At 43.3% G+C, this 144,179-nt stretch overlaps 3 protein-coding genes across 4 annotated transcripts in view; 1 reads left to right on the plus strand and 2 right to left on the minus strand.

Moving 5' to 3' along the window:
* Window positions 1-15,330: 15,330 nt before the first annotated feature.
* LOC120994467 (interferon-induced GTP-binding protein Mx1-like) lies at window positions 15,331-63,243 on the minus strand. Of its 2 annotated transcripts, none has more exons than XM_040423067.1 (13): window positions 63,139-63,243; window positions 46,065-46,255; window positions 44,911-45,048; window positions 44,386-44,540; window positions 35,008-35,146; window positions 34,296-34,494; window positions 33,359-33,437; window positions 32,782-32,904; window positions 29,454-29,598; window positions 26,322-26,480; window positions 25,003-25,079; window positions 18,938-19,183; window positions 15,331-15,701 (listed from the first exon to the last, which is right to left on the minus strand). In XM_040423067.1, exons 1-13 carry the CDS (start codon window positions 63,207-63,209, stop codon window positions 15,471-15,473), a joined length of 1,953 nt encoding a protein of 650 aa, XP_040279001.1. In that variant the 5' UTR covers window positions 63,210-63,243; the 3' UTR covers window positions 15,331-15,470. The 2 variants fall into 2 exon arrangements, with proteins under 2 accessions (XP_040279001.1, XP_040279002.1); XM_040423068.1 differs by having other exon boundaries at window positions 46,065-46,258; window positions 63,143-63,228.
* A 2,747-nt stretch (window positions 63,244-65,990) lies between these two features.
* LOC120993608 lies at window positions 65,991-67,958 on the plus strand. Its single transcript, XM_040422083.1, has 2 exons — window positions 65,991-66,616; window positions 67,888-67,958. Exons 1-2 carry the CDS (start codon window positions 65,991-65,993, stop codon window positions 67,934-67,936), a joined length of 675 nt encoding a protein of 224 aa, XP_040278017.1. The 3' UTR covers window positions 67,937-67,958.
* Window positions 67,959-97,698: 29,740 nt separating this feature from the next.
* Window positions 97,699-144,179, minus strand: part of FAM3B (FAM3 metabolism regulating signaling molecule B) — an 88,036-nt gene continuing 41,555 nt past the window's right edge. Inside the window, exons 2-8 of the mRNA XM_040423075.1 lie at window positions 135,963-136,106; window positions 130,225-130,348; window positions 129,552-129,610; window positions 127,115-127,165; window positions 123,221-123,308; window positions 120,233-120,365; window positions 97,699-98,221 (exon numbers count right to left, since the gene is read on the minus strand). Of these exons, the coding sequence (XP_040279009.1) occupies window positions 98,144-98,221; window positions 120,233-120,365; window positions 123,221-123,308; window positions 127,115-127,165; window positions 129,552-129,610; window positions 130,225-130,348; window positions 135,963-136,106 (677 nt within the window). The 3' untranslated portion in view covers window positions 97,699-98,143. The remainder of the gene's footprint in view (window positions 98,222-120,232; window positions 120,366-123,220; window positions 123,309-127,114; window positions 127,166-129,551; window positions 129,611-130,224; window positions 130,349-135,962; window positions 136,107-144,179) is intronic.

A 144,179-nucleotide genomic window follows, 5' to 3' on the forward strand; every position in this document is an offset into this window, starting at 1 on the left:
CTGCAAATGAAATAGATTATACATTACCCCTGGCTTTGGGATAAAGAGCTTTTAGAATGGACACAGCTTTCCAAGATTTAGATATGTCCCGTCCTGTGGTACGCTCCTGACGTGTGAAGTGATGCTGATGAATGAATCTTTGTGAAGTGACCTTTTTGTGAAGTGTCCTGATCTCCCAAAACTGGATCAGATATTCCAATCCTTATCTATGCCCATCCCCTCTTGGATTAGGGATTTCCAATTAGATAAGGTGGGTATGACGTATGTTAAACATGGGGATGATGTCATTTAATTGACATTCCTTAGAAACTTCTGCCCATCTACCACTTGATGGCACTGTTGTATCATATAACAATTTTAAATATTTTAAGAATTAACACATATATATTGCTTTATTACACCACTTAAACTTTGACCTCTTCCACCTTAAATCAATTAGGAGGGACTCTTTCTGACATTTTGCTCAGACTGACTGGCGGTATTAGAAGTTTCCCTAATCCCTGAATTTATGGGGCAGATAAGAGTATAATGGTCCTTAGAAAGTTTTCTCCTGGTTTGTGTATCTTAACTGTCTCAGCTATTGAGTAATGATGTTTGAAATAACATCAGCTCCTCTAAAATAGACCCTATTTAAGAAAATTAAACTTAAACACTCTATATTCCCTAGAATATATCCTCTCAGTGAGATACAGACACATAAAGATACATTAATAATATTTGGTTATAATACATCAATATTGCATATTATATATGAATCATTAACAAGTTCAAACGCTAAATAAATGCACACAGGAATATATATATGTATGTGAATATATGAATAGATATCTGTATATCCTTGCATGGATTTGCCCATCTTGAATTCATGTGATGTGTAGTTGGTTAGGGGGGGGCAGAATGTATTTAGCATTCTATATTGATGTCTAGGATTAGACATGCCCATCCTGATATCATGAGGTTTTCTCTGAACAGAAGTAATATATATAACTTATGTTCATATTTTGATATCCTAACCCAGTGGTGGGCAAACTTTTTTGTCAACTGAGCCAAATATCGCCAAAACCACGATTGGAATTTCTTTCGAGAGCCACATTTTTAAAACCTAAAATATTGCGTCAACAGTACCAGTGAGGACTATTAGGCTCATGCACACGACCGTGTGCCCGCAAAAAAGTAGCGCATGCTGAAGTGAATGGGTCCATGCAGCCCGCATCAAGGACCCATTCACTTCAATGGGTCCAGGATCCGGGATATGAGTGCTACAGAGTGCTTCTATGGTGCTTCTGGCTGTGCCTCCGCACCGCAAAAAAGTAGCGCATGCACTACTTTTTTGCTGTGCGGAGGCACAGCCAGAAGCACCACGGAAGCACACTGTAGCACTCATATCCCGGATCCTGGACCCATTGAAGTGAATGGGTCCGTGTGCAGCCCGCATCATGGACCCATTCACTTCAGCATGCGCTACTTTTTTGCGGTGCGGGCAGTCGGATGCGAATCGCAAACCCCATTCAAGTGAATGGTTCCGCGATCCTCATGCAGCTGCCCCATGGTCTGTGTCCGTGCATTGCGGACGGACCGCTATTTGCGGTCCGCAGCACAGGCACGGCGCCCTTACATTCGTGGGCATGAGCCCAGAATGTGTTTTTACATACTTTTTATATGTATTTTCTTTTATTTGGATGTTGATTATTATTTCATTTTATCTTTATCATTTTTTACTTTTATTAAACTTGTCTGCAGCTGTGGATGTAATGTGGATGACGCAGTTATTGGGGATATCTGTGGATGACACATATATAGCATAAGATGCTATATATGTGTCATCCACAGATATCCCCCATAAGTGCCCTCCACAGATATCCCCCATAAGTGCGTCATCCACAGATATCCCCCATAAGTGTGCCCTCCACAGATATCCCCCATAAGTGTGCCCTCCACAGATATCCCCCATAAGTGCCTTCCAGTAAGTAATGTATTAGTGGGGGGAAGGAAGGAGGCAGGGACACTTGCGGCGGGGCCGGTGCAGTGCACACACCGGGGGCAGCTCCTACCTTTCTGCTGCAGGACATTTCGCTCCTCCTTAGCGGCGGCCTCTTCACCACTCGTCACATGGCCGGCAGTGGGCAGCCGAACTAGAGCGCCGCTGCCCGCCCTTCTGCTGCTGTGCGCAGCGTGACATCTCTCCCTCCGTCATGCGCCTCCTGCCCCGCCTGCCTGCTTCATTCATAAAGTGGAAGGAGCAGACAGACGAGGCAGCAGGCGCATGACGGACATTTTACAAGCAGCTTGAGCGGCGCAATATGGCTGCGCGGCCGCCCACCCGCCAGCCCGAACCAAAGAGCCGCATTGAAGGATCAAAAGAGCCGCTTGTGGCTCGCGAGCCGCACTTTGCCGACCACTGTCCTAACCTAATAATAGCTTGATTATAATGTGACAAGTTATTTCCACTCACATGTATTGTTAAGCTTGTAATGCTTTATATTAACGCTATATATATTCATTAGCATGTATCATTGTGTTTATTTACTTATATATGTTTATAATCTTGTAACCAATAAATCTGCATATTTTTATAATACCTGTGTGTTATTGTATAATGCAAAACTACATTTTATCATTAACATCATCTCGAGTCAAAAATAACTTATTTATCTGAGGAAATAGTCGGACTCAGATGTGAATTGTATCAATTAGGTTGTCCACAATTCACCAGGTCATGATTTTAAGAATTTATGACAAATTTTATAAATTTAATTTTTTTATGGTTAATTATTTTTATGACCATAATTAATAATTCTTAAACCACCATTTTGTTTGTATCAGTGCGGCAATGGATCCAATCCCTGCACTGGTCGACAACTTCAGGAGTTGTCTTTGGAGGTAGCTAACCTCTGCAATACCATCGCACAGATCTAGAGACCTCTGGCAGCTGGTTCCGACTGTGGGAATCAGGCCTGCCCTGAACCTAAGGTTGCTCTCCCAGACAGGTTTTCCGGGGGCAGTGATAATTTCACCCTGTTTAGGGAGTCATGTAAATGATATTTTAAGCTGCGTCCTCGCTCTTCTGGCGATGAGAGTCAAAGAGTGGGTATCATCATGTCGCTTCTTAAAGGAGACGCCCAGCCTTGGGCCTTTTCTTTGCCGACTGGATCACAGTCCCTCCGGATTTGATTTACGGCGACCCGGATCGGATTTACCTGGCCGAGACTAAGTTGCGTGGCTTGCAGCAGGAAAAGCGGTCTGCAGAGATCTACTGCTCTGAATTTAGGAGATGGGCTACGGATACGGAGGGGAATGATCCAGCTCTGCGTAGTCGATTTTGTCAGGGATTATCTGAGAGGCTGAAAGACGTGTTGGCCTTTTACGAGAATCCTAAATCTTTGGAGGCAGCCATGGCACTTGCTGTATAGATAGACGTCTGAGAGAGAGATCTAAAGTCCCTCATTCTCAGGAGGTACTATCATATGAGATGGCGGCTCCCTCTGATACTTTGGGTGGAGAGACTTGCAAGTTTACGCCTCGTGATGAGCCTATGCAGCTAGGGAGAGCTACTCCTGGGACTGCTGGTAAGAGCTTTGGTCATATGAAGGGGGTCTGTTTTTATTGTGGAAAGAAGGGACATTTTGTGAATAGTTGTCCGTTCTTGCAGCGTCAAGGTAAAAACATGAAAAAGACGTTTAATCCCCAAGGTACTATTGGTGGTGTGGGTGGGGAGCAAGAAAACTTACTTTTGTCTTTTACTGGTAGTACCAGATTTCTCCTGTTTGCCGAGGTGGCGCTAGAGTCCAAAACTGTGGAAAGCAATGTTAACCTGATTGATGGACAGTTCGTTCGTATGCATGGTTTGCCTACTAGTGCACTAGAGAAAAGTATTTCTGTCTTTGCAATTGATTCTGCACCTCTTATCCAAAAATGCCTGTCGCAGGTGGTGATTGACATTCATTTAAGAGTGGGTGATTTGCATCAGGAATCTATCTCCTGTCATGTGTTGGAGGGTCTGCCTGCTCTGTTGGTGTTAGGTCTACCGTGGTTAAGCAAACCTAACCCTACCGTCGATTGGCAAGCGAGACAGATTCTCGATTGGAGTGAATTTTGCATGGTCAACTGTCTTAATACATCGTTCTCTGTGGTCACCACTAAAGCTGTACCCTCGTTCATTTCCGAATTTTCTAATGTGTTTTCTGAGAGTGGTAACCAGGTGTTACCTCCACATCGGGAATGTGATTGTCCTGTCAATCTTATTCCCGGAGCTAAACTGCCCAAATCTCGATTGTATAATCTTTTGGAACCCGAAAGAAAGGCTATGCGAGAATATATCCGAGAGTTTGGCGAAGGGACATATCAGACCATCCAAATCCCCTGTAGCTGCTGGCTTTTTCTTTGTAAAAAAGAAGGATGGTACCCTGAGGCCATGTCTGGATTTCCGTGGTCTCAACCGTATTACCGTCGGTGATCCTTACCCCCTTCCTTTAATCCTGGATTTGTTTAGTCAGATTGTTGGTGCCAAGGTGTTCTCTAAATTGGATCTGAGGGGGGTTTATAATCTGGTAAGAATCAAGGAGGGGGATGAGTGGAAGACAGCATTTAATACCCGAGGGCCATTTTGAGAATCTGGTCATGCCTTTTAGGTTAACCAATGCTCCAGCGATTTTTCAATACTTTATCAATGACATCTTTTATCATCTGGTGGGGAGGTTTGTTGTATAGCCGGATGACATATTTAATTTATTCCCCTTATATGGAGACTCATCAGGATCATGTGAGACAGGTGTTACAGATCCTAAGAGAGAATAAGTTATATGCTAAGATGGAAAAGTGTGTATTTGCAGTTTTGGAAGTTCCTGGGTTACCTGCTCTCACCCTCAGGTTTTCATATGGATCCGAAGAAAGTCTGTGTGGTGTTGGACTGGGATAGACCCGAAAATCTGAAGGCGCTTATGCGGTTTTTTGGGTTTTCTAACTACTACCGTAAATTCATCCTGAACTATTCAACGGTTGTTAAACCTTTAACAGACATGACTAGGAAGGGTGCTGATTTCTGAGTTTGGTCTGAGGTGGCATTACAAGCCTTTTCTGCTGTGAAGGAGTGTTTCGCTTCTGCCCCTATTCTGCTGCAACCAGATGTGTCACAGCCGTTCATTGTGGAAGTTGACGCATCCGAGGTTGGAGTAGAAGCAATCTTGTTGCAGGGTCCTTCACCTAGTAAATGCCGCCCATGTGCATTTTTCTCTAAGGAACTCTCGACAGGCTGAAAGAAATTATGACGTGGGTAATAGGGAATTGCTGGCCATTAAGTTGGATTTTGAAGAATGGCGTCATTGGTTGTAGGGAGCCTTCCCTCCTATTACTGTGCTTACTGATCACAAAAATCTGGCTTACCTGGAGTCGGCTCAACGACTGAACCCAAGGCAGGCCAGATGGTCGTTGTTTTTTACCCATCGCCCTGGGGTTAAGAACGTCAAGGCTGGTGCTTTGTCGCGTAGCTTTCCTGGGGGAGATGATTCGTAGTGTTGATCACGAATATTCGAATTGCGAATTTTAATCGCGAATATCGGAATTTCGAGAATTCGCAAATATTTAGAATATCGCAAAATACATTCATAATCGCGAATATTCGCTTTTTTTTTTATAAATAACAGTTTATGCAAATTTTTATGCAATTTTTTTTTTTGCAATCAAGAAAATAATGCCTGGAGATGGCGAATTCTCGAATATATGGCGAATATTCACCCAAATATTCGCGAAATATTGCGAATTCGAATATTGCCCCTGCAGCTCATCACTAGTGGAAGATCCTGGTCTGATATTGTCCGAAGGGGTAGTTATAACTGCCCTATATCCCGACCTGGAGGCAGAGGTGTTGGAGGCTCAGGGAGATGCACCGGATTCTTGTCCTGCGGGGAAGTTGTTTGTTCCATCTGAATTACGTCACAAGGTGTTCGAGGAACATCACTGTACTGTTCTCGCAGGACACCCTGGAGCAGATCCACTGTTTGATCTCATATCTCGTAGATTCTGGTGGCCGGGGTTGCGTAAGTGTGTTGAGGATTATGTGTCTGTTTGTAGTACTTGTGCACGTGCTAAGGTGACACATACTCGGTCTTTGCTTCCGCTGCCCATCCCGTCCAGACCAGTCTTTTACTGTTAATTTTGATTATTTTTGTGTCCGGTACATTTGTTTAATAAAGCGTTTGTTTTGGCTTTTTCTGTATCGAGCTGTCGTGTCTGTGAAACGCTTGGGATATGTTCAAGGGTTTTCCTAACCCCTGAACATGACAACCAGACTTTCCAACCACCGAAAGTGACCAATCTTCTAGTAGTGAGTCAACAGATACTGCTCCATGCACTCCAGAGCCACCGCCAAGTGATGACCTCCTTACCAGAAATCTTTGAGCTACCTCCTACTGTTGTCTAGAGAATCTGTCACCTATGAGAAAACACCAAAGGCCTACAGAGGACCTTTCAGAAAATCTTTATCCTGAAGTTCAAGATTCTGCCACAGGAGGTCAGGAGAGGTCCATCTGTGGAGTTCCTGCATCAAGAATCCAGAAGTTGGGTTCCAACCAGGCCTGACATTTCTTATGACAAGCCAGAAGATCCAGGATCCCTAGGAGACATAAGCGGGTGAGATATGTCAGACTAGCCTCCATTTGACTTTGGTTAATGGGCCCTATTTTTCCACCCTCATACATCATGCCGTACAGGGTTCTCCTTTCATCACCAAATTGCACCTGTTTTGCCATACCCTAGCCTTTCTCAGGTCTATGGTCCATCTTGCCTGAGAAGGGGGGGGGAGGGGGGTTAGAAGCGTAATGTTTAGGCACTTTGACCAACGAATAGATTCTAATGCACCAGAGCTCCTTGAACCCATCATTTGTGTTTCTAGGACTCTTTGGCAAGAGCTGGAAGTATGGGATCCATAGTTATCTCCAACCTTTAAGCACCTTACCTAACTCCAGAACTCGGTGTCTTACTGGAGACACAGTTTCCTTATAATAGCATAGGTCAGCTAGTACCACTCCTTAGCAACATAATGAACTTGGCCCCGGGCCCTAGTTATGTATTCCCCTGGTAGTCAGAACTATTAGCACAGGTAATTTATGTCTTGCATGTATTGTGAGGGAGGAGGTCAGCATGACACCTTTGCAGGGAATTAGCAAGCTAGACAACCTATTGCTCAGGAATGCTCCCATAGAGGAAGGTGCCTTAACCTGTTAGGGACATAGGGCGTACAGGTACGCCCTGATGTCCTGGTACTTAAGGACACAGGGCGTACCTGTAGTTCTGATCACCGCCGCCCGGTGGGCGGTGATTGGAACAAGGTGCCTGCTCAAATCATTGAGCAGGCACCTTGGGTCAATGCGCGGGGGGGACCCCCCCCCCCACCAGCCCCCCGTGTCAGACCTGCGGTTTGCGGCTTTTACAGGAGGTTGCGGCGGCGGTGACATCTGGTCCCCGTGCGGCTGTAGGGGGGACCCGATGGCATGGAAGGCAGCGTGATGCCTTCCGGTGATGAGCCTGTGAGATCCAGCCCCCTGGATCTCACAGGCCGGAAGCTGTATGAGTAATACACACTGTATTACTCATACAGCCAATGCATTCCAATACAGAAGTATTGGAATGCATTGTAAAGGGGATCAGACCCCAAAAGTTGAAGTCCCAAAGTGGGACAAAAAATAAAGTGGAAAAAAAAGTGGAAAAAAGAACGTTTTCCCCCCAAAAAATTAAGTTTCAAGTAAAAAACAAAACAAAAACATAATTTCCCCCAAATAAAGTAAAAAAAATAGGTAAAAAAAAGTAGACATATTAGGTATCGCCGTGTCCGTATCGACCGGCTCTATAAACATAAACATCACGTGACCTAACCCCTCAGATGAACACCGTAAAAAATAAAAACTGTGCTAAATAAACAATTTTTTGGTCACCTTACATCACAAAAAGTACAACAGTAAGCGATCAAAAAGGCGTATGCCCACCAAAAGAGTGCCAATCTCCCAAAAAAAAAAAAAACTATGGCTCAGAATATGGAGACACTAAAACATCATTAAATTAAAAAAAGTACACATATACATATTAGGTATCGCTGCGTCCATAATAACCTGCTCTATAAACATATTACATGACCTAACCCCTCAGATGAACACCGTAAAAAAAAAAAGGTGTAAAAAAGCCATTTTTTGTCACCTTACATCACAAAAAGTGTAATAGCAAGCGATCAAAAAGTCATACGCACCCCAAAATAGTGCCAATCAAACTGTCATCTCATCCCGCAAAAAAATGAGACCCTACCTAAGATGATCGCCCAAAAACTGAAAAAACTATGGCTATCAGACTATGGAGACACTAAAACATGATTTTTTTTTTTTTCAAAAATGAAATCATTGTGTAAAACTTACATAAATAAAAAAAAAGTATACATATTAGGCATCGCCGCATCCGTGACAACCTGGTCTATAAAAATATCACATGATCTAACCTGTCAGATGAATGTTGTAAATAACAAAAAATTAAAACTGTGCCAAAACAGCTATTTCTTGTTACCTTGCCTCACAAAAAGTGTAATATAGAGCAACCAAAAATCATATGTACCCTAAACTAGTACCAACAAAACTGCCACCCTATCATGTAGTTTCTAAAATGGGGTCACTTTTTTGGAGTTTCTACTCTAGGGGTGCATCAGGGGGGCTTCAAATGGGACATGGTGTCAAAAAACCAGTCCAGCAAAATCTGCCTTCCAAAAACCGTATGGCATTCCTGTCCTTCTGCGCCCTGCCGTGTGCCCGTACAGCGGTTTACGACCACATATGGGGTGTTTCTGTAAACTACAGAATCAGAGCCATAAATATTGAGTTTTGTTTGGCTGTTAACCCTTGCTTTGTAACTGGGAAAATCTGCCAAAAAAGTGAGATTTTTAAATTGTATCTCTATTTTCCATTAATTCTTATGGAACACCTAAAGGGTTAACAAAGTTTCTAAAATCAGTTTTGAATACCTTGAGGGGCTTAGTTTCTAAAATGGGGTCATTTTTGGGTGATTTCTATTATGTAAGCCTCACAGAGTGACTTCAGACCTGAACTGGTCCTTAAAAAGTGGGTTTTTGAAAATTTCAGAAAAATTTCAAGATTTGCTTCTAAACTTCTAAGCCTTGTAACGTCCCCAGAAAATCAAATGGCATTCCCAAAATGATCCAAACATTAAGTAGACTTATGGGGAATGTAAATTAATAACTATTTTTGGAGGTATTACTATGTACACTGCTCAAAAAAATAAAGGGAACACAAAAATAACACATCCTAGATCTGAATTAATTAAATATTCTTTTGAAATACTTTGTTCTTTACATAGTTGAATGTGCTGACAACAAAATCACATAAAAATTTAAAAATGGAAATCAAAATTTTCAACCCATGGAGGTCTGGATTTGGAGTCACCCTAAAAATGAAAGTGGAAAAACACACTACAGGCTGATCCAACTTTGATGTAATGTCCTTAAAACAAGTCAAAATGAGGCTCAATAGTGTGTGTGGCCTCCACGTGCCTGTATGACCTCCTTACAACGCCTGTGCTTCCTCATGATGAGGTGGCGGACGGTCTCCTGAGGGATCTCCTCCCAGACCTGGACTAAAGCATCTGCCAACTTTCGAGAGCGAGACATGATGTCCCAGATGTGCTCAATTGGATTCAGGTCTGGGGAACGGGCGGGCCAGTCCATAGCATCATTGTCTTCGTCTTGCAAGAACTGCTGACACACTCCAGCCACATGAGGTCTAGCATTGTCTTGCATTAGGAGGAACCCAGGGCCAACCGCACCAGCATATGGTCTCACAAGGGGTCTGAGGATCTCATCTCGGTACCTAATGGCAATCAGGCTACCTCTGGCGAGCACATGGAGGGCTGTGCGGCCCTCTAAAGAAATGCCACCCCACACCATTACTGACCCAATGCCAAACCGGTCATGCTGGTGTCACGACCACTACCCCAGCAGCAGTCGTGTCGCACCAGACGGAGGGGAAGGGGGACCCTTATCTACGGATGGGAAATAGAATGGCCACCCCTGACTAACCCTAAGCTGGCACCTGTCTGCCCTGATACCCTAGACGGGGTGTGAACCCGTGCGGCGAGCAGGATGCCTAAACCCTCAGTCACCCTAAAGCCTAGAGTGGGGAAAGGCCGATGGGAGCACTAGTCACCATCACTCATGTCTAGGAGAACAGCAGGGGAAGACAGCAACAAATAAACTATAACAGAGATAGACTTATCCAGTCACGAGCAGAGAAGGCGATCCCAATCACGACAGTCCACGCCGGACAAGAGCTCCACAGCAACACCATAAAACGATCTCCTTCAAAGGTCAGAATAGAACTGGAAGTGAAGACTATATCTGGCAATGACTGCAAGTGAAAGTGAAACTAATATAGTAGCTGGGAGTGGCAGACAGGACTCACCTGAGAAGGATGCCTACAAACTCCCAGTCAGGACAAAAAGGTTCACAAGGCAAAACCCAGATGACATACCCTGAACCACGGAGCAAACTCACAAGCTATCGCGAGTAGCAAGTCGCTGCGACCTTCTCCTCCCAGACCTGTCTGGATCAGTCACAGTCGTGACAGCTGGAGGATGTTGCAGGCAGCAGAACGTTCTCCACGGCGTCTCAAGACTCTGTCATGTCTGTCACATGTGCTCAGTGTGAACCTGCTTTCATCTGTGAAGAGCACAGGGCGCCAGTGGCGAATTTGCCAATCTTGGTGTTCTCTGGCAAATGCCAAACGTCCTGCACAGTGTTGGGCTGTAAGGACAACCCCCACTTGTGGACGTCGGGCCCTCATATCACCCTCATAGAGTCTGTTTCTGACCGTTTGAGCAGACACATGCACATTTGTGGCCTGCTGGAGGTCATTTTGCAGGGCTCTGGCAGTGCTCCTCCTGTTCCTCCTTGCACAAAGGCGGAGGTAGCGGTCCTGCTGCTGGGTTGTTGCCCTCCTACGGCCTCCTCCACGTCTCCTGATGTACTGGCCTGTCTCCTGGTAGCGCCTCCATGCTCTGGACACTACGCTGACAGACACAGCAAAGCTTCTTGCCACAGCTCGCATTGATGTGCCATCCTGGATAAGCTGCACTACCTGAGCCACTTGTGTGGGTTGTAGACTCCGTCTCATGCTACCACTAGAGTGAAAGCACCGACAGCATTCAAAAGTGACCAAAACATCAGCCAGGAAGCATAGGAACTGAGAAGTTGTCTGTGGTCACCACCTGCAGAACCACTCCTTTATTGGGGGGTGTCTTGCTAATTGCCTATAATTTCCACCTGTTGTCTATCCCATTTGCACAACAGCATGTGAAATTGATTGTCACTCAGTGTTGCTTCCTAAGTGGACAGTTTGATTTCATAGAAGTGTGATTGACTTGGAGTTACATTGTGTTGTTTAAGTGTTCCCTTTATTTTTTTGAGCAGTGTAACTTGGAAATTTGCTAATTTTTCAGAAATTTTGGTAAATTTGGTATATTTTTTTATAAATAACAATGAATTTTTTGGACTCCATTTTACCAGTGTCATGAAGTACAATATGTGACGAAAAAACAATCTCAGAATGGCCTGGATAAGTCAAAGCGTTTTAAAGTTATCACCACATAAAGTGACACTGGTCAGATTTCCCAAAAATGGCCTGGTCCTTAAGGTGAAAATGAGCCCGGTCCCTAAGGGGTTAAGTACCTAAGGGTGGCCAGCTACAGGCTGGTGTGAATTAGGGTGAACGTGTGCTGGCCCTTTTAGGAGCAGGGGGAGAGCATATGCGCCCTACAGGCAAAGGGAACAGGCCTTTCTTGCAAAAAGGAGCTTGCAGCCTGCCAGAGGAGAAGAGGCAGATGACTCCGGCATCTGGGCCTGCTGCGAAGAAGCAGAGGAAGACTGGTGAGTCCAGACCTCCAGAGCAGGGGGGTGAGTGGAATGGCGACGGCCAGGGGCCGCCAATGTAACAGAGCGTAATACAATACCAGCAAAGTAAATAAGATTTGCCAAATTTCAGGAACACTTTGCATATTTTGTACACGCAGAAATTGATCTACTGATTTTAAAACCAGCAGCATGTGAAATGTTTTTGCGATTCAGCAGCTTATGTACAGCGGTTTTCCCCATAGTCTTCAGGAGGGTGGTCAACAAAAACGACACAAAATACACGCTAAAATCGTGATGAATAGTGCGGATTTATACGTGTTTTTTAATGCGATTTTGGTGTAGATTTCATGTGTAATTTTTGCATACAAATCCACAACGTGTGCAGGTAGCCTTACCCCTCTCATCAGCGTCCCACTCCAAGCTGCATCATAATTCAAAACCGGAAGATGTTTGCAGATGATGGAACGTATTGTAAAAAAAAATTCTGCACTGAAGTTAGTTGCAAACACAACAGTTTTAAGATAACTGTGATTACCTTGTCTCCGCTTTATAACATCCGTCTCATTGGCAAACACTGTCACTGGAACATTTTTATCTGGCCGGAATCATCTCCCCTGTCAGAATATTAGGTATTGTGTGCCTGGCATGATGCTGCAAATAAGGTCGTATTTCCTGCCTTCGATCTAGTGGCCATAGCAGTCCAAATGGGAGGCAAAAGGGTGAACAAGGAGTTTCTCTCCCACCATGCCATCATGTAAGTTTTAGCTATGGAGGGAGAGAACTTCATGCCCATAGACGTCCCGGGGACTAGGAAACAGAACATAAATCATCGGACATGAAAAATTGCGCTTGTGTTGTAGTTGTGTAGTATAGTCACTGTGACGAAAACCACTGTAAGGCAAATATCGCAAGGTGGTGAGGGGTTACTGTATATAATGAGAGAACATCTGCCGTGACCCAACAGAAGCCCAAATACCACCTCTTCTTCTGCACAGCCACAAGAACAGACTTAGGCCCCTTTAACATGTCTGTGATGACATCCTTAACATGATAGTCAGTGGTTTATTCGTGAAGAGTCAGACATAGACGTGCCATTTGACCTTATGCTGTGCAGCCATCAGGTCACAGTGGAGAGCGGAAAGCGGAGTGGAGCTGCAGAGTGCCGGAGCTGGCCAGAGGGGGAGAGGTAATGCAGTATGCCGGTCCTTCAGGGTGAGCGAATGTGAGGTCACGGGTTAATAGGCAGAACGAGGGTTGCTCTTAGTACTCACAGTTTGTAGAAGACCCTGGGCAGGCGTACAGCAGAGATAGAGAGGCTGGCACATAGATCCTCTGGGGCACTCTCTGAATATAGGGACCAGGCCGGGTGGTAGGTGAGGTGCCCTGGGTGTTGGAAGTTTAGTGTGCCGGTGGCAAGATCCCTTACAGTTCGTGACGCCAGTGCCGGTAACGGTGGCACACCGATTTGTTGGAGGAATAATTGAGGTACACACGTTTATGGTGAACTAGAACTCCTCTTTACTGAACAGTTCAACTATATACAGGCTTCAGACAGTTCCATATGAAATAGCTTTGGTAATAGGCAGGCTTTACATAAATGGCAGGTAGAATCCTAGCAAGATTACTCAGAGGGAATCAACTTACAGATCAGGCTGTACGTTCTGCAGAATCCTGTCTGACTTTCTCCAAGGCCCGAATGCCTAATAGCTGGCTTTATCCTTGTGTAGGGAAACCTTCCTCTGGTATAAATCCACTTGCTGTACAATAAACTTCTGCCCTTCAGCTTTCTACTTGGCTGGATACAATTAGCACTGCTCTGTACTTTGCTTGATGCAGAATAACTTCTTCTCCTAAAAGCAGGTTAGGAGCCTGGGCTATCTAGCTGCATGTTAGAAGCTGGACCTCAGCTCCTGCCTGGCTGAAGTCAATCTTGGCTTCTAAAACACACCCCCTCCCTGGACTGGACCTGACTATATATACTAGGGGGTTCCCTAGCTCCCTCTACAGCTTGGGAGGAGAAACTACACCCCTAACAGGCCTGGTACACAGGAATTTACATTAAAGTATACATTGCAACGCAATATAAAATACCATAACCATGTTCCACAGGAGGTGGAGAACAACGTGACCCAATTGACCCTTGAGTAGTGCCCACCCTTACATAGTGGGACACTACAGTAAGTTGTTTTATTTTATTTTTCAGATCTGGAGGGAGGGGGCGGGCTCCTGAATTTTGTAGTCTGATCTGAGGTCTGCAGGGGTCTGAGGGAGGGGACTCCTGAAATTGGGGTCTGACATAGGGTCTGAGGTTGGTGGGGGCTGAATTTTGTGGTCTGGTAAGTGGTCTAAGGGAGGGGGTGGGGGATCTAAGGGGGGTGGCACATGTATTCTGGGGTCTGATCTGACGTTTACAGGCATATGATGCTTTAGGGGCCCGCATGAATTGGGGGGTGGAGGTTATAGGGAGCCACATTAATTTGGGGTTTGATCTGAGGTTTGCATTTAAAGTAACAAGTTTATAGGGGACCACATGAATTTGTGGTCTGTATAAATGTAGGGTCTTATCTGGGGTTTGTATGAATGTGGGGTTAATCTGGGGTCTGTATTTTTGAGGACTGGTCTGGGGTTTGATGTCTAAAGTTTGCTTTGGGCCCCATCATTTTCTAGTTCTGTAGCTGTGTCGTTTGGCTCTTTTATTTTGTCAGTGCAGTAATTGGGGGGCATTGGGCAGCACAGTCGGTACAGCAATGTGGACACACAGGGCAGCAGCAGCAGGTACAGTATTGATGGAAACTACAGGGTGGGCATGTTGAAGGGGTAGCTAGATAGGGGTTTGCTTCAGCAGTTGGGGATAGATGGCAGAAGCAATGAATCAAGTCAGAGATGTAATCTAATCTACCTTTTAAACATGTGTATGTAGCAAAGCTAGTAAAAATAGCTAAGCCGCCCTCATATCTACAAATAGGGTGAGCACTATTTTTATTATGGAGGCCAGTTAATATATACGTGACGACAGCTGTAGGCTAGACAACGCTCCTCTTGATTTCTGGGGAAAATATATGCAAATTATCATGTCTAACATCTGCTGGCATCATCTGGCCTACAATTTTTGTTTTTCTCTCTCTTTCTCCAACAAATTAGGTTTTGTGTGAATCTGAACTTTTTGAGAAATTTGGGCTGAATCACGAACTGGTAGAACAAGTTCGCTCATCCTTAGTTTGGATCATAAAGCAGTGGTTTTATGGAAGTATTTTTTTTTTTTACATCCTATTGTTTTCATGTTGTCCAGTTCTAAAAGTGGTCATGACACAGCCCCCTAAACCAAAGTTCGGGTGTGTATACATTTCCCTCATCAAACCATGGGCTGCAGTGTTAAGGAATTTCTGTTACATTGGTCTCTTCAACAATTAGCAATGAAGACCAAGCTCATAGAAATGATTGTCCAAAAACATTGTAATTTTTTGACTTTGTATTGGAATTTTCCTTTGTACCATACATTATGACCTATCCATTCAATCTATAATACAGTCATATATATTGTCATGGCCTCTTGGATGTAACACTTTAAGTAGATTGTCTATCCCTGAAAGATGAGTAGACGTTTATGAGCGTCAGACAACCGTTGGATCCGGTGCTTCAGGAAACTTCTGCCGCTTGTGCGATCATTACTTTCTTTCAGAAGAGACTCGTGTTCTTCCCTTTCTTGTAGAAGCTGCAGCATCCCCTTCTGGAGTTGCTTCCCATATTCTTGCAAAACATAAAACTGGATGATTAGAGGAATTTGATTGGCGAGCCGGTCAGCAGCACCCTGTGTGATAAGAACAGCAAAGGTGACCAAGACTTGAAAAATTTGAGAGTGCTGCAATGTTGGATGATGTGCACCTATATAATGATTTCAACCATGGTGACCATATTATGAATACCATGGAAATTTTTTACAGCATTGTACCAGGCATACCCTCATTCCCTACATAATATCAGCCACAAGTCTCACTCAGGCTGGCAGCTTCAGGCTAGACTATGTATGGAAGATGCTAAATAGGATCCAGCATAACTATAATAGTGCAAGACCTCATCCTGATTACTTTCACTCGATCTTGTTCATCTAATTCTTTGAAGAAGTTGCCTGCCTGGAAGATGTCCTCTAAAATATTTTGTATATATAGAGAATAAAAAGGATGATACTTGTATACTTACAATGCATTCAGAAAAAGTCTTCAGACTAGAGATCAGTGAACCTTTTGTGATTCGGTTCAGTACAGGTTCTCAGAATCTTTTAAAAAGTTTGGTTTGGACCCGAATCGATTCTACTTAAACCAAAATGGCTCCAATTGCCCTAGAAATTGGTATATAACACCCTCTAGTCTCTAAGGATTCAGATTTTTTTTTAAAGATGGAAAATTAAATTTTAATGATTTTTTGCAATTCACACACAAAGCTCTTGAATTTAATGAACGCAATAGCAAATTATGTCAGAGTGACACTGACATACATAGCTATGGGTAAATGCATGTTTGAGGGTGTTAAAAACACACTGCGCCATCTCATGTGTTATACTTTCCATATTCCAAAGCTTCCAAAAATCATCCTTTATTAGCACATCGGGGTTATGGGATAAAAAAAAATAAAAAAAACTGGCTTGTTGGGGGGCCAAGCATCCTAAAACGGGGTCAGAATGCCTGCCTAAACGACACACACAAGTGCTACTTGGCAGAAGATAGGGTGGCCTATTGGGACCAGGCCTCTAAAAATGATGCCTTAACGGGGGCAGACTGCATAAGTGTAAATTGTGAGAAGTTTTTTTTAGACACCTGATAAAAAAAAGTCCAACCAATGATATATGGCAAAAACTGTGGCTGATGGCATAGAGAAGAATAACATTTTAGAAAATATTGAAATGTTTGGGGAGGGTTGCACCACAATTACCACAACTAACTAGTACAGCACCTACTGCAACACCAGCAACTTGGCCAGGTGGGAGTTCTGTTTGCACACAAGATAATTGCTGGTTGTGACTAGGTTTCTCATGGCCACACATTCCATTATGGATATCTCATGATGGAGCAGGGGACATCGAGGAAGAGGAGTCAGCAGGAGAAGAAGCAGCTGATACAATGTGCTAATGGTTAAGTGTTATATAAATGCTGTTGTTATATAGATGAATGTTTTTTAGAAAAAAAAAAGCAGCAATTTCTCAGAGTTTGCAGCTGAATATATTACTATTGATGCTGGGGGTGCTGGCAATAAGCCTATAAAACATGTATGTACTGTAGAAACTTGAGGGTTTTTTAAGACTGACTGGCTGTCCATTTACAGAAAAATTAGTTTGTTGCTTTATTTTGCTGATGTTCAGTGCAAAATGAATTATTCACTATCCATGTGAGTAACCAGTCCCTCCCTAATTGCTTTCCTTGGTAAAACTTTAAATTTACCTAATTATGTCCCTTTACATATCCCTATAACCTCCCTATCACACCTAGATTAGTGGCTGGAGTCTGTAATAGCTTTTTGTCAGACACAGCCAAGACACATCTGAGGTCGCATGCCGCACAAGGAATGGTGTTCTCAGCTAAAGGACCTACTACAATACCTCTTATTGGCTGACAGTCTGCCTCTGAGCCAATCAGGGCAAGCCCTCTCCCTCCCAGGGTCATATGATCCTCCATTTTCTACCTTCCTGTCGTTTTTTCCTGCCAATTTTCACCGTAAAATGGCGCTAGAGATATTTTTGTGAGATTTGTCCAAAACTAATCACCAATACTTCAAACAAATTTTTGTGAAATTCATAATGAATCCAATTTGTGTAGAATCAATTCACTCATTTCTAGTTTGAAAACACTCCGAATGCATTGTATCTACTTCATACCCCTACACTGCTCCTTTTGGAACCTCCAGCCTCTACCAACTGTTAGGAAATGAGTAATAAATGTTTCAGAGATTGGTTTGGAGAAAGATGACACTAATGACTTCTGATGGACAGTTGTGTACTAGGTCGAAGCTGATTATGCTCCTTTTAGTTGCTGTTACAGTACAGTCTCAACATAAAGGCAATTAGTGGTTGTTATTTCCATGACATATATTTTCTGATGCCAGCCAAGATGTGACACACTTCACCCTCTAATGTTTTGTCTATACAGTACCCCAAAACTGGGGTCCTGCAAAGTGTTAATTTGGTACATTACTAAAATAATTATGGCTTTGTATTATGCTTTGTATGTATTCCAAAAAGCTGTCTGTAGGTGGCACTGTTTAGTTAATTATACCCTGACTCAGCAGCGGGAACTAGCTTTCCCCTCTGAAGGAGGAGCTTTCTAGTATTGCATCAGCCACTTCAGTTTAGCTCTGCCTGCTGTTCAGGGCAGCTGCTAGTTCCTTTTGGGCTTTAGTGAGACAAGGAGATGCCTATGAGCCCGTGTAAAGCTTGAGACAAGGAAAGAGACTATTTTTCCAAGAGAAACATCAATCCTGTGAACGAGCAAATCCCTGAGGAAAGGAAAAACTGCTAACAAGGTATTTGCTCATTATGGCTATAGACTTTGCTGCGTGTGGAAGGATTAACAGTTAAAGGCACCTTTTACACTTAACAGGTTTGCAGACCCTTTGTAGGATTTGCACCCCACCATGGGAACTGCAATATTAATTTTTGAGACTTTGCAACCTTGCAAATTGGTCACAGGCTGCAAAAGGGACTACTACTCCTATTATCATCATTGTTGCCATTTGCCTATATACAGCTATTGGGAAGAGATCTCATTGTGACTTGCCTTGGAACTGTGCCTCGATATTGTTGGAAGAACAAGAACTCCCATTCTGCACTTTAGTAAAGAGAGACTTGTTTATTCTCTACAACTGGCCTGGTTACTGACCCCTGCACCATACGCCAGCAACACCACCTACACCGCCTGCCATGCATATGTACCCATGTGAAGGTGTCGACTTACCATAAATGTGATGGCTGGAGGATTAGGATTAATAGCAGATAATCGGTGGAAGCATTGCCTAACAGCTATTACATCACCATGAAAGATTTACTAAAAATCTTACCTTGAAATACGCTTCAACGTGATAGGTCATCTCCTTGACAGAGCACTGGAGAAGGTCTACCACCTGCCTCTGCTGAGCCACAGGCTGGTGAGGGTTGGCCGGAGGCTGGTTATTTTTAAAGATGGTTTCCAACTCATATCGGTAACATTTGTCTTGGGAGTAGACCATTCGCTCCATCATAAACTGGATTTTGATGAGATTTTCTGCAGCTTCTTCTTGTGATTGTCGCAGGTTTTCAATTTTAGTCTAGAGGATGGAAACAGACGAGACTTAATCTTGACTACTTTAAGGGGTTGTTCACCTTGGCTATTAAATGTAATTAATGTAATTATTTTTTAATTATTTAGTTTTTTTTATGTAGCAAATTATTATTTTTTTTTTTTACTAACAATAAATTTACTAACTAATATATATATATATATATATATATATATATATATATATATTTCACATACACACAAACTATATATATATATATATAGTGGTGATTGGGGGTTTATTCATAGTTTATTATTGGTATTTTTATAATGCCATTTTATTATCAGTTTAACTTTTTTATGCTTATTTACCGTACATAGTTTTTGTGCACTACAATGTCTCCAGTTACAGGAGAATATAGTCCTGATCACAGTCGGACAAATTATACCCAGAAGAATTGTTTCAGTGATCACCGCAACATGCTGTATTCCATTAAAGGAGGTCCTATAGAAGGCAAAGTTTGAGAAGCCACATAAACATGTATATCCCTTCATCAACTATTGGAAGTGTCGTTAGACACACATGTTTACCAGATAGAAAGAAAGATGCCTTTTGTGCGGAGTTCCCAATGGGAAACCTCATTAGATCTATATAATTGGTCACTCTTGCTAATCCAGTGATCTATTAAGGGAGTCTTGTCTAAAAGCCAATAGAGAGGGACTTAGAGGCGTGCTACAGTAATCAAATATGAGAAGTCAAAGAGTGCAATGTCAGGGGTACATGGGAAGGATGTTTGACATATTGATTAAAAAAAATAGAATTAGATCGCACATCCACAAGCTTTGCTTTGATCTATAACTGCTTCTCAGCAAAATTAACATCGCTTTTCAGCGCAATATTTAGTGTACGGCCCCCTATACTGCACGCTATATTAGTCATTAGTGTGCATTTTGATCAGAAGGCATAAGCCCACTCACCACGTCAAGGTTGCCTCTTGGAGTGGGACCTACTTTAAATTTGGGGCGGCACTGCCTGGCGACCGTTCGCGCCACAGCTCCGCACCAGCAGGCGGCAGGATCCAGCCGCCAAACAGCACCCCTGATGTTTGGCAATGCCACCCTGGCACCGGGTCCCACCAACCCACCAGCGCAGCGCCACAGCAACAACGGCCGCCACCCAGCACTGCACCGTGTGAACTCCAAAAGGCAACCTTGACGCGGTGAGTGGGCTTATGCCTTTTGATCAAAATGTACACTAATGCCTCTTATATAGCATGCAGTATAGGGGGCCGTAAACTAAATATTGCGCTGAGAAGCGATGTGAATTTTGCTGAGAAGCAGTTATAGATCAAAGCAAAGCTTGTGGATGTGCGATCTAATTCTCTTTTTTTCTAACCATGTATGACATATTGCATTACTTCTTTGAAAGATATCTATTTCATGACCACCATATGTGGAAAAAGGTGCCTCTGTCCTGTCTCCAACAAGAATCCAATGTACAGGGAGTGCAGAATTATTAGGCAAGTTGTATTTTTGAGGATTAATTTTATTATTGAACAACAACCATGTTCTCAATGAACCCAAAAAACTCATTAATATCAAAGCTGAATATTTTTGGAAGTAGTTTTTAGTTTGTTTTTAGTTTTAGCTATTTTAGGGGGATATCTGTGTGTGCAGGTGACTATTACTGTGCATAATTATTAGGCAACTTAACAAAAAACAAATATATACCCATTTCAATTATTTATTTTTACCAGTGAAACCAATATAACATCTCAACATTCACAAATATACATTTCTGACATTCAAAAACAAAACAAAAACAAATCAGTGACCAATATAGCCACCTTTCTTTGCAAGGACACTCAAAAGCCTGCCATCCATGGATTCTGTCAGTGTTTTGATCTGTTCACCATCAACATTGCGTGCAGCAGCAACCACAGCCTCCCAGACACTGTTCAGAGAAGTGTACTGTTTTCCCTCCTTGTAAATCTCACATTTGATGATGGACCACAGGTTCTCAATGGGGTTCAGATCAGGTGAACAAGGAGGCCATGTCATTAGATTTTCTTCTTTTATACCCTTTCTTGCCAGCCACGCTGTGGAGTACTTGGACGCGTGTGATGGAGCATTGTTCTGCATGAAAATCATGTTTTTCTTGAGGGATGCAGACTTCTTCCTGTACCACTGCTTGAAGAAGGTGTCTTCCAGAAACTGGCAGTAGGACTGGGAGTTGAGCTTGACTCCATCCTCAACCCGAAAAGGCCCCACAAGCTCATCTTTGATGATACCAGCCCAAACCAGTACTCCACCTCCACCTTGCTGGCGTCTGAGTCGGACTGGAGCTCTCTGCCCTTTACCAATCCAGCCACGGGCCCATCCATCTGGCCCATCAAGACTCACTCTCATTTCATCAGTCCATAAAACCTTAGAAAAATCAGTCTTAAGATATTTCTTGGCCCAGTCTTGACGTTTCAGCTTGTGTGTCTTGTTCAGTGGTGGTCGTCTTTCAGCCTTTCTTACCTTGGCCATGTCTCTGAGTATTGCACACCTTGTGCTTTTGGGCACTCCAGTGATGTTGCAGCTCTGAAATATGGCCAAACTGGTGGCAAGTGGCATCTTGGCAGCTGCACGCTTGACTTTTCTCAGTTCATGGGCAGTTATTTTGCGCCTTGGTTTTTCCACACGCTTCTTGCGACCCTGTTGACTATTTTGAATGAAACGCTTGATTGTTCGATGATCACGCTTCAGAAGCTTTGCAATTTTAAGAGTGCTGCATCCCTCTGCAAGATATCTCACTATTTTTGACTTTTCTGAGCCTGTCAAGTCCTTCTTTTGACCCATTTTGCCAAAGGAAAGGAAGTTGCCTAATAATTATGCACACCTAATATAGGGTGTTGATGTCATTAGACCACACCCCTTCTCATTACAGAGATGCACATCACCTAATATGCTTAATTGGTAGTAGGCTTTCGAGCCTATACAGCTTGGAGTAAGACAACATGCATAAAGAGGATGATGTGGTCAAAATACTCATTTGCCTAATAATTCTGCACTCAGTGTATTAGGATAAAAAGGCACTATTGTATGCGTAGACACCGACAGAGTTTATGGAGGGTTTTCAAAAGTCTAGTGATCTCAATGGGTAAGAATTGTCTACCTAGATCCCTCTCCAAAAGTCCAACAGCAGGTTTGACATCAAGAGAGGGAGTTTTTAGTCTTATAGATAGTTGAAATGACCTTTTTTGGGTAAAATCTTCAGGCAACCAAATTCTCTACCAAGTGAGTGGCTTACCAAATTAAATCTGCTTAGCTAAGGACATCAGTCGATTTTTGAGGGAAGTAAAAGACAGTATGTGGGTTAATGGGACATTACATTTATTAGATGGAGCTTAGCCCTCCATAAGGCACCCCTGGTTGTCAAACAAATCATGGACTGATAAAGTGAAACTCTCCCTGAGTTCCTTAGGGGCAAGGTTGATGACATCCCTCCGTTAAAGTAGCGAGGATGGAGAAGTGAGAGCTTTGCGCGTGGCTCCAAACCATTTGCCCTCACTATAGGGATAGAGGTTAATGTTTGGTAAGGTTTCTCAGCTAGTAGTAAAGCTCTAAGCAGATGAGGCAATAGAGTGTCCTCAATCGATAACCAGGTCTTCTGGCTCAGAGCTCTAAGCCAATCAACCGCCCTACATAGATGAATAGTGTGGCGAAACTAACCTCACCACTGGGTTTTGGAGGGGCCTGGCTACTAGCCTCTTGCCCCAGGATTATGGCCCATACTAACTTTGAAGGAGAAGACAGACCGGCCGCACAGCTTAAATCTGTGGAACTGTTTTGGGCAGGAAAGCCATGCTTGCGGCCGGCCAAATGTGACTTCCATGGATAGCTCTGATCTGGGTGAACAACATATCCAAAAATCACCCAGATCCGAGCAGGGGTTCCTGAATTCCATGGAAGTCACATTTGATGTCTTCTCCTTCAAAGTTAGTATGGGCCATAATCCTGGGGCAAGAGGCTAGTAGCCAGGCCCCTCCAAAACCCAGTGGCGAGGTTGGTTTCGCCACAAATAGCTTTCATATACATTTCCGGATCAGGAAGTCCTATCCCACCAGATGTTTTAAGTTTGGAAAGGGTATCAAAATCAACACTTTCATTCCTTGCCATAGAAATATACAAATAAAATCATTTAGTTTAGGCCTCTTGCACACAAACATTTTTATTTTTTCTGTTTACGTTCCATTTTTTGCGTTCCGTATACGGAACCATTCATTTCATATTTCCGTATTTCCGTTCCCTTCAAAGATAGAACATGTCATATTATTGTCCGCATAACGGACAAGGATAGGACTGTTCTATTAGGGGCCAGATGTTCTGTTCCGCAAAAAACAGAATGCACACGGGTGTCATCCGTATTTTTTGCGGATCAGTTTTTTGCGGACCACAAATACTGAAAAAGACATACGGTGTGTGCAAGAGGCCTTATGGAAATAAGACTTGGGTATCTTAATATGGAGTACTTGCATAAGATATGTCAGTCTAGGTAAAACCAAAGACATGTTGTTTCTACCAAACAAGGAAATGTATGGAAAGTTGTAATTGCAGGCATAGCCTTTATAGCATCAGTCATGAGAATCAAAAGGTCATCGGAGATGGACGCAAGTTTGTGTTCCTGTTCACCAAGGCTTGTAGACTGCAAAGACTTTGGCTAGGAGCTTAAAGAGGACCTTTCACCTATTATGACATTGTGAATTAACTATACAGACATGTAGAGCGGCGCCCGGGGATCTCACTCCACTTACTATTATCCACGGGCGCCGCTTCGTTCTCCCGCTATGCCCTCCGGTATCTCCGCTCACTAAGTTATAGTAGGCAGAGATTTCAGTCACTAAGTTATGGTAGGCGGAGTCTGCCCTTGTTCTGCTCTAGTGCTGGCCAATCGCAGCGCAGAGCTCACAGCCTGGGAGGTTATTTTCTCCCAGGCTGTGAGCTCTGCAATGCGATTGGCCAGCACTACAGAAGAACAAGGGCAAACTCCACCTACCATAACTTAGTGAACGGAGATACCGGAGGACATAGCAGGAGAACGGAGTGGCGCCCGGGGATAATAGTAAGTGCAGTGAGATCCCCGGGCGCCGCTCTACATGTCTGTATAGTTAGTTCATAGTGTAATAATCGGTGAAAGGTCCTCTTTAAGGTCAATATATTCAGTAAAGAGATGGGACGGTAATTAGCACATGAGGATAGATCCTTTCCTTCTTTAGGGAGGAGAATATCCTGGAAAGTGGAGTAATAAGTAATGGGGAGCCTATCGGGCGCAAGGACATTTCCCTTTGGGTATGTTTTTGATGGCACCAAAAATTGTTTCGATAAAGTATCTTTTTGTATTGGGGATAAGGATGGCAAGTGCAACTGGTTGAGGAAGCTATCAGTTACATTGACCCTGTGGAAAGGTGCAAGATTGGGTGTATCGAGCTTTCGATTATAGCAAGACTCGTAGGAGAGCCTAAATTGTTCAGCTATTGCATCTGTTGAATACAATTACTTACCATGTGGAGTTTTAATACGGTGTACAAAGTTAGAGTGTCTTCTCCAAGTTATTCTGTTAATCATAAACTTGGATGCCTTAATACCATGTGCAAAAAACTTATGTTGGGAGTTGATTGGTAATACTTTGCCGATGAGGAACACAAGTACTAAATTCTAGTAAAAACTCTAACTTCATAATCAGCTCTTTATGTCACGTATTTCCAGTGCTGAGTAACTCACCCACGTACTGCCCAAATGGGGTATGAACAGAGCCTAAAACCGCTATACTTTTAAAAGCTCAACACTTTAGAGTTACTGGCCTTTAAAAATATCATCACTTACCTTAGTAACTTTGAAAAAACAGTTGAAGTTGTGAAAATGTGTCCTGGCAATTTCACTGAATGTTTTTAGTACAGTTTCTAAAAGAAATAATATTATCGCCATCAGAGACAAATCTGAGGTCCTTAAAGGGCTTGTCCATCCCTCTTCCCCCCCCCCCCCCCCCCCCACAAAAAAAAGTCACTCATTCTCCGGCACACCATTCCAGCTCTGAGGATCTTGTTCCCGCTTCTTCCAGTACCATGTGGTACAAGTGTGATGTCCCATCCATCTAGTGTGCCTCTGAAGCCATTTACTGGCCTCAGCAGTCATGGGACGCTAGAGGAGACATCACCACTGAGGCCAATGAATGGCTGCAGCAGTGCATGTGACAATGGACGGGAAGTCACACTTCCGGTCAAGAGAGGACCAGAGGCAGTAGATTTGAGACCCTCAGTGCTGGAACGGAGTGCCACAATAATAGCATGTTCTGCATGTTACTGGGCTGTAGAGCAGAAGCCGCCAAAATAACACCCTCTTCTCTGACATAACTTCCTTCTCTGTGGCTATTTGCTGTAGCTGCATCTCATAGATTTCCTGTTCTGCCTCTAGGTATTAAATATGGAACTACTGCACAAACTCAAACCATAACAATCCTAACCCTTAGGACCAGGTGCCCTTTCTTACAGGGCCTCCCATAGGCATAGCACTCTGGTGCCAAACCCTGATTGATGGCAATCATCCATGTGATCCTCTCAGAATCTGGGCACCTGAACTGTATGCTCTGGTGGCCACTGCTATAGCCCATTATTATTATTTTTTATTCTTTAGAAGTTCTGTCTCCAATGTTTTCCGACTGGGAGATATGTTTAGTATATTGACCCCAGTCAAGCAATCCTTTCATGAGTCTGTCTGGTTTGGACAATCCCCGTTGTTAGAAGAGTCCAATATATTGGGGAATCTGGTAGTCTTCGATTCCCGTACAGGAGACATGGAGAATTACACAGATGCCATTAACCAGAGGTCTGCACATATTGTAAATACTAGATCACATGTTGGGTCTTCAAGTGACAGAGACTCTATTCATAGCTGTTCTCCTGAATTCATAAGTTTCCTCTATCAATTAGACAATCCCTTATGAATATTACGATGATAATGATAGAAACATAAGTAGTAACTATACATCTGAGTCTAACTAGACGATATCGTGGCCTTCCAAAAAGTTCATGGGGAGCCTTTCACTCCTTCAGCAGCCAAGACTCATGGCAATCTAGTCATTATTTTGAGTCTTCCTTCCACCAGACACAAAACTGCATCAACCGTACAGACAATGACTGCCTCACCCGTCACGGTTTTCAGCACTTCTCTGGCGGGATCCTCCATGTTCCCAATCTTTTCTTTAACGATTGCTTCAAACGACTTATAATTAATAAATCCTGGAAGTTCCCTTCCTCGGTGAAACTTCTCAAATTCATCTATTTCATCCTTGAGAACGGAGTTAACTAAAAAAAAAAATTTTTTAATTACCGTATATTGATTAAGTGAATTTTATGGCAGTTGTAGTGGCGAGGTACTTGCATATTCTCATCATGGTTGATGCAGTAAAGTTTCTACACATCACGGTTGTAGCTTGAGCCCATAGCATCATTTTAATACCTTCCACATACACTACATGGTTTCATATCATATAGGGTTTTAAGGGAATGTGTCATGAGAAAAATATATTTTCTTTAAAGGCGTTTTCCAGGGGTACAATATTCATGTCCTATCCTTAGAGTTGGATAATCAATATCCTATTGGTTGGAGTACGACTCCTATCACCCTGAAGATATAGCTTTTTGAATAAGCCGTTACACTCCACTGAGATCTTTGGCCTCAACACAGCATATCAAGCACAGTGCCGTACATTGTATAGTGGCCGCACTTGGTATTGCAGCTCAGCCCCTTCCACTTAAATGATACTATGCAGCACATAGGCCATGTGACAGATGAACTCAATGCTCACCGGAATACCACACTGTCTTCAAACAGCCAATCGGTGGGGTGCTAGGAGTAGGATCCCACTGACCTGATAGGATAGGTCTTTAATTTTTTTACTCCAGAAAACCCCTTTAAATCAAGCATATTTTTTAAGAATTTGGCAATTTTTTTCATGTGACTATATTTAAAATAATCCTGAAATCCTGCAGTTTTCATGCTGATCCTCATATTACGGTGACACTTCCTGTTCTGTAGAGGTCACAGAATTCACCGTTAACAATAGGTGATGGGTGAAGGTCCTCTCCTCTACTTCCCTGCACAGGTCACAGGGTGTGCCCACAACGCTCTCCCATAGAAGTCAAACACTTCTCTCCAGGTTACAGTTTCCTATGGCCTATGTGGCTGCTATAAATCAAATTTAAATGCTGTTAACAGCAGCTCAGACACGATGGCCGTCCCCATAATCCTGAACAGAAAATAGAATGAAAAAAATCTACCAGAAAATTCTATCAGAAAATAAGACATTAGAAAAAAAACTATTTTATTTTGTATTATTTTTATTTTATTTAGTAAAAAAAATATAGATATAGATCCATTCAAATTTGTCCTCATTAGACACCCAGTTTAAATTTAACCCTTTAATAATCAGTACATCAGTCATGTACCTGGTCGTACATTACTCCTGTGGTGGCCACTGCTGGCCATGCAAATAAATCACAGGCCTATAAAGGAATAGACTAGTTCAATGAGATCTGGAGATGTTTATCTATCAGCTTTGTGTTCTGACCCATCATTAGTGAGGAGTGGCTTTAAAGAGTGAATAAAGAAAGGAGAAATCTAAATCTAATCTATATTTGCTGTGAACATCCTTTGCCTTCAGAATCAGTTCTTCTAGGTAGACTTGCACGCAGTTTTTGAAGGAACTCGACAGGGAGGTTGTTCCAAACATCTTGGAGAAGTAACCAGGGGTCTTCTGTGGATGTAGGCTTAGGGTACTTTCACACTTGCGTTGCTGGATTCCGGCAGGCAGTTCCGTCAATCTGTATGCGGATCCGTCCCACAAATGCATTGCAATACCGGATCCGTCTCTCGGGTTGTCATCCGGAAAAACGGATCCAGTATTTATCTTCTTCACATTTTTAAAGGTCTGCACATGCTCAGACCGCAAAACCAGATCCGTTTTGCCGGAACACTTGGGGCCAGATCTGGCATTAATGCATTTCAATGTAAAATAATGCCGGATCCGGCATTCCGGCAAGTGTTTCGGAATTTTGGACGGAGAAAATTCTGCAGCATGCTGCGGTATTGTCTCCGTCCAAAAACTGTACAGTGACTGAACTGAAGACATCCTGATGCATACTGAACAGATTGCTCTCCATTCAGAATGCATTAGGATAAAACTCCAGTATTGATCCCCTAGGACGGAACTCAATACCGGAAAAGTTTAACGCAAGTTTTACTCCAATCCTTCCATCTCTTCATGTAATCCCATAAAGACTCAATGACGTTGAGATTAGAGCTCTGTCTGAGCCATATCCTCAGGATTGCTGTGTCCTCAATGCCAAGAAATATAGGCAGATACTTATCCATCATGCAATACTGTCAGGGAGGAGTATGATTGGCTCCCAATTTATTCTGTAGCAGGACAATGACCCCAAACATACAGCGGATGTCATTAAGAACTGTCTTCGGTGTGAAGAAGAACTTGGCCTCTACAAAGTCCTGATCTCACTTGAGTCTTTCTGGGATTAAATGAAGAAACGGAAGGATTTGAACAAGCCTACATCCACAGAAGATCTATAATTAATTCTCTAAGTCTACTTTCACACTGGCGTTTTGGCTTTCCGTTTGTGAGATCCATTCAGGGCTCTCACAAGCGGTCCAAAACGGATCAGTTTGCATTCTAATGCATTCTGAATAGAAAAGGATCCGCTCAGAATGCATCAGTTTGCCTCCGTTGCGTCTCCATTCCGCTTTGGAGACGGACACCAAAACACTACTTGCAGCGTTTTGGTGTCCGTCTGATGAAACTGAGCCAAACGTTTTCTATGACACAATCTGGCACAATAGAAAACTGATCCGTCCTCCATTGACTTTCAATGGTGTTCAAGATGGATCCTTCTTGGCTATTTTAAAGATAATACAAACGGATCCGTTCTGAACGGATGCAGACGGTTGTATTATCTGAACGGACCCTTCCATGATGGATCCGCACAAAACGCGAGTGTCAAAGTAGCCTAAGATGTTTGAAACAACATCCCTTCCGAGTTCCTTTAAAAACTGTGTGCACGTGTACCTAGAAGAACTGATGCTGAAGCCAAATATTGATTGGATTTAGATTTCTCATTTGTTCATTCACTTTCCATTTTGTTGCTTTTTTGAAGGCATTCTTACTTTGTGGAGGATCTTAGATGAACCCAATTGGATACGTCTATAAGGATGTTTTAAAAATGCCACCAACATTTCAGTAGAATTAACCAAGTGTCATAACTTACACCTCATGATGCACTTATCCAACTCGTTCTGCCAAGTATTGAAGCACATCCGAACTCTGGAAACAAGTTTGGGGGTCTTTGTAAGTGACACAAATTCCTCTCCTTGTATAACGTAGGCAATGTCCAGGTTGAATTGCTGAATTTTCTGTCATGGTATAAGATAATATGTATAAATAAAGCTGAAGAAAGACAGGTATTGGGGACCTTGTCTACTTGGGATGGATTCATACAAAGCAGCTAAGGCATAGTCCTGTACATTTGCTGCCCCACAGACCAAGCATGGTAAACATAAGCAGAGCTTGGCATCTCCAGCCATGGTACAAAATGCAGTGAGGTGCTGATGTCTGCCGCTACCTTTAAATCCCTAGGCCCACCTTGTGGCACAAGTAAGCTCACATTTCAAGGGGTTCTCCAGAACTGTAAAATGGCTCAATCAGGGAGAGAAGACACTTTGTGTATCACTTGCACTCCCGTTTCTTCGCCGTCTTGGATAACATGACCACCCGATTGGCTGCAGGCTCTTCCTCTACATTATGCAGTTAAACAGGAAGTAAGATGAGCACATCTTGTTTTGACTTTAGAGGAAGTGCCTGCTGCCAGTCGGGTGGTCACGTTATCCTTGTCTAGATTGTGGAATCGGTGGAACAACAGAAGGATGAGTGCTGCTCAAAGTGTCTACGATCCACAGGTTAGCTGAAAGACCCATATTTGGTACAGGCTGGAATAACCCTTTTAAATTCTAAAAAAATTAAATAAAATGAAAGGTATGTATGACACTGTTCACATCATATTATGGATCTATGCTTGGCATGAACATTAAAGGAAAGATATAAAATCCAAGTGTATCCATTTACCCAACAGAGGCAAAAACAGTACCCTGCCGGTGTACATTGGGATCCCTTTATTATGCCTATGCTATTTTATAGAACGGTATATATGCTTGTAAAATGGAATGGGTGACATATTCCACTGTACGCCTATACAATATATATGTTGTAGTCTTCCATCGGAGGTGTATCTTGGGATCCCTTCCCAGTATATATACAGTTGCAAGAAAAAGTATGTGAACCCTTTGGAATGATATGGATTTCTGCACAAATTGGTCATAAAATGTGATCTGATCTTCATCTAAGTCACAACAATAGACAATCACAGTCTGCTTAAACTAATAACACACAAAGAATTAAATGTTTCCATGTTTTTATTGAACACACCATGTAAACATTCACAGTGCAAGTGGAGAAAATATGTGAACCCTTGGATTTAATAACTGGTTGAACCTCCTTTGGCAGCAATAACTTCAACCAAACGTTTCCTGTAGTTGCAGATCAGACGTGCACAACGGTCAGGAGTAATTCTTGACCATTCCTCTTTACAGAACTGTTTCAGTTCAGCAATATTCTCGGGATGTCTGGTGTGAATCGCTTTCTTGAGGTCATGCCATAGCATCTCCATCAGGTTGAGGTCAGAACTCTGACTGGGCCACTCCAGAAGGCGTATTTTCTTCTGTTTAAGCCATTCTGTTGTTGATTTACTTCTATGCTTTAGGTCGTTGTCCTGTGGCAACACCCATCTTCTGTTGAGCTTCAGCTGGTGGACAGATGGCCTTAAGTTCTCCTGCAAAATGTCTTGATAAACTTGGGAATTCATTTTTCCTTCGATGATAGCAATCTGTCCAGGACCTGACACAGCAAAGCAGCCCCAAACCATGATGCCCCCACCACCATACTTCACAGTTGGGATGAGGTTTTGATGTTGGTTTGCTTTGCCTCTTTTTCTCCACACATATTGTTGTGTGTTTCTTCCAAACAACTCAATTTTGGTCTCATCTGTCCACAGAATATTTTGCCAGTACTGCTGTGGAACATCCAGGTGCTCTTGTGCAAACTGTAAACGTGCAGCAATGTTTTTTTGGGACAGCAGTGGCTTCCTCTGTGGTATCCTCCCATGAAATCCATTCTTGTTTAGTATTTTACGTATCGTAGATTCGCTAACAGGGATGTTAGCATATGCCAGAGACTTCTGTAAGTCTTTAGCTGACACTCTAGGGTTCTTCTTCACCTCATTGAGCAGTCTGCGCTGTGCTCTTGCAGTCATCTTTACAGGACGGCCACTCCTAGGGAGAGTAGCAGCAGTGCTGAACTTTCTCCATTTATAGACAATTTGTCTTACCGTGGACTGATGAACAGCAAGGATTTTGGAGATACTTTTATAACCCTTTCCAGCTTTATGCAAGTCAACAATTCTTAATCGTTGGTCTTCTGAGAGCTCTTTTGTGCGAGGCATCATTCACATTAGGCAATGCTTCTTGTGAAAAGCAAACCCAGAACTGGTGTGTTTTTTTATAGGGCAGGGCAGCTGTAACCAACACCTCCAATCTCATCTCATTGATTGGACTCCAGTTGGCTGACACCTCACTCCAATTAGCTCTTGGATATGTCATTAGTCTAGGGGTTCACATACTTTTTCCACCTGCACTGTGAATATTTCCATGGTGTGTTTAATAAAAACATGGTAACATTTAATTATTTGTGTGTTATTAGTTTAAGCAGACTGTGATTGTCTATTGTTGTGACTTAGATGAAGATCAGATCACATTTTATGACCAATTTGTGCAGAAATCCATATTATTCCAAAGGGTTCACATACTTTTTCTTGCAACTGTGTGTATATATATATATATATATATATATATATATATATATATATCTTTGTTGTAAGGGTATTTTACATATTTAATTAAGTACAGATTGCTTCTGTCCCCTTTAATTATATCATTAAATATTCTTTGTAATGATATTTATTGTAATGTAGTGAGTTAGGGATAGTTAGATAACGTTTACTAAAACCTCCATTATATTGAGAAGGCTGCATTCCTGAGTGATTATCTCAGAGACGTGCATACTGCATACTGAACATCTCTAGAAGGAGGGGATGAAATGCATAAACCTTTGTGCACAAAGAAAAATAACAGAGCTCCGCTGATAACATCATCCAGGTAGGATGTTGTAAGTCTCTCTCTCTCTGTTATCACCATGGAGCGTTGGCCATGTGCTATGGCATGGTGATGGGAATTCCCCCCATTGTATTGGGTAGGTGATTGATTTTTATTTATTCTGTATGCGATTTTGTCTGTTTTACCTTATATTTAATCACACTTAGTAAATATTTTTATCACTTAGCCTTTTTAAGCCTATTTAGTCTCAAATTGTCAAATTCAATTTTAAAAAAAATCATACAGAGGCTGAAATTTTGAAGTGCACATTACCTGAGAACTGTTCATTATACTATATTCATTAAGCAATTATTAACCCCTATAATCATTTACCTCCACCAGAAAGGCCAGTCTCTCGCTCTCATCCTCTGGGACACCTCTTCCACACTTTTCCAGCTCATCTTTTGTGATCTGAAGTTTGTTTTTTATCTGATCCTCCAGTGCAGGAAGTGATTTCTGTCAATGAAAGAAAACTGCATAAAATGAAGGTGCCAGTATGACTGTGAAGCCAACAGCTGTCCCCTTTATGTTTTTCAGCTTCTGCTGATAATTAGCAGATCCTCAAAGGCAGTAAGAAGATTTTAAGGACTGGAATACCAGCTCATACAGGAGTTGGATAAAAAAAATTCCCGTCAGCCTACATACAGCCAACCTCCCCCTGTATTATGGAAAAATTGTGGGGCACAGTGCATGCTGTGGCAATTTTTTGTTGTTTTTTTCATGACCCCTTAAATAGTTTATGAACCACACCATCAGCCTAAGAAGAAAAATAAAAGCAGATCATAGTAAAAAAAATAATCACATGATCAAGGACAGGTGTTACCTCTCCAAGAGCACCATTATGGAGGGGATTTTGCTAGAACATAGTCTATTGCTGAAGACATCCTCATGATATGTTAAGTTGACTTACATTAATGTGATCCACGAGTTCCGATGTGAGTCGTTGAGCTAGATATGGGATGGTCGCTTTCTCCTCAAGCACAAGGTCTCTGCATTGATCGAAATAAGTACATAACCAGGCATATTGAATTTGAAACTTGGGGCCCCAAGAGGAAGCATTTTGCGAAACGATCGTCGGGCGGCTGTTTCAGACCAGGGTCAGTAGGTATTCATTGCACTTGCACTTTAAACTGTGTTTCCCCCCCCTCTTCCCTTGCAGTCCATGCCTGGTGAGGGCGGCACCCAGGCTTACACTCCCTTAAATGTTTTGGAGTGTTTGTTTATGTATGCTCTGGATGCTATTATCGCCATATGCGCCCCACCAAGTTGATACTGTTTTATTGTGTATGGGGGGATACTAGTCCCTTATTGGTTTGGAGCTTACTCTGTTTTTATACATTTATTATAACACCGTTGTGTTCCCAGTATGTGCTGTCTTTGTATATGTTTTAATTGATATACCATCTAATGTGTTGGATATCCAATAAAGAATAATTAATGAGAATTGCTCTCTGTGTGGTTGCTCTTTGAGCTGTGTAGGTGATAATACGGCTGTGCAGTACTCAATCATATAGCGGTCACGTTGTAAGCGCCACATGACCATGCTATGTGGTCAATCACTTAGGCATCCCATTTGTTTTATTTGCATTCTGTTAAATACTGCACTGTTTAGCTGTCCATCTTTGTGTTATGTGGCCCATGCTTAATAAAGGAGAACTGCTTTAGGGTAGGTAAGACTGAAATCAGAAATAAAAAGGAAGGACTTATACTTCTTCCTGCTGGATCCACTTTTGATACAGTTGATAAACTTACAGGAAAATCCACCTCAAACCTCCTCCAAAAACTCTGTGTGAACAAGGGGCTTTCTTGTAATTATTGGTAATTTACCCTCTTTGTTATTGCCTCACCTGAAAAATGCATGGTCTTTAAAAAAGTTCTCCTCCTTCTTAATGGCTTCTTTCAGTGACAGCCTATCCTGGATGTCCTGCTGTCCCCGACATTTCACAATCATGTAGCCTTTCTTCAGGTGGATTACATTATTGTTGACCACATTCAAAATGTCTTCCTCAGTTCCCTTGTCAACTAAGTCAGGCTTAGTTAGGATTCCTTTGGTTACAAAAAAGAAAAAGAAAATAAAATTACCTTCTAGATTGTCTCTGAAGACCACTGATCCTGAAATATCTAAAACTTCTTTGATGATATCAAGTCCCTTGCTCTGACCATAAATGTGGCTGGACCATCATAAAATATGGATATTGTGTAGTTGCCCATGATAATCTGATGTGTAAAACAGAAGAACCTGGGTGGATTCTCAAAATCAAATTGGATTTCTTTACTGGTGCTGGTTTATTTCATTGTATGACTACCATCACAGGCCAGGTTGGCTTAACTCTTTGTCACCCTCCATACCTATCCATTCTATAATCAAATAGTGTTGTGATCCTCATCCCGTGTTTTCCAATGGCTGTGTATAAAGGGAGTTCTGCACTGGTTAATAACACCAGTAGAAAAAAGATGGGGACAACCTGAGCTTGGGCTGTGATCTCCAAAGGAAGCCCACATGGCCTGTCCATCTAGTATACAATCTTGAAACCTCTCAGTGGAAGCAAAGAAACTCACCCAAAGTTCTCTCCCCACTAGGGTCCACCTCTTGTGCCATCTTGAGGGCTTCTGTTGTGGCAATGTCAGCGTTACAGGGCACCACAACCAAACAGATTGTTTCTTGCTTCTCGATATACTTCCTAATCAGCCTTTTGATCTGGAATTAGATCGCTTATGGTTAAATTCCCAGATGTATCTACGAAACATATTCATTTAAAATTTTGATGTATGAGACTCAGCAGCTTCAGATCCCCTTAAAGGGCTTCTGTCACCCCCCCCCCCCCCCCCCAAAACTCATTTTAAATTTTTGGGCATATTAAAATCCTTATTGGACGACTATTCCCTATATAGGGTTCTTACCTTGTTCTGTGGCTTCGTTTCATAAAGAAATCGAGCTTTTAAAAGATGCAAATGACTTCACTACCAGCAAGTAGGGCGTCTACTTGCTGGTAGCCGCTGCATCCTCCTTTTTTTAAAAACGCCCCTCCTCCAGTTGATTGACAGGGCCAGCGAGAACTCTCCTCCTCTGGCTGGCCCTGTCAGCATTTTAAATCCCGCGCCTGCTCCTTACGTGTCTTCATTCGGCGCAGGCTCTCTGAGAGAAGGACGCTCGCTTCCTCAGCACTCCCTCAGTGGGCCTGCGCCGATGATGTCACCTCTAAACCCGAAAGAGAAGACTTCATGGAAGTGCTGAGGAAGCGAGCGTCCTTCTCTCAGAGCGCCTGCGCCGAATGAAGACACGTAAGGTGCAGGCGCGGGATTTGAATTGCAGACAGGGCCAGCCGGAGGAGGAGAGCGCTCGCTGGCTCTGTCAATCAACTGGAGGAGGGGGCGTTTTTTTAAAAGGAGTATGCAGCGGCTACCAGCAAGTAGACGCCCTACTTGCTGGTAGTGAAGTCATTTGCATATTTTAAAAGCTCAATTTTTTTTTTTATGAAACGAAGCCACAGAACAAGGTAAGAGCCCTATATAGGGAATAGTCGTACAATAAGGATTTTAGTATGCCCAAAAATTAAAAATGAGTTTTGGGGGGTGACAGAAGCCCTTTAAGTGGACATGACCACTATAAATTACCTGATATTGCTACAAATTTGACATCAAGGTCTAGTGATACTTTCACCAAGACATGTCACATCAGTCTATTTTTTTTTCCATTTACTATGCGAGTCATAAAAATATAATACGCCATCTGTATACAGTGCAGCAAAAGGTCCAGATATGCGATTCCATGAACCAGAGCTGGTACCGGACAGAAAACAAAAGCTTTCATCATAGAAATAGACTGGATAACCTAGAAACAGTGGTATATTGCACTGAAACCAGTTGACAAGGACTATAGAGATTTGTGGAGACTAAGAGATCACCTTGGTTTTTACCAGGAACCCTCTACAAGGAATTTTGGACTTAACCGTTGGTATCTATAGGCCATGAGTTTAGTAGTTGATCGGAAAATGCATCAGTAATGAGGCACAGAAAGGTAGTCATGAAGCATTCAAGGGATGACAAATCCAGAGGGCAAGGCAGACCTGGGGGTACTACAATATTGTAAATAGTTTCATTATATTGTTTATGCTTGGTCATATCTACCAGTAGGTTTATTGTTGGCAAAGGGTGGTTACGAACTGGGCAATGACCATGCTTCTCCCCTCTTGGTAGGAGTGGGCTAGTCCTGCTTCCTGCCTGAATGGGGGAGAGGGGTTCCTGTGTAACTACAGAAGAGAGAGAAAGCACACCGCAGAGCTCCAGCTCCTAAGACGGATTCTCCATAGAGAGAAGCAAGACAAGTCATTAAGTAAAGCCTTGAGAAGACAGACAGCAAAATAAACAGCTACAACCAGCATTAAAAAACACTGTTGCAAGGTGAGGGACTACGGCTAACACACCCATCACCCAGAATGCTACTAGGCAGTACAGTACTAGTGCTAAACTGCAGCCATCCAACCTATCTCCATATTCTTAACTGGTGCCAGAAAATTGCACTTGAAATCAGATGCTATTGAAGGTACCTGAAGTTCTAAGTTGCATTTAGTAAAAGAGACTTTTATACAGGTAATTTTGTCCTTATTCTTGAATACAAAATTTCCACTTCACTGATCTCCAGGGAGCAACACTGTGACACAACACCTCATCAGGGCCACTACCACTCCTGGCTCCACCAGGACGCGAGGCAGAGGCAGAAGTCCAAGTGCAAAGACCCGCAGGAGGAGGGGAGTGGTATTTTTGGCACTGATAGGAGTGGTGGTAGTTCACTGTGTCTGTCCTCACTCCCTAGGGTCGTGCAGTGAATGGAGGATGCAACCTTTCTTCTCTTGGGGCACACCCTGGGCCATTTGGGAGCCTCTGCCTGGTGGTAGTTGAGGTTCCCTTGATGGTGAACATTTAGCAGGGTGCAAGGCAGGAGAGCAGATTCAGGGACGGCGGACAGATGATGGTGGAGTCAATGACCAGGGCTGTTTGATAACAATAAATAAAGTCTCTCTTTATTGAATAGATGATAGAAGTTTTACTACATATCGCAGCAATAAGCACAGTTCCAAACTGGTATAATACAGAGCAGTCTTTTTCCAATAGCTGTGTATAGGCAGCAATGATGGTAGTTGTCTTTTCATAATGAATTCTCCTTTGCTGGCCAAGTCCTTTGCACTGTCCACACAGAGGTCCTGTCCATAAAATGGCTGCTGATGGCGGGTCATGTGTCCAGGCAAATCATTCAGTCTTCTCCATTCAAATACACTACACTTGCACTAAATTCTCAACATTGCAAGTGCAGATGGCAGATGTGGTATATTTGAATGGAGAAGGCTAAGTGATGTGTCTGGAGTTATTTTTGCCTGGTCACAAGACCCTCCATCAGCGGCCATCTTATGGACAGGTCTTCTGTGTGAACAGCACATCAAGGGAACATGATTTATGAAATAAAGCAAACAGCACAGAATATCAACAAATGTTTTTTTAAATCTTTTTTTATCTCTTTTCTGTGATTTTTGTTTATTTTGTAGTATATGCTTGAGGGAGTGGCACCTTCAAGTGTGAATGTGCTCCTATTTTGTCTTGGGAGTAGCATTCTTGTTCACTTTTGCCCTTCCTATCAAACAGACCGCCTTGTTTAGGTGGCACATATAGCTGTGCTTGCTCCTCCTCTCATCGGTTGCAGGATGCACACAGAGGTGACTAGGAGCAACACACTCTATGTGCAGAGTCTGCTCTCCTGAGCATAGATGCCCAATGGCATAGGTAGGTTTAGCGTAGGACCTGCCTGACCTGAGACCACCTTGGTGGGGGTAGATGGGCACAGATGTGTTTTGATCAAAATATATTGGCTAAGAGTCTCAGATTTTATTATACAGTCCTGATCAAAGGTTTAACCGCCTCACGTCCGCCCATAGGATATAAACGTCCTATGGGTGGACGTCTATTTCTGACAGCACGTTTTAAAACGTCCTGTCAGAAATAGCAGCTGCACGCTAATCGTGCAGCTGCTGATCGGGTTGCCCGCTGTCAGTGACAGCAGGGCAACCCAGAGAGGAGGCAGGGACAGTGCCCAGGTGTCCCTGCCTTCACGATCGCTGCAGACACAGCGCTCACCGAGCGCTGTGTCTGCAGAGCAGGAAGCGCTGTGCGCTTCCTGTTCCGGCCCGGCGGTCATGTGACCGCCGGGACCGGAGAGTGCAGGGGCTGTGTGAGGTCTCTCAGAGACCTCGATCAGCCCTGCTCTGAGGCTGTACAGCGCAGGATTGCTGCTGTACAGCCTCTCTGGGGGTGTATTTGTCCTGTAACTGGGGCTACTATCTCAGCCCCAGTTACAGGAGAAATCAACAGTGTAAAAAAAAATAAAAAGTGAAGTAAATGTCCCCCAGAGGTCTTGTATGACCTTATGGGGGACGAAAAGTGTAAAATAAAATAAAAATAAAATAAAGGGTTGAAAAAATAAAATAAAAAAAAGTTTCACATGTAAAAAAAAAAAAAATCCCAAGTAAGGAATAAAAAAAAAATTAAAAATAGAAAAAATAAAATAAAATAGACATATTTAGTATTGCCGCGTCCGTAAAAACCAGCCTTTATAAAAATATCACATGACCTAACCCCTCGGGTGAACACCGTAAAAAATAAATAAAAAAAACGGTGTCAAAACAAGCAATTTTTGTCACCTTGCATCACAAAAGGTGCAACACCAAGTGATCAAAAACGCGTATGTCCCACAAAATGGTACCAATAAAACCGTCACCTCATCCCGCAAAAAATGAGCCCCTACATAAGAAAATCTCTCAAAAAATAAAAAAACTATAGCTCTTAGAACATGGAGACACTAAAACATCATTTTTTTGGTTTCAAAAATGCTATTATTGTGTTAAAGTGAAACAAATAAAAAAAAGTATACATATTAGGTATTGCCGCGTCCGTAAAAACCAGCTCTATAAAAATATCACATGACCTAACCCCTCGGGTGAACACCGTAAAAAAAAAAAAAAAAAAAAACGGTGTCAAAACAAGCAATTTTTGTCACCTTGCATCACAAAATGTGCAACACCAAGTGATCAAAAACGCGTATGTCCCTCAAAATGGTACCAATAAAACCGTCACCTCATCCCGCAAAAAATGAGCCCCTACATAAGAAAATCTCTCAAAAAATAAAAAAACTATAGCTCTCAGAACATGGACACATTAAAACCTAATTTTTTGGTTTTCAAAAATGCTATTATTGTGTTAAAGTGAAACAAATAAAAAAAAGTATACATATTAGGTATTGCCGCGTCCGTAAAAACCAGCTCTATAAAAATATCACATGACCTAACCCCTCGGGTGAACACCGTAAAAAAAAAAAAAAAAAAACGGTGTCAAAACAAGCAATTTTTGTCACCTTGCATCACAAAATGTGCAACACCAAGTGATCAAAAATGCGTATGTCCCTCAAAATGGTACCAATAAAACCGTCACCTCATCCCGCAAAAAATGAGCCCCTACATAAGAAAATCTCTCAAAAAATAAAAAAACTATAGCTCTCAGAACATGGACACATTAAAACCTAATTTTTTGGTTTTCAAAAATGCTATTATTGTGTTAAAGTGAAACAAATAAAAAAAAGTATACATATTAGGTATTGCCGCGTCCGTAAAAACCAGCTCTATAAAAATATCACATGACCTAACCCCTCGGGTGAACACCGTAAAAAAAAAAAAAAAAAAACGGTGTCAAAACAAGCAATTTTTGTCACCTTGCATCACAAAATGTGCAACACCAAGTGATCAAAAATGCGTATGTCCCTCAAAATGGTACCAATAAAACCGTCACCTCATCCCGCAAAAAATGAGCCCCTACATAAGAAAATCTCTCAAAAAATAAAAAAACTATAGCTCTCAGAACATGGACACATTAAAACCTAATTTTTTGGTTTTCAAAAATGCTATTATTGTGTAAAACTTTAATAAATGAGAAAAAGTATACATATTAGGTATCGCCACGTCCGTAACAATCTGCTCTATAAAAATGTCACTTGACTGAACCCCTCAGGTGAACGCTGTAAAAATAAATAAATAGAAACTGTGCTAAAACAACCAATTTTTTGGTCACCTTGCCCCATAAAGTGTTATAATGAATGATCAAAAAATCATATGTACCCAAAAATAGTACTAATAAAACTGGCACCTTATCCCCTAGTTTCCAAAATGGGGTCACTTCTTGGGAGTTTCTACTGTAAGGGTGCATCAGGGGGCTTCAAATGGGACATGGCATCTAAAAACCATGTGGAGTTCCTTTCCTTCTGCGCCCTGCCGTGTGCCCATACAGCAGTTTATGACCACATGTGGGGTGTTTCTGTAAACCGCAGAATCTGGGTAATAAATATTGAGTTTTGTTTGGCTGTTAACCATCGATGTGTTAAAGAAAAAAATTGATTCAAATGGAAAATCTGCCAAAAAAGTGAAATTTTAAAATTTGATCTCCATTTTCCTTTAATTCTTGTGGAACGCCTAAAGGGTTAACAAAGTTTGTAAAATCGGTTTTGAATACCTTGAGGGGTGTAGTTTCTACAATGGGGTCATTTATGGGGGTATCCACTATGTAGGCCCCACAAAGTGACTTCAGACCTGAACTGGTCCTTATAAAGTGGGTTTTGGCAATTTTCTTAAAAATTTGAAGAATTGCTTCTAAACTTCTAAGCCTTCTAACGTCCTAAAAAAATAAAATGACATTTCCAAAATGATGCCAACATAAAGTAGACATATGGGGAATGTTAAATAATAAATATTTTATGAGGTATCACTTTCTGTTTTAAAAGCAGAGAAATTGAAATTTAGAAAATTGCGAATTTTTCAAATTTTTGGGTAAATTTGGGATTTTTTCATAAATAAAGGTGAAATATTTTGACTCAAATTTATGACTATCATGAAGTACAATGTGTCACGAGAAAACAATCTCTGAATGACTTGGATAAATAAAGGCGTTCCAAAGTTATTACCACATAAAGTGAGATATGTCAGTTTTGCAAAATTAGGCCTGGTCAGGAAGGGGGCAAAGGGCCCAGATGGGAAGTGGTTAAGACCACTTGAAAAATGGCAAAAAATCATATTTAGCATGGCTGGATCTTAACAAGATTCCAAGTAGAGCTTCAACATGCAACAAGAAGAAGTGGGAGTGCGACAAAACATTTTTTGAGCATTCAGATTAATGAAAACAACGAATAAACTGAAACAGGCTGTTTTTCAGCTGATCAAAAGTTTAAGACCACACCTCCAAAAAAAAACTAAACCCCCCCAAAACAGAAATCCAACTTCCAAACATGAACTCAGTAATGAGTGCTCCGCCGTTATTGTTTATCACTTCCAAAATTCGTTTCGGCATGCTTGATGCAAGCGTTTCCATGAGGTGAGTGGGAACATTTCTCCAAGTGGTGAAGACAGCCGCACGAAGGCCATCTACTGTCTGGAACTGTTGTCCATTTTTGTAAACTTCCCTTGCCATTCATCCCCAAAGGTTCTCAATTAGATTTAGATCAGGGGAACACGCAGGATGGGCCAAAAGAGTGATGTTATTCTCCTGGAAGAAGTCCCTTGTCCTGCGGGCATTGTGTACTGTAGCGTTGTCCTGTTGAAAAACCCAGTCGTTACCACACAGACGAGGGCCCTCAGTCATGAGGAATGCTCTCTGCAACATCTGGACATAGCCAGCGGCCGTTTGACGCCCCTACACTTCCTGAAGCTCCATTGTTCCACTGAAGGAAAAAGCACCCCAAACCATTATGGCGCCCCCTCCACTGTGGCGCGTAGAAAACATCTCATGTGGGATCTGCTTCTCATGCCAGTAACGTTGGAAACCATCAGGACCATCAAGGTTAAAAAAAATTCTCATCAGAGAATAAAACTTTCTTCACCTTTGAATGTCCCATGTTTGGTGCTCTCTTGCAAAGTCCAAACAAGCAGTTCTGTGGTGTTCAAGGAGACGAGGTCTTTGAAGACGTTTTTTGTTTTTGAAGCCCTTTAGTCTCAGATGCCGTCTGATGGTTATGGGGCTGCAGTCAGCACCAGTAAGGGCCTTAATTTGGGTCGAGGATCGTCCAGTGTCTTGACGGACAGCCAATTGGATCCTCCGGCTCAGTGCTGATGAAATTTTTTTGGGTCTTCCACTTGACTTTTTTGTTCCATAACCCTTAGGATCATTTAAGAAATTCCAAATGACTGTCTTACTGCGTCCCACCTCAGCAGTGATGGCGTGCTGTGAGAGACCCTGCTTATGCAGTTCAACAACCCGACCACGTTCAAAAAAGGAGAGTTTTTTTGCCTTTGCCATCACAACGTGTGACTACCTGACAGAGAAGGACAATGAATCCACATCTTTGCACAGATTTGGCCTTTTAAAGGCATGTGGTCCTAAAATTTGGATCAGCTGAAAAACAGCCCGTTTCAGTTTAATCGTTATTTTCAATTAATTGAATGCTCAAAAAATGTTTTGTCTCACTCTCATTTCTTCTTGTTGCATGTTGAAGCTCTACTTGGAACCTTGTTAAGATTCAACAATGTAAAATATGATTTTTTGCAGTTTTTCAAGTGGTCTTAAACTTTTGATCAGGACTGTATCAGAATGAGGACTTAGTCCATATATAATGCTTGCATCTATTTTGTTAGTGCATTATTATTATTTTTTTCTGTGATGTTTTTCATAAATGTAGCCAGGGACATCCACATATTTATTTATCATATCGTGATTTTTATCTCTTTTCTGTGATTTTTATTTATCAACAAAGGCTATATTAGTGTCATGTAGTCATCTTACATACACATTGGTCAAAAGTAGCCAGAAAGTGACCAACCCCTTTTGATCTTACTGCAATTCCTGAGCTGAGGGGTTCAGATCTAAGATTGGATGGCCAGTCCATCTCAAGATGTGGTGGGCGCCAAAGCAAAATACCCTAGTGACATAAACTTGCAGTACTTTACTGTCTGTTTCAGGCACGGCCTTGGTTGCATATGACCTGTATGGATTTCAGGCGTTCTCTTTCTCAGTTCAGTTGCTTTTCCTGGCAGCTTTTAGTCTTAAGGATGAAGGTTCCATGGATTAGGCCATGTTCTTTAGGAACTCAAACGTACACGTCCTTCCTCCAATCCTACTCAGCTTAGACTCACTAACCAGGGGGCAGCACTAGCCCATCACCAAGGCAACTGCACTAAAAAGCTGACACCTAACTATAGGTTGTCCATATGTAGCCATGTGGGATACATATAGCATAAAATAAATAAGTGCATCAACAACAAATCACAACAGTTAACTCGGTAGCATTAAATTAACCTTTGCAGTTATCCACTGGGCCACTGCACAAGGTAGGGGTCAATACGAAGAGACGAACATATGGTGATAAATCCAAGAAGTGGGCCAATTGGCAGAGTCCAGAACAAGTCAGGGGTCAGTACATGGGCAGACTTGAAGACTTGGCTAGGGGTAGATTCCAAGACATGGCAACTTACAGACTCCTAGTTTAACGAGATCACCTGACCGAAAAGGTTTTCCCCATGCAATAATCACTAGAGCAATGAGGTCCACCCACCAGTAGGAGGCAGAAAGAGGGTACTGGAACAAGTAGGGGTGCATAGCACAAAAAATTGCTGTCAAACCCTAAAGACGTGGTAAGGGCAGCCACTTGAGGTCAGTACCTAGCATCTCTTAGGGGTTGGAGACCAAACGAGCTCAAAAAACCTCTACAGTTCTTTTTATACCTATTTTCATATATTTGATCAATTCCAAATCAAAAACAACATATACTTTTACAGAGTATCTGTATAGTTACTCTGTGGTTGAGGATCTGTATGTATCTCTCACATCAGTTATTTGAGCACACAGTAAATTACAGAATTGATATTTAAGACCTTTTAATCAATTTTGGCTGGTGTCTGGGATGTGAAGCCTTACCTGGTCTCCAATGTCATCTGGTTGGTTCCCTACAGGAACTCTAGCAATGCCAGGGAGATCGATGATAGTCAGGTCAGGAACCTCAGGAGAGACCACCTCAAGACTTATAAGCTCAGAACTGATCCCCAGGTTTGTTCCGGCCATTAAATCCTGAGCTAAAAATTAGAAAGAATGATGTCAGAACCTTTAAGGATAATAGTAACAGGTGTTTTTTTTTTTAACATAGTAGGTACCACCTGAATGCAGATGATAGCACTGGATCTGCACATTTTACTGAAGACTTTTCATATTATTCATTGTACTGGGGAAGGCCTGGTGATGTGTACTGATGCCCACCATTAGCACCTTCACTCCTAGTCTACAAAAGGTGGCCACCAGTTGCCTCTGAAGAGTATTCATCAGGATGAACATAGATTACTTGATGAAACATGAATGGTGACAATAACCAGGCCCACAATGGGGCAAGTCACTCCACCCACATGCCAGGATGATCAGCAGGGGGACATAATAATTCTTGTTGCTCACCTTTCATGATCTCCTCCTCCACTTCCATGGGATCATTCAGCTCTATACTGATGGATTCATAACTGATTTTTCCCCTCCAATGGGAATCCTTTAAATCTTTGATAAGTTTCAGCTCCAGTGGACACCGAGTGACAATACCTGCAAAGCAAGAGGGTGGTCCGAAAGTCAGAAGTTTGGAACTCAACTGAACCTCAGGGCTGGGCTTAAGGGATGACAAACTAGGCAACTGCCCAGAGCCCAAGTTTCCTTGGGACCTCAAGGACTGGACCCCAAAGAGCAACCTGATAGTATAGCATGCCCTAGGTCATCAGGGACATTACTATTGCCACCTTCACTGTCCAAGACCACCTGGGACCGTGTAGATTTTTATGAGAGTTTTATTTGCACAATGAATGGCAGACTTAGTCAGATATTGACTAGGCTGTTTCTAGTGCATTGCACTGAGCCAGCCAGAATCCAACTCTGTACTGATGAGGGACAAGCACCCCAAAATAGCTGTCTACGGATAGATATCTGGCCTGGCATGACATTCCCTTGTCAAATCCCAAGGTTTGTTAAACAGTCAGATCTTGACTCATAGAAGCCACTTCCAATAGGTGGCGCTGGCGAGATGGTTTCTGTTTCTTGGGATATTCCTCTTTGCATACTCCTATGAGAACAAAATGATAAGTGGAAAAAAATAATTTCACCCGATCCTCCTCTCCCCCGGCATCATCTGTTGGGGGAGAGTCAGGAGCTCCCTATAGACATTAAACTGTTCACCGAACCCGCAGAGAATGGTGGGTTCTGCCAAAAATACACTAATGTGTATAGAAGCCTTTAAAAAAAACTAATAAATTATTCAAAATATGGCAGATGCTCTTTTTTCCTCTCTAATTGGGCCAAACACAATAACGTTTGTGTGAAAATACCGGTATCTATATAGACAGATTTATACCTAGGCAGCGCCAAGTATATATGCTAGTACATCTATAAATATATACTGTGCCTCTAAAAAAATTCACCCCCTTCTCCGATATCCCACCAGATTATTCCCCCTTGTTGTACCATAGCGCTGTGTGCTGGCACTGCCCAACAATGATAAAGCCAAGTCTGTGGAACTCATTGTCCATGTAGTCACCATTGCTATGTCTGGACTAATTTGCTTTGCTCACCGCTGCCTCTGGGAAGAGCGATTCCAGACAGAGCCTCCAAAACAGAACTTTTGCCAGAACTTTGATCGCCAATCACAGCGATCGCCGGTAATGCCAGATCCTTCTCCACCCCTAGTGACCTCAGCGAGTCAATGAGGTCAATACATGGACGGATCTTCTCCTCATAGGTGTTATATAAGTAGTTCGACATTCTGTAAGAACAACAATTTTGAAAAATGTACAGTACAATAAAATTTACCTTAAAGGATTTTCTTGGGCTACAGAATTCATGGTTTGTCCTTAAAGGGGTTTTCCAGCCTACAGATGTTGGTGACCTATCCTCAGGGAACCAACAGTGCACCGAGTGGAAGCAGAAGGCACTGTACAGATTCCAGCACCATGGCAGCCTGAAACAGCATATCAGTGGTGGTGCCGGTGTCACACCCCCACCGATCTGATATTGATGCCCTATCCTGAGCATCCTTTTAATCTAGTACACCAATATCAGACACTCGGCACTCGTGCTGATCAACTGATTGAAGAGGCCGCAGCCCTCTACATTTCCTTCACTGCCTACCAACCACAGTGCAGTACTTAGAGCTCAGAGCAGCTCAGCCCCATTCAAGGTAGGTAGCCCATCTGGTCTGATCCCACAGACAAGCTACAGTAGCAAAACTTTATTGAAAAGTTACTGCTGGTGGTGATAGAAAGGCATCAGAACACACAGGACATTGCAGTTTGAGGCTGCACGGTTGCAGGATGGTAGGTGTGCCCGTTCTCAGTGGCAGACTTTACCCCCATGCAAACCAAGCAAATGCTTGGGGCCCTAGATATCAGGCAGCCTCATGCTGGCCATGGGCTGTTGGCAGACAAAAAGGACTAAAGGGGTGAACATACTACCTGTGAGGCCTGTTTAGCTGCATAGAGATATGGGGGTGTGAGGTGGCCCTTACCACCTATAGGGCAGTAGCGGAAATACTCAGACTGCACTGCTAAGCTAGGTGTGAGACTCAGCAGGCCCTCAGGGGTGGGCCTTAGCTGGCTTATGGGGGCAGAACTTAGTAGTGCAATGGGGCAGAGCTTAGCTGTGTAAAAGGATGGAGCTTAGTAGTTTGAGAAGACAGAGCTTAGCCAGGCAGCGGCAGCCCCCCTGGTATAACTGTTGTTGGGCCCCAAAAATGCTAAACCTGCCCCTGCAGACCCCTTTCCACTGCAAGAGTGCCTAAAATGGGCCCGTGAGCATCAGACCTGGACTATGAAAGAAGGTAAACATACTGGCTGTGAGGCCGGTTTAGTTGCATAAAGACCTGGGAGTGTGAGGTGGCCCTTACCATCTATAGAGCAGTAGCAGAAATCCCCAGAATGCACTGCTAAGCTGGGAGTGAGACAGAAGGCCCTCAGGGGTGGAGCTTAGCTGGCTGATGGGAGCAGAACTTAGTAGTGCAACGGGGCAGAGCTTAACTGTACAACAGGACGGAGCTTAGTAGTGTGAGGAGACAGAGCTTAGTAGTGTGAGGAGACAGAGTTTAGCAGTGCAGCGGGGGCCCCCCAGGTACAACTTTGCATGGGCCCCCAGAAATTGTAAACTTGACCCTGCAGACTCCTTTCCACCGCAAAGGTGCCTAAAATGGGCATGTGAGCATCAGAACTGGAACATGAAAGAAGGTAGCCTGGTCTGATGAATCACACGCACACTGTTCAGACATGATAGATTTTTAATGTGATTGTGCACTATATGTGTATTATGGATCAGAACTAGTGATGAGGGAATTGGGTTTGTCCTGCTTCGGGCGAACCTGATTTGTTCATCTCTATAACTGAATCCCTGTCTGTACACGCTGTAAAATGTATTGGCTCAGACGAGGCTGTTTGAAGATGGCCACCGTTATCACAAGACTGTGAGCCGTGACACATGCATTGATACATTTCATAACGAATCCAAACCTGAATTAGTGGCGCGCGCCACAACCATTAATAAAACCAGGTTCAAATTCATTATGAAATATATTTATGCATGCGCCACCACTCACAGTAACGGCGCATGCACATGACTAATATTATTATAACCATGTATCAACAGGCACTCTACCATCTGGGACTGCATCAAGGTTCAATGCTTTAATAATATATCCCTCAAATCAAAATACATAATACAATAAAAACTTCAAAGTTAAAAAAATATGTCCACATTAATAGCAAAAATTCGTATTTATCATAAATAAATAGATGATGGACTATCAGATATATGTTCTCCTTTTTGTAAACATTTAGTTCATGATTGAGATATTGTAGACTTTGGATCCTTATTTAAACATGATTAGTAAAAAAATAAAACATAAAAAAATATATAGTTCCTGATGTGAAAAAGAGTAGTTGATATTAGTGGTATTAGTTGATCATGATTGGAATATTTAATCAATGTTCAAGATTATGTTTGGTCAATGATCCCAATGATTAGTATTTTTGTTAATTCCGTATATGAATCATTCATTTTATATATTGAACTGATATGCAGTATCTGTTGATTGGTTTTGGTTATTTAATGTTTAGAAGAATATATGTATTGTAAGAAGGTACCTGGAATCATCGTGGATGGAAGGTATGTGTCACCGAGGTTCCTGGCCTCGGTGAAGTAAGAGCCGGTATTTTATGTGTCAGCAGCAGCTATTGCTAACTGACACCTTAAGATTTAGCATGGCTGTCATAGCTGATCCGGGACGGCTCTTACTGGGAGTAGTCAAAGTGCTGGGTGGGTGACTACTCCCCATGTTCCAGGCCGGGTTTTGCCAGGCATAAAAACCAGCCAGCACTGCCAGGTGTGGTGGAGCTCAGGAGTCTGTGTGCTGTGAACTAAGGGCTGTGCTGGAATTTCAGCCAGGCTGGAGGACTCAGGCCCCTCTAAAGGCGAACAGGCCGCCTATGGACTTGATGAGGCTGAACTGCTAACAGGGTGTGAATGAACACCCAGGAGAAAAGGTGACTTTTATTGTTTATGGACTTTCCTTGTGTGTGAACAAACACCAAGCCACCTGCGTTTTGTGATACACCAATGTGTGAATAAACACTGCTGTTTGATTCAAGAACTGTGTACTTTTGCCTGTATACTGCATCCGCTAGTCCTAACTACCAGAGCAAATCCCCACAGTATACACAGAGAGCTATTCTTTTGCTGCTAGCAGCTCTTATTACAGGACAGCGGCCATTTTGTTTCCCCTGATGATTGCTCCCTAGACAACATGAGCCATTATAAATAATGAAAGGCATTTGGGAATATATTTATTATAAAGTAATATTTAAGTATTTTCATTTTCTTAATTCAAGGAGAACCCCTTTAAGAAGACTCCCTGTATGCTGAGCGTTATGCTTCCTCCTTGGAATATCCATGCTCCAGAACTGCTATGAAATAATAGTGAGGGAAAAAAGAGAAAGAAATGAATAAAAAAAAATACATATGTTGCTCCACTATATGCCTTAGAAAGAATATATATAGGACATGTTGGCCCTGTAGGGATTCGCTCTGGTAGTTAGGATAAGCGGGCACAGTCCAGAGGCAAAATACAAGTTCGTAATTCAAACTTCAGTGTTATTCACACATGATGCCAAAAACAAAACATCACTTTTGCAGTGTTGGTGTTACTTCACACCCAATGGCAACTTAATAAAACGAAAGTCACCTTGGTGGCAGTTCTGCCTCAGAAAGTTCAAATACAGGCTTTAGGCGGCCTGTTCCCCTGACACACGGGTCTCCGCTCTCCAGCCCAGCACAGGCCCCAGATCCCAGCACACAGACCTCCTGAGCTCCACTGTCAGACGGAGGAAACCCTCTCCACCTGGCAGTGCTGGCTGGTTTTTATGCCTGGCAAAACCCAGCCTGGAACGTGGGGAGTAGTCACCCACCCAGCACTTTGACTACTCCCAGTAAGAGCCATTCCGGATAGGCTATTACAGCCATGCTAAGTACCAAGGTGTCGAACAGCAAATGCTGCTGACTCATAAAAACGTCTCTTACTCCACCGAGGCCAGGAACCTCGGTGACACGTACCTTTCATCCACGATGATTCCTTGTACCTTCTTACAGCCTTCCAGTTAAAAGATAAATTTTTTAGGATGTTTTTATTGTCAATAATGCCCAATATGGTTTAGTGGTGGGAAGTGTGTTTTAAATTGAAAAAACGCATTGGAAACACATTTGCGCTTTATATGTTTTTTCCTGATATCCAACAGACAGTTGATTGGAATGATATCTAGTAATAAGTACCCCTTATATGTAAAAATATATGAAAAGCACTCCGAAATCATGGGAGCATCTATGCATAAAAGTGAGAATAAAAAGACGGAGGAAGGGAGGTCTTCGGATGATACATATATCGTGTTCTATTACATATATATGTAGATAGGATATATATGGGGTATGTTGTCTTTTAAAGGCTAAAAGACATATTTTTTGATGAATTTCAATGTTTTTTGATGTTATTAATCTTTAATTTGATTTACTAATAAGAAATATTCACTCAAGATGAAAAACGCATAGAAAAACGCATTAAAAAGGCAGGTGCGTTTTTTCTGATGTCTAACAAATCGTTAATTGGATTGATATCTAGTAACAAACAAACTTATGATCATTATTACACATATGGTATAATAGATGTGTCTCTTAGGCTACATGCACACGACCCTTCCGTTTTTTGCGGTCCGCAAATTGCGGATCCGCACAAAACGGAAGCCCCCCGCGTGCCTTCCGCAATTTGCGGAACGGAACTGGCGGACAATTGTAGAAATGCCTATTCTTGTCCGCAAAACGGACAAGAATAGGACATGTTATTTTTTTTTTTTTGCGGGGCCACGGAACGGAGCAACGGATGCGGACAGCACACGGAGTGCTGTCCGCATCTTTTGCGGCCCCATTGAAGTGAATGGGTCCGCACCTGAGCCGCAAAAACTGCGGCTCGGATGCAGACCAGAACTACGGTTGTGTGCATGAGGCCTAATATGTAAAAATGCATGGAAAGCACACCAAAATTGTAGGTGCGTCTTGTATGCCCCTATATGCAGCATGTTAGATCTGTGACATATAGAGATACAATATTGAGGATCCAATCCAGATTTCCAATTATACCTCATTGAGAGGTCCCGTCCCACACAGCGGTAGAGTTTAATTAGTACATTCAATGGATTGCATATGGGACCACTGATGAAGGAGCATGCAAGCTCCGAAACGCGTTTTGTGACATTTGATGCAATCCAAAAGGACCCCCTAAAGATTACAGCCGAGACTCACAACTGTAAATTTGATTGAAGCAAGTGATTATCCTATCCAGTTAAGAAAGCAGCGCCAGTTGCGGCCCTCGGCAATGAGCCTGCCATATCGACATGTCGATCAACAAGTGGGACGCCACGTGGGACGCCAAGCCAAGAGGAAGCATAACGCTCAGACACATCGCTCAGCATACGGGGAGCCTGCTTAATAACAGGAGGTACCGCATATACAGCCTGCATATCTTGTGAAAACGACAGCGGGGTAATAAGAGCTGCTAGCAGCAAAATAAAAGCTCTCTATATATACTGTACATATATTCTTCTGAACATTAAATAACCAATCAACAGATACTGCATATCAGTTCAATATATTAAATGAATGATTCATATACTGAATTAACAAATACTAATCATTGGCATCATTGACCAAACATAATCTTGAACATTGATTAAATATTCCAATCATGATCAACTAATACCACTAATACCAACTACTCTTTTTCACATCAGGAACTATATATTTTTTAATGTTTTATTTTTATTTTTTACTAATCATGTTTAAATAAGGATCCAAAGTCTACAATATCTCAATCATGAACTAATGTTTACAAAAAGGAGAACATAAATCTGATAGTCCATCATCTATTTATTTATGAGAAATGCAAATTTTTGCTATTAATGCGGACATATTTTTTAACTGTATTAATTTTTTATTGTACTGATTTAATGCTTATGTATTTTGATTTGAGGGATATCTTATTAAAGCATTGAACCTTGATGCAGTCTCAGATGGTAGAGTGCCTGTTAATACATTATTATACACTGTAATTATCCTTAATATTGAGCGGCTACAGGGTAAGCCTTTAACTGAGCGCCTAGACCCAGACATTACGATGGGTGAGCCACTGTATTCATTTCTTATTCAGCATGACTAATATAGTCTCGCGATAACTGAGGCCACCTTTAAATAGCCTCATTGGAGACAATACATTTTACAGCGTGTACGGAAATAGAGATTCAGTTATAGAAGTGAGCAAATCTTTGAAAATTGTATATATTTGTGGAGTGTGTGTAATTAGCAGCTTTTAAATAGTTAATGAGTATGCACACCTTACATGCCGTGGAAGAAGCTGAAGTGGTGAAATCCAGGTCAGGCAAAGGATTCAGTATGCCACATTTTATTGCTGATTTGATTCTTGTATTCTGGAAGTATGGCAGTAAATTGCTTCTGAATTATGCAATGTGGCAACGTTACACTGTTTTCATTTTATTTTCAAAGGATCCCTATTGCAATGTGGATTGGACTTTAAAACCCATGGAACTACAGACCATCGGGTCAGCTAATTCGTTCTGTTGAGTGGTAGATATTCTGCCACTTACCGGTATGTACATGAGAGAAGTGTCTGAAGAGTGTGAGTGGCAATCTCTTGGACAAACAATGGAACTGGCTATACTCATTCCCCTAGAGACACCAGTTGCATGTAGAATTCCAGTGAGGGAGATGAAATAGATATGTCTTTAGGTAATTTACTGAATGTACCTTGAGAAATGACATAGAGGTGAACGGAAAATCCTCTCTCCAACTCAGGAAAGCACTGCTGGACACGGACTATGAGCTCACAGAAGAGGAGGCGTTACAGGATGAAAAGCATATGGAAATTACAGCCACAGATAACTTCTTAAAACCAAATATTTATACACCATAAGGTATAACAGAACAGAGAAGGCAATTAAGATGGATTCTAGTTGGGAAGCCATTAGCCGGGAAAGCACAATAAAACTTTTGGGGTCATTTATCAAACTGGTGTAAAGCAGAAGTGGCTTAGTTGCCCATAGCAACCAATCAGATTCCACCTTTAATTTTTGACACCTCCTTTGGAAAATAAAAGGTGGAATCTGATTGGTTGCTATAGGCAACTAAGCCACTTCTACTTTACACCAGTTTGATAAATGACCCCATTTGTTTCTATTGTCACTTTTTAGCATTTGGACGGTGTTTAGCTTTTAAATGTTGCATAATGTAATGTAATGTTCTAATGTTTTTTATGCCCTTGAATAGTGTTATATGGATTAGTCAGGGCTAATAAACCTGACTATGCCCCTGTAGGAAGCTAGGTGTTGGACTTAGGTCCCCCCTAGCTCAGTCAGTTTCTATCTGAGAAAGGGAGAGAAGCTAGATGTGCTCACTTCTCAGAGAACTAGTCCTTCACCCCAGAGAACCACTATCCCTGAGAAATCCACAAAGAGGAAACCATCTCTACTACACAGTACTCCAGGCAATCAGAAAGAAAAGAACTAGAAGGTCCAGAATCGGCATGGCCGATCAATGGAGTCAGTCAGTAAGGTATTGGCTGTTTAAAGCTGAGACTTTAGTGCAATGAGAGGGACATTGTTAAAACATCCTTCACACTTGGACATAATCTGGCCCACCATATCTTAATTCTGTTCCTCTCAGCTGGAAGTTAGGCCTAGTTCACACAAACGTTTTTTTTTGCGAGTGTACGGGCCGTTTTTTTGTGTTCCGTATACGGAACCATTCATTTCAATGGTTCCGCAAAAAAAACGGAATGTGTTCCGTAAGCATTCCATTTCCGTATTTCCGTTTTTCCGTTCCGTTGAAAGATAGAACATGTCCTATCATTGCCCGCAAATCACGTTCCGTGGCTCCATTCAAGTTAATGGGTCCGCAAAAAAAACGGAACACATACGGAAATGCATCCGTATGTCTTCCGTATCCGTTCCATTTTTGCAGAACCATCAATTGAAACTGTTGTGCCCAGCCCAATTTTTTCTGTGTAATTACTGTATACTGTATATGCCACACGGAAAAAACGGAACGGAAAAACGGAAAGGAAACGGAAACACAACGGAACTCAAAAATGGAACAACGGATCCGTGAAAAACGGACCGCAAAAAACTATAAAAGCCATACGTTTGTGTGAATTAGGCCTTATAGTCACCATTGCAAGAGTAATATTGTCAACTGTAGAGTACTACAACCCCTAATCTGGCCTATATCCATACATTGCAATCTGGATGGATTTTCACTGTAAATATTTTGCAACTGTGTTTTTATCCCTTTTCCTCATTTTAGCAAAGAGACACTACAGCACCTACAACTCATGGCGTGCACCTCTACAACACTCATAACACCAATGCACCCTAATAACCATCAGGCAGGAGCCCCAACATCAGGGTGTGCCCCAATGGCAGAAAGGGTGCACCCTCCTATCACTTCCCTGGCTCTAGGGAGCATCTGTGTGAGGATTGCCACTGTGAATAATTATTGCAGCCAAAGCCACTACTACTCCCATCCTCCACTCTGCTCCTCTGCTTGCGGCACATATTTCCTATGATACAAAACTTATGGTTTATCTTTCATCCCAGGCATCTATATCAGACTCTTGGCTCCTCCACTGATCGGCTGATTGAAGGGCCCTGCCACTGGCTACAGAGCCACAAATAGTGGCTGTGCTGGGTATTGGAGCTCGAAGCAGCTCAGCTATATCTCCAAACCATCTTGGATCTGGTAGGTCCCAGATTTCAGCGGGTGTCCCATAGTCCCAGGAGGGCTGGGACCAGTGGCATAACTAGAGGTCTATGGGCCCAGGGCAAACTTTGGATTGGGCCCCCCCATTAACCCGCAACCCCATTACCCCGCCCCCCTCCCCCGCCACTCGCTCTGTATATATATAATTTGGCCCCCACCCAGACTATATATATTTCACTTGGCCCCCACCCAGACTGTATACATTTCATTTGGCCCCCACCTAGACTATATATATATTTCATTTGGCCCCAACCCAGACTGTATATATTTTATTTGGCCCCCACCCAGACTATATATATTTCATTTGGCCCCCACCTAGACTATATATATTTCATTTGGCCCCCACCTAGACTATATATATTTCATTTGGCCCCCACCTAGACTATATATATTTCATTTGGCCCCCACCCAGACTATATATATTTCATTTGGCCCCCACCAAGACTGTATATATTTCATTTGTAGTATGAAGCACAACAAAATTCCAGCACTCACGATTTTGGTAGCTAAAATCTTCGTCTTTTAATCAGGCAGTAGACAGTTTAGACAGGACATCCACCCACAAGTGAAGCAACTTTGACGCGTTTCGAACAATAGTTCTTAGTCGTAACAATGAGCTGTGTTACCTCTGGTGGTTTTATGTTGGTTTGTAGAGTAATTACTCACTGCCCCCCACCTGCAGGGCGGGGGAGCAGAGGAGGCAAAGCACACTTTAACCTCTTATTTTCCAGATGTAGCAGTGCTCATGTGTTTTACAATATGCATTGATCATTTATGCATCCACATATAGTCATCAGTTTGTCAATTAAATCAAACGTGAAATATAACATAAATAAAAACAGTATACATAATAAAATTATGGTAGAATATCAAATGTCACGATAGCAGTAGAACACCACACCAGCTATATACAACCGCATCCATGCATGGATCCATATGTGACAGTGTTCCCACTGCTATATCTGACATAGGCTCTTTCCCTCTCCCCGCTCCCGCTAGTACTCTCAATTGCAGTGTAAAAGGTAATATGATGCAAAAAGAGACCATTGGTCAATAGAAATACATGAGCTCTTTTTTCATATTCAGGCCATTAGGATGCCTGGTATTCAATTTGAAAATCCAGAAGGCTTCTCTCAATCTCACCAGACGTTTAAGATCTCCTCCTCTGCTAGGTAGTCTTACTTGTTCTATTGCAAAAGCTTTGAAATTGCGCACTTGGCTTTCATGTTTGCAAATAAAGTGTCTGGCCGCATTGGATATGTTCACACTGTGCGGATTTTTTATGTAGTTAAGGTGCTCCAAAATTTGAATTTTGAGCTTTCTGGTGGTGCAGCCCACATACATCATGTCACAGGCTACACATTTTATAATGTATATCACCCCTATTGAATTACAATTAATATATGATTTGATTGGGTAGGTATGGGAATTATTGGCATCATGGAAGGTTTTTGTATTCACTGCATATGTGCAGGTGCGGCAGCGCAAGCCTCCGCATTTGGTAAAACCTTTATAGATTAGCCATGGATCCCGTTTATGTTTAACCCTTTGTGTATACATAGATGGAGACAAATCGTTTCCTATAGTTCTTGGCCGTCTAGACTCAATTCTGCAACCTTGTTTTAGCATTCAGTGCAATACTTCGTCATCATAGAGGATTGGTAAATATCTCTTAATAATTTGTTGTATTTTTTCGAATTGTTTGCTGTATGTCAAAACATGTGTGGGTAGATTTTCATTGTCATTTTTATCCGATCCTACAACTCCAGGTTTCTGTATAAAATTATTTTTCTCACGGATTGGGAAGAGTAATTCTTTCCTATTTTTACTTTTTGTTATAGCTAGACCTCTGGATATCATCCATTTGGGGATATGCTCTCTGTTTTAATCTATCTGCAATAATTTGGGCTTCTATTTCAAAAGCCGCTGCGGTACTGCAGTTTCTGTAGGCGCCTGTGAACTCTCCCACAGGGATTGATTTTATTGTGTGAGTAGGGTGGTGGCTGTTTGCCCGTAACAGAGTATTCCCTGTTATTTCCTTGCGATAGGTTTTAGTTTGAATGATTTGGCCAGGTTTTCCCAGAAGTGTAAGGTCAAGGAAATTGATACTTTGTGAATGCTCCGTATGTGTGAATTTTAAATTATATGCATTATTTTCAAGGTATCGCATGAAGTGCTGTATGGCAGGCACATCGCCGCTCCATATGAGGAGCATATCGTCAATGTACCTGCCATACCACACCACATGTTCCCTGAAGGGATTTTTCACATTATAAACATATGCTTCCTCCCAATAAGACATTGTCAAATTAGCCAGGGAGGGTGAGTACTTGGCACCCATTGATACGCCAGAGGTCTGTACATAGTATATAGAGTTAAACGAGAAGTAATTGTGAGACATGAGGAATTGGGTGACAGATCGGATGTAATCTATAAGATCCTCAGAAAAATTACTATATTTGTGCAGGTGAAATTCCAGTGCTAGCATCGCCACATGATGTGGTATCGATGGGTAAAGCGACACCACATCAATAGACAGCCATCTATAATTTTCGTCCCAGGTCATATCATAAAAAGATTGTAGAATTGAAGTGGTGTCTTTAATGTACCCTGGAATTCTTTTAACCAAGGGCTGCAAATTGCAGTCTAGCCACTCGCCTAGCCTTTCTGTTAGGGATCCAATCCCACTGACTATGGGACGTAGAGGAGGGGGGAATTGGCCCTTGTGGATTTTTGGAAGAGCATGCATTATGGGTGTAACTGTAAATTTGACATTTAAATAGCTGAATTGCTTTTGACTAATATGATTACACTCCAAGCCCCTTCTTAGGATATCAAGAAATTCTACCCTGTATTTAAGCTGGGGATCTGTATCCAACCTTTGATACACTGCAGAGTCTGAGAGCAGTTTATTCATTTGTTCACAGTACATGTCACAATCCAGGACGACGACAGAGCCCCCTTGTCAGCCATTTTTATGACTATGCGTTCGTTATCAGATAATTCTTTGATAGCTTTTTTATGTTTCATGGACAGGTTGGCATGTCCCCCCTCGTCCTGGATGTGATTGTGCATCTGTTTCAACTCCTTTTCTATAATATCCTGAAAAGTGTCCATGTTTGTAGTTCTGGACATGGTAGGATAGAAACCTGGATTGGTAGTTCTGAATTTTTGGGCACTAACATGTTCATCATATTCAAATGATTCCCCACGGAGATCGGTGAGACATGTTAAAGCTAGTTGTTCTTGGAAAGACAAATGAAGGTATTCATTTTCAATCCTGTTTTCAGAACATGTCTGATCGATATTCGGCAGGGGCTCATCCACATTGATATCACTGAAATGTCTAGTGACTGTCAATTGTCTTACAAATTTATTAATATCTAATATAGTAGAAAAAATATTTATATATTTCATTTGGCCCCCACCCAGACTGTATATATTTCATTTGGCCCCCACCCAGACTATATATATTTCATTTGGCCCCCACCTAGACTATATATATTTCATTTGGCCCCCACCTAGACTATATATATTTCATTTGGCCCCCACCCAGACTATATATATTTCATTTGGCCCCCACCCAGACTATATATATTTCATTTGGCCCCCACCTAGACTGTATATATTTCATTTGGCCCCCACCTAGACTATATATATTTCACTTGGCCCCCACCAAGACTATATATATTTCATTCGGCCCCCACCCAGACTATATATATTTCATTTGGCCCCCACCCAGACTATATATATTTCATTTGGCCCCCACCTAGACTATATATATTTCACTTGGCCCCCACCAAGACTATATATATTTCATTCGGCCCCCACCCAGACTATATATATATCATTTGGCCCCCACCCAGACTGTATATATTTCATTTGGCCCCCACCTAGACTATATATATTTCATTTGGCCCCCACCCAGACTATATATATTATTTGGCCCCCACCTAGACTATATATATTTCATTTGGCCCCCACCTAGACTATATATATTTCACTTGGCCCCCACCAAGACTATATATATTTCATTCGGCCCCCACCCAGACTATATATATTTCATTTGGCCCCCACCCAGACTATATATATTTCATTTGGCCCCCACCTAGACTATATATATTTCACTTGGCCCCCACCAAGACTATATATATTTCATTCGGCCCCCACCCAGACTATATATATATCATTTGGCCCCCACCAAGACTATATATATTTCATTCGGCCCCCACCCAGACTATATATATTTCATTTGGCCCCCACCCAGACTATATATATTTCATTTGGCCCCCACCCAGACTATATATATTTCATTTGGCCCCCACCCAGACTATATATATTTAATTTGGCCCCCACCAAGACTATATAGATTTCATTTGGCCCCCACCCAGACTATATAGATTTCATTTGGCCCCCACCAAGACTATATATATTTCATTTGGCCCCCACCAAGACTATATATATTTCATTTGGCCCCCACCCAGACTATATATATTTCATTTGGCCCCCACCAAGACTATATATATTTCATTTGGCCCCCACCAAGACTATATATATTTCATTTGGCCCCCACCAAGACTATATATATTTCATTTGGCCCCCACCAAGACTATATATATTTCATTTGGCCCCCACCAAGACTGTATATATTTCATTTGGCCCCCACCCAGACTATATATATTTCATTTGGCCCCCACCCAGACTATATATATTTCATTTGGCCCCCACCCAGACTATATATATTTCATTTGGCCCCCACCAAGACTATATAGATTTCATTTGGCCCCCACCCAGACTATATATATTTCATTTGGCCCCCACCAAGACTATATATATTTCATTTGGCCCCCACCAAGACTATATATATTTCATTTGGCCCCCACCCAGACTATATATATTTCATTTGGCCCCCACCAAGACTATATATATTTCATTTGGCCCCCACCAAGACTATATATATTTCATTTGGCCCCCACCAAGACTATATATATTTCATTTGGCCCCAACCCAGACTATATATATTTCATTTGGCCCCCCACCAAGACTGTATATATTTTATTTGGCCCCCACCCAGACTGTATATATTTCATTTGGCCCCCACCCAGACTGTATATATTTCATTTGGCCCCCACCCAGACTATATATATTTCACTTGGCCCCCACCCAGACTATATATTTTTTTTTATTTTGACCCCTGTATATAATTGAATGATTGGCTGCCCCTGCCCACCTCTCACTCTGTATAGATTATATTTTCTTGTGGCACCCTCTGATATGGCTGGTACAGGCCCCCCCCCTTTCTAAATTCAGTTCATAGGGCCACTGCCAGGTGCCCCCAGTATGGCACAGCTCCTGCTAGGCTGCCACCCTCTCTGTATAGATTTTATTTTATTTTTGTGGGGTGTCGGGTGTTGGGCTCCCATCAACCTAATATTGATGACCTATCCCGAGGACAGGTCATCACTATCAAAGTCTTGGATAACCCCTTTAAGTTCATGCCTCGTCTTTTTAGTCTTGTAATCCTTGATCTCACTGGAAAACACATGAACGTCTCCTGTTGCCATTTGGCAAATATGGAGGCTCGTGGGATTATTGCGCCTCTTTTCTCTTCTTGTTCTTTTCTGCTTTCTTCACTCCCCTGGGTTTATTTATTAATATTTAACTATACAGTTATGAATAAGGATGTCTATTTGTACTTAAACTCATTTTGTATTTCACATGGTCATGAACGGGTTAACTGTCCATGCCCTGAATGCACAACGGTTTCCTGGAATGTTCTTCCAGGAGCTCCTGAAGGTGGACATCCTGTCCCGATTGTACAAACAGGTTTTCCAGCAGGAGATCTAAGCTATAAATTATACCTGATTCTCCACAGAGGTGTCCAGTTACCTCAGCAGCGAGGACTGGCCCACCAGAGTAGCAGAAGATCCTCCGGTGGGTCCAGGGCCTGATACCTTCGTGGGCCCCAAAGACCCTTTTAGAGGGTTGAGTCACCAAGCTTAATGGCCGGGTAGATTTGAGTGTTTGATCATTATCGTTATGATTTATGGGCGTAGGAGCTGGAGGTATTATGTGTGAGATCCTCCAAATTATTACTAGTTATATGTATGATTTGTTAACCCTTCATTAAGCAAAGCGGCATACAGTACCTCTCGACTTTTGAAAATGGCAAAGAGGGACAATACGTGTTTCATGCTAGACCGCGCCGCTAACTTCGTCCTAAGCATCCAAACTATTCACATCCAGTCCCCTTAATGACCCACATAGTAATCATTCTGCCTTTGTGCCAGCACACAGTAGTAATGCCCACACTGTGCCCTCTTTTCACTAGTTAGGCCCCTCACAGTAGTTATGCCCATATGTGCTCCTCACAGTATATATTTCTGCATGTGCCTCCTTCACAGTAGTAATGCCAACATTGTGTCCCTCACAGTAGTGATGCCTACATATGCCCCTTCACAGTAGTAATGCTCACATATTCCCCCTTCACAACAGTTATGTCCAGATGTACTCCCTTCACAGTTGCCATGCCCAGATGTGCCCCCTTCAAAGTAGTTATGCCCAGATAGGCATTGGGGCTGATATGAGGCACTGGGGGGCTGAAGAGGGGAACTGCGGGCTGATATGAGGCACTGGGGGGCTGAAGAGAGGCACTGGGGGCTCAAGAGAGGCTGCTGGGGGGCTGATATGAGGCACTGGGGGGCTGAAGAGGGGCAATGGGGGCTGATATGAGGCACTGGGGGGATGAAGAGTGGCACTGGGGGCTCAAGAGAGGCTGCTGGGGGGCTGATATGAGGCACTGGGGGGCTGAAGAGGGGCAATGGGGGCTGATATGAGGCACTAGGGGGATGAAGAGGGGCACTGGGGTCTGATATGAGGCACTGGGGCTCTTATCTGAGGTCTGATTGGGGGTCATTCACATTGGGCTCTGATCTGAGGTCTTATTGGGGTCTTATTAACATTGTGGATCTTATTGGCGCTGTCAGCTGAGGTCTGATTAACATTGGTGGTCTGACCTCAGGTGTAATGAAAAATGTTTTTTTTTTATTGCCCCCCCTCTAAAACCTAGGTGCGTCTTATGGGCCTGGAGCATCTTATAGGGCGAAAAATTCGGGTAAGTTTAAAAGTGATTTCTTCTCCCTTCATTATATTGATAGTGCGGGTCTGTATGTATGTATGCAGAATGTATTTGTGTATATACAGTACAGACCAAAAGTTTGGACACACCTTCTCATTCAAAGAGTTTTCTTTATTTTCATGACTATGAAGGCATCAAAACTATGAATTAACACATGTGGAATTATATACAGTATAAACAAGTGTGAAACAACTGAAAATATGTCATATTCTAGGTTCTCCAAAGTAGCCACCTTTTGCTTTGATTACTGCTTTGCACACTCTTGGCATTCTCTTGATGAGCTTCAAGAGGTAGTCCCCTGAAATGGTCTTCCAACAGTCTTGAAGGAGTTCCCAGAGATGCTTAGCACTTGTTGGCCCTTTTGCCTTCACTCTGCGGTCCAGCTCACCCCAAACCATCTCGATTGAGTTCAGGTCCGGTGACTGTGGAGGCCAGGTCATCTGGCGCAGCACCCCATCACTCTCCTTCATGGTCAAATAGCCCTTACTTTCAAAGTTTTCCCAATTTTTCGGCTGACTGACTGACTTTCATTTCTTAAAGTAATGATGGCCACTAGTTTTTCTTTACTTAGCTGCTTTTTTCTTGCCATAATACAAATTCTAACAGTCTATTCAGTAGGACTATCCACCTGACTTCTCCTCAACGCAACTGATGGTCCCAACCCCATTTATAAGGCAAGAAATCCCACTTAATAAACCTGACAGGGCACACCTGTGAAGTGAAGACCATTTCAGGGGACTACCTCTTGAAGCTCATCAAGAGAATGCCAAGAGTGTGCAAAGCAGTAATCAAAGCAAAAGGTGGCTACTTTGAAGAACCTAGAATATGACATATTTTCAGTTGTTTCACACTTGTTTGTTATGTATATAATTCCACATGTGTTAATTCATAGTTTTGATGCCTTCATAGTCATGAAAATAAAGAAAACTCTTTGAATGAGAAGGTGTGTCCAAACTTTTGGTCTGTACTGTATATGTGTGTGTGTATGTGTATATAATATATACATACATACATGCGCACGTGGCGTGTATGTTTATGCTTTAGGGTGCACACCCTAAAGCAATAGGCTGCGCACGCCTATGGCCACGTCACAGTAGTTATGTCCACATGTGCTCTCTTCACGCCCCAGAAAAGAATATACTCCGTCTTACCTGCCCTGTGTTCGGAGCTCGGTCTCTGAGTCACGCTGCTGCAGCCGAGGAGAATGGAGAAGTGAGATCATGAAGCAGCTTTATGTACCAGGACTGGAAACAGTGATGGGAGGGGGGATTTCATCATTGTAAAGAAACGAAACTGAAACTATGGCATCTTCGGGGAAAGGAAACCTGCCCAAGCCTGAGATATCTGCAGACTCATAGAAGTAGATGCCACTGCTAGGAGGGGATGCTGGGAGTTGTAGTCCATGGACGTTACAGAGACATGTATCACACACAAGCAGGGATGCAGTGAGAGTTGTCTGGCCTCCTTAGCAGTATTTGGGGTCAGACTTGCAGACAGAGGGGGACATTTATAAAGAACAGTGTTTTCCACGCCGGTCTTGATTAAATTTTGCGGTGCCAGAGGTTGCGCCAAATTTATGTAGAGGCCTCTCAACAATTTGCCGCATCCTCCGTGAGGCTGTATAAAATCTACGGCAGCCTCCTTGCCGCCATAGATTCCTGTCTTTATTAATGGCAGAAAACTGGGGTGAATGAAGATAAATGTGGCGGATGTGCAGCGACGCCCCCTCCTCGTCCCCTTTTCTCGCCACTTCTTAAGATTGGCACAAATTTTGCTGCAGATGTGGCGTGTGACAAAATCTGCAATTTCTTTTACGCCGCAAGTAATGATGTCCTGTGACATGAGGAGACCCAGCTTTGTGTGGAGAAGAAAATCAAGAAGCATCACTTCCTCTTATATCACATAATAACGGCCTCGACATGCTGGGAGTTGTGGTTCCTTTCTCTTATTCCTCCTGCCTGTAATGTCCTCTAAAATCACATAATAACGGCCTCAGCATGCTTGGAGTTGTAGTTCCCTCCTTTTACACCTCCTCCTGTAATGTCCTTTGATATCACATAATAGCCTGGACATGCTGGGAGTTGTAGCACTCTCCTCATATCTTCTTCTGTAATGTCCTCTGATATCAAATAATAACAGCCTGGACATGCTGGGAGTTGTAGTTTTCTCCTTCTATGCTTTCTCCTAGTAATGTCCTTTGATATCACATAATAACAGCCTGGACATGCTAGGAGTTGTAGTCCTCTCCTCCTATACTTCCTCCCTGTAATGTCCTCTGATATCACATATTAACAAACAGTATATGCTTGGAGTTGTAGTTCCCTCCTTTTATACCTCGTCCTGTAATGTCCTCTGATATTACATAATAGTATGAACTTGCTTGGAGTTGTAGTCCTCCGATCTTATATCTCTTCCCTGTAATGTCGAATAGCAATCTCTTGGAGGCAGCGAGGAAAGGATTTAATTATCACAAGGAGGCCGCATGGTCGGTGAGTAAAGCAATGATTTATCTTGATTTCTAGTGTAATTTAGCTTTCCACCTTAATTAGAAAAGGGTTAAATGCGCAGCTAAAACCGCAAACATAACTGACATGCTGAGGAAAACATCCACAAAGTGTACATGAGGTTTGTGTAATCCCGTACACTTTGCTGGTACTGTACTACTCTGCGCATATTCCGTTACGTGTGCAGGTACCCTATAGCTTCCTTTCTGTTTGTCCTGTTGTCACCCACTGATGGTGTGATGTCCTCCTTTTGGGGGTGTGACGTCCTCCATTTTGGAGTTACGAAAGTGGCCCCCCTTCTGCAGTACACACACAGTAATAATGCCTGTTATCCATTACGGCCTGGGCCTCATCCCTTGGCCGTGTTCCCTCCAGCAGGTGTGTTGCGGAGACATTGCCTGTTGAACTGAGTAGAAGAGCACACGGCCTGAGGATCATCCCCGGCCTGTCCTTGTCTACTCATCCCACCAGGTGCATGGCGCCAGTTAGGGTGAGCGGGATGTTCTCCGGTCATCGGGAGAGCGGGGATAGGCGAATATTACTGATTGTTATTCTATTTGCACAACTTGGGGCCATCACATATTAGGAGGAGTACTAATGTATGGGGGCATTAGGAAGAAGCCCCGGAAGAAGCCAGATCACTGGCGAAAATGCGTTGGGTCAGGAGGTGGCTGAGAGATCGACACACCACTCAGGGTATGCTTATCAATCCTTTTTAATAACCAAGTCTTTTTATCCTCACATTTGCCTCCATTTCATTTTGTCTGGGGCTCATTGTCCTGAGGTGTCTTGGTGTACTGTCTTCTCTTCACTAACTATTGCATAGTTTGTTAATGTGTGTGTTCATATGTGTGCCTTCAGCACCATCTAATGACCTTTAGCTGTAAGTGCATCTTCTGCCTTGTTAAACTATGCATATTCATTAGGTCACCTGACTTCCTGCTCACAGTGCTTTGTGGGAAAGAGACAGGCACCTTCTTCCTTTTTCTCTTCACCTCATGGAAGGAGCAGCTGCACATTGTGTGTCTCTTACTAAAGCATCGTCGGTAAGGGATTCATGTTTTTGCATAAGTTTTGTGTACATTGTGCTGTATATTCAGTTCTTGTATGTTCATTTTCTTATAGTTTACCTTATCTACTGCCGGTTAATAAAAACCACAGATTACAGAAACAAGTCTCATCTTATTAACTAGTAGAATGGTGATATCTGCCTGTTGAACTGCATACAGACCCCGGGGGTACATGTTGTAAGAACAGGACAGTAAACGACGACTTCTAGCGAGAGAGACGCACCTGACTACACAGAAGTCTGTTACGGTCCACGCAATATCTGCAAACGGACACCACAGCGACTTCTATACAGTCCAGTGCTGCAAGGGGATAGCTGCTTCAAGCAATGTAGACACATTTGATTGCATACTGTGACCGCTCTCTAAGCACAGCGACCGGCATTCCACAGCACAGTGGTCTCCACGCAGTTAAGTGTCTTCACTAACATCATGTCGCGTAGCACAGTATCAAGCTACAAGACAAGATCAGGGAAGGACTGTTCCACCAAGTCGTCTTCCGTTAGCAATGCAGCCGCCATTGCCCGTGCAAAGGCAGAAGCCGCGAAGGTCAAAGCAGCCTTTGCCGAACAAGAAATGAAGATGAAAGAAGAAAGGGCTGAGAAAGCAAAGCAACAGGTCCTCTTAGATGCAAAGCTAGAAAAGCTCGCCGTAGAGAAAGAAACGGCAGCCGCCATAGCTGAAGCAGAGTTCTTGGAAGCAATGGAATACCAGAAAACCGAAAGTCACCGCAGTGTGCTTAGTCCAGAACTCGGCCAGCAAGATCCTGTACAACGCACTTCAGAGTACGTCCGTCAACACTCTAGACCAAACAGCAATGCTGATCCATTCCCAGGAACCGAAGATGTCACCTATGCCACAGAGGAATCATACCGTCCAAAAGAAAGAGTCACGCTCGGAACCCAGTCCTACAAACAAGAGAGCCCAGAGCCACGTGACAAAACTCCAGCTAACTTCCCTGTACACCGAGGAAGCCAGCTTCCAGTCCAGCCTGCAGAGCCACCTTATCCTACAAGACGGTATGACATGGACTGGCCTAAGTCAGAGACTCCATACAGGTATGATCGCCCACCACACTCTCACTGTGACTTTCCACCTCCAACCAACCTTCGTAGTAACCAGAGCACAATAGACTTTGCCAGGTTCTTTACTAAACGAGAGCTAGTTACAAAGGGACTGGCGAAGTTCAGCGATCGCCCTGAAAACTATAGAGCATGGCGGGCCTCCGTTTATAACATTACAAAAGACATGGGTCTGTCATGTAGTGAGGAGATAGACTTCCTCGTAGACCGGCTTGGAAAAGACTCTGTAGAACATGCCAAGAGAATCAGGGATATTAATATAAACTACCCAGAGATTGGCCTAAAAATGATCTGGGATAGACTTGATGAATGTTATGGTTCTGCAGAGGTCATAGAGGATGCGTTGTTTAAAAGAATTGACAAATTCCCTAAAATATCTAGCAAAGGGTTCCAGAAACTTAGGGATTTAAGTGATCTACTGATGGAATTACAGGTTGCCAAAGCCGAAGGGGATTTACCGGGGCTTGCTTTCCTCGACACTACCAGAGGTGTCAAGCCTATTGTATTAAAGCTTCCCCACAACCTGCAGGAGAAATGGGTCTCCCACGGGTCAAGGTACAAACATACCTACAATGTGCCATTCCCTCCCTTCAGTGTGTTTGTTGACTTTGTAAGGCTAGAGGCTAATATTCGTAATGACCCTAGCTTTGATCTATCACAGTCTTGTGCCACTCCCTATGACCACAGACTACACAAAGGATCAGTGGCGGTGCACAAAACTAACATTTCACCTGCAGATTCTTACAGGCATTACAGCTCCGCCAGCCGTGAAACAGTCATCGCAAAGCCTTCCTCAAGGAGAACCGCATTTGCTACAAGTGCTGCTCATCAACATCACATATTGCCAAAGACTAGGGCGAGACCTCGATGCGTATGAAGGATCGTTTTCCAAACATAAATCTACCATACGGAAAAAGAACCTGCTTTTACCTATACCGCACCACTTTTAACGTTGTAACCATAATATTTTGCAACTGCGGTTTCAGATAATAGAACATGTATCACAACCCCGTAGAGCTGGTGACAGGGTTAAGATGTTGAAGAAGCGTGAATCTTACTGGATTCACACTTTGCAAACATTGGAGCCCAAGGGCTTGAACCGGGACTATGACCTCCACAGCTTCTTGTGAATCTTCAGTTCTCTAGATATTTGCTACCATTTATAAACTCTTTCTTTTTGTATATAAAAACATTTACCATTGTTGCAAATCAATGTATCAAATAACTTGTTTTCTTTTTTCCTTTAGAAAACCTGAAGACATCCCAGCGGCATCATTAATCTGCAACTTTATTTAACCCTACCATTGCCATTACGAAATATTCAGCATTTGAATTGCCAATTGATTGCGGCTGGGATCTTTTCTTCATTTTCTTCATCTGCTTTATAATTTAATTGTTTAATTGCTTTGTTGATTTGGTTACTATGGTAATGTGATGTCACTTCCGCCTTGGCGGGCTATTTAAATGCCATGTGTTCATTACTGTTTGTATCATATCCTATACGTTTGAGAAAGGCTCCAGATGTGAGTCGAAACCCGTCACGGATTATATGTGACAATAAAGATTTTCTTTCTTCAAGAAACAGTGTGTGCCGGTCTTCCTTTACTATATTTATGAGATCGTGATCTCGGACGAGAGCACCACGCTATTTGTTACGGAGTGCCGGCTGATCATCATTTTCTTTATATTGCCAAAGACTGTCAGGTTAGTGTAAAATGCACAGAATGCAACAACTCAGATCACAACACGGCCCTACATCCTGGGCCTTTTGCCATGGACCTCATCACAGAGTAACAGTGCCAGAGAGCATGGCGGGGAGGAAAGTAACTCTGAAGCTAACCCACCAGCAGTTACTTCACAATGCACTGAAGTCTGTAAAGGACTCATAGGCGGCAGGTCCTGCTCAAAAATCTGCCTAACAAAAGTATACCCAAAGGGCTGCAGAGACAAAGCCATCAATGTTTACGCTATCCTAGATGACCAAAGAAATTCGTCCCTAGCCAATTTACTTTCTTTGACATTTTCAACATCAAAGGGCCCAACACTCCTTATTCTCTAAAGACTTGTGCGGATACTGTAGAAACAGCGGGGAGGAGAGCTAGTGGCTAACTAATTGAGTCCACAGATGGTAAGACGTGTCTTTCCTTACCAACTATTACTGAATGTAATCAAATCCATGCTAATAGACACGAGATCCCTACACCAGAGGTAGCCATACATCACCCCCATTTACAGCGTATAGCCCATCTCTTACCAAAACTTGATCCTAACGCTCAGATAATCCTACTCCTAGGGAGAGATATCTTACAAGTTCATAAAACTAGAGAACAGATTAATGGCCCTCATCATGCTCCTTATGCCCAAAGGCATGACCTAGGATGGGTCATAGTAGGAGATGTCTGCTTAGGAAGCATACACAAACCAACTTCCATTAATAGCATGTTTACAAGCACATTAGATAATGGACGTCCCTCTATCTTCCAACCATGTAAAAACAACTTCCTCATAAAGGAATTGCCACATAGTACTCAACTACCTTGTTCTTTCATAGACTCTAGATTACCTCACCTTTATTAACCACCTCAGGACCGCCGTACGCAGGATTGCGTCCTGGCGGCGGCCCTGTTGTTCTGGGTGGACGCGCCGGCGCATCCTCTCGCGAGAGGCGAGATTTCCTGGGAACGTGCGCACACAGGCACGCGCGTTCACAGGAACCGAAGGTAAGCGAGTGGACCTACAGCCTGCCAGCGGCAATCGTTCGCTGGAAGGCTGTAGATGCGATTTTATTAACCCCTAAAAAGGTATATTAGACGCTGTTTTGATAACAGCGTCTAATATACCTGCTACCTGGTCCTCTGGTGGTCCCTTTTGCTTGGATCGACCACCAGAGGACACAGGCAGCTCTGTAATAAGTAGCACCAAACACCACACTACACTACACCCCCCCTGACACTTATTAACCCCTGATCACCCCATATTAGACTCCCTGATCACCCCCCTGTCATTGATCACCCCCCTGTCATTGATCACCCCCCTGTAAGGCTCCACTCAGACGTCCGTAAATCCGCAAAACACATACGGACCTCTGAATGGAGCCTTACAGGGTGGTGATCAATGACAGGGGGGTGATCAATGACAGGGTGGTGATCACCCCATATAGACTCCCTGATCACCCCCCTGTCATTGATCACCCCCTGTAAGGCTCCATTCAGACATTTTTTTTGGCACAAGTTAGCGGAAATTGATATTTTTTTATCACCCCCCTGTCATTGATCACCCCCCTATTAACCCCTGATCACCCCATATTAGACTCCCTGATCACCCCCCTGTCATTGATCACCCCCCTGTCATTGATCACCCCCCTGTAAGGCTCCATTCAGACGTCCGTAAATCCGCAAAACACATACGGACCTCTGAATGGAGCCTTACAGGGTGGTGATCAATGACAGGGGGGTGATCAATGACAGGGTGGTGATCACCCCATATAGACTCCCTGATCACCCCCCTGTCATTGATCACCCCCCTGTAAGGCTCCATTCAGACATTTTTTTGGCACAAGTTAGCGGAAATTGATATTTTTTTATTTTTTTGTTTTTTCTTACAAAGTCTCATATTCCACTAACTTGTGACAAAAAAAAAAATCTCACATGAACTCACCATACCCCTCACAGAATCCAAATGCGCAAAAAATTTTAGACATTTATATTCCAGACTTCTTCTCACGCTTTAGGGCCCCTAAAATGCCAGAGCAGTATAAATACCCCACATGTGACCCCATTTTGGAAAGAAGACACCTCAAGGTATTTTGTGAGGGGCATGGCGAGTTCATGTAAAATTTTATTTTTTGTCACAAGTTAGCGGAAAGGGAGACTTTGTGAGAAAAAATAAATAAAAATCAATTTCCGCTAACTTGTGCCAAAAAAAAACAACTTACGGAATACCTTGGGGTGTCTTCTTTCCAAAATGGGGTCACATGTGGGGTATTTATACTGCCCTGGCATTTTAGGGGCCCTAAAGCGTGAGAAGAAGTCTGGGATCCAAATGTCTAAAAATGCCCTCCTAAAAGGAATTTGGGCCCCTTTGCCCACCTAGGCTACAAAAAAGTGTCACACATGTGGTATCGCCGTACTCAGGAGAAGTTGGGCAATGTGTTTTGGGGTGTCATTTTACATATACCCATGCTGGGTGAGATAAATATCTCGGTCAAATGCCAACTTTGTATAAAAAAATGGGAAAAGTTGTCTTTTGCCGAGATATTTCTCTCACCCAGCATGGGTATATGTAAAAAGACACCCCAAAACACATTGCCCAACTTCTCCGGAGTACGGCGATACCACATGTGTGACACTTTTTTGCAGCCTAGGTGGGCAAAGGGGCCCACATTCCAAAGAGCACCTTTAGGATTTCACAGGGCATTTTTTACACATTTGGATTTCAAACTACTTCTCACGCATTAGGGCCCCTAAAATGCCAGGGCAGTATAACTACCCCACAAGTGACCCCATTTTGGAAAGAAGACACCCCAAGGTATTCCGTGAGGGGCATGGCGAGTTCCTACAATTTTTTATTTTTTGTCACAAGTTAGCAGAAAATGATGATGATTTTTTATTTTTATTTTTTTTCTTACAAAGTCTCATATTTCACTAACTTGTGACAAAAAATAAAAACTTCCATGAACTCACTATGCCCCTCACGAAATACCTTGGGGTGTCTTCTTTCCAAAATGGGGTCACTTGTGGCATAGTTATACTGCCCTGGCATTTTAGGGGCCCTAATGCGTGAGAAGTAGTTTGAAATCAAAATGTGTAAAAAATGCCCTGTGAAATCCTAAAGGTTCTCTTTGGAATGTGGGCCCCTTTGCCCACCTAGGCTTCAAAAAAGTGTCACACATGTGGTTTTGCCGTACTCAGGAGAAGTTGGGCAATGTGTTTTGGGGTGTCATTTTACATATACCCATGCTGGGTGAGATAAATATCTCGGTCAAATGCCAACTTTGTATAAAAAAAAAGGGAAAAGTTGTCTTTTGCTGAGATATTTCTCTCACCCAGCATGGGTATATGTAAAAAGACACCCCAAAACATATTGCCCAACTTCTCCTGAGTACGGCGATACCACATGTGTGACACTTTTTTGCAGCCTAGGTGGGCAAAGGGGCCCACATTCCAAAGAGCACCTTTAGGATTTCACAGGGCATTGTTTACACATTTTGATTTCAAACTACTTCTCACGCATTAGGGCCCCTAAAATGCCAGGGCAGTATAACTACCCCACAAGTGACCCCATTTTGGAAAGAAGACACCCCAAGGTATTCCGTGAGGGGAATGGCGAGTTCCTAGAATTTTTTATTTTTTGTCACAAGTTAGCAGAAAATGATGATGATTTTTTTATTTATTTATTTTTCTTACAAAGTCTCATATTTCACTAACTTGTGACAAAAAATAAAAACTTCCATGAACTCACTATGCCCATCACGAAATACCTTGGGGTGTCTTCTTTCCAAAATGGGGTCACTTGTGGCGTAGTTATACTGCCCTGGCATTTTAGGGGCCCTAATGCGTGAGAACTAGTTTGAAATCAAAATGTGTAAAAAATACATGTGTCAATACATGTGTCAATTCCCCTTCGTGATCGTTACCTTGTTGTGGTGAAGGGGCTTGCGTATCACAATGAAGCGACCACCTCTATGAGTGTGTTGGCAATAGCAATGTTGGCACACCCCAGATAATAAGGTCGTTGCTTCATTGTGAACAGACCAAAAGCGATCGGCTGGATAATTTTGCATAGAAAAAACATTAATTTTCTTTGTGATCATGTAAGGTGATCATTAAAGCCTACTAGGCCAACAATGGGCCCACACTGCAGAATCATTGTTTTCTGGGTCACTTAACTGTCACTGAACTACCTCAGCACGACCAAAGGCTTTGAAAAACCCCCATCGCCTGCAATCTCCCAAACGTGTGCACGAGCACAGTCATCACTACACCAAGATTGACGCATAGAGGTATAAAATCTATGTCATGAGTGTGTCAACTATTGACAACTCTTTGCGGTTGTCTAAAATCTATTCCATACACGTCCCCTGATAGGGGACGTAACAGGGATTAAACTGATAGGAATAGTACTACTTAACACACCTTATAATAATAATAATACTAGTGGACGTAACAGGGATTAAACTGATAGGAATAGTACTACTTAACACACCACTCCTATCTGGTGGCACAGTAGATTGCATGCGCAGTGCCCCAAATTGGACGTAGGAGGACCGACCAAGCATCTTTTTCCATCTCCCGGTCCTTTCGGGAACCCTTGGTGTTGTACGTGGCTGGGTGGAGGAAGAGACCTTCAATGACATCAGTGAGGACAAGGAACGGGACATGGCTAGCTTGGTATCCAACCTTGTGCAAATGGGGAGTTTGCGGTTGTGCAAATGGACTGTTTGCGGTGCGTTAAACGGGAAGTTTGGTCTGTCACTGTGAAGCGGGCGTAACCGTTACACTACCTGATCGATACAACATCATACCTGATGTTTTAAAGCACGTTATTCCAAACAATTTAGGAATGTTAGGTGATTTATGCCCTTTATGGATTAAAACCAGACTCTGCGTCAAATATGTAATTTTCCCATGGGAGTTTTGCCTTGGATCCCACTCCAGCATGCCACAGTCCAGGTGTTAGTCCCCTTGAAACAACTTTTCCATCACTATTGTGGCCAGAAAGAGTCCCTGTGGGTTTTAAAATTCGACTGCCTATTGAAGTCTATGGCGGTTCGCCCGTTTGCGAACGTTTGCGGAAATTCACGTTCGCCGTTCGCGAACGGAAAATTTTATGTTCGCGACATCTCTACTTAAGGACACAGTTTGGTTCACGGGTCCTGCTTTTCTATACAAATCAGAACATTCTTCTGCCTGTGACTCATATGAGCTGTTAGATGCAGATTCTGACAAAGAAATCCGCCCCCAGGTATCTGTGTGTGCTACTTACTGTAAATTCGTACAATCAGCCTGGTAGCCACCTTTTCATCAGGTTTTCCACCTGGAAGTCACTTGTGCGAGCTATCACCGGCCTAGCACACACAGCCCGCAGAATCTTGAACTCTATCTTCCTACAAGTGGGCAATGCTAGACTCTCTTATGAATGCCTTACAACCTCTATGGCCGAAGTCTCAGCCATTATCAATGCCAGGCCTCGGCTCCGATATCAAATGACCCAGGAGATCCAATACTGCTTACGCCTGCCTCTCTACTTACCCAAAAGACTGGTATAGCGAATGCTCCTTCCGGAGAGTTTGGCACCAAAGATCTCTACAAACGCCAATGGAGACAAGTGCAAGGCCTTGCCGACACTTTCTGGAATAGGTGGAAGAAGCAATATCTTCCTACTTCACAAACAAGAACCAAATGGCACACAGTTAAGCCCAACCTGAAACCTGATGATGTTGTTCTTGTTAAAGACTCTCAGGCTCAAAGAAATCATTGGCCTTTGGGCCTCATTACTAAAGTGTTCCCAAGTGAAGACGGACATGTCCGTAAAGTTGAGGACTCTAATAGTGACATCGGCTGATGTCAAGCGGGGAGTGTACTGTCTTCTCTTCACTAACTATTGCATAGTTTGTTAATGTGTGTGTTCATATGTGTGCCTTCAGCACCATCTAGTGACCTTTAGCTGTAAGTGCATCTTCTGCCTTGTTAAACTATGCATATTCATTAGGTCACCTGACTTCCTGCTCACAGTGCTTTGTGGGAAAGAGACAGGCACCTTCTTCCTTTTTCCCTTCACCTCATGGAAGGAGCAGCTGCACATTGTGTGTCTCTTACTAAAGCATCGTCGGTAAGGGATTAATTCATGTTTTTGCATAAGTTTTGTGTACATTGTGCTGTATATTCAGTTCTTGTATGTTCATTTTCTTATAGTTTTCCTTATCTACTGCCGGTTAATAAAAACCACAGACTACAGAAACAAGTCTCATCTTATTAACTAGTAGAATGGTGATATCTGCCTGTTGAACTGCATACAGACCCCGGGGGTACATGTTGTAAGAACAGGACACTTGGTGTTTACTATCTTATAACTTTTTCCCTGAGTCTTGGCGTGCCGACCTCTCGGCCCCTTCTTGGGTCCTGTTCCTCATCTTTGTGTTCCACCTTTGTGCTTCCTTTTTACCATTATGTATGTATTTATTATACATTGTTAATAAAGTTTATCGATTTTCACTTCGTGAAGATTATGGTTCCATTTTTTGGTGATACTGGTGTCTGTTGTGTAAAACAGCAGGCATCCAGCGGCTAAGGCGCCCGCTCAGCTCCTGAGTGGATGCCATCTTTAAAGACCCGACTTCTACATGCACAGCGAAAGAGCTCAGCCACACTCCTGAGCCTTTTGGTTATGACAGTTTACTTTGTTGACCTGGACCTCGGTGTAGTTGCTAAGAAGGTGAAGCTCTGCTTGTCAGAAGTGTAACCACCGTGCCTTATTTAAAGAGAAATACAAATTGGACCTGCTCTTTCTCTAACTCTCCTTCCTGAACTTTGTATGGGGGTTGCACCTCACAACATTATAACACCAGCTGAGGAACAGTACAGCCCGGTGCACCTCCATTTTTAATGTGGTACGCACCAAACAGCAGGAGAGCCAGCCATTGTGAGGGGCTAGACACAGACAGGGGATCATAGGGTGGTATGTTGACTTTGGCAAGTTAAGGAGTAATAAATAACAGACTTCACTGGTTTAGCAAAATCATGGTCACATGGGTGGTCAGCTTCTGCTACTCCATGGCGAGTGTCAAGCTACATACAGATGAGGTCCTGGCACCCAAGTAAAATAAAATTATGGCAGGTCCATACCAAGTGTCGGACTGGGAAACCTAAGGCCCACCAGCGGAAGTGACTTTGGGGGCCCACCCTACAGTTGCATGCAAATATTGCTAGCTCATTGTTAGGCCTTTATGACATAGTAATTTTACACAGAATTCCAGGACACATAACTTTTTAAATAGTAAAACCGCTATTATTACATGGCTTTTTTATTGCATGAACAGTGCAGTATAAATAACATTATTAAAAAGACTTATACAGATTATTTCTATAGATGAGCGAATTTTTCAAAAAAAAATAGTTTTGATCCGAATTTATTCGTGGCGAATTGCGTTAAAAAAGCGGCTATTTCCTGGCTGCAGAGAGCCTTTATAGTCATGTAGAACACTGTGCCTTGCAGTAACACCCATAGGGAGTCTGCTGTGGTAGTGAAATAATACTGTGAGTCCGTATGATATGCAGACAGGGCCGGTGCAAGGATTTTTGCCGCCCTAGGCAAGATAAAAATTGACGTTCCCCTTATCAGATGATCTGCCCATATCATGACATCACATATGTTCCACCTGTTTCTCAGCATTTAAATTAAAAGAGAGTTATATGTTGCAATTAAGCCCCCTATTAAGAATGGTGGAGAATAACTACCATAACTTAAGCCATAGCTAAAGAAACAAGCCTGGGGCGAAAAACAATAAGCCCCCCCCCCCCCCTCCCCCATGACACTTGATGACTTTTACAGAAGAGACTGTATATTGTGTGGCACAGTGTAGGCTATATGTGTATAACAAACATATTTTACATGGAAACTTACAGTTACTTGGCTTGACCCTTGGGGATCTCGGACGCCACTTCAACACTTTGGCCGGGGGCTCGGCGGAGCTGATGTTGTGTTTTATCCTAATGAGAAAGATTTCATAATAAGGATTTGGAGAAGGGGCAGAGGGATAGCAGAGCAGAGAGGCTGGTGCTGCTACTAGGGGGTCATACCATGGGGGAGTAATAAAGCCCACCATAATGCCCCCCCCCCCCCTCAGTAGAAATAATTCTCCTTATAATGTGACAGTGCAAAAAATACCCTCTTGTAATGCCCCCAGTTGAGCTAATGTCCCCATAGTGCCCCCATAATGTGCCAGTATAAAATGCCAGTATATAGTGCCCCCAGTAATTGCCCCCATAGTGCTCCTCTACCCCCTCACTCCTAGTGCCCCCCATAATTTACCAGTATAAAATACCCCTATATAGTGCCCCCAGTAATTGCCCCCATAGTGCTCCTCTCCCCCTTTCTCCTAGTGCCCCCCATAATGTACTAGTATAAAATGCCCCATATATAGTGCCCCAGTAGATGCCCTCAGTGTCCCCCATAATTTGTAAGTATAAAATACCCCTTCTTAGTGCCCCCCGTAGATGACCCCATAGTACTCCTTTCCCCCCTTCTCCATAGTACCCATCATAATGTGTCCCAGTATAAAATTCCCCTATACAGAGCCCCCATATAAAATAGCCGTTCTTTGTGGCCTCAGTAGATGCCCCTATAGTGCCCACCAATAATGTGCCAGTAAGAAGAGCCCCTAATGTGCCAGTAATAAGTGCCCCCATAGATGTCCCCCAATAATGTGCCAGTAAAATGTGCCCTCATAGATGCCCCCCAATCATGTGCCAGTAATAAGAGCCCCCCCACCATCATGTGTCAGTTATAAGAGCCCCCCCATATCATGTGCCAGAAGCCAGAGCCCCCCCATATCATGTGCCAGAAGCCAGAGCCCCCCCATATCATGTGCCAGAAGCCATAGCCCCCCCCCCATATCATGTGCCAGAAGACAGAGCCCCCCCCATATCATGTGCCAGTAGCCAGAGCCCCCCCATATCATGTGCCAGTAGCCAGAGCCCCCCTATATCATGTGCCAGTAGCCAGAGCCCCCCTATATCATGTGCCAGTAGCCAGAGCCCCCCTATATCATGTGCCAGTAGCCAGAGCCCCCCTATATCATGTGCCAGTAGCCAGAGCCCCCCTATATCATGTGCCAGTAGCCAGAGCCCCCCTATATCATGTGCCAGTAGCCAGAGCCCCCCTATATCATGTGCCAGTAGCCAGAGCCCCCCTATATCATGTGCCAGTAGCCAGAGCCCCCCCCATATCACGTGCCAGTAGCCAGAGCCCCCCTATATCATGTGCCAGTAGCCTGAGTCCCCCCCCATCAACATGTGCCAGTAGCCATAGGCCCCCCTATCATGTGCCAGTAGCCATAGGGCCCCCCTATCATGTGCCAGTAGCCATAGGGCCCCCATCCCTATCATGTCCCAATAGCCATAGGCCCCCCCAATCATGTGCCAGTAGCCAGAGCCCCCCCCATCATGTGCCAGCCCAGTAGCCACCAGTATTGACAACAACAAAAAAAAACACTTATACTTACCTCCATGTCAGCGATGCGATGCAGGCTTCTTCCGGCCTGTGTCCCGCGCTGTATGGCTCAGGGCTCAGGCGGCGCGATGACGTCATTGTGCCGTCTGCGCCGGCCTCTGATAGGCTGCTGGGCTAGTGCCTGCAGCCTATCAGAGTAAGGGGAAGAGACACACCTCTCCCTCCCCTGCCCTGCTGCACAGCCATCTGTATCGCTGTCCTGAGGACGGCGATACAGATGACTGGAGATGGGCGCTTCCACAATGGAAGCGCTCACCTCCGGGTGACACGTGTCTCCTGCCTATAGTTAGTTGCGGGCCGGAGCCCCTAAGGACTCTATGGAAGCGCCGGCCCTGCTTACTCGAGCATGAGGGGCGCCGCCGGCCACTTAACCAACATTTTTTTTTTTTAAACCGCACGGTTCCGGCGCCCCCTGCTAAATTGCACCCTAGGCGGATGCCTAGGTCGCCTTACAGGTGGCGCCGGCCCTGTATGCAGATGACAGGCGTCACTCTTAGAATCACTGCTTGGGGGGGTGACAAATCAGGCAATAGCCCAGAGCCCTAGTTCCTTTGGGACCCCAAGGATTGGACCCCCAAGAGCAACCTGAGAGTGGAGCATGTAAACATCACTGCCCTGGGCCACCAGGGACATTACTATTGACCCCTTCAATGTCATACACCACCAGGGACCTCATCATAGCTTTTTATGACAGTTTTGTTTTAACTCATAATTTCAGTCTTCTTGAAGACATTATTGTGTAGGAACTATATGGCAGTGTAGACAGTTATTAAATACCACATGGACATATTTAGACATTGTATGATGGTTATTTGGGCACTAAATGGTAGTATTGTGAGTGTAATTGTAATACATAGATGGCCTATCTTATAAATTATCTGCGATGTGATTTTATGAGTATGCCACATGTCCCACTGTATAATATTGAGTCTTATGTATATGATAATGGCGGCCTTATGGTTTCAAAAAGTTGGTGATAGTCTGTCGTGGGATAAACATCCTCTGTTATAATCCAATTAGCATCTGCCTGTTAGATGCTAGCACCACGCGGTGAGACCACTTGGATCTTTAGAACTGTTCCTCAAGAAATTCATGAAGCTCCTAGACACTGTCATTCTCTCTAAAATCAGTTTGCAGACCCTTTTAATATATACTTTTTATTATTTATACTTAAAATAAATGCCCCTTGTTGGTGGCTTGATGTCATACAGAGAGTGCAGGCCTCCAACCGGCTACTCTTATTGTATAATAGCATCCGCCACGCTTATGACATACAGACAATACAGACTTACCCAGTGTACAATGTGAATTGGAAGGTCAATGGTTAGTGTGGGGATTCTTTCCCTAATACACACTCCTTATAACCTTTGCCCAAGGGGTCGCCCCTGATGGTGGGGTTCCCTGTCCGCGTACCTTCTCTCCTTTCACTATAACACCCTAACCGTGATAATGTGGTGTAAACAAATAACAGATATACGATACTGCCACAACATAAATGATTGTTGTACAATGCAATGCCCCAACGCGTTTCGCCCACTCAAGGGCTCCTCAGGGGGTCTTGGTTCCAATAATACAGACAGTATAGTGACACCTGTTACAGTTTTTATCCTGAAATATATACAGTGACACTTTTTGCAGTGTCTAGGTAGATGGTACAATCACCATATATACATTATCTTATTCGTCATCTCAAGTAGGTATTGCAGACGTCATAATCAAAAATAGTACAACAGACCTTATCAGATGAGGACCGGGTATTGCGCTAGCTCCTATTTTGATGGTAGGTGCTGCTACCTGTAATCCAACATATATAGTAAAGAACAAGTACTAGATACAGGTAAGGATGTATATAGAGAGACCCTTGGTCGAGGTCATACTCTTTGCTTCAACATCCGAGGACATTCAGGTACACTTACAGTTTAGCTCCCAGCTCCTGACGTGACTGCCTCCTCCCAGGGTCGATATGGCAGTGGCATACAGGGGAGATTCTGTTCTTTTAAAATCCGCGCTCCTCAGGCCCTTCTGGCCCGTGGAACGCACGCCGCGGCCTTACTTCCGGTCTGGTGGAATGCAGACGTCACTTCCGGTTCTGCGAATTACTAGGACGCCGGCCTCTAGCGATTGTTAGAGGTAGGAAGAAACGCTAGCGCTCCTTAAAGGCTCTGCAGGGAACAGTTTGACCCATAATACGCCTCCTACATGGGGGGAGGGATCCCCCAGTGACTTCTGATGCTATGATTCTATTTATTCATCCAATGATTAGGACATAAGGGAATCTCGGATCCTTAGATCCAGATTCATAACAGATCACAATCATGACTCTGGTGGTGTCATCTTGTATTTATTTGAGCACTTCCCGCACTCATGACCAATTTTTGAACTATCACTAATAACTTAAACAGAAGCTTGAGGGGCTTTATCCTCTTTACAGGGTGATCTTTTTTGTCAGGAAATTTTATTCCTATTTTTATGCTTTCCAGTTCCATAACATCCATCTAGACTATGGTCCAATCCCACAGTCCGACCAGTTTCTCTTTTCCAACTGTGGGGTTGTTCAACAGACCAGACCTTCACTATTCAATGAAGCAGGTAAAAGATAGTCTCTCGTTTAGGCCTAGGGATGCTTGAGACTTACATCTAAAAATCCATTCCGCTTCTCTTTGGAGGATTTTTTTATTCCAGTCTCCCTTTCTAGGGGACATGGGTACACACTCCAAAGCAGAATTTTTTTTTAGACACTGTGTCACCCTTCACAGCAAGTGGTCTAGAGGCCGCTGGGCTACATACAGGAATATGAATAAATATATCAGAAGCTGTAAATCCTACATGTTAATAATTTTCAGAATCCTGTAACAAGGATCTCACCGTCTATAAAGCCCACATATTTCATATTTGGTGTCTATACCATCTGTATGATGAAACATGAATTATGGAAACGTCCGTTATTTCCGTCGGAGCAGGCTGGAAGACATATTTTGTTCATATTTCATATCTGATGGCTGGATGGGTAGGTACCGCACTTCCATGCATGCCGCTCCCGGGGTTGGACCAGGATGCAGCAGGCTGTCCTCCAGCTCCACTCTTTTTGCTGAAGGGACATAAAAATACATGACCGTGGACCTTTCCTTTTGAAACAGCTTGGGAGACCCAATCGGATTGGATGGTGTACATTCGTGAATCGAAGACCACTTTGGATTTCGTGGTAACAAATCGATTTTCCCTGAAAGGTGGTAAAAAATAAAATAAAAAACATACCTGGAAAATTGGAAATTCGATTCGGCTGCTTTGTCAAATTTTTGAAAGTGCATTTCTTTGTAAGTAGTGGGTGCAATGACAGGGAACGGCGATTGCGCTGCTCCCTGTCATTGTAACCCTCAGATGCCGCATTCATAGCTGATCGGGGCATCTAACATTAATAACAAAGGGTAAAATAAAAAAAAATGTATAGAATCATACTTAACCCAATCCATTTGATTGTGAAGAGCCAGCCGCCACCATCTTGATTGAAGATCCCGCACGAAATCCCGTGCGCGGTGACGTAAGACATCATTGGCTGACATGGTGACGTCATCACGGGCTGCACAAGATTTCGAGCTGGATCTTCAATCAAGATGGCGGCGGCCAGCTCTTCACAATCAAATGGATTGGATTAAGTATGATTCTATTATATATTTTTTTATTTTACACTGTTTTATTAATGTTAGATGCCCCGATCAGCTATGAATGCGGAATCTAAAGGGGTACAATGACGGGGAGCGGCGCAATCACAGTACATTAGACTTTCAGTTTTCTCCCTTTGCAAATTTATGTCTATTTCCTGTGTCATGTGCTAGGGTAGTATGTACACGACAGTACTGAATGGTGATATTTGGGTATAAAGCTAAAACATCTGGGCAAAAATTCTAGGTTATTATCTATTATTTTCTTTTTTTTTTTTTTTTTTGAACAATAGTTTTTATTAACATTTTCAACAGTAGGTTACAAATGAATGCATTCAGTCACATGTAAAAAGTTATAGTACATGAATAATTAAGGCACTTATGGAAGCTGATAATGCAGTATAGAATTACACATCATAAAGCGATTAGCATAATATTTTGAGTAAATTAGGATAAACAGGTACATAGATGCGAGCAATTATACTGGTATAATAATAGATAGTTTTACAGTCTAATGAATGCATTGAGGGGGATGTTGCATTTAGCGTCGTCCAGCCAAACTTCCCAATTTTTTAGGAATACAGTCTTAGAATTCCTAGCCGATGCCCATAGGCCCTCATATAAGCAATTATTATCTAGTGTTCTAAAAATTCTATTAATGTTAGGTAAGGAACCAGATTTCCAACAAGCTGCAATTTTTAAGCGGGTAACAAATATTAAATGACTAGCAATGGTCCTATAATGAAAAGGAAGATCTATAAGGCCTACCGATAGGAGAGCCATTTTAGGAAGTGGCTCTATAGTGTGGCATGCTAGAGTTGAAATGTATTTAAAGACTGTATTCCATAGACATCTTACTGTTGGGCAGTTCCACCACATATGAAGATATGAACCACAAACGTGACCACACCTCCAACAAGCGGGGGAAATCTCAGGAAAAATTTTATTCAAGAAGACAGGAGTTCTATACCATCTGTACATTATTTTTCTTGCTCCTTCCAAGTGATCTGAGCACTTAGAGAGTTTAGAGACAGAGGTAAAAGCTTCATTCCATTCTGCGTCTGAAAGGGCTATACCCAGGTCTTCATTCCACATATCTAAGATATGCTGTAAGGGGTTTATATTTGATTCTTTCAAAAGTTGATATCCTTTAGTAATACCTTTATCTAATCTATGTGACATATTAATCCACTCTGATAAAGAGTGATTATTTGAGATGAAGTGAAAAATCCTTGGGGATTGTAGTAAGTGTCTTATTCTTAGATATTTATAAAAATCTGCATTGGGAATGTTGAACTCTTTATGTAGGTAAGCGAAGTCAACAAGGACATCATTATTCTTTAGTTGACCAATATCAGTGATGCCCATGGAGATCCAATTATCAATCTTGAGGTCTGGTATTGCCAATTCACAAATTTTCAGAGGGAAAGTAAGTACTGAGGTGGTAACTAATTTTTCTGTTCTGGCAATGGAATACCAAATGTTGTGAATTGCTTTTAGGGTTGATAGTGGGGTAGTATTCTTTGTACCAAAGGCTGCTGTTGCCGAGAGACGCAAGTTTAAGTCAAAGTTGCCCATTATATTATTTTCCAATGAAACCCATTTTTTTGAGGTGTCATTTTTGATTAGATATCTCATTTGGTCAAGTATGGAGGATGCATAGTAATGTTTAATAGATGGGACATTAAGGCCTCCTGTTTTAAGTGATTTATTAAGGATAATTGCTTTGACTCTAGGTTTAAATTTCCCCCAGATGTGTTTATTGATTAAGGCCTGAAGTTTTGTGATATAACCTTTGGGAATAGTAATTGGAATATTGCGGAACAAATAGATGATTTTGGGTAGGATTACCATTTTTATTGCAGCAATTCTTCCTAGCCATGAAAGTGAATCTGTTCTTAGATTATTTAAGGAGTCGTTAATTTTATTGTATAAAGGCCAAAAATTTACTTTAAATAATTTGCTAGTAGGGAAGGCAAGCTGGATGCCTAAGTATGTCAGTGATTCCTCAGCCCAGGGGTATTTATACAAGTTGGAGATTGAGCGTTTGGTAGATTGAGAAAGACCCATATCAAGGATTTGAGATTTATTGATATTGACTTTGTAGAAGGACGCTTTGCCAAAATTGGATATAATATCATTAATTGCGCTTAAAGCAGTTGTTGGATTTGATGTCAGTATTAGTACATCGTCAGCAAAAAGGCCAATGCGGTGGTCTGAGTTACCCACTGTTAACCCCTTAATGAGAGATGAGGATCTAATGTGCTCCGCAAAGGGTTCCATTGCCAGGGCGAATATCAAGGGTGACATAGGACATCCTTGTCTGGTTCCATTCTTTATATTGAATGGAGTAGACAAAAAACTAGATGAGTATATAGATGCGGTTGGGTTAGAATATAGTGCCATTACTGCAGATAAAAAGAAATCCCTAAATCCGAACTTTTCCAAAGTAGCCTGGATGTATTTCCAATGTATTCTATCAAACGCCTTCTCCGCGTCCAAGGAAAGGAGCAGAGAAGGCGTTCGGGAGGAATATGCTACATCTAGAAGATCTATAAATCTCCTAGTACCATCTGAGGATTGTCTGTTGGGAACAAACCCAATTTGATCATTGACTATAAGGGAAGGCAAAATGTTGGATAATCTCTTTGCTAAAATTTTTGCAAAAATCTTTACATCAGAGTTTAATAGTGATATTGGTCTGAAGTTAGCCGGTTTATCAGCAGGTTTACCAGGTTTTGGGAGGGTTATTATCATTGCATTTAACATGTCTTTGGGGATTGAATTTTGCTCTGCTATCAAATTGAAGGATCTGTTCAGGAAGGGGCTTAGAATGTGGGAGTAATTTTTATAGTATTCGTTTGTGAGTCCATCAGGACCTGGGGACTTATTGTTTTTGAGGGATTGGATTGTTTCAGTTATTTCTAGATGTGTGATTTTAGCGTTAAGGGCTTGGTTTTGGGATGAGGATATGGACGGAAGAGAAATATCTTTGAGAAAGTCATTAATATATTCAGGAGTTGGTTGGACTGTGTCAGCTGATTTTTCCAAATTATATAGGTTTTCATAGTATTTTGCAAATTCTTCTGCTATGTGTTTGGGGTTATACACTTTTTGGTTCTGGCTGTTGTATAAGAAGGGGATTCTTGATTTGGCTTCTCTTTTTTTAATTCTGTTCGCTAAGATTTTTGATGCTTTGTTGCCTTGAGAGTAATGGTCTGATTTCAATTTTCGAAGGTGGAATTCGTGTTTTTCATGAAGGTGAAGGTATAAATGATGTCTAGCAGTTTTTAGTTTATTAATGATTTTTGGATCCAGAGACATCTTGGAGGAATTTTCTAGAACATTAATGTCCGCTAGTAATTTGTCTAAGATTTCCCTTCTTTTTTTCTTTTGAATAGCTGCATGTTTTAGCAATACACCTCTTATAAATGCCTTGTGCGCACTCCATATTGTAATATCTGATACCAGATTATTGTCATTCATCTTAAAATATTCCTTTAATGAGAATTCTACGTCTGTGCGTATAGAGCCACTTTGGAGTAAAGAATTGTTAAGTCTCCACGGGGAGTATATTCTATTGCTGTATGTGTCATCTAGTGTAAGGGAGATGACTGCATGGTCAGACCACGTTATATTGGAAATCGTTACCTCTATTACTTTTTGAAGTAGCCATTTATCTGAGAGAAAGAGGTCTATTCTAGAATAAGTGTTATGTGGGTGTGAGAAAAAAGTAAAATCTTTTTCATTGGCATGGTGTACCCTCCAGATATCTAGGAGTCCTTCCTGAAATATGAAATCTCTGAGTTGTGAGTTTTTGGGAGATAAGATAGGGGAAGGGAGTCTGTCCATTGAGGAGTCAGGGCACATATTAAAATCACCGCAGATCAGTAAGGATCCTTTCTTAGAATCCTGAGCTAATTTGATGATGCGTTTGATAAAATTTATCTGATCAGCATTAGGGGCATACAGGTTAACTATTGTGTATCTAGTGTTGTTTATGTCACATATTATAATAATATATCTACCTTCTTCATCTATTATTGTGTCATGACAATGGAAAGCAACAGAGTTCTTGAAACCTATAATCACACCTTTTCTTTTTTTTGAGGCTGGGGAGAAGAAAATATGCGGAAAGGAGGGATGAGAAAATCTGTATGAGTCTTCCTTATTAAGATGGGATTCCTGAATACAGATGATATCAGCTCTCTGTTTCCTCACCTCACTCCAACACGTTGAACGCTTAAAGGGATTATTGAGACCATTAACATTTGCAGAAAAATTTTTTATGCCTTTATTGGCCATCTTGAACTCTAAGAAAGCCTGCTAGAGTTTCTAATCTGAATTGATTAACCAGTAATGTGTGAATAACATAGTAAAGTACCCAAGTGTTACCGTGTTTTGATTGTGGGGGTCGTAGCATTGTACCTTTAGGTTCGGATATTTGAGGATGAAGGTATAGACCCTTTTTATGTAACCTTGTAAAACAATAAATTAAAACATAAAAAATAAGGTAAATATTAAATAACAATAACATAACAATGGTCTAACAATGACCACAAATTGTGATGTATCTCACTTAGTATAGGAGACGTTAGGTAAACAGTGGATTAGAGAATGTGAACACAGAGATGGGATATGTGTTCTGGGAGGTAGAGCAACGGGTGTGGAGCCCCGTTGAAATAGTATAGCATGGAAGTATACTTAATATAATATGGAAATTGTCCAGGACAGGACTCATGGAGGATTTCTTCCTACTTTGGACCATTCTGGAGTCAGGTTCAGTTGGCTTCTGTCCGAGGCAGGCCTGTAAGGTGAAGAGTTCATTACTTTGTCTTTGTCTTTGGCGCCCTCTAGTGGCACGGTAATGTTCCATTTGGCAAAGGCATTTGACGCTTCCTGAGGAGAGACTAGTACAATTGATGAGTTTTGATATCTTACAATCAGCTTAACAGGGAAGCCCCATTTATAAGGAATATTGTTATCCCTTAGTGCTTTGGTGTACGGTTGAAATTCACGTCTTCTACTCAGCGTTGCTGGTGAGAGGTCTGTGAATAGGAGAACATTGCAAAATCTTTCAGGAATGTCTGGTCTCTTTTTTTGGGCTTCTCTCATCAGGGAATCCTTTAGGTGATAGAAATGGATTCTAGCTAAAACGTCTCTGGGAATAGAGGCTGATAAGGCTTTGGGTTTAGGAACCCGGTGAACACGGTCTATGATTAGCTCTGACCCTGGGGTGTCTGGTAAATATGACATTATAAGATCCGCAATAAAATCTTGTAATTGAGAGTCCAGAACGCTTTCAGGAATGCTTCTGAATCTTATGTTGTTTCTTCTGGAGCGATCTTCCAGATCAGCAATTTTAAGTTTCATGGTGGCTATGTCATCTTCAACCGCATTATGATTATCTACTAGCGAGTTATGTGCAGTGACAAATTCCTCCATTTTTTCTTCCAAATGTGCTGTTCTATCCCCTATGGCGACTATGTCTGCATGAATAACAGAGATTGTTTCTTTAAAGTCACCATGTATGGATCTTTTTAGATCTGCCAGCATGTCCTGCATTGTGGTAACTGTTAGTCCAGGATCTATGCCTGGTGAAGCAGGGTAAGTATTAAGGGGAGGACTGTATGGCTGTTGCTCACTCACCCTTTTTTGTTTTTTAGGTTCCTGTGGTGGTGGAGAACCGGATCCTGCTGAGGAGGGAGATCCAGAAGATCGCTGGATGGGTGCCGCTGCTGGAGATGTACAGGGCTCTCCCTCTGTGTGGCGGGAACCGGCGCCATCTTGAGAAGTCCCAGGAGCTGGGTGAAAAAACGCCGTCATCTTCTGAGGTTGTGAACCCTTCTTCCGTCCCCTGGTCATCATCGGCAGGTCTGCTGTATCGAGGGCTGTCCTGGGGTAGGTAAGTATGAAATATATTTGCTGTATTTGTGCCGCTTTGAGCCGTTATCGAGGCTCCACAACCGGAGCTCACACACTATGCGTCCTCTCCTCTCGGCATCCGCTATTATTTTCTAAGGTTATCCCCCTTGATGTAATATAGCGCTGCGTGCTGGCACTGCATAACAATAATAAAGCCAAGTCTGTAGAACTCATTGTCCATGTAGTCACCATTGCTATGTCTGGACTAATTTGCTTTGTTCACCGTTGCCTCTGGGAAGTGTGACTCCAGACAGAGCCTCCAAAACAGAACTTTTTTCAGAACTTTAATCACCATTCAGAATGATCGCCGGTAATGTCAGATCCTTCTCCACCCCCAGTGACCTCATCGAGTCAATGAGGTCAATACATGGACGGATCTGCTCCTCATAGGCGTCGTTTAAGTAGTTTTCCATTCTGCAAGTACAAAAATATGGAAAACATGTACACTACAATAAAATTTTACTAGACTTATACCTTGAAGGGGTTCTCTTGGGCTACAAAATTCATGGCATATCCTTAAAGGGGTTTTAAAGGCTACCACAGATGTTGGTGGCCTATCCCCAAGATTGTTCATCAATATTAGATCAGTGGAGGTGCAACTTCCAGCACCCCCACAATCAGCTGACCACAAGCAGTAGGCAGGAAAAAAAAGTCTAAAGGGGTGAACATACTACTCGTAAGGTCAGTTTAGCTGCATAGAGACCTGGAGGGTGTGAGGTGGCCCTTCTAACCTATAAGGCAGTAGCAGAAGTGCCATGACAGCACTGCTAAGCTGGGAGTGAGACTTAGCAGACCCTCAGATGTGGAGCTTAGCTGGCTGATGGGGGAAGGGATGGCAGTTTAATGAAATCCACCAAGGCAAAACTTTGCTTGAGTCCTAGAAATCCTAAACTTGTCCCTACTGACCCCTGTCCACTGCCAGGAGGATCAAAAAAGTGCCATGCAGTAGTGGAAGAAGACAGCATGGTCTGATGAATCATGTTACCCTTTATATCATGTGGGTGGCCGAGTGCATAGGAGAGGGTTTAGGGCCCGTTCACACTGCGTACCTGCACAGATTCACTCTATCCAATCAGTGCTGCCATGTTCAGACTGTGCAGGTACTCACCAACAACTAGTTACCACCCCTCTGTACCCTTACTGCAGACTGCTAGCAATTCATTCATAACTTCTAGTAGAAATAATAAAGGAACGGGACAACATAGAGCCATAAGAATAGATGCTCCAGAAATGTTATTACATGGGGAAGGCATGAAGCTATTAAAACAGGCGTGTCAGAAGTTCTTGTCTCCTCATTTTAGGCTTGTAATCCTTAAACCCGCTTGAAAAACACGTGGAAGTCTGTTGCCATTTGGCAAATATGGAGGCTCATGGGATTATTGCTCCTGTCTTCTCTGCTTGTTCTTTTCCACTTTCTTCATTCTCCTGGGTTTATTTATTAATATTTAAGTATACAGTTATATATAGGGATGTCTATTCGTACTTAGAGTAAAAATCCTTTATTTTATATTTTACATGAACGGGTTAACTGTCCATGCCCTGAATGCACGAGGCTTTCCTGGAAAGTTCTTTCAGCAGCTCGTGAAGCTGGAAATCCTGTCCTGATTATATGAAATTTGAGCTATAAATGATACCTGATTCTCCACAGAGGTGTCCAGTTACCTCGTTAGGATTGAACTGGTCCACCAGAGTACCACAGCATCCTCCAGGGTGCCCAGGCTCTGATACCATAGTGGACCCTAAAGGTCCAGGAGAAAAAACCTATTTGACTACCTTTGGAGATAATCACTTGTCACTAGGGTCTTGTCACATTGAATCAAAACCTCTTAAACTTTATTGAAGATATTGGGGTTGGGCCCCGAGGATAATTTCCTCTGATGGGCCAAGGAACCCCACTCTGACCCTGGAGGTCAGAATAACCAAGAGCCCCACTCTCCCACCCAAAAATTTGAATCCCCTTCAATACATTGTATGCTTTTTAGAGGGTTGTGTCACCCAGCTTAACCTCCAAACAGTCATAGTAAAATTGGAAAAAACCCTCCCGAAAATCTCACTTTTTTTATTGTAAATTTTGAATATGTATCTGAAGTAAATATTGTTGGTGTACAACTCGGGGGACACAACTGCCTTTTTTAACCCCTTAGTGACACAACTAATTTTAGCTTTAAGAACCAGTAACATTTCCCCCCTCCCTCTGTTCCAGCAACAACTTTTTAGTTTTTTCTTCTTAAAACTTTTCTTGAGTTGTAGCTTTTTTTTTTAGGAACCATTGTGGGGTATATATAGTGTATTAACCCCTTAGTGACCAGCTTGTTTTGGGCCTTACTAACCAAGCGACTTCCAAGAGCTGTAACTTTCTTTATTTTTCCATCTAGGAAACCATATGAGGACTTGTTTTTTGATAAGTTGTCGTTTTTTATGGTGGCATTCTGGGGTACATTTAACTCGCTGATTAACTTTTATTAACTATTCCTGGGACAAGGATAAGAAAAAACACCAATACTGCCGCTGAGTTTTTATGTTATAAATTTTGCAGCGTTCATTTTTCGGCATAAAAAAAATGATAACGATTACAGCGATTCTAAATATATAGACTTTTTTATGTTTTACTACTTTTGCACCCTGTGTGAGGGCTTAATTTTTGATTGTAGTTTTTATTAGTATCATTTTGGGGTATATAATACTTTTTGATCACTTTTTATTCAATTTTTTTGTGGTCAATAGACAAAAAGCATCAATTCTGGCAGTTTTTTGTTTACCTTTTTTACGGCATTCACCGTACATGATAGTTGCACAGTGTGGGTCATTACAGATACGGCAATACCAAATATGTGGAGATTTTATTTTTGCTATTTTTTGGTATTGAAAAGAGTTTTTTCAATGGAAAAAAAGCATATTTCTTTTTTTAATTGGTATTTTTTCATTACATTTTTTTTTTTTTTTTTTCTTATCCATTTAATAGTCCCTCAAGGGGACTATAATAGGAGATCTTTTCATGTTATCTTCTAAAATACATTTCACTATTACTATAGTACATTGTATTTTTTATGTTGGTGCTATACTAACATTTACCATTGCTGGGACACTTCTCTAGGCCTTCACTAGGCCCCGGCCTGCATGCATACACATTGGCACCCTACGATCTCATTCGAGGGGTGCCAATGAGAGACAGAGGGTGTCAACTCACTCTGTATCTGCTTACATGCCGCAGGTATTTCCCACGGCATGTAAGGGGATAAATGGCTCACACCCATGCACCTGCCCTCTGGGCCATTAGAAAAGAAACACAGCTCTCATGAGAAAGCCAAGCCCCACTGTCCACTGCACAGGAGATCCGTGCAGCGCTTAGACTCGGCCGCCGTAAAAAGGTGGTGACCCAGCCTAAGGCCCCTTTATGACGGTCACGAATAGGGTAAATAACTTATTTTTTTGTTTTTAGTTTTAGGGGGAAAAATAAAAAACAGCAATTTTAACATTATATTGTGGAAATTATTTACGGGGTTAACTGGGTGGTATAAGAAACATGATAACTTTATTCTGTGGGTCAGTACAAATACTATAACTATATAGACTGAAGGAGGGGCTGCTTTAACCCTTCATATCTCAGGATTAGTAGCAGCTAGAGATATAGGCCTGGTCTTGTTTGAAAGCCGGTTTTCAAACAAGACCAGAATCAGAGTATTATCTATATAGTATACCACTACATCGGAAGATATAACTGTTAGAAATCAGGTTGTCAGTGAATGCAGCTAAAAGTGAAAGGAAAAGCAGGTTTCACTGATTTTACTACTGACCCGAACAGCTATGTCTCCCATGTAGTGGACATAATGCTGTAAATCTGTTTGAAAACTGTTATGTATTGACTGTTATATTATTGTTATGATTTATGGGCATATGAGCTTGAGATATTATGGGTGAGCTCCAAATTAATATTGGTTATTTGTATAATTTGTTAACCCTTCATAAAGCACAACGGCCATATTTATTCTAACAGACTGGTGTTGGTCTATTATATAATTTTTTATATAGCATCTATACTGTACATCTATAGGTGACCCCTGATAATAATGAATAGAATATACTCCGTCTTACCTGCCCGGTGTTCAGAGCTGGGCCTGTGAGTCACACAGCAGCCTCGAGGAGAATGGAGAAGTGAGACCATGAGACCATGAAGGAGCCTTATATACCGCAGGCCTTGGAGGGGCGATTTCATCATTGAAGAAAATGAAATCATAAATACTGCATCTTAGGGGGGAAAATGGAAAAAAAGGAAATGTGCCACCAAATTTTTTTTCTGCCAGTTAAAACCAGACAGTACACTCGTAATCTCGCGATGCGCAGTGCCGGTATAGTGTTCCTTCCCTGTGCTGGCATCAGCCTCAGGGAAAGAACTGCGCATGCGTGAGCTCGCGGCAATCTATCGGTGATGAAAGGAGGAGATTCGGAGGACATAGGCGGTGCTGGGCTCCTTCACAGGCGGGCGTGGCTGGGCACCAGGAAGGTTCGTACAGCCCCTTGGTCACCTACAAGACTAATTTACATATCTCTAAAATCATTTTTTAAAGAAAATAAAAGCACACAGCCCTATAGGACAGGTATATTGCGGACATGCTAGCGGCAATCTAGCCGTGCATGTCAGCATCTCTATAGCCCAAAACTTGGTGACAGAATCCCTTTAATATGTCTAAAGTAAGTGACAAACTCCCTTTAAAGATATCTTACACATAAACATGTGATATAGCTGTAAGAAACAGCCCAATGATGTCCCAAGTTTTATTAGTCTGTTTAAACGGTGTTAAAGTTGACTGTATATGTGTTCCTGGTCCTTTAAGACAGCAGCCATTGTAATTGTAATATGATGCTGGAGTGACACGCCCCCAATGATGTCATCCTGCCTGTTTTGCAGACAGAGTATGAGAAGAGAAGCAGGAAGTGACGAGACGGGGAGCAGCAGCCATCTTGGCAAGAGAAAAGACAAGTGTCTGTGCTGTATTGAGTGTGTGCATATATTAGAGGACTTTCCTGTGCAGCCAAGCTGTATGTATTTCAGTCCAGAGGCGGACGGAGTATAAAGAGACAGTACGCTTAGTGGTCCACACTGAAAGGACTGTGCTCAGTGGCTAATCAGTGAAACTGACACTGTGGCTGTGTATATTGCCACCAAAGTAAGGGCTCTTTCACACCTGCGTTATTGTCTTCCGGCATAGAGTTCCGTCGTCGGGGCTCTATGCCGGAAGAATCCTGATCAGGATTATCCTAATGCATTCTGAATGGAGAGAAATCCGTTCAGGATGCATCAGGATGTCTTCAGTTCCGGTACGGAACGTTTGTTGGCCGGAGAAAATACCGCAGCATGCTGCGCTTTTTGCTCCGGCCAAAAATCCGGAACACTTGCCGCAAGGCCGGATCCGGAATTAATGCCCATTGGAAGGCATTGATCCGGATCCAGCCTTAAGCTAAACGTCGTTTCGGCGCATTGCCGGAGCCGACATTTAGCTTTTTCAGAGTGGTTACCATGGCTGCCGGGACACTAAAGTCCTGACAGCCATGGTAAGTGTAGCGGGGAGCGGGGGAGCAGTGTACTTACCGTCCGTGCGGCTCCCCGGGCGCTCCAGAGTGACGTCAGGGCGCCCCAAGCGCATGGATCACGTCATCCATGCGCATGGGGCGCTCTGACGTCATTCTGGAGCGCCCCGGGAGCCGCACGGACTGTAAGTATACCGCTCCCCCGCTCCCCGCTCCTACTATGGCAACCAGGACTTTAATAGCGTCCTGGGTGCCATAGTAACACTGAACGCATTTGGAAGACGGTTCCGTCTTCAAATGCTTTCAGTACACTTGCGTTTTTCCGGATCCGGCAGGCACCTCCGGCAACGGAAGTGCATGCCGGATCCCAACAACGCAAGTGTGAAAGAGGCCTTAGAGACTCGCAGTGCTGTGGAAGTACCGGACAGTAACTGAAAACCCCCGGCTTACATCGCACCTCAGTGTGCTGATTCTGCAGGACGGTCAGTGTGCTGAGTGATATCTGCTCTTAGACTCCATTGCATCCATTTGGTTTCCCTGCCTGCTGAGGAGGATTTCATTGCTTCGGATATTGTGATAACTGTGAGGAGAGGACGCTTCGCTATCAAAGAAAGGAACGACATTGGGCCCCACCACGCGCACTTCTACGGACTGTAAGTGGTCTACCTGGACCACTGGGAGAAAAGGGGGGTGCGCACCCAACTGTGACGTTAGGGATAGTTTTGGGAATATTGTTCATTCAGTGTCCGTACTGCAGAAGCGGACGTAGTAAAAGCGGAAACTATTGCAGGATCTGCCTTGAATTGTTCATACTATACTGTGTATTTTGCTTGTCCTTCTACCTGTTCTTTTACCTTTTAACTTGCCTTTATTAACCTGTAGTAAATGCATTTTTCTTGAACTTGACCACTGCGTGTGCGTTTTTTTCTGGTTGCGGAGCCGAAACCACCTGCCTTGCTCTCGGTTCACAAATTGGCGTAGTTCCGCAGGATCCGCTTACCAGAATGGACGGCGACGCACCCGTTAGGGGGGATGGTGCTGGAGGAAGAATGCCAGCAGGGGCTGTAATGAGTCAGTTAGCTAAATTTGATGGCAATATGTCTGTGAGTGTGTGGGTGGAACAGATACGAATGGTACAGCGAATGTACCAGACCGCACCAGAAGTACTCGTAGAGCTAGCCATATTGACGTTACAAGGGGATGCTAAGACCACGCTGATATTGCGGCTATTTGAACAAAGACAGACTTTTGAGCAAGTGGTCCAGATTCTAGAAACCATTGCTGGGGTCCCGCATTGCTGGGGTCCCTGCAGGCTCGGTTTTTCCAGAGGGTACAACAGGAGAATGAAAGTCTCCCCCAATATGCGAATGCCCTACAAGAACTGCTCCGAGATATTCAAGGGAAGGAAAGAGGGGTCTTGCCGGCCTTCTGTTACCCTAATTGGACTATCCGTGACCAGTTTTTCCTGGGGATCCGTGACGGCAGTTTGACTGTTACTATGTAGGACTTTATACAACGAGAGACTGATGCTAAATTTCACAATGTACAGGTAGAGGCCATCTCACGTGCCAATAGTATGGTCCCGAAGCTCCAGACCGCAGTTGGAGTCACTTTGTCGCAGGGGGCTAGCTCTGGCCCAGAAACAGTAGAAAAAGGGACAGTTAAAGAAATTCTCACAGTAATTCAGAAATTGCAAGAGCAAATGGAACGCCTGCAAACCAGCTGTGATAAAAATTCGATGAGAATTGCAGACTTCCAGATAATTTAGTACAGCGCTCAGGAGAAACCTATCCAATAAGAGAGCGCTACTGACAAATTCCTCCACAGTTGTATCAGGAAGTGAAAAAACTGTTAACTAAGATGCTGTAGGGGTGGGATCATATAGGAAAGCCAAAGTCCCTGGGCAGCTCCGTTGGTGTTAGTAAGAAAAAAGGATGGGTCTATCTGGTTTTGCGTAGACTATCGGAGGTTAAACGTCTGCACCATAAGAGATTCCTACCCCTTACCCTGGATTGAGGAGACCCTCTCAGCACTAGGGAGAGCCCGGTACTTCTCTTCGCCAGATCGGGCTAGTGGGTATTGGCAGGTGCCGATGGCCAAGAAAGACAAGGAGAAGACGGCATTCATCTTGCCCATGGGGCTATATGAATTTAAACTGATGCCCTTCGGGTTGACAAATGCCTCCGGAACGTTTCAGCGATTGATGGAGAAATGTCTCGGTGACTTCAACTTTGAGTTCACTCTCATCTACTTGGACGACATTATAGTGTATTCTGCGACCTTTGAAGACCATCTCAACCAGTTGGGGCAAGAATTTCAACGATTGCTGGAAAATGGGCTCAAATTGAAACCCAGTAAATGTTGGTTGTTCCAATCTGAAATTGATTACTTGGGTCATCGTGTATCAGGAGAAGGGGTGAGAATGTTGAGGGACAAGATAGCAGCTGTTCAAGATTGGCTGACGCTGACTACCCTGCGAGAAGTGAGGGCGTTTCTTGAAGTAGCCGGTTACTATCGACAGTTTATTAAGGATTTCGACAGGGTAGCAGCACCACTTAATGCTCTCCTATGAGGCACATCCGGTGGTCCGAAGAACCGGTCCGTGAAATGGGGACCTGAACAGGAACAAGCCTTCCAGGCATTGAAGGATGCTCTGACAACAGCCCCAATCTTGGCATATGCTGATTACCAATTGCCATTCCAGCTATATACGGATGCAAACCTGTATGGTCTCAGAGCGGTGCTTTCCCAGTTTTAGAGTGGCCAGGAGCATGTCATAGTGAACGCCAGCCGGTCTTTGCGGGATTCTGAAAGAAATCCCAAGAATTATAGTTCATTTCAGTTGGAGCTGTTGGCACTGGTATGGGCCATGACCGAGAAATACTCTGAGTATTTGATCGGGGCTGAAGTTTTAGTACTGACTGACAACAACCCACTAGCTCACCTGGAAAATGCCAAGCACATATACAAACTGTTGTAATTCCTACGCCGTTCACCTGATTTGGATGTAAATACCCTCAAATTAAAGCTGACAGTCTGCAGTTAAAGCACATCTTGTTCGTTTCATTTCAAATCCATTGTGGTGGTGTATAGAGCCAAAAATGTTAGAATTGTGTCGATGTCCCAATATTTATGGACCTGACTGTATATGTGTTCCTGTGATTCTGGTCCTTTAAGACAGCAGCCATTGTAATTGTAATATGATGCTGGAGTGACACGCCCCCAATGATGTCATCCTACCTGTTTTGCAGACAGAGTATGAGAAGAGAAGCAGGAAGTGACGAGACGGGGAGCAGCAGCCATCTTGGCAAGAGAAAAGACAAGTGTATGTGCTGTATTGAGTGTGTGCAGATATTAGAGGACTTTCCTGTGCAGCCAAGCTGTATGTATTTCAGTCCAGAGGCGGACGGAGTATAAAGAGACAGTACGCTTAGTGGTCCACGCTGAAAGGACTGTGCTCAGTAGCTAATCAGTGAAACTGACACTGTGGCTGTGTATATTGCCACCAAAACCCCCGGCTTACATCACACCTCAGTGTGCTGATTCTGCAGGACGGTCAGTGTGCGGAGTGATATCTGCTCTTAGACTCCATTGCATCCATTTGGTTTCCCTGCCTGCTAAGGAGGATTTCATTGCTTCGGATATTGTGATAACCGTGAGGAGAGGACGCTTCGCTATCAAAGAAAGGAACGACATTGGGCCCCACCACACGCACTTCTACGGACTGTAAGCTGTCTACCTGGACCACTGGGAGAAAAAGGGGTGCGCACCCAACTGTGACGTTAGGGTCAGTTAGGGATAGTTCATTCATTCAGATAGGAAATTGGTTATTCAGTGTCCGTACTGCAGAAGCGGACGTAGTAAAAGTGGAAACTATTGCAAGATCTGCCTTGAATTGTTCATACTATACTGTGTATTTTGCTTGTCCTTCTACCTGTTATTTTACCTTTAACTTGCCTTTATTAACCTGTAGTAAATGCATTTTTCTTGAACTTGACCACTGCGTGTGCGTTCTTTTCTGGTTGCGGAGCCGAAACCACCTGGCTTGCTCTCGGTTCACATAACCAACAGGTAATTTTAGGATGACACATTTCCTTTAAGAGAAAATTCATACATACCCAGTCCCAGCCTTTGAAAAATCTCCCCAAGGTATATAGGACACTTTCTCCCGTGGGAAGGTACCTGAGTATTAGTGTTTCCAGTTTGCTAGTTTCCCTGTTAAGGTGCACTCTATATGTTCTGATCACCCATGCCCAATCTGGTTACTGGATTTTGACCTTTGCTGCCTGCCCTGACCTATGCATGACTCTTGTATGGACCCTGAGCTGCCTGACCTGACCTTTGGCCTGATTATCAGATTGGCTCTATTCTTCCTGCTCTGACCTTGGATTGTTCCTTGACTACATTTTTTCCATGATCCCTTGGGACTCCGCACCTTTGTCGTTTGATCCCCATAGGTCAACAATCACATGAACGGAGACTACGCCAGGAGGTTGTGGCCTGGTGGTTCCCCTGCAGCAAAGTTCATATCAATGTATAGTGAATACCTGGAGGCTAGTAAGATAATGCCCTTAGTACCAGCCCCAAGTCAAATCTGTTCAAGTGGCATAGCGAATCCACATCCTCTTTTATTACAGAAGGATTCAGGGACTCAATGATGACACAGTCTTTAGGAGATGTAAATGGAATTAATATTTCAACCATTAAAAAAACCTGCTATGAAGGTCACATGTAAATATAATGACAATGATACAATGAAAAGTAATAAAATATTTTTTTAAAATCCTAGTTGACTTTTAATGAGCAATGGGGTGGTGGGAGGGGGGTGTAGAATCTTAGACCTGATATGTACTATTCCTCAGATCGGTCTTTTCAAATGCACATAATTCTGAGAAAACATAAATACATAGATATTCATCCTTCCCCCAAATCGTTGTCTATATTATAAAAATAGCATTCAAAAACTAGATTTTTGGGGGGTTTTCATTAAAACATTTCCTGCAGTTTGCCTATTTAATGTCAGTCTTTCCTTTGCCGCTCCATAGAGCTTTATATACAAAGGAATATTTGTGAGCTGGCAAGCTCAAGTCCTTAGAAGTCTCTGTCTTTGTCTTAAAGGTTCCTGAATTTTTTACTCCAGTTATTAAATTTTTGTATTTGTATTTTATTTCGGGAGACATCCGACAATCTGGATTTCTGCTGGCCAGCTGCCATATCGGTTATTGTCACTGGCGTGGATAATCTGTAAGAGACAAAAGCAACAGTTAAAATCAATGGCATTTTATATGGAGTACATATAAAAGGTATTCACACCCCCAACATACCTCCCAACCATCCCATTCTGCAGTCCCGGGACAGCTGAGGTATATCCTGCTTTCAAGTGTATTTGCGTCCTGCTGAGAACAGGCCCTGGAGATGGCCCACTTATCTGAGACACGTCACCAAGAAAGACAGTGTGCCAAGCCGAAAGCAAGATAGGACAAAGTGTAAAACAGGATGGAGGCAAGATGTCGGGATCATGAGCCCCACAAACTGGTCCAAGATGTACTGGGGGAACTAACCTGAACTCCTAGACCTCCTAGAGGAATTGAACATTGTTCAGAATTAAAATCGGCCGTTATACCAACCACTAGACCCCACATCGGCCGGTGCGAAGGCCACAGCCGGAGCCCTTATATGACACCCCAGCAAGGAAGTGACTTTGCCTGTTTTATTACCTCCTCGAGGCCAAGGCCTTAGGCTTGCAGAACTTATAAAAGAGGAGATGAAGGCAGCATAAGCAGAGAAATCCTGGCAGGATCAGAGGGTGCTCCGAAGCTTTGAATACCCCCAGGTCGGGAACCACATACCGGAGCAGAGGTAGGGAACTGTGCTTTGGTTCTTGATAATCCACGGTTTTGGGTTCCTCCTAGATGATGACACTGCAGAGGAGCTTCTGGTACGTCACCAGTAAGTCAAAAAGCTACATCTGTCCTAACACCTGCATAGTATGCATCTAGGGGAGAGGGTTGAGCATACCCCCATAGATGGTACTTTGCAGCAGGGGTCATGGGGCTACCCAGAACCTTAGCACCATCTGAACCACCTGAGGTATGGGCGGAGAAGCCAGCTGGACCATCCATTGCCTGAGGTCTGTATGAGATCCCGGAGGGTCACCTCAATTATGGACCCATCTCCTAGACAAGAGTTCGTACCGAGGAGTACAGATACCATGAGCTCCAGATGACCAGCCTGCTGGAACCTTCACTAACTACCATGGGATCAAGCAACACAGTAATGATTAGCCCAGTTATTACCATTTCAGTCAGACAGAGCTCAGCCTATGTGGTGCCCTTGAAACTGCCAGACGTTCAGAGCGGATGTGGAAGCATGCCACTCCGCCTTCTCCACTAGCAATCTTCATCCTCCTGAGCTGGTAGCCTGGTACCATCATCATCTACCGCATGTGCTGCACTAATCCATTCCGGCGCCGGTAAGGAACATTTGCCCACTCAGCCGAAGCCAGAGATCAACCTGCCCACCAGAGATCACTAGTGCTCTGCTGCCAGCTCACTATCACAACTAACAGACATTAATGAGTTCTGTATTGGGCAGCAAAAAAAAGGAGCCCGCCCATGAGGATCCAAAGGCCAGGAAAGAAAATAAAAATACATTAATCAAGGCCCAGGGCCTAGGGCAGTGATGGCGAACCTTTTAGAGACCTAGTGCCCAAACTGCAACCCAAAACCCACTTATTTATCGCAAAGTGCCAACACGGCAAGTTAACCTGAATACTACAGTCCAATATAGTATATCTGCCATGTACTTTATCATTTAGCTATAATACCTGACTACATTCAAGCGCTGCCTGTGCTGTTCATAGTGCGTGCTGCGCTAGTGAATGGCAGGAAAAGTCTAAGGCATATTGGTACGCCTTACACTTTTTACAGGGCGTGGGTGCCCCCAGAGAGGGCTTTGAGTGCCGCCTCTGGCACCCGTGCCATAGGTTCGCCACCACTGGCCTAGGGTAAGAGACTGGCTCTGTAGTACTTAGTTTCACGTTCTTCATTTGTCTGTGTGTATGAATGGTGGGAGTAAAGGGGTCACCTCGCTCAGTGAGGGATGAGGGTGGTGAGGCTGTCTGTCATTGTCATTTTGGCCACCAGCTGTGGTGCATGACTGGATGTGTGAGGAAGCCTCTGCTGTCAGGTCACTTGAGATCCTCTTGTTTATTTTTATTTTGGGGAAAGGGATATGATTTATATACAGTACAGACCAAAAGTTTGGACACACCTCATTCAAAGAGTTTTCTTCATTTTCATGACTATGAAAATTGTAGATTCACACTGAAGGCATCAAAACTATGAATTAACACATGTGGAATTCTATACATAACAAACAAGTGTGAAACAACTGAAATTATGTCATATTCTAGGTTCTTCAAAGTAGCCACCTTTTGCTTTGATTACTGCTTTGCACACTCTTGGCATTCTCTTGATGAGCTTCAAGAGGTAGTCCCCTGAAATGGTCTTCACTTCACAGGTGTGCCCTATCAGGTTTAATAAGTGGGATTTCTTGCCTTATAAATGGGGTTGGGACCATCAGTTGCGTTGAGGAGAAGTCAGGTGGATACACAGCTGATAGTCCTACTGAATAGACTGTTAGAATTTGTATTATGGCAAGAAAAAAGCAGCTAAGTAAAGAAAAACGAGTGGCCATCATTACTTTAAGAAATTAAGGTCAGTCAGTCAGCTGAAAAATTGGGAAAACTTTGAAAATAAGGGCTATTTGACCATGAAGGAGAGTGATGGGGTGCTGCGCCAGATGACCTGGCCTCCACAGCCACTGAACCCAATCAAGATGGTTTGGGGTGAGCTGGACCGCAGAGTGAAGGCAAAAGGGCCAACAAGTGCTAAGCATCTCTGGGAACTCCTTCAAGACTGTTGGAAGACCATTTCAGGGGACTACCTCTTGAAGCTCATCAAGAGAATGCCAAGAGTGTGCAAAGCAGTAATCAAAGCAAAAGGTGCCTACTTTGAAGAACCTAGAATATGACATATTTTCAGTTGTTTCACACTTGTTTGTTATGTATATAATTCCACATGTGTTAATTCATAGTTTTGATGCCTTCATAGTCATGAAAATAAAGAAAACTCTTTGAATGAGAAGGTGTGTCCAAACTTTTGGTCTGTACTGTATATATTTGTATTTTTAAAAACTTTAGTTTTTTTTTACTTTTTTTAAGTCATGCTATAACAAGTAATCATTAGATTTTCGTTTCTATTTTGTAACGCAAATTCAGTATATTCCGATGCAGTGCTGCCACCTACAGGCCTGTGGTGGAATATACCTGTGACAGGCTCTGGCCTATCATTACAAGGTAACAGCTTTCCCGAGTTAAAGCTGTTACCGGCTCCCGCATTTTCACCACTCAGATGGCGTGTTCACTTTTGACCACAGCATCCGAGGGATTCAAGGACTGTGATCAGCGTTATCGCAGATTGCAGATATTAACCCCAGGTGTCTGCTGTATGAAACATCAGAAACCCAGCGGCTAAGGCACCGACTGCGCTAATGTCATTGCTGCATGATTGGAACACAATACTGGAAGCAGCAGTGGAGAAAAGTGGTATCACTTCCTTTGTTTTTTTTAGCACGCTGTTAATGGGAACATTTTCTTAGAATTCTGACAATCTCTTATAAGCGTTTTCTGAGAATAACGTGGCTCAAATAACAGAACTGGATGCGTTATAGTTTCTTAACCACTTCCAGACCAGGCTTAATTTTGCAAATCTTACATGTGTCACTTTATGTGGTAATAACTTTAGAACGCTTTTACTTATCCAAGCCATTCAGAGATTGTTTTCTCATGACACATTGTACTTCATGTTAATGGTAAATTCGAGTCAATATGTTTTACCTTTATTTATAAAAAAAAATCTAAAGTTAACAAAAATGTGAAAAAATTCATTTTTCTAAATTTAAATCTCTCTGCTTTTAAGACAGATAGTGATACCTCATAAAATATATATTAACATTATCCATATGCTGGCATCATTTTAGTAATGTAATTTTATTTTTTAAGGATGCTAGAAGGTTTAGAATTTTAGAAGCAATGTCAACTTTTTTAACGCCTAAAGGACTCAGCCCTATTTCACCTTAGAGACTTGGCCATTTTTTGCAAATCTGACCAGTGTGTACTTCCTGACACTGGTAAAATGAAGTAAAAAAAAATCATTTTCAATTTCTCTACTTCTATAATACATAGTAATACCTTCAAAAATAGTTATTACTTTACATTCCCCATATGTCTACTTCATGTTTGGTTCATTTTGGGAATGATATTTTATTTTTTGGGGATGTTACAAGGCTTAGAAGTTTAGAAGCAAATCTTGAAATTTTTCAGAAATTTTCAAAAACCCAATTTTTAGGGACCAGTTCAGGTCTGAAGTCACTTTGCGAGGCTTACATAATAGAAACCACCCAAAAATGACCCCATTCTATAAACTACACCCCTCAAGGTATTCAAAACTGATTTTACAAACTTTGTTAACCCTTTAGGTGTTCCACAAGAATTAATGGAAAATAGAGATACAATTTCAAAATTTCCCTTTTTTGGCAGATTTTCCATTTTAATAATTTTTTTCCAGTTACAAAGCAAGGGTTAACAGCTAAACCAAACTCAATATTTATGGCCCTGATTCTGTAGTTTACAGAAACACCCCATATGTGGTCGTAAACTACTGTACGGGCACACGGCAGGGCGCAGAAGAAATGGAATGCCATACGGTTTTTGGAAGGTAGATTTTGCTGGACTGGTTTTTTGACACCATGTCCCATTTGAAGCCCCCCTGATGCACCCCTAGAGTAGAAACTCCATAAAAGTGACCCCATCTAAGAAACTACACCCCTCAAGGTATTCAAAACTGATTTTACAAACGTCGTTAACCCTTTAGATGTTCCACAAGAATTAATGGAAAATAGAGATATAATTAAAAAATTTCTCTTTTTTGGCAGATTTTCCATTTTAATAATTTTTTTTCCAGTTACAAAGCAAGGGTTAACAGCCAAACCAAACTCAAAATTTATGGCCCTGATTCTGTAGTTTACAGAAACACCCCATATGTGGTTGTAAACTACTGTACGGGCACACGGCAGGGCGCAGAAGGAAAGGAATGCCATACGGTTTTTGGAAGGCAAATTTTGCTGGACTGGTTTTTTTGACACCATGTCCCATTTGAAGCCCCCCTGATGCACCCCTAGAGTAGAAACTCCATAAAAGTGACCCCATCTAAGAAACTACACCCCTCAAGGTATTCAAAACAGATTTTACAAATGTCGTTAACCCTTTAGGTCTCCCACAAGAGTTATTGGCAAATGGAGATGAAATTTCAGAATTTCAATTTTTGGGCAAATTTTCAATTTTAATCAATTTTTCCCAGTAACAAAGCAAGGGTTAACAGCCAAACCAAACTCAATATTTATGGCCCTGATTCTGTAGTTTACAGAAACACCCCATATGTGGTCGTAAACAGCTGTATGGGCACACGGCAGGGCGCAGAAGGAAAGGAATGCCATACGGTTTTTGGAAGGCAGATTTTGCTGGACTGGTTTTTTGACACCATGTCCCATTTGAAGCCCTCCTGATGCACCCCTAAAGTAGAAACTCCAAAAAAGTGGCCCCATTTTAGAAACTACGGGATAGGGTGGCAGTATTGTTGGTACTAGTTTAGGGTACATATGATTTTTGGTTGCTCTATATTACACTTTTTGTGAGGCAAGATAACAAGAAATAGCTGTTTTGGCACCGTTTTTATTTTTTGTCAACATTCATCTGACAGGTTAGATCATGTGATATTTTGATAGACCAGGTTGTCACGGATGCGGCGATACCTAATATGTATACTTTTTTTTATTTATGTAAGTTTTACACAATGATTTCTTTTTTGAAGCAAAAAAAAATCATGTTTTAGTGTTTCCATAGTCTGAGAGCCATAATTTTTTCCGTTTTTGGGCGATTACCTTGGGTAGGGTAGGATTTTTGCGGGAGGAGATTTAATTGGCACTATTTTGGGGTGCGTGTGACTTTTTGATCGCTTGCTATTACACTTTTTGTGATGTAAGGTGACAAAAAATGGTTTATTTAGCACAGTTTTTATTTTACATTTTTTACGGTGTTCATCTAAAGGGTTAGGTTATGTGATATTTTTATAGAGCCGGTCAATACGGACGCGGTGATACCTAATATGTATACTTTTTTTTATTTATGTAAGTTTTACACAATGATTTCTTTTTTTAAGCAAAAAAAATAATGTTTTAGTGTTTCCATAGTCTGAGACATAGTTTTTTTTTTTTTTGGGCGATTGTCTCAGGTAGGGGCTCATTTTTTGCGGGATGAGGTGACGGTTAGATTGGTACTATTTTGGTGGGCAAACGCCTTTTTGATCAATTGCTGTTGTACTTTTTGTGATGTAAGGTGACAAAAAAATTGTTTATTTAGCACAGTTTTTATTTTTAATTTTTTACGGTGTTCATCTGAGGGGTTAGGTCATGTGATAGGTTTATGGAGCCGGTCGATACGGACGCGGCGATACCTAATATGTATACTTTTCCCCCCCCCCCTATTTTTTACCATTTTTTTTTAACTTTATTTGGGGAAAATGACGTTTTTGTTTATTTTTACTTGAAACTTTAAATTTTTTTGGGGAAAACTTTATTTTTTCAACTTTTTTTTCACTATATTTTTTCTCCCACTTTGGGACTTGAACTTTTGGGGGTCTAATCCTTTACAATGCATTCCAATACTTCTGTATTGGAATGCATTGGCTGTATTAGTAATACAGTGTGTATTACTCATACAGCTTCCGGCCTGTGAGATCCAGGGGGCTGGATCTCACAGGCTCTTCACCGGAAGGCAGCGCGATGCCTTCCTTAGGCATCGCGCTGCCTTCCATGCCATCGGGTCCCCCCTACAGCCGCATGGGGACCCAATGGCACCGCCGACCACCGCCGCCGCACCAGGTAAAAGCCGCAAACCGCAGGTCTGAATTGACCTGCGGTTTGCGGCGATCGCATTTAGCCGAGGTGCCTGCTCAATGATTTGAGCAGGCACCTTGTTCCGATCACCGCCCGCTAGGCGGCGGTGATCGGAACAACACATGACGTACTGGTACGTCATGGGTCCTTAAGGACTCGGGTACCATGCCGTACCGATACGTCATGGGTCCCTAAGGGGTTAAGGACCAGTTCAGTTCCGAAGTCACTTTATGGGGCTTACATAATAGAACCAAACCATAAATGACCCCATTTTAGAAATGACACCCTTCAAAACTATTCAAAACTGGTTTTAGAAATGTTGTTAACCCTTTAGGTATTCCACAGGCGCGGTGCTCGGGCTCGGGCTCAGACATGTCCTCACGTAGGACACGTTGGCTAATCTCTCTTTTAACACCAGTTTGAGGGCTTAGTAAGACCGCAGAGTGCACCTGTCTTTGTTTTTGTTACATTATATATACTGTTTATCACATCCACACATTTGCTATCCTGTGTAGGATGTCCATTGTGGTACTTGTGGTCCGCTGCAGGCATCCTCCATTGTATGCATTTTTGCTGGGGATTGCCATTAGCAGCGGACCACAAGTGCAGGATCTGCGCCCCCCCCCCCCCCGGTATAGATGCACCACTGCATATGGGGTTGAGCACTTCCTGCTTTTTAATACCACGCCAATTTGTAGTTGAGGTGAGATTTAAAATTTTTCACTTTTTTTCGCAGATTTTCCATTTTACAAATTTTTTCCTGGAACACATCAAGGGTTAACAACAAAACAAACCTCAATATTTATTACCTTGATTCTGCCGTTTGAAGAAACACCCCATATGTGGTCGTATACCGCTGTTTAGGCACACGGCAGGGCACAGAAGGCAAGGAGCACCATATGGTTTTTGGAGGGCAGATTTTGCTGGAATGGTCTTTGGGCACCATGTTGCATTTGAAGAGGCCCTGAGGTAACACCCAGTGGCGTCGCCAGGGGGGGGCCAGAGGGGGCCACTGCCCCCCCTACATCATGCTGTGCCCCCCCAACTGAGCGGCTGCAGCCGGGTACAGGGAGATGAGCTCTTCCATTGCGCTCATCTCCATAGCCATCTGCCTGTGCTGTGGCAGAGCAGGGGAGCGAGAGGCTTCTCCCTTCCCAGTTCCTCTGATAGGCTGCAGGCACCAGGCCGGCAGCCTATCAGAGGCCGGCGCAAGCGGCGGCATGACGTCCTCGCGCCGCCTGAGCCATACAGCGCGGGACACAGGCCGGAAGAGGCCTGCATCGCATCGCTGACATGGAGGTAAGTATAAGTGGTTTTTTTTTGTTAGTTTTTTTACAATAGTTTTACAGGCACATTAGGGGGGCTTATTACTGGCACATTATGGGGGGGCTTATTACTGGCACATGATGGGGGGGCTTATTACTGGCACATGATGGGGGGGCTTATTACTGGCACATGATGGGGGGGCTTATTACTGGCACATGATGGGGGGGCTTATTACTGCCACATGATGGGGGGGCTTATTACTGCCACATGATGGGGGGGCTTATTACTGCCACATGATGGGGGCGCTTATTACTGGCACATGATGGGGGCACTTATTACTGGCACATGATGGGGGCACTTATTACTGGCACATGATGGGGGCACTTATTATTGGCACATGATGGGGGCACTTATTATTGGCACATGATGGGGGCACTTATTACTGGCACATTATTGGTGGGCACTATAGGGGCATCTACTGAGGCCACAAAGAAGGGGTATTTTATATGGGGGGCTCTGTACAGTAGCATTTTATACTGGGACACATTATGGTGGGTACTTTGGGGAAGGGGGGAGAGGAGTACTATGGAGTCATCTACAGGGGGCACTAAGAAGGAGTATTTTATACTTGAAAATTATGCGGGACACTGAGGGCATCTACTGGGGCACGATATATGGGGCATTTTATACTGGTACATTATGGGGGGCACTAGGAGGAAGAGGGGAGAGGAGCACTATGGGGGAATTTACTGGGGGCACTATATAGGGGTATTTTATACTGGCACATTATGGGGGCACTATGGGGACATAAGCTCAACTGGGGGCATTACAAGGGGGTATTTTTTGCATTGTCACATTATAAGGAGAATTATTTCTACTGGGGGGGGCGGGCATTATGGTGGGCTTCATTACTCCCCCATGGTATGACCCCCTAGTAGCAGCACAGCCTCTCTCTGCTCTGATATCCCTCTGCCTCTTCTCCAAATCCTTATTATGAAATCTTTCTTATTAGGATAAAACACAACATCAGCTCCGCCGAGCCCCCGGCCAAAGTGTTGAAGGGGCGTCCGAGATCCCCAAGGGCCAAGCCAAGTAATTGTAAGTTTTCATGTGAAATATGTTTGTTATACACATAAAGCCTACACTGTGCCACACAATATACAGTATACCGCTACACTGTGCCACACAATATACAGTATACCTCTACACTGTGCCACACAATATACAGTATACCATTACACTGTGCCACACAATATACAGTATACCTCTACACTGTGCCACACAATATACAGTATACCTCTACACTGTTCCCCACAATATACAGTATACCGCTACACTGTGCCACACAATATACAGTATACCGCTACACTGTGCCACACAATATACAGTATACCTCTACACTGTGCCACACAATATACAGTATACCTCTACACTGTGCCACATAATATACAGTATACCTCTACACTGTGCCCCACAATATACAGTATACCTCTACACTGTGCCCCACAATATACAGTATACCTCTACACTGTGCCACAGAATATACAGTATACCTCTACGCTGTGCCCCACAATATACAGTATACCTCTACACTGTGCCACACAAAATACAGTATGCCTCTACACTGTGCCCCACAATATACAGTATACCTCTACACTGTGCCCCACAATATACAGTATACCTCTACACTGTGCCACACAATATACAGTATACCTCTACACTGTGCCACACAATATACTGTATACCTCTACACTGTGGAGTCTGTTCTGTGGCGGCGGACAGAAAATAATCTGGAAGTGCCCCTCCCGAGACCAGGCTCTGGATCCGCCACTGGACCGCTCACAGGAGTGTACATTTCTTCTAAACTGTAATCCGTATCCTCTGACCTGCAGAAATCAGCTCTCGCTTGGTAACAACTAACAGGCAGTGCCTGTAGGCTGTAGCCTGGCCCTGTTACCGAAGCTAGCCAAGTGGTGTAAGATTAAGGTACTAGTAGAGATGAGCGGCCGCTTAATCCTGATTTAAAGTTAAAGTTACTGCAGGATATGGATTACAGTTTAGAAATGTCAAATGTACACTCCTGTGAGCGGCGGGGAGGGAGATCTGTGGATGACACTGTTATAGGGAGGGGGATCTGTGGATGACACTGTTATAGGGAGGGGGATCTGTGGATGACACTGTTATGGAGGGGGAAATGGTGATGACACATATAGCATAAGATGCTATATACGGTATGTGTCATCCACAGATCCCCCCATAGCAGTGTCATCCACAGATCCCCCTCCCTATAAAAGTGTCATCCACAGGCAACTAGTACATGTTGAAATCTGAGTGATTGTTATATTTTTTTTTAAACCACAGACAGCAGGGCTTTTCTTCCCTGTTGCGGTTTTAGATATTGGGTAAAGTATCGCAGCATTTCTAAGCATACTTGTGTAAATGTATCGTTGTTATAGCTGCCCCCCTACTTTTGTCCTGGCCCCCAGTGTGCCCCTCCAAAATTTGAAAGCTAGAGACGCCACTGGTAACACCACAGTGAAAACCCCCAAAAAGTGACCACATTTTGTAAACTACACAAACCAAGGCATTTTTAAGGGGTGTAGCGAGCACTTCGCTCAACAGCTTCTTCATAGAATTTTTAATACTTGGGTGTGAAAATGAAAAATACTTTTTTTTTTTTTACAAGAAAATTGTGCTGTAGTCCCAAACTTTCTTTTTCATAAAAGATAACAGGAGAATACCCCCCCCCCCAATTTCCTACCCACTTTCTCCTGAATACAGTAACACCCCAATTGTGGTCGTAAACTGTTATTTGGGGATACGCCAGGGCTCAGAAGGGAGCGGCAGCTGGATTTTCTAACATGGAATTTAAGAGCAATCATTTTTTTTGTTGAATGAGCTGCGTGAAGGCTTATTTTGTGCGAGACAAGCTGTAGTTTTTATTGGCACCATTTTGGCGTACATTTGGCTTTCTGGTTGCGTTTTATCTAATTTTTGGGAGGTGAAGTCACAAAAAAGCAGTTTGGTGTCATTTTTCTATTTTATTTTTTACACTGTTCACTTGATGGGGTAGATCATGTGATATTTTTATAGATCCGGTCATTACGGACGCAACGATACCAAATATGATGAGTTTTTTTGGGGGGGTTTCACGTTAAACACAAAAAAATATTTTTAGGAAAAATATCATGTTTTTATGTTGCTATTTTCTTACAGCCATGTTTTTTCATTTTTCTGGCTATAGTCTTGTGTGAGGGCTTGTTTTTTGCAGGACGAGGTGAAGTTTTTATTGCTACCATTTTGGGGTACATACGACTTTTTGATTGATTGATATTATGTATTTTGTGAGGTGAGGTGACTAAAAATCATGTGATATTTTTGTACAGCCAATTGTTACAGACGCGGCAATACCAAATATGTCTATTTTTTATAAGAAAAATTAACATTTTGCACAATAAGAGCATTTTTAGAAAAAAAAAAAAGTTTTTGTGTTGCAATTTTCATAGGCTTCATTTATTTTTCTGGCTATGGTCTGGCTTATTTTTTGCGGAATGAGGTGACGTTTTTTTATTGCTACCACTTTGGGGTACATACGACTTTTTGATTGATTAACATGTTTTTTGGGAGGTGAGCTCACTAAAAAATCTGTTTTGGCGCAATATTTATTTGTTTTACGGTGTTCACCTGATGGGGTAGATCATATGATATTATTATAGAGCCGGTGGTTGCGGACGCGGTGATACCAAATATGTCTATTTTGTTTTTTTCTTCTATTTTTTTACATTTTTTAAATAACGGATTTGGGAAGAATTTATATATTTTTTATTTTTATGTGAATTTTTTTTTTTTTTTTTTCAAAACACTTTTTTTTTTTATATTTTATTTTACACTTTGTGTCCCCCATAAGATCAAACAAGACCTCTGGGGGACATTTAACTTCTTTTTTTTTTTTAACCATTGATTACTGACAGTTACAGGGGAAATACACCCCCAGAGAGGCTGTACAGCATAATACAGCACTGTACAGCCTCAGTGCAGGGCTGATCGAGGTCTGTGGAATACCCGACAGCTCCTGCACTCTCCAGGCCCCGGAGGTCACATGACCACCATGCCGGGACAGGAAGCAGCATAGCGCTTCCTGATCTGTATACACATCGCTCGTTGAGCGCTGTGTATACAGTGATCTAGAAGGCAGGGACACCCAGGAACGGTCCCTGCCTTCTCTCTGGGGTGCCCTGCTGTCACTGACAGCGGGCCCCCCGCTTGGCAGTTGCACGATTAGCGTGCAGCTGCAATCTCTGAATGGACTTTCCAGAATGTCCATTCAGAGATAAACCGACCTCCCAAGGATTTTTATTGTCAATGGGCGGTCGGAAAGTGGTTAAACATGAAATGCTGTAATTTGAATCAGTGATGTAGGGGAATTTCCTTTTTTTCCATAAATGGATGCCCCAGTTATTGGTGCAAAATTATATTTTTTTACCCACCCCAAACAATAATAATGGGGGAAAAAAATTATCTAAAATTTAATAATAAACAACCCAATAGGGGAGATTTTCTGTACCAGAAAAGTAGTGTTAACAAGTCACAACCTGTGTGTTTGCAACGTTTTAATTGTGACTTTTTAAAAAAAAATGTATCTTCATTTTTCTGAAGCAAATGAAATCAGAAATCTACAGCAGCTCAGAACTGCCTCTGATTTCTGTTTAGGTTCATGGACTACAGGAGGATGCGCCTAATATATGGCGAGGCCTGCGCTTGCTGCGCAGGTACCCACTGCTCTTCAAACTCTGGTGCTCAGCATACAGGAGATGCCTGCTCAGCCAACCACTGGTCCACAGCTCCTGAAAAGTAGGTCCAAAGAGAAGCCTCATCCAGGAATACACCATTCCTGAGACTAAAAAACGGACAGAGAATGACTCAATTAATAGAGTACCCCTGAGAGAAAGAGAACAGACTTTTATCTAGACTGGTTGAGAATCATATAAAGGATGTGCTGAAAAGACAGTAAGACAACGTTCACTTATGGCAATAGACTTTACTGCTGAGGAAAGGGTATATTGCTTCAGCACCTATCACACTTGTGAGACGGACTGGCAAATTAGAGCTAGGATCTGCACCCTGCAGACTGGTCACTGCAGAGATTGCACGCTTGTGGTTATTGGGGAAGATTGCAAAGTGCTCTTAGCATGAGACTCAGGGAGGACTATTACCATCATTGCTCATGCCTATGCACAGCTATTGGGAAAAGCCTACTCTGTAATATACCTTGGAACTGTGTTCTATGTACCTCAACTCCCATCGTCTATTCAGTAAGGAGAGACTTTATTTATTGTAATAAAAGGGGCCTGGTTGTTGACTCTACCATCATGTGCCGCCTCTAACTACTTCTGCCCTCCTGCCTTGCACCCATCTACCTAACATCAAGCCACCTCAACCACCACCAGGCAGGATCCCTTAGAATGTCCATGTAGTCATCTGAGGAAAGAAAAGCTAAACCTTTCAACCACTGCACACATGGGGCCACAGGGAGTGCTGGGGAGAGGTATTAGCCATCTTGAGGACTACAACTATCATCATTGCTACCGCCACCACTCTCGTCCTCTCCAGCTACTGCTGCCACCTTGCCTCCCCTGCAGCCCAGCAAACTGCAGGGGCACTAAGGGGGCAATACTACTGTAAAGGGGCAGCACAGCTGTGAAGGGGCACAAGGGGGAAGGACTTTTCTATGGTGGGCAGTAATGGGGCAGCACCTTTGTAAAGATGCACTAAGAGGGCAACACTAATGTTAAGAGGCACTAAAAGGGCAGCAGTGCTGTAAGGGACACAAAGGGGGAAGCACTTTTGTAAGATGGGCAGTAATAGGGCAGCACTGCTGTGTGGGGCGCTAAGGGGTAAAAACTGTGTGGTGGTACTAAGGTATAATAACTACTGTGTGATGGCACTAAGGGGTAATAACTACTGTGTCCCCATATTGAATAATGATGTTTTAATATATGCAAATGAGCCTGTAGAAGCAATGGTAACGTTGTCGTTACAGCTAAAGACTCAGCTCTCTCTGTAACTGCTGCACCCTCTCCACTTTGAGTCGGGCAATAAAAACATAATCAAGCCTGCCTGGCCCTGTCAAAGTTTAGAAGACTCCACAGTTGCATAGAGAGCAGAGCCTCTAGGTGTAATGACAACGCCCCCGTTGCTCCTAAGGCTCATTTGCATATATTGAAACATCATTTTTCTCAGTAATGCGGGCACATATGAACATGGGACCAACACAGATGTCTTCAGCTGCCAAGCGCACATGTAACAGGTCAGTCAGTATCATAGGTACAAAACTGCTGACAGATGCCCTTTAAGACAGCATCTGAAGATTCTCATATTTACAGAATTTTTCACTTTATAAAACACACCTAGCTTTTAGCGGAGGAAAATATTTTTCATCAGACCCTTGTATCAGACCTTAGATCAGACCATCCATATCAGACCTTAGATCAGACCACCATATCAGACCTCAGATCAGACCCTTATATCAAACCTCAGATCACATCCCTATATCAGACCTCAAATCAGACCCCTATATCACACATCAGATCAGTCCCCCAAATCAGGGTGTTTTCCGAAAGGAAGAAAGGGTGAACCTTTCAACCACTGCATGCACAGAGCCTCAGGGAGCATTGGGGAGAGGTATTAGCCATCATCAGGTCTACAACCACCCTTATTTCTACCACCACTCCTCTCCTATCCAGATCCTGCTGCCACCTTGCCTTTCTGTGGCCCGGCGCACTAAGGGGGCATGATTACTGTAAAGGGACACTAAAGGCCAATCACTTGCCACTAGGTTCTAGTTCTTAGATTCAAAACCCTTTAAACTTTATTGATGACATTGAGGTTGGGCTCAAGAATAATTTCCTCTGGTGGGCCCCAGGAACCCTAGTATGAGACTGCTGGCAGTCACTTTGGGAGTAACCCCAACTTTATTTGTTCAGCCACAAAAAGCCTCTGATCCGGTCACTGTATCCGGCATATATGCTGGCTTTCTGCAGGACAAAAAATACTACACGCAACGTATATAGACCACCTAGCCAAGTCAAAGAATTAGATGATCTACTAGTTGAGGAAATAGCTAAAATGACATTGAAGGGGGAAGTTATCATTATGGGAGACTTCAATCTTCCAGATGTAAACTGGAAAACCAAAATAGCTAGTTCTGCCAGGAGTACAGATATTCTAAATTCCCTACTGGGATTATCTCTACAGCAAGTAGTGGAGGAGCCAACCCGGAAGGAGGCCATTTTAGATTTAGTATTCACAAATGGGAATTTGGTATCTGATATTACTGTAGGGGAAAGCTTGGGATCTAGTGATCACCAGTCAGTGTGGTTTACTATAAGTACAGTGACTGAGTCACACCACACAAAAACAAAAGTTTTAGATTTTAGAAAAACAGACTTTTCTAAAATTAGATTAGTGGTATACGAGTCCCTATCAGACTGGAACAGTTTCATTGGAGTCCAGGAGAAATGGGACTACTTAAAAGTGGCACTATTGAAGGCAACAGAAAATTGCATTAGGCTTGTCAGTAAAAGCAAAAAAAGGAAGAGACCACTGTGGTACTCAGCAGAAAATCATTAAAAACAAAAAGATAGCATTTAGGAATTATAAAAAAAAACAAAAAAACGAGGATGACAGGGAAATTTATAAGATTAGGCAGAGAGAGGCCAAACAAGTTATAAGAGCTTCCAAAGCACAGGCAGAAGAGAAATTAGCTCAGTCAGGGAAAAAAGGCCAGAAGGCATTCTTCAGATACATAAATGAAAAAAGGAAACTAAAACAAGGAATTACCAAATTAAAAACAAAAGAAGGAAGGTATATAGAAGAAGATAAAGAACTAGCTGACTGCCTCAATGAATATTTCTGTTCAGTTTTTACAAAGGAAAATGAAGGAGAAGGACCTCAGTTAGGAAAGAAGACTAATGAATCTTTTGATGCATGTGTCTTTACAGAGGAAGAGGTTCTAAGTCAGCTGTCTAAAATTAATACAAATAAGTCACAGGGGCCTGATGGGATACACCCAAAGCTATTAAAAGAGCTCAGCGTTGAACTAGCAAAACCATTAACAGATTTATTTAACCAATCGCTGGCAACAGGAGTCGTCCCAGAAGATTGGAAATTAGCAAATGTTGTGCCCATTCACAAGAAAGGTAGTAGGGAGGAATCGGGCAACTATAGGCCAGTAAGCCTGACATCAATAGTGGGGAAATTAATGGAAACCATACTTAAGGAGAGGATTGTGGAACATCTAAAATCCCATGGATTGAAAGATGAAAAACAGCATGGGTTTACTTCAGGGAGATCATGTCAAACTAATCTTATTGATTTTTTCGATTGGGTGACTAAAATAATAGATGGAGGAGGTGCAGTAGACATCGCTTATCTAGACTTTAGTAAGGCTTTTGATACTGTCCCACATAGAAAGCTTATCAATAAAGTGCAGTCTTTGGGCTTGGACTCCCATATTGTTGAATGGATTAGGCAGTGGCTGAGGGACAGGCAACAGAGGGTTGTAGTCAATGGAGTATATTCAGACCAAGGACTTGTTACCAGTGGGGTACCTCAGGGATCTGTTCTGGGACCCATATTGTTTAATATCTTTATCAGCGAAATTGCAGAAGGCCTCGATGGTAAGGTGTGTCTATTTGCTGATGACACAAAGATTTGTAACAGGGTTGATGTTCCTGGAGGGATACACCAAATGGAAAAAGACTTAGGAAAACTAGAGGAATGGTCAAAAATATGGCAACTAAAATTTAATGTTGATAAGTGCAAGATAATGCACCTGGGACGTAAAAACCCAAGAGCAGAATATAAAATCAGTCATACAGTGCTAACCTCAGTATCTGAGGAAAGGGATTTAGGGGTCATTATTTCAGAAGACTTAAAGGTAGGCAGACAATGTCATAGAGCAGCAGGAAATGCTAGCAGAATGCTTGGGGGTATAGGGAGAGGAATTACCAGTAGAAAGAGGGAGGTGCTCATGCCGCTCTACAGAGCACTAGTGAGACCTCATTTGGAGTATTGTGCTCAGTACTGGAGACCATATCTCCAAAAGGATATTGATACTTTGGAGAGAGTTCAGAGAAGAGCTACTAAACTAGTACATGGATTGCAGGATAAAACTTACCAGGAAAGATTAAAGGACCTTAACATGTATAGCTTGGAAGAAAGACGAGACAGAGGGGATATGATAGAAACTTTTAAATACATAAAGGGAATCAACAAGGTAAAAGAGGAGAGAATATTTAAAAGAAGAAAAACTGCTACAAGAGGACATAGTTTTAAATTAGAGGGGCAAAGGTTTAAAAGTAATATCAGGAAGTATTACTTTACTGAGAGAGTAGTGGATGCATGGAATAGCCTTCCTGCAGAAGTGGTAGCTGCAAATACAGTGGAGGAGTTTAAGCATGCATGGGATAGGCATAAGGCCATCCTTCATATAAGATAGGGCCAGGGGCTATCCATAGTATTTAGTATATTGGGCAGACTGGATGGGCCAAATGGTTCTTATCTGCTGACACATTCTATGTTTCTATGTTTCTATGTGTTTTGTCAGGCCGAAAGCCAGCATATATGCTGGAAAGTGGCCAGATCCCCACTGGATCCCATTATAGTGAATCGGTGGTATCCAGCTATGCCGGATACAGTGGACTATGGCACTCTGTTCTGCTGCCCAAACCGACTTCTGGAGTTCACAGTGCAGAGCCTAATCTTGAAGTGGGGAGGTGTGAATACTTTTGCAGTAAACCATTTTATGTTATGCCTTTGATTGTAATGAAAGTAAATGACTTTGGAGAGATTTACTTATCTGTTCGACATCTTACGAACAATTTCCACCAGTAAATTCACAAGTTGGTCTTTAAAGAACTAAGTTCTTCTCTAAAACACTTTAGAAACAGAACAGTTCCAGTTCCTTCAAAATGATCTGGAGATTGTAAGGAGGGCTGCTCAGAGACTACATCCAAAAATACAAAAAAGGTAACAGTTTGAAATCCATATCTCCAGACCCCCCCCCCCCCCCCCCCCACACACACATACTCCTGTGCTATAGGCAGCCCCCTAAGCTTTAAAACATCATTGTCCTCTACAACAACAGGAACATTCCCCTTCAACCAGACCAAATGTAAGACCTGTCCGTACATAATGACCACTGACAAGGTACAGATCCCCAATACACATAAGAACTACAAGATCACCTGCGTCACCCCAAATGTGGTCTATTTGATTGTATTTAACAAATATCCTACTGGGGGTCTCTACTAGTCTAAAGCTTAAAACAAGAATGAACTCTCACAATAACATAAAAAAAGATCTGGCTGTCACTAAACTCTTTTGTAGCCATGGAAGTCTTGACATTAAAAGGGAATTTCAAAACTCAAAAGGACAGGAGAATCTGGGAATACCAGCTCATGACCACCTTTGACATGACATGACCAAGATTGAATGTTTCTAATGGATTTATTTCCTTCTACATCATCTGTGCCCATCATCAGACCTCTAGTGTTCATCGCATTCATTGACTGGAGATCTCTTAGAGAACAATAAAACTCTCACACCCCTTATCTATCATCGCTCCAAGCTGTTTGTTTTCTCCTCCACTCATCTACCTCATTATTCCTATGTACTTTGGCGTATAGCGTATTTTTCGCCCTATAAGACGCACCGGCGCATAAGACGCACCTAGGTTTTAGAGTAGGACAATAAGATATTTTTCTTTTCATTAGACCTCTGGTCAGACCACCGATAAGACCCTCAATGTTAATCAGACCTCAGCTGACAGCCCCAATCAGACCCCCAATGTTAATAAGACCCCAATAAGACCTCAGATAAGACCCCCAATCAGATCTCAGCTCAGACACCAATGTGAATGACCCCCAATCAGACCAGATAAGAGCCCTATGCCTCTCACCATCCCCCATTGCCTCTCACCAGCCCCAGCAGCATTATATCAGCCCCCATTGCCTCTCACCAGCCCCAGCAGCATTATATCAGCCCCCATTGCCTATCACCAGCCCCAGCAGCATTATATCAGCTCCCATTGCCTCTCACCAGCCCCAGCAGCATTATATCAGCCCCCATTGCCTCTCACCAGCCCCAGCAGCATTATATCAGCCCCCATTGCCTCTCACCAGCGCCAGCAGCATTATATCAGCCCCCATTGCCTCTCACCAGCCCCAGCAGCATTATATCAGCCCCCATTGCCTCTCACCAGCCCCAGCAGCATTATATCAGCCCCCATTGCCTCTCACCAGTCCCAGCAGCATTATATCAGCCCCCATTGCCTCTCACCAGCGCCAGCAGCATTATATCAGCCCCCATTGCCTCTCACCAGCCCCAGCAGCATTATATCAGCCCCCATTGCCTCTCACCAGCCCCAGCAGCGTTATATCAGCCCCCATTGTCTCTCACCAGCCCCCGCCGCTCCTCTCCTCCAGCGCGATCCTCTTCATCCTGCAGCCAGCTGTGCTGTAAACTGGTGCGCACAGCGTGAGGTCACATAGCTCCCGCACGCTGTGCGCAGCCACTGCACAGCCGACAGCCGAGGACCAAGAAGAGGTGAATATGGAGCCTTCACCGCTTACCGGTCTTCCGGTACTAATGAGTGATTCCATAATGGAAGCGCTCATTAGTATTCACCCCATAAGACACAGGGGCATTTTTCCCCCACCTTTGGGGGAAAAATGCATCTTAGGCTACATGTACACGACCGTATGTGTTTTGCGGTCCGCAAATTGCGGATCCGCAAAAAAAAACGGATGACGTTCCGTATGGCATCCGGTTTTTGTGCAGATCCGGTTTTTTTTTGCGGATCCATTGTAATAATGCCTATCCTTGTCCGCAAACTAGAAAAAAATAGGACATGCACAATTTTTTTTTTTGCGGAGCAACGGAACGGACATAATGATGCGGACAGCACACGGTGTGTTGTCCGCGTTTTTTGCGGACCCATTGAAATGAATGGGTCCGCATCCTATCCGCAAAAAAAACGGATCGGACACGGAAACGTGTGCATGAGGCCTTATGGGGTGAAAAATACAGTAAATATGTGAATCTTCTGTCTTAAAGGGAGTCTGTCACCACATTTGAGCATATTAGACTGATCAAATAGCGTGATATGTGCCACCCAGAACCTAAAAACGGTACCTTTGTTGTATCTAATGGAGTTTTCTTTCAGCCAAAAATGAGCTTTTAAGATTCTGTAAATGCGCCCTCTCAAGTGCCCAGGGCGGCGTCTCAATCGTCCGAGCCCCAGGCAGCACCTCCTCAACGGCTCATAACCCCGCCCTCCGTGTGCTTTACTCTCTTCCTCTCTCCTTTTCCACTGCGGCTGCGCGGTCAAATTCGTAGCGGGCGCAGTGGAAAAGGAGAGAGGAAGAGAGTAAAGCACACGGAGGGCGGGGTTATGAGCCGTTGAGGAGGCGCTGCCCGGGGCTCGGACGATTGAGACGCCGCCCTGGGCACTTGAGAGGGCGCATTTACAGAATCTTAAAAGCTCATTTTTGGCTGAAAGAAAACTCCATTAGATACAACAAAGGTACCGTTTTTAAGTTCTCGGTGGCACATATCACGCTATTTGATCAGTCTAATATGCTCAAATGTGGTGACAGACTCCCTTTAAATGAGGCTTGAGTAGTCTCGAAAACTTGCAATAGCCATAAAACAGTATCAACCACTGAGGAATCTCAGCTTTTTCTTCTATTTACTGGCTAACATGGTAGAAATGTATACCGTACTTTTGCTTTATAAGACACACTTTTCCCCCCCAAAAGTGGGGGGAAAACTGTCAGTGTGTCTTGCAAAGTGAATACTAATGACCACTTCCATTATGGTAGTGCTCACTAGCATCCAGTTGGGGGGGAGAGGTGAATGCAATGCTGCTAGAGCTGACTGTAGTCTTTCTCCGGGGCGCTGTGCTGCACGGTCCTGATTGCGTACAGGGTCAGGACGTAGTGCGCACACTATGACATCACGCGTCAGGTCACAGTGCAGCGCAGGCTCGGAGGAGAACAGACAGCGGTGAGTGCAGGAAGAGCAGCTGAATGTGCAGTGGTGGCAACGTCCAGGGAGGCAAGTTATTTTTGGTTTGAACTGAGGTCTGATATTTGGGTCTGATTTGAGATCTGATATGGGGGTCTGATCTGATGTCTGATATAGGGGTCTGATTTGAGGTCTGATATAGGGATGTGAAATGAGGTTTGATAGAAGGGTCTGATCTGAGGTATAATATGGGGGTCTGATCTGAGGTCTGATATGGTGGTCTGATCTAAGGTCTGATATGGGGGGGGTCTGATCTAAGGTCTGATATGGTGGTCTGATCTAAGGTCTGATATGGGGGGGGTCTGATCTAAGGTCAGATATGGGGGTCTGATCTAAGGTCTGATTTTCCTCCTCTAAAAGCTATGAGGGAGCGTGCTATTGTGGGCAGTCTAAGGCACACCTGTGCAATATTCATGCTGTCTAATCAGTACCTTGATATGCCACACCTGTGAGGTGGGATGAATTATCTCGGCAAAGATTTAGACAGATCTGAGAGTAATGAGTCTTTTGTGTATGTAGAAAATGTTTCAGATCTTTGAGTTCAGCTCATGCAAAATGGGAGCAAAACCATTTTTGTTCAGTGTATTTACTGGCTAACATGGTACAAATACATTTTTCCGTTTCGTAGAAGTCTGGGCTGCAGGGAATGCTCCTCTCAGCTCTGGTGGGTAGTTGAGCATGCTCCCATATTTTGCATTCCTACACCTCTGATTGGCACATCAAAATCCCTTATAGTGGTAACCACTGCGCCCTCTAGTGTGTGTGTGAGAGGCTGCACCTTAGATTAGACTATTCTTTGCTGCGGACTTCAATACTATTATTCCCTGTTATCAATCCCAGCGATGCAAAGTTCTTTGAATGGTTTCATTTTTTCTTATTTTACCTTTTCTTTTTCGATATTTTCAGGGACTTTGCCTCCTTTGATAGCCAGGAACACCCACTGTGAGCGGAATTTTAAATTTCGAACTTCTTTACTGCCGAGGCTTTCAAAAACTTTTTTGGCATCTTCGCTTAATCTGCAAATGCAAAAATATGATTAATCCTATCTCTGTAGATAAATCTGAATGTAGGAAGACATAACCTGCTGAAATGTTGCTCTGCGTGAGGAAAGGCCTAGCTATGGAGGTGCCCTGTGTACACAGACCTCATGTATGCAGCGCACCTACAGACTAATTGTATGAAAGTGTGCCGCCCCCGAGATCACTGGGAATGAACCGCAGCATAGGTACAATAAAAAGCATCAGCACTTTATAGACTGACATTAATAAGTATCAAGTCCCAGAGAACCCCATTAAAGAGTCGCTGTACTTTCACACAATTTTGAATACTATAGGAGTCTCCTGTGTGACTGTAAGTGTGATTTCTCCCTCCTTATCTATTTTGTGAGCTCCGGAGCTGAAAACAAACATAAAGGGAAGTAGGAGAAAGAACATCACAGCAGTAGATTGCTGGCAGAATACCCCTAAGGGCCATGCCCTCTGCTTCTGAGTGAAATGCATCTAGCTGTGCAGCTAAAACATGGAATTATATGGCTGAAAGAGAAATTAGGGAAGCACAAGAAAAATTGTTCCTTCACAGTTTTGGTTGTATAATGAAGTACAGCCATTATGCAAACGTTTTTTCGCTTTGAGGTTCATGCACAAGGGTGTAATTAATGGTCCCAGGGCAAAGGTTTCGTTTGTCTCTCTCCTTCTACAAAGCTTCTGGCTAAAGCTCACCTGTTACTTTCATCTGTATTACTGACAATGTTCCTTCTAAGCCTTTGTATGCCTGGTGATCCAGAGCAATAAGGGGTTAATGTTTGTATGTATGGTGTTCTATGGCAGGAGAGGTGCTAGTGCCAGCATTTCTGGTGATCCAGGCAGTGAATGTAGACTAATGCAGTGAAGGGGTAAATGTCAGTATACCATGTGACCTCGGACAGTGATAGAGTAAATATAAATATCTCTGGTGGTCTAGTGTCTTAAGGGGGTTATTGTAACTAGTGGTCTACAGCAGCAAAGGAGTTAATTCCAGCGTCTTCAGAGATCTTGGTCAGAGAAGGGGTTAATTCCAGTATCCCCCCCCTGGTGGTCTAGAGCATTAAAAGGTTTAATATTAATATTCCTAGTGGAGGACAGTGGAACGGTAAAAGCCACATACCTGGTGGTCTAGGGCAGTGAAGGGGTTTAATGTTAATATTCCTGGTGGAGGCCAGTGGATTGGTTAAAGCCACATACCTGGTGGTCTAGGTCAGTAAAGGGGTTTAATGTTAATATTCCTGGTGGAAGCCAGTGGACTGGTTAAAGCCACATACCCGGTGGTCTAGGGCAGTGAAGGGGTTTAATGTTAATATTCCTGGTGGAGGGCAGTGGAATGATTAAAGCCACATACCTGGTGGTCTAGGTCATTGAAGGGGTTTAATGTTAATATTTCCAGTGGAGGACAGTGGAAAGGTGAAAGCCACTTACCTGGTGGTCTAGGGCAGTGAAGGGGTTTAATGTTAATATTCCTGGTGGAGGGCAGTGGAATGGTTAAAGCCATATACCTGGTGGTCTAGGGCAGTGAAGGGGTTTAATGTTAATATTCCTAGTGGAGGGCAGTGGAATGGTTAAAGCCACATACCCGGTGGTCTAGGGCAGTGAATGGGGTTTAATGTTAATATTCCTAGTGGAGGGCAGTGGAATGGTTAAAGCCACATACCTGGTGGTCTAGGGCAGTGAAGGAGTTTAATGTTAATATTCCTAGTGGAGGGCAGTGGAATAGTTAAAGCCACTTACCTGGTGGTCTAGGGCAGTAAAGGGGTTTAATGTTAATATTTCTGGTGGAGGGCAATGGAATGGTTAAAGCCACATACCTGGTGGTCTAGGGCAGTGAAGGGGTTTAATGTTATTATTCCCGGTGGAGGACAGTGGAAAGGTGAAAGCCACTTACCTGGTGGTCTAGGGCAGTGAAGGGGTTTAATGTTATTATTCCCGGTGGAGGACAGTGGAAAGGTGAAAGCCATTTACCTGGTGGTCTAGGGCAGTAAAGGGGTTTAATGTTAATATTCCTGGTGGAGGGCAGTGGAATGGTTAAAGCCACATACCTGGTGGTCTAGAGCAGTGAAGGGGTTTAATGTTAATATTCCTAGTGGAGGGCAGTGGAATAGTTAAAGCCGCATACCTGGTGGTCTAGGGCAGTGAAGGGGTTTAAAGGTAATATTCCTGGTGAAGGGCAGTGGAATGGTTAAAGCCACATACCGGGTGGTCTATGGCAGTGAAAGGGTTTAATGTTAATATTCCTGGTGGAGGGCAATGGAATGGTTAAAGCCACTTACCTGGTGGTCTAGGGCAGTAAAGGGGTTTTAATATCAATATTTCTGGTGGAGGGCAGTGGAATGGTTAAAGCCACATACCCGGTGGTCTAGGGCAGTGAAGGGGTTTAATGTTAATATTCCTGGTGGAGGGCGGTGGAATGGTTAAAGCCACATACCTTGTTGTCTAGGGCAGTGTCAGGGCTAATGTCAAGCTCTCTATAACCAACAGTGAATAGGCACATTCTTGTTTACTTCCATAGATCAAAACTTGTACAGACATAACACTACTCACAGCTGACAATGGACTGCAGAATCTGATAGAAGTTACCTGCACTGATACACTGTAGCAAATATGTAAGACAGGAGACAGATTACTGATGCTCAGAGAATTGCCTAGGCTGTATACTATTGTAGCAGAACGCCAATATACATGTTTTCAGTTTCTGGATGTAAACAAGAATGTTCCTATTCACTACCAGCAAGCAGAGATCTTGAAAACCATAAGGAATTGCAACACAAGTGTATTAGAAAGCTGCAGCCTGTCATCCCCCGAGCCATCTGTAATTCTTTCACACAACATTGATTTATTCTTACTTTGAAGATGCTTCGTCATGACTGGCGACCAGGATGATGGAGCCACTGGCGATCTTGTTGATGAACTCAACCATTGGTCCAGAGAAGTCTGAAATGAAACACAAAATGTGGGAAGACAGCCATGTGCAATTCCGTTAGATGACTGCAAGCAGTTTCTAGCACAGACTCCCATTTATTTCAATGGGTGTGCAACGCCCGTACATGCGACTAGGGTCCTTTTAGTATGTGCTAAATGTAATGTTTTGTGACGCCAGTTGAATTTCAGTAACAAGGGATTAGATCCCCCTAAGGCTACTTTCACACTTGCGTTAGGTGCGGATCCGTCTGGTATCTGCACAGACGGATCCGCTCCTATAATGCAAACGCTTGTATCCGTTCAGAACGGATCCGTTTGCATTACCATGAACAAAAAAAATAACAAAAAAATATATATATATTTTTTTTTTGTTCATGATAATGCAAACGGATCCGTTTTAACTTTACATTGAAAGTCAATGGGGGACGGATCCGTTTGAAAATTGAGCCATATAGTGTCAACTTCAAACGGATCCGTCCCCATTCACTTACATTGTAAGTCTGGACGGATCCGCTCGCCTCCGCACGGCCAGGCGGACACCCGAATGCTGCAAGCTGCGTTCTGGTGTCCGCTCACTGAGCGGAGCAGGGGACAAACGGTGCCAAACTGATGCATCCTGAGCGGATCCGCATCCATTCAGAATGCATTAGGGCTGGACGGATCCGTTCGGGGCCTTCAAACGGAACTCACAAGCGGAACCCCGAACGCTAGTGTGAAAGTAGCCTTAGTAGTTGTCACTGGTGGTACCCAGGTGTAGGAATGCCAGAGTGGTGTAAGGGTTGCCTATAGTGTCCCTTTAGGTGCGGCTTTTGCACTTGTCATGGTGCTCCTACTTGGATATCCGGAACCCCAGGCGTCGCCGGACGAAGCAGAGCAAATAGGGTAAATAGGTGGTGGAGAGGATGATGAAAGAGATTGGGCCAGATTTATCATTAGCATAAGTCAGAATAATGGAGTGAAAAAGTCGCAAATTTTCGCGCAATTGCTAAAACTGTGCAAAAATTTGCAACTTTCTTCTGCTCTGCACTCTGCTCACCAGTTTTCTGAAAGTGGGTGTGTTTTCTTATGTAAATGAATCTCTAGACAGATTTACTATTGGGACTATTTAAAAAGTCGCAAAAAAGCCGCAAAAAAATGCGCAATTTCACTCCAGTGAGGACCATGCTTATCTTACGCGACTTTTTAATAGAACATGCGACTTTTTCGTAAAGACGTGCGACTTTTGTAAAGCCGCTTACTGACGGATAAACTGCTACCGTCAAACCACATTTATTACAGTCTTAAAGGGCCGATCATAAATCTGACTTTAGCCATATGTGAAAGTGGAGTGAGCCGTCAGAGTAATGATAAATATGGCCCATTGAGTCCAGAGTTTGTACGAAGTTCAACTGCAGCTTTACTTTGCAGAAACGTTTCTTCAAACAGTTTACAGACTTAGTCTTGGTTTCCAGCAAGCTTTAGCATGAAAATGGCAGGCAAACACTCTCGGCTCTGCTACATCTGTCAGGATTTTGCTTTCTGCTGCAACTTCTTTCTGTCTGACTCTATGGCAAGGCACAGTGCAACTTCTTCCTGGCTAATGAGACTTTTAGCAGTGGTCTCTCTCCTCCAGCAGAACTGGAGGTGTTCTGGCTGGTGTGGGCATCACACGTCCAGGAGGGTGGCAGCACTGCAGACCTGTTTCCTTAGCAGGGGTCAGCTAACATTAACTGGAACTCACTGGTCCCCACCCTTTCTGCAGGACATGGGGCTTGCCCACTCCTCCACAGCGGGGGGTTAGAATGGAATGAAAGGTTCCACTCTATTCTATCTACTGCTCTGCCATATTCGCTGCCACCTGCTGGTGAACCCAGCACATTACATTTGAACATAAACAGAGGCATACCAGGAGATGCACAATATATGGCACCTGGAATGAATGTATAAAATGACATTGAGATTGCATACCCAGACAGAAACAGGGCGTAGGTGTGGTAATGCCACTCGGGGCGTTACAGGTGCTGCAGAACACATGGGTAACTGGAAGCTCCTAAGCCCCTTATGCAAAATCCGTAACAGCCCCCAACTATCATTTTCCTGTCCCCAGTCCCCTGCCGTTTCGTGCACTGATCACAGGAGATCCTGAAAATGGATCTAAAGGGTTTACCTCACAAACGTTACTAACAGTCCACAGGATAGGTGATAAATGCTGGATGGCCAGCTGCTGAGACCCCCAGTGATCCAATGGGGTTCTTCAAATTCTTGTGTGAATGGAGCAGTAGTACGTATGTGGTCCTCCGTAGTCTGTGCTCCATCAGTTCTACAGACATGAGTGGACATTACTGCTCTATTCAGACAGGAGATTTGAGGACCTCTGTTCTTAAGATTGCTGGAGGTCCAAGCGGATGGACCCCCAGCAATCCGACTAGCAGTGTGCCACCGCCAACTGCATAAGGGGTTAAAAATGTGTGAAAATAACGTGTCTTATCTATATCCTTCCTGAAGGCCGTGTATAGGGTTAATAGCCGGCCCACAGCCTCAGAAGTTAGGTGGTGGCTGCTCTACTCACTTCCTCTAGCGGGGTCTGAGAGAAGCAGCGCTGGGAATGACTGGAGCAGCCAGCTGGGTGGGTTTGGAGACAGTGCCTAACCATCTGCCCCTGAGGAAGGAAAGAAAACGTATTCTGGATTCCAGAACAGCAAGAGAGTGGCCGACAAGGCTAAGGAGCTGATGCAGGTTTAAAGGCTATGGACACCTTCGGGGCAATTTCTTAATGATTGCATTTTACTCATTTTGGGCTAAACATACATTTTTTAATTCGTTTTTTTTTTTTAAATGTCGGGAAGGAAGCGTTCCTTCCCGCCTTAACTTCTACAGCACTCTTCAAAGTGATGAGGGTGGTGTAAAATGGCAAAAAGTTGCAAATTTTGGTGCAAGTACAAAGTCAATTCACCCTATGTGTACAAAAATGATACAAAATATTTATGTAAAAAATCATAGAAACATAGAATGTGTCGGCAGATAAGAACCATTTGGCCCATCTAGTCTGCCCAATATACTGAATACTATGGATAGCCCCCGGCCCTATCTTATATGAAGGATGGCCTTATGCCTATCCCATGCATGCTTAAACTCCTTCACTGTATTTGCAGCTACCACTTCTGCAGGAAGGCTATTCCATGCATCCACTACTCTCGCAGTAAAGTAATACTTCCTTATATTACTTTTAAACCTTTGCCCCTCTAATTTAAAACTATGTCCTCTTGTAGCAGTTTTTCTTCTTTTAAATATTCTCTCCTCTTTTACCGAGTTGATTCCCTTTATGTATTTAAAAGTTTCTATCATATCCCCTCTGTCTCTTCTTTCTTCCAAGCTATACATGTTAAGGTCCTTTAATCTTTCCTGGTAAGTTTTATCCTGCAATCCATGTACCAGTTTAGTAGCTCTTCTCTGAACTCTCTCCAAAGTATTAATATCCTTCTTGAGATATGGTCTCCAGTACTGCGCACAATACTCCAGATGAGGTCTCATGTTGCTTGCTCAATAAATTTAAAAAATTTAAACTAATGCATACAAAAAATGTCTGGACCTGAAGAAATTACCCTGGTCCTGAAGTTGTTAAAGTATTGGGTCAAGGTGGCCAAAACTTTTCAAACTTTTGAGAATACTTGTAGTAATGTCCCATGCCCACTAGGTGTCACTGTGCAAACACATAAGTCTGAATAATACAGCCCATCTATGGGAGTACAATCACTGGAGGCACAAGAGTAAAGGACAGCACAATGCTGGGTGTAGTAATGAAATGCGCCGGGATCACACAGAGCGGCTGAAGATCATACCTCCATCATACATGTCAAATGTCTTGGTGTCTGTGACCTTCATGGTCTCCCCTAAAAAAGAAGAAGAAATATAAGAAGACACATGGCAAAAATGTGTACAATATATCAGTATAGTATCATATAATATGTTATAAGCATCACTATCGAGCTACCTATGGTAGAGCACTAAATGGGGCACCTGGGAGAGGCACTAAAGGGGGAATTTGGGTGAGAGGTACTAAAAGGGGCACCTGGGGAAGGTACTAAAAGGGGCACCTGTCATTGCTGTACTAGAGGGGGCACGTGACGCAGAAGTATGAAAGATGACACCTGGGGCACAGGCACTAAAGGGGGCACTTGTATGAGAGGCTCTAAGAGGCACCTGGGGTAAGGTAACTAAAGGGGACCTGGGGCAGAGGCGTTAAAAGAGACACCTTAGGCATGGACTACAAGACACCTTGGACTGGGGCACTAAAAGTAGATCCTGGAGCAGGGACCTAAAGGGGTTCTGTCTTGGGGCAGGTAGTCAAGGACAGCACTGCAGCAGAAAGGGCACATACCCTTAGCTGTGATAGGGAGAGAGCTGCAGCAGAAAGGACACACTCCATGAGCTATGATAGGGAGAGGGCTGCACAGAAAGGGCATGCACCTTGAGCTGTGATAGGGAAAATGCTGCACAGAAAGGACACACCCCTGAGAAAGGACACACCCCTGAGAAAGGACACACCCCCGAGAAAGGCCCCCCCCCCCCTGAGAAAGGACACCCCCCCTCGAGAAAGGACACCCCCCCCTCGAGAAAGGACACCCCCCTGAGAAAGGACACCCCCCCAAGAAAGGACTTTCCCCCAAGTAAGGACACCCCCCCAAGTAAGGACACACCCTGAGAAAGGACCTTCCACCCTGAGAAAGGACCCTCCTCGAGAAAGGACCCCCCCCCCCCCCCCCCCCGAGAAAGGACACCCCCCCGGAGAAAGGACACCCCTGAGAAAGGACACACCCCCAAGAAAGGACCCCCCCCCCGAGAAAGGACACACACCCGAGAAAGGACACACACCCGAGAAAGTACACACCTGCGGAGCTGCCATTCTTTAGAAAATCTAGCAGAGCAATTGGAGCAATGAACGGGGAGATCTCTGAATCCATGTCAGGTACAGGGCTGGTTCTAGCTTTGTTAGAGATTGTCATGGGATAACCCCTTTAAGGAGGTCCCTGGGTGCATAAATCTCCAGCAGACTACAGGGCCACATATCTGCCACCATCATTCCACCCTGGGCCAGGAGGGGTTTGTTTGGTTCATTTGGTTAATCTTCCATTCTTATGATGTAATAATGTAGGATGACATCACTATATAGATGTAGGAATCAGGTAAAATCCACGTACAAGAAAGTGGACTAGAACCTACAGTACAGACCAAAAGTTTGGACACACCTTCACATTCAAAGAGTTTTCTTTATTTTCATGACTATGAAAATTGTAGATTCACACTGAAGGCATCAAAACTATGACTTAACACATGTGGAATTATATACATAACAAACAAGTGTGAAACAACTGAAAATATGTCATATTCTAGGTTCTTCAAAGTAGCCACCTTTTGCTTTGATTACTGCTTTGCACACTCTTGGCATTCTCTTGATGAGCTTCAAGAGGTAGTCCCCTGAAATGGTTTTCACTTCACAGGTGTGCCCTGTCAGGTTTAATAAGTGGGATTTCTTGCCTTATAAATGGGGTTGGGACTATCAGTTGCGTTGAGGAGAAGTCAGGTGGATTCACAGGGCTATTTGACCATGAAGGAGAGTGATGGGGTGCTGCGCCAGATGACCTGGCCTCCACAGTCACCGGACCTGAACCCAATCGAGATGGTTTGGGGTCAAAAGGGCCAACAAGTGCTAAGCATCTCTGGGAAATCCTTCAAGACTGCTGGAAGACCATTTCAGGGGACTACTTCTTGAAGCTCATCAAGAGAATGCCAAGAGTGTGCAAAGCAGTAATCAAAGCAAAAGGTGGCTACTTTAAAGAACCTAGAATATGACATATTTTCAGTTGTTTCACACTTGTTTGTTATGTATATAATTCAACATGTGTTAATTTATAGTTTTGATGCCTTCATAGTCATGAAAATAAAGAAAACTCTTTGAATGAGAAGGTGTGTCCAAACTTTTGGTCTGTACTGTATGTAGCACAACTAAGGAGAATATGTTTAATCAGAAAGGTGTAGGTTCTTGTCCAATTTTTTGTATGTGTTTTTTTAAGGAGAATATAAAATAAAGTATTGAATTTGAAGAGTGTAGAGGATTTTATGTATTTTTGTGATTTTACAGGTGTTGGAGCCAACACAGCATGTTTCCTCTGGTGCACTTCTACTAATTGATTTGGATGAAGCGATGAACTGAAGCACCAAGCCCCTCTCCTGCCTGCTACTTTTTGTACTGCATAGATCTGCAGGAGAATGACTTACGGTTGACGACAGCGATGTTTATCCCTCTATCTCCTGTCTTCTTAATTCCACCGAATAATCTGAAAGACAATGAAAGCCACATGAGTCATTCATTTCACATCTCATCATCCTAGAATTATGTGAAATATCTAACTCTGCCCGTGTCAGTTCACACATTGAAGAAGGACTGTACCCAGGATGACTGCCATACAGAAAGGCTAGAATAAAAGGGTCTCACAGGAGTGAAGGAGAATACCATTCAGGGTGGATCTAGTGTTCTCCATGGCTAGAGCAGTCACAGCATGAGCGGGACTCCATCAGGGTGGTGTCCCTTGGAGTCATGGCCAAAAAACAGGCATTGGCAGTTGGTTTCAGTGTCCCCAGTGACAATACTGGGGGAAATGTTTATGCAGGCAAAAGGGGTTTTGTTACCTCCATCTAATTTTTGCTCTCAGGGGTTAGGTATCATGTTAAGTGTTCAGAAAGTAACACACTATGCGGTACTAAGGGTTGATAGGATAATATATTGTAAGTAAACACTGTGCCAGTACAATATAATAAGGCACATGGGCATGATAACCATAGAGGAAAATGTATCTTTGTGGCACTGCCATGGGTACGACAACTACGCCTCATTAGCACATGCAGCTGTGTTTACTAAAAATCAGATACCGATAATGTAACATCTACTTACATTTCATCTTCCAGACAGATATCATGTAATTTACTCGTACCGCCACCACTTCGTATGCGGTACACAACCTCGGAGGAGGAGCAGGTTCTCCATGCGGCACACTTCTGTCTCATGGGCAGTGGAGCTTCAATGTAAATATATATACATGTAAATGTTACAGTCAGGATAATCTAAGTAGTTGTCAACATGACCATAGACATTTCATTTCAGTAGGCAGGAGAGACTTTGACAGGATCAAGTAGTGATCTATGTCTGTAGGAACAAACCAAGAGTCCTTCAACGTCTCCTCATGGGGAATCAAGAATCAAACAAATTGGAGCTCTACCTGTCGGGTGCATTTAGTCTCCTGTTATAAGCAGGACAATACGTGTCTAGAGGGGGTTTATCTCCTGTATCTCTTATAGTCTACTTAGTCCTTCTAGTTAGTGGAAAAGTCATGTTATTAGGTAAAAGAAGAAAGTTATGTGCAGCATAAAGGGGATTTTCCATCATCATGAGTGCCCTCCATAGTGCAACCACTTCCTCAATAATTAGCTGTTTACCATGGGCCTGATGGGACAACCCTATTAATTAAGAGTCTCTAATAGTAGATGATAATATAATGCATATTAGTCTTAAAGGAAAACTCCAATATTTTCAAGGATACTGCTTAAGGGATCATGCACATGAACGTATTTTCTTTCCGCTTCCGTTCCGTTATTTTTTTTTGCTGACCGTATACGGAACCATTCACTTCAATGGGTCCGCAAAAACAACGGAAGGTACCCCGTGTGCATTCCGTATTTCCGTTCAGCAAAAACGTAGTGCATGTCCTATTATTGTCCGCAAATCGCGTTCCTAGGCCCCATTCAAGTCAATGGGTCCGCAAAAAATACGGAACGCACACGGAGCACATCCGTATGTCATCCGTATTTTGCGGATAACATACTGTAGAAATGCTATGCCCAGCCCATATTGCTCATGTGTTAGGTGATTAATAAGTTACTGTTTCCGTTTCCGATCCGCAAAAAAAACGGATCGCATACAGAAACCATACGTATATGTTTTGTGGAATAACGGAACGGAAGAGGACTTTAATCAGAGAAAAAAATATCAGATACGGAAAAACGGATCTATGAAAAACGGACCGCAAAACAACAACGGTCGTGTGCATGAGCCCTAACTTCTAGAGTTGTAAATGTGGAGATTTGTTTGCAAAATGGATGTGAATGTGAAGAAGGAAAAAACCTCCTATAATTCAAAGAATTTAATCTTTCTGCATGTAAGGGATTTTGATCTCTGTATCAGAAAAATAAAGGTATGGGTCTGATATCATTTAGGGGTTTGGTCTGGGGTCTGGATTGTATGGTCTGGTTTGAGGTTTGATTCACTTAGTTGTCTGATCTGAGGGCTGATTCATTTTTGGGATCTTGGGTCTGATTCATTTAAAGGTCTGGTATAATTAATTTTAGGGGCTTTTGTGGGGTCTGATTATTTTTTATATCTGGGGTCTGATATAATTTAGGGGTCTGGTCAGGGGTCTGAATTGATTTAGGGTCTGCTCTAGGGTCTGAATTAATATAGGGGTCTGGATTAATTTCTGTGTCTGATCTTGGGTCTGAATTAATATAGGGGTCTGGATTAATTTCTGTGTCTGATCTTGGGTCTGAATTAATATAACGGTCTGGCAGGGAGTCTGAGTTCATTCTGAAGTCTCGTGTGGGATCTGAATGAATTTATGTAGATTTGTGGTCTATGGTCTGCATTTCCTTTGATGGTATAGTGGGGGGGGGGGGTCATTATGCAGCATTGTAGGTACAGTATGTAGGTATAGTATTGGTGGCATGTGGTGAATCAACAAGCACAGGGCTGCTATCAGTAGCAGGATGGCAATGTTGAAGGACGGAGGAGTTGTGTTGCCATAGAGGGCGGGGACGGCTGCATAAACGAGGGACCATAGACCTCTGGGCAGCCAACTCTGCAGTCACCAGGAGAAGTTGCCATAACAGTCTGGAGCAGATGGAGAGGAAAAGGAAACAAAAGGTCCTCAATCAGAGAAGACGTCACCTGTCAGTCACTGGGTATGACGGTAGTGCGTCCATTCATACAGTCTGTGTAGAACTGGTATCTAGCACTATACGGTCACTGTATGGTGGTAACACTGGTCTTTTGTATAGTACATATTACTTCAGTAACCGTATGGGGGTAATATGTGGTGATTATAAAGGTGATATTACATTGCATTTCACCATTGGATCGTCGTATTAAGTGGTAACTTATGCACATGACCAAATGTATTTTGTCGTCCGCAAGATACGGATACGGACACCAACCAGATGCATCCCCCAATTTACATGGGTCACATTGTCAAAATGCTTATTATTGTCTGCAAAATGGACAAAAATAGGACATGTTCCATTTTTTTTCGGGGTGGTGGAACGGACAAACAGATGCGGACAGCACATGGTGTGTTGTCCTCATGTTTTGCGGACCCATTGAAATGAATAGGTCCGCGTCCGATCCGCTAAATATGTGGATTGGATGCAGACAAAAACACTGTTGTGTGCATGAGGCCTTATATAGAGGTATACTATCAGATGCTGGTTTTTATGAAAGGGCAAATTACCTGGAGGAAGAACTTTTATGAATACAGGTTCCTGAACACAGAAGAGATTTTTATTATAAATTAATATTAGATAGAGAAAGATAGATAGATGGATATGAGATAGATGATAGATAGATATGGGATAGATGGATATAGATAGATGGATATTCACTGCAGTGCATACAGAATCCGGACACCACCGCCATGTTTGCAGTGTACGGATTCTGAATTATACGCGCTGCCCCTCGCTGCTCCTGCCTGTACCGTCTGCTAAAAGCTCTACCATGGAACAACGGTGCAGAATACCCTGAATCCATTTCTAGGTTTCAGCAGAACGCAGTGAGGAAAGGAAGAAGCCACAATGTGCAGAGCTCCTGCCTGTCCGCGCTGTGCTATGCTGAAACCTACGCATAGAACATCGGTGCAGAGGAAGGGGGCATAACTACTGTGAAGTGGTCAAAAGAGGGAATAACTACTGTGTGGGGGCACTAAGGGGGCATAAGTACTGGCTGGGGGGTTGTATGGTACTAAGGGGACTTGATACTGTTGTGGGGGCACTAAAGGGGCATTATACTGTGTGGCGGCACTAAGGGGGGATCATACTGTGTGGCAGCACTAAGGGGGCATCATACTGTGTGGGGGCACTAAGGGGGCATTATACTGCGTGGGGGCACTAAGGGGGCATCATACTGTGTGGGGTCACTGAGGGGGTCATTATACAGTGTGGGGGAACTAAGGGGGCATTATACTGTGTGGGGGCACTAAGGGGGCATCATACTGTGTGGGGGCACTAAGAGGGCATTATACTGTGTGGGGGCACTAAGGGGGCATCATACTGTGTGGGGTCACTGAGGGGGGGCATTATACAGTGTGTGGGCACTAAGGGGGCATTATACTGTGTGGGGGCACTAAGGGGGCATCATACTGTGTGGGGGCACTAAGGGGGCATCATACTGTGTGGGGGCACTAAGAGGGCATTATACTGTGTGGGGGCACTAAGGGGGCATCATACTGTGTGGGGGCACTAAGGGGGCATCATACTGTGTGGGGTCACTGAGGGGGGCATTATACAGTGTGGGGGCACTAAGGGGGCATCATACTGTGTGGGGGCACTAAGGGGGCATCATACTGTGTGGGGTCACTGAGGGGGGCATTATACAGTGTGGGGTCACTAAGGGGGCATCATACTGTGTGGGGGCACTAAGGGGGCATCATACTGTGTGGGGGCACTAAGAGGGCATTATACTGTGTGGGGGCACTAAGAGGGCATTATACTGTGTGGGGGCACTAAGAGGGCATTATACTGTGTGGGGGCACTAAGGGGGCATTATACAGTGTGGGGGCACTAAGGGGGCATCATACTGTGTGGGGGCACTAAGGGGGCATCATACTGTGTGGGGTCACTGAGGGGGGCATTATACAGTGTGGGGTCACTAAGGGGGCATCATACTGTGTGGGGGCACTAAGGGGGCATTATACAGTGTGGGGGCACTAAGGGGGCATCATACTGTGTGGGGGCACTAAGGGGGCATCATACTGTGTGGGGTCACTGAGGGGGGCATTATACAGTGTGGGGTCACTAAGGGGGCATCATACTGTGTGGGGGCACTAAGGGGGCATCATACTGTGTGGGGGCACTAAGAGGGGATTATACTGTGTGGGGGCACTAAGAGGGCATTATACTGTGTGGGGGCACTAAGGGGGCATCATACTGTGTGGGGGCACTAAGGGGGCATTATACTGTGTGGGGGCACTAAGGGGGCATCATACTGTGTGGGGGCACTAAGAGGGCATTATACTGTGTGGGGGCACTAAGAGGGCATTATACTGTGTGGGGGCACTAAGAGGGCATTATACTGTGTGGGGGCACTAAGGGGGCATTATACTGTGTGGGGGCACTAAGGGGGCATCATACTGTGTGGGGGCACTAAGGGGGCATCATACTGTGTGGGGTCACTGAGGGGGGCATTATACAGTGTGGGGTCACTAAGGGGGCATCATACTGTGTGGGGGCACTAAGGGGGCATTATACAGTGTGGGGGCACTAAGGGGGCATCATACTGTGTGGGGGCACTAAGGGGGCATCATACTGTGTGGGGTCACTGAGGGGGGCATTATACAGTGTGGGGTCACTAAGGGGGCATCATACTGTGTGGGGGCACTAAGGGGGCATCATACTGTGTGGGGGCACTAAGAGGGGATTATACTGTGTGGGGGCACTAAGAGGGCATTATACTGTGTGGGGGCACTAAGGGGGCATCATACTGTGTGGGGGCACTAAGGGGGCATTATACTGTGTGGGGGCACTAAGGGGGCATTATACAGTGTGGGGGCACTAAGGGGGCATCATACTGTGTGGGGGCACTAAGGGGGCATCATACTGTGTGGGGTCACTGAGGGGGGCATTATACAGTGTGGGGTCACTAAGGGGGCATCATACTGTGTGGGGGCACTAAGGGGGCATTATACAGTGTGGGGGCACTAAGGGGGCATCATACTGTGTGGGGGCACTAAGGGGGCATCATACTGTGTGGGGTCACTGAGGGGGGCATTATACAGTGTGGGGTCACTAAGGGGGCATCATACTGTGTGGGGGCACTAAGGGGGCATCATACTGTGTGGGGGCACTAAGAGGGCATTATACTGTGTGGGGGCACTAAGAGGGCATTATACTGTGTGGGGGCACTAAGAGGGCATTATACTGTGTGGGGGCACTAAGGCGGCATTATACTGTGTTGGGGCACTAAGGGGGCATCATACTGTGTGGGGGCACAGAGGGGGGATCATACTGTGTAAGGGCACAGAGGGGGCATTATACAGTGTGGGGGCACTAAGGGGGCATCATACTGTGTGGGGACAATAAGGGGACTTGGTACTATGTGGGGGGGGCATTATACAGTGGTTGGGGGGGTTGTATGGCGGGCATGGGTGGTCTTGACTACACGCAGGAAGAAGGGTTGCGGAGAAGTTGCTCAGACGGCCCCATTTAAAACTTTGCTATGGGGTCCAACCTTATCTGAGTATATGTGAATTATATTGGCAGCTGACATTTCTATGTGGTTCCAGGGTGAGTATGCCTTTAAGAATTCCACCTGTTAATAAACGCCACTTACGTGTCATCTTAATCTTTATGAATAATAATTGTAGGACTCACCTTTCATAACAGGTTTGTCGACTATATTCTGCATACTCCCAATGGCCGACTGTAACGAGTCCTCCGGTAATATCGCTGCAAAGACATACCCCAAATACCAGGCACACACCGAGGCGCATATCAGCCCCACCACCTTCACTGAATCTGTAAGACAGCAGGAGCCGCATGTTTAGGTTCATACGTTGTAGTCATATGTACATACAATATACAGCTGCTGTGGGGCCCCCGGCGAGAAGGGGCCCCCCTGTTTAGTCTCATTCGCTTTGCTACTGGTGGAAGCACCACCATCTCCGGAGGAACCGGTCCAAGGGTCATTGAAAGGGGAAAATCAAACCTCTGACCCTTCTGTCCTGGGTGGTAAAACCCGGCACCGTAATTGGGGCCCATTTCATGGCCATTGCAATGGGGTCCCCTCACCGCTGCAGTCAGTCCTTCTTGTGACAGGGCACCAAGGGTCACAATTCCCAGCCATGCGTCACCTGCGCGACTCGATCAGGTTTTTCCCCCAATTTATTTTTGTAATGGTAGAATATTGGGAATGACAAAAAAGTTGCACGTTTCCTATTAAAATTTTATGGGTGGAATAAAAAAAAAATAATCGGTGTAATCTATATATCACCGAAATCAATGAGGAGATAGAAGGTCGGCTGTATAACCAAAGAGAGCCGGCGGCATTGGTGGAACTTACACAGCTCCATCCGTTGAGTAGTGGTTGGAGCTGGTTACTGCAGCAGTCACTTCAGGGAGCAGTGCTGCAGTGACCAGCACCGTCCACCACACGATGGATGGTAATGTGTAATTCCAGTCCCAGAACAGCTGATCGGAAGCGGTGCAAGGTGTCAGACCTCTTCCAATCAGATACTGAGGGGCTATCCTAAGGATATCCCATCCCATCAAAGGGTTCTGTCATCAGATATGTCACAAAATAAAGCCAACTCTTCTGAGACAGCTGGACATTATGGTCTTGGTCTCATCTTCCCAGATGCCTGCTTTCTTGAGAAAATGTATGTTTTATAATATACAAATGAGCCCCTAGGAGCAACGAAGGTGGCGGTGTTGCACCTTATTGCTCCCAGAGGCTCCGCTCACTGCCCTTCATGCCGCTCCCCCACCAGTGTCCTAGGCAGTGAAGACATACTCCCGTCTGGCCCTAAAGTCTCGCAGGAGCTGTACAGTGATGGAGGTGGTCCATGTTACCGGCAACACAGGGTCAGATCTACTGTGTGCGGACCCAACCAGAAGCACTCCATATCTCAGCTTCCTATACACCTGTGCGCCTAACGTGATTGGATTAGGACACTTAAATGTTCAGGGTTTTGAAATGAATGGCCAATGAGGTGGCCTATGTTCCTTATGGTTCTCCAATTGTGCAGCAAAAGGGTCAGGACTTAAAGGGGTTATTCGGGAATCAATATTGATGACCTACCCTCAGGATAAGTCATCTATATCAAATTGGCCGGGGTCCGACACACAGGAGCGCCACCAATCAGCTATTAGAAGAGGCAACGCAGCCTCTTCCTAGGCCACCACCGTCCATCGGTCACGTGGTCTACTTTCTTTCAATTCAACGAGGCTCAGCTGCAAAATCGAGCACAGCCACTATACGATGTACGGCATTGTTCTTGGTAAGCGCCTGAGAGGTTGCGACGCTCACTAGAGCTCCGGTAAGTGCCGCAGCTGTCCAAAATAGCTCATCGGCGGGGGCGCTGGGGCGCCGGGACTCAGACCTCACATTGATGACTTATCCTAGTATATATAAGTCCAGCTCACCCAATATCCTCTGTGCACGGCTACGAGCCAAGGCCGACTTCACATACATAGAAAGCAAAGAAAAACAATCCGGCACTGGATAAATTCGTCGTCGCCACGTCTTTTTTTTCTCATATTCACGATACATAGTACATACAGCGGACAGGGAAGGAACACTATGCCGACACTGCGCATGTGCTAGCCCGCGCATTGCGAGATTACGGCGTTCTAGCTTTGTGACGTCGGGGAGCAAGGAGGAGATTCGGAGGATGCGGGGCGGTGCTGGGCTCCGGAAACGTTAGTAACAGCTCCTTGGGCTTCTTACTTGCCTGATTTACATATATATATAAAATCTTTTTTTGACACAATAAAAGCACACAGAGCAATGGGGACTGGGTATTGCGGATGTAGCAGCCCATGTCCTCAGCTCTATACCCAAAATCCAGGTGACAGGTTCACTTTAAATTTACACACCACGTGGATTCACGTACAGTCGGTTTTCTAGACCTCAGACTGACAGGTGTGCAGGACCGAAATATTTGTACCGAAACCTTTCGGAAAGAGGTTTCAGGGAATACCATCCTTAAAGGGGTTCTGCAGTTTGTTTAAACTGATGATCTATCCTTTAGATAGATCATCAGCATCTGATCGGCCCCCCGGGACCCCCGCCGATCAGCTGTTTGAGAAGGCAGCGGCGCTCCAGAAGCGCCGCTCCAGCAGCGCCGCGGCATTCTCACTGTTTACCGCTGGCCCAGTGACGTCACGACTAGTATCAACTTGCCTGGGCGGGGCTAAGCTCCATTCAAGTGAACAGAGCTTAGCCCCGCCCAGACCAGTGATACTAGGTCGTGACGTCACTGGGCAAGCGGTAAACAGTGAGAAGGCCGCTGCACTCCCGGGTGTCGGACCCCCGCCGATCAGAAGCTGATGATCTATCCAGAGGATAGATCATCAGTTAAATGAAAGTGCTGAACCCCTTCAAGGCTAACAGCCATCATCCTGCACACACTATTAAAGCAATCCCAGTGGGGGGATTTACACGGGCAATTGCAGCACTGACTCTGCTTTCTTACATGAATGCGAGGTCATCGGGAATCGCCTCAAGAATAGAGGCTATCCGGATTGGATGCTGCATAGAGCTTTGGGTATAACTAAAAATATATGTAGAAAGGATTTTCTTTTCAGGGCTACCAATTCTAGCCCAAACTACAAAAATACAAATACAAAGGAGACACAAAAACCAACATTAGTACTCACCTATAGTCGGCAGTATTCCGAAATACAACAGGCGATTAACAAATGTTTACCAGTACTCTATTCTGTATAATATTCTAAAGAATGGATGCCGTCTTGTTTCCAGGAGACCGAAGACCCTGCCCCCATCTATGTTTATTAGTAACCCTAAGCGAACCAAAAATACGTAACTGAAATATAAAGGGTTTTACAAACGTGGGGGTCACCCGTGTAAGACCTGTAGAGTTGCAGTACAAACCATAAAGTTTGATAACATCCACTCATGCAGATACTTTTCAAATCGAAAATCATATCAATTGCAACACGTCAGGTGTGATTTACGCCATAAAATGCACTGCATTAGGGGTCATTATTTCAGAAGACTTAAAGGTAGGCAGACCATGTCATAGAGCAGCAGGAAATGCTAGCAGAATGCTTGGGTGTATAGGGAGAGGCATTACCAGTAGAAAGAGGGAGGTGCTCATGCCGCCCTACAGAGCACTAGTGAGACCTCATTTGGAGTATTGTGCGCAGTACTGGAGACCATATCTCCAGAAGGATATTGATACTTTGGAGAGAGTTCAGAGAATAGCTACTAAACTGGTACATGGATTGCAGGATAAAACTTACCAGGAAAGATTAAAGGACCTTAACATGTATAGCTTGGAAGAAAGACGAGACAGAGGGGATATGATCGAAACTTTTAAATACATAAAGGGAATCAACAAGGTAAAAGAGGAGAGAATATTTAAAAGAAGAAAAACTACCACAAGAGGACATAGTTTTAAATTAGAGGGGCAAAGGTTTAGAAGTAATATCAGGAAGTATTACTTTACTGAGAGAGTAGTGGATGCATGGAATAGCCTTCCTGCAGAAGTGGTAGCTGCAAATACAGTGAAGGAGTTTAAGCATGCATGGGATAGGCATAAGGCCATCCTTCATATAAGATAGGGCCAAGGGCTATTCATAGTATTCAGTATATTGGGCAGACTAGATGGGCCAAATGGTTCTTATCTGCCGACACATTCTATGTTTCTATGTTTACATTGGCAGTACCAGCAGACAGTTTAAAGTAAGATTACGGGAACACCTTAATTATATGGAGAATCCACAGGCAACAGGTATTTCTAATGCAGCGACCCATTTATAACAAAACATAATCGTAGTATAAATAGTTCATGTACTTTTGCTTTTGAAAAAGTGATGGCCCCATCGAGGGGAGGTAACATCAGGAAAAAAATATTGCTACGTGAGGCATATTGGATTTTCAGGTTGAATACCAGGTTTCCATCTGGATTAAACCTGAAAAAAGAATTAATGCCTTTTTACTAAAAACTGCCTAATGTACAATGATAATATTTATTTATTCTAAAAGGCCATTTTGAGTGTTTGAGATATCCCATGGGAGATTTGGGAGATTCCCCTCTCCTGGGACTTGCTTCCAAGGTATTTTTTTTATTTTTGGAACATATACACACTGTGCGGTTTTTGGGAATATGATTTCATTGTTTTGGACGTACAGGGGAATATTTAGATTGATTTGATCCCCGTCATTCCATATATACACTGCGTGCAGAATTATTAGGCAAATGAGTATTTTGACCGCATCATCCTCTTTATGCATGTTGTCTTACTCCAAGCTGTATAGGCTCGAAAGCCTACTACCAATTAAGCATATTAGGTGATGTGCATCTCTGTAATGAGAAGGGGTGTGGTCTAATGACATCAACACCCTATATCAGGTGTGCATAATTATTAGGCAACTTCCTTTCCTTTGGCAAAATGGGTCAAAAGAAGGACTTGAAAGGCTCAGAAAAGTCAAAAATAGTGAGATATCTTGCAGAGGGATGCAGCACTCTTAAAATTGCAAAGCTTCTGAAGCGTGATCATCGAACAATCAAGCGTTTCATTCAAAATAGTCAACAGGGTCGCAAGAAGCGTGTGGAAAAACCAAGGCGCAAAATAACTGCCCATGAACTGAGAAAAGTCAAGCGTGCAGCTGCCAAGATGCCACTTGCCACCAGTTTGGCCATATTTCAGAGCTGCAACATCACTGGAGTGCCCAAAAGCACAAGGTGTGCAATACTCAGAGACATGGCCAAGGTGAAACGTCAAGACTGGGCCAAGAAAAAATATCTCAAGACTGATTTTTCTAAGGTTTTATGGACTGATGAAATGAGAGTGAGTCTTGATGGGCCAGATGGATGGGCCCGTGGCTGGATTGGTAAAGGGCAGAGAGCTCCAGTCCGACTCAGACGCCAGCAAGGTGGAGGTGGACTACTGGTTTGGGCTGGTATCATCAAAGATGAGCTTGTGGGGCCTTTTCGGGTTGAGGATGGAGTCAAGCTCAACTCCTAGTCCTACTACCAGTTTCTGGAAGACACCTTCTTCAAGCAGTGGTACAGGAAGAAGTCTGCATCCTTCAAGAAAAACATGATTTTCATGCAGGACAATGCTCCATCACACGCGTCCAAGTACTCCACAGCGTGGCTGGCAAGAAAGGGTATAAAAGAAGAAAATCTAATGACATGGCCTCCTTGTTCACCTGATCTGAACCCCATTGAGAACCTGTGGTCCATCATCAAATGTGAGATTTACAAGGAGGGAAAACAGTACACCTCTCTGAACAGTGTCTGGGAGGCTGTGGTTGCTGCTGCACGCAATGTTGATGGTGAACAGATCAAAACACTGACAGAATCCATGGATGGCAGGCTTTTGAGTGTCCTTGCAAAGAAAGGTGGCTATATTGGTCACTGATTTGTTTTTGTTTTGTTTTTGAATGTCAGAAATGTATATTTGTGAATGTTGAGATGTTATATTGGTTTCACCGGTAAAAATAAATAATTGAAATGGGTATATATTTGTTTTTTGTTAAGTTGCCTAATAATTATGCACAGTAATAGTCACCTGCACACACAGATATCCCCCTAAAATAGCTAAAACTAAAAACAAACTAAAAACTACTTCCAAAAATATTCAGCTTTGATATTAATGAGTTTTTTGGGTTCATTGAGAACATGGTTGTTGTTCAATAATAAAATTAATCCTCAAAAATACAACTTGCCTAATAATTCTGCACTCCCTGTATATATATTTTTTCAGCAGATTATATGTATGTGGGTTATTATGTCTTGATTTTATATAACAGTGGTGTTACAAGTTTTCAGGTGCGAGGTGCCAGACTTGCGGATTGCTTTTCCCTCCGCCTTCTCCTCCTTTTGCTTTTCCTTCACCTGTTTTTCATTCCCCCCCCCTCCTTTTTTCCTTTTGTGTTGTTCTATTGGAGACGGAGGCTCATAAATTCCCTTGAACCTGAGCACACCGCGAGGCTATGATTAAAAAACCTTAGGGTTCGAAACATGTCAACTTGACTGGAGGTGGTGGGAGGAGATGTCCGCTGTATGTACTATGTTTCGTGAATATGAGAAATAAAGACGTGGCGACAACGAATTTATCCAGTGCCGGATTGTTTTTCTTTGCTTCCTATTGATGACTTATCCTGTGGATAGGTCATCAATATTATTTCCCGGATAACACCTTTAAGAGGAGCAAATTTCTTAAAATCGGGTTCGTTTCGTCTGAATTGACCATGTGATACGATTCTACCCAAACTGAAAGTACTTTGAATGCCTGGAAAAGTCTCTCTCCCTCTTGCAACTTGCCCTAATCGAATCATAATAAATTTGGATCCTAACTAATCCAAATGTTTTCAAAAATTTTGGTCAAATTTTGATTCCAATTTGTAGTGGGGACTTACGTAAATTTTCATAATTAGGCAGAGGCCATTAGGCAGGCCTAAAATGGTCCGTTCCTGCCTAATCTGCAACATAACCTGCAACATAGGGATTGACCCTACAGGAACCACCCGCTGACGGTAAGTAAAATGTAAGCAGCAAAAGCAACAATACAAATTTGGGGAATTTATCAAAATTGGTGCTAAGGGAAAAGTGGAGCAGCTGCCCAAACAACAGTCAGGAATTGTTGGGGTTACAAATGTGTATTGGAGAATTGCTTCAAGCACATTAGGCCTTGTTCACACGTCAGTTGATCAGTTGTTTCCATTAGTTTTTGTGAGCCAAACCCAGGAGTGGAGGCTACACAGAGATAAGGTATAATGAAAAGATCTGCAACTGTTCTGTGTTTTTGACCTGCACCTGGTTTTGGCTCACAATAACTGATGGAAATAACTTATCAAAAAACTGATGTTTGAACAAGGCCTTATGTAGACATTATATCTCAGCGTCATGTGTACATTGCCTTGACTTAACACCAGGAAGTCACTCACCAGATTTGCATAGATAAACTAAATGACCTTCAAACATGCAGAACATTGACTATTCCTTCTTCACATTTGCATCCCCATGGGCACCAACGTCAATAAAGCCCAAGTGATAGGAAAGGTCTGACTAGGTAACTATGGCTCATATGGGATAGTATAAAAGAATAGAAGATATGTAGACTAATCACCATATAGGATCGGGACAAAGATGGTGTCTTGACACACTGCACCAGAGACGGTGGCTAAATCCAGACACAGATTGAATGGAAAGGAAGCCTCCAATACTCTCTATGGATGGCCAGCTCTCCATTCATTCTCCACCTAATTGCCGGTGGTTAGAGAAACCGGACCAGCTGGTGGATGGTTTCATTCCAAAAAAGGGTTGCCCAGACAAGACAACCCCAGATGCTTATATGGCCAAAAATAAAGTTGAAGATGGTCAAGTCCACTGACACTTTGAGGTGAGGGGTTCCAAGGGTCCTGCCACATCAATGGAGCAGATTGGGATCTCTTTGAATCAATTAGATGTCTCCACCTGCTTTTCCTTGGCTCCTCTCCCTCTAATCCTGCTCTAGAGCTGGATGGCACAGTGGAGGTTAACAATCCTGGCTCAGCCCTTGTAGGATTTTAGGTGTGAACTGGCTCCCTCCCTAGCTCTAGTCAGTTTGGAAAGAAAAGGTAGCTGCTATTGGTGCTCCCTCTTCTTAGGCCCAGAAAAGCTACAGAGGTTCTCCGATCTCTGCATGATGTACAGAAAAAGAGAAAAAGTAACATGAAGGAGAGAACTAGAACTAGACTTTAGGCCTCTTTCACACGGGCGTCGCGGGTGAGGGCCGGATAGGATGTGGGTACGTTCAGGGAAAATTGTTGCGTTCTTCAGGTTTTTTTATGCGCAAGTGCAATGCGTTTTGCACGTGCGTGATAAAAAACTGAATGTTTGGTACCCAGACCTGAAC

Source organism: Bufo bufo, chromosome 3 (genome assembly GCF_905171765.1).
Source record: "Bufo bufo chromosome 3, aBufBuf1.1, whole genome shotgun sequence".
NCBI lineage: Eukaryota > Metazoa > Chordata > Amphibia > Anura > Bufonidae > Bufo > Bufo bufo.

Excerpts from the sequence above, each read along its gene's own strand:
- LOC120993608 (XM_040422083.1), top strand. The coding sequence starts at position 65,991 with ATGTCGCGTAGCACAGTATCAAGCTACAAGACAAGATCAGGGAAGGAC. Across the intron at positions 66,617-67,887 it reads AAGTCAGAGACTCCATACAG|AAAACCTGAAGACATCCCAG; the intron begins GTATGATCGCCC and ends TTTTTCCTTTAG.
- LOC120994467 (XM_040423067.1), bottom strand. The coding sequence starts at position 63,209 with ATGATCTCACTTCTCCATTCTCCTCGGCTGCAGCAGCGTGACTCAGAG. Across the intron at positions 45,049-46,064 it reads CGCTCTTCCCAGAGGCAGCG|GTATTGTCACTCGGTGTCCA; the intron begins GTGAGCAAAGCA and ends CTTGCTTTGCAG. Across the intron at positions 15,702-18,937 it reads ACGTTGAAGCGTATTTCAAG|GGTGCTGCTGACCGGCTCGC; the intron begins GTAAGATTTTTA and ends CTTATCACACAG.